Consider the following 121,896-nt stretch of genomic DNA (forward strand, 5'->3'; position numbering starts at 1 on the left):
CTAAAAGCTTCCATTAATCTTTCTAAGTAGGTAGCTGGGCTCTCTGTCTTTCCCTGCAGAATAGAATATACTTTAGCCAAATTAGTGGGCTTGCGAGCAGCTGCCCGGAGACCTGCCATTAGAGTCTGGCGATAAAGGTGTAGCCGTCCCCTACCTTCTGCCGTGTTGTAGTCCCACGCCGGCCTGGTCAGAGGAAAGGTTGCGTTTATGAGGTCGGGGTTGGCAGTCGGTTGACCGTCGTCCCCCAGGACCAGCTTTCTAGCTTCTATCTGTATTCTTTCTCGCTCTTCCGTGGTGAACAAGATTCGGAGGAGCTGCTGACAATCATCCCAAGTGGGCTGGTGGGTGAACATGACACTATCCAGTAAAGCCAGTAAATCTTTGGGGTTGTCTGAAAACCGAGCACTCTGAGTCTTCCAGTTATACAGATCACTGGTGGAGAATGGCCAGTACTGGAGCCTGGGGATTCCTGTGTCATCTGGGGGTCCTATTTCCCGAAGGGGTAAAGCCACTGTGGAGTCAGGCGGCTGAGGGGGGCTGGTCCGCGAAGTGCGCCCTCGCGTCCGCCCCGCCGGCCCTTTAAAGTTACTTTCCTTTTCAGCGGGCCCGTGTGCGCCGGCCGCCTCCTGTCCGCCTGCTCCTTCCCACAGCTCAGCCAGGGGGGCTGGGGCCTGGGGCCCGGAGGGGTATGGAGGGGGTTCTGTGAATAGTGGGTCCCCGCTGTCAGGTAGAACAGGATGGGGGGGGCAGTTGGTTGCTTGGATTTTAGTGGTCGAGCAACCAGTGCCTTACAGGGTTCAGAGGCTAATTGGAAAGGGGACAGCCAAGGAGGCGGGTTCTCAACAAGGTCCTGCCATATGAGGATATATGGGATTTGATCTAAGTGGCCCGCACGCCCAGGTAGGAAAATCTTGGACTTTACCTTAGTGATGACAGCAAGTCGGAAGGTCCCTTCGGGTGGCCACCTCACATCAAAGGCAGGCCATTCAGAGCGACACAGAGTAATTAGCTTTCTTTTCCTGATTTCTATACTAAGATCATGGCCCCTTGCTCTAACTTTTTTGAAATTACTCGTAAGGAGAGATAGAGGAGTGCTCTGGGTATTACCTATCCTGTAATAATTTGTAGTCTCTTCCTGTAAAGGAATGTGGGTTAGAATCCTTGTAAAGGAAATCTGATCTGGCTTATTAATGATATCTAATCGCAGGCGCACTTCGGCAGCCCGGGTCAGAGTTAGCTGCCTGGATCGCGATATATGGCAAGAGATATATGGCGATATGTGGTGGGATAGGAGCATAGGATGTGTTTGTACTAGGCTTGTTTGTTTTAAGCCCGGGGCTGAGGAATGTGCCTGGCTCCTTTCAGAACCAGACACACACGTGCCCATGCACACTGACATGTACACCGAGACACACACATCAGACACACATTCGCACACAGCACACAGATACACACACACAGACGTACATATATACAGACATGTGCACACACAAACATGCATGCACTCACAGTCACACATGAACACACATAGCCAATTATACTATAAAGTACAAAAAAAAAATTTTTTTTTGAGACAGGGTCTTGCTCCGTCACCAGAGCAAAAGCTGGAGTACAGTGGCGTTATCTCGGCTCACTGCAACCTCCACCTCCTGGGCTCCAGCGATCCTCCCACCTCAGCCTCCCAAAGTGTTGGGATTAGAGGCATGAGCCATGGCACCCAGCCTAGAATCTTACTTGAGGTAAAATGAGAATCCACTGGAAGGTTTTGGTTTTTTTGAAACAGAGTCTTGCTCTGTCACCCAGGCTGGAGTGCAGTAGCACAATCTTGACTCACTGCAGCCTCCACCTCCCAGGCTCAAATGATTCTCTCACTGCAGCATCCAGAGTAGCTGGGATTACAGGGGCGCACCACCACGCCCAGCTAATTTTTTCGTTTTTAGTAGAGACAGGGTTTCACCATGTTGGCCAGGCTGGTCTCGAACTCCTGATCTCAGGTGATCCACCACCTCGACCTCCCAAAGTGCTGGGATTACAGGCCTGAGCCACCGTGCCTGGCCCATTAGAAAGTTTTAAACAGGAGTAATGTGCTGTGGCTTGCAATTAAGAGATCGCTCTGGTGCCAGGTGGGAAATAGCCACATGGGCAAGGGCAGGGCGTATTGCAATAATCCAGTGACCAATGGTGGTGTCACAAGTGCTTATATAAAAAGATGCCTTCACTGTATATTAGCCATTGAGCTTTTTTCTTTTTTACAGACGTTCCATGGATTCATAAACTATTTGCCAACCACTGCTCTAGACTAACCTCCTCATTTTCTTTTTTTTCTTTTTTTTTTTTTTTTTGAGACCAAGACCGAGTTTTGCTCTTGCTGCCCAGGCTGGAGTGCAATGGTGCAGTCTCAGCTCACTGCAACCTCCGCCTCTCAGGTTCAAGCGATTCTCCTGCCTCAGCCTCCCAAGTAGCTGGGATTACAGGCGCGTGCCACCAGGCCTGGCTAATTTTTGTATTTTTAGTAGAGACGGGGTTTCACCATGTTGGTGAAGGTCAGGCTGGTCTCAAACTCCTGACCTCAGGTGAACCACCCGCCTTGGCCTCCCAAAGTGCTGGGATTATGGGCTTGAGCCACTGCACCCAGCCTAACCTCTTCATTTTCTAGATGAGGACACTGAAGCTTGGGGAGGAACAGAAATTGGCTCAGGCTAAGGAAGATCTGTCAATCTCTCTTGCACCAAAAAGGCAAAGCCACCTTTCTCAAGGGGCTGTGTACTGGGGTGTTCTTGCACTGCTATAAAGAAATACCTGAGACTAGAAGTAATTTATAAGAAAAGAGGTTTGATTGGCTCAAGGTTCTGCAGCTGTACAGGAAGCGTGGTGCCAGCATCTCCTTCTGGGGAGGCCTCAGAGAGCTTTTACTTATGGCAAAAGGATGCAGGCCAGAGAAGGGGAGCAAGAGAGAGTAAGAAGGGGAGGTGCCACACACTTAAACAACCAGATCTGGCAAGGGATCACTTACCATTGCAAGGACAGCACCAAGTCATGAAGGATCTGCCCCCATAACCCAAACACCTTCCACCAGGTCGCACCTCCAACACTGGGAATAACATTTCAACGTGAGATTTGGGCGGGGGACAAATATCCAAACTATGTCACGGAGCAAGAGGAGGTCCCTGGAGCTGTTGAAGCAGAAATGGGGTGAAGAATAGAGGTGGAGGGTGCTTAGGCTTCCAAGGTCTCTTCTAGGTGTGAGATGGAGGGATTCTGCGACCAAGTCACCTGGAGAGTGACTCAACAAGGTGATTGCTTTCCCAAGCACGAGCCCTTGGGGGACAGACGGGGGCTGAAAACTGGCACACATTCTTCCTGGATCCTTTGACATGTGATCATTCAAAGATAACAGTTCAAAGATAACAAAGGGATTGAAGCTTTACCAATCCCTTTCTTATTGTGGCATTTTCTCTATTAAAAATAAATACTCATTTATACTATAACTTACATACTATAACTTACAGAATCAGTACCAATTCTGAAAGTATACAAAGCGTTGCCTTACTTTAAGGAAGGAGACCACTACTACTCCTGCTGCCCTCCTCCCCCGACCTTGCCTAGTTCACAAGACAGGAGGAAAGAGACAAAGCAAAAAGTTGGAAAGAAACAGAAGTAAGATAAACAGCCAGTCAACCTTGGCACCACCACCCAGCCCTAGGAGTTAAAAAAAAGTAATAATAATAACAGCAACCCCTGACCTAAACTACTTGTGTTAGCTGTAAGTTCCAGACATTATATGAAAAAGCATTGCAAAACTTTCTGTTCTGTTACCTGATGCATGTAGCCCCCAGTCACTTTTCCCACGCTTGCTCGATTTATCACGACCCTTTCATGTGGACCCCCTCAAAGTTGTAAGCCTTTAAAAAGGCCAAGAATTGGCCAGGCGTGGTGGCTCATGCCTGTAATCCCAGCACTTTGGGAGGCCAAGGCGGGCGGATCACGAGGTCAGGAGATCGAGACCATCCTAGCTAACACAGTGAAACCCCATCTCTACTAAAAATACAAAAAAATTGAGTCAGTAATTGGGCTTTTAGAAAGAGGAAAAGTATTGCTCTCCCTCTCCCTCTCCTTTCCACGGTCTCCCTCTCATGCCGGGCCAAAGCTGGACTGTACTGCTGCCATCTCGGCTCGCTGCAGCCTCCCTGCCTGATTCTCCTGCCTCAGCCTGCCGAGTGCCTGCGATTGCAGGCGTGCGCCGCCATGCCTGACTGGTTTTCGTGTTTTTTTGGTGGGGACAGGGTTTCGCTGTGTTGGCCGCACTGGTCTCCAGCTCCTAGCCGCGAGTGATCCGCCAGCCTCGGCCTCCCGAGGTGCCGGGATTGCAGATGGAGTCTCATTCACTCAGTGCTCAATGGTGCCCAGGCTGGAGTGCAGTGGCGTGATCTCGGCTCGCTACGGCCTCCACCTCCCAGCCGCCTGCCTTGGCCCCCCAAAGTGCGGAGATTGCAGCCTCTGCCCGGCCGCCACCCCGTCTGGGATGTGAGGAGCGTCTCTGCCCGGCCGCCCTGTCTGAGAAGTGAGGAGACCCTCCGCCTGGCAACCGCCCCGTCTGAGAAGTGAGGAGCCCCTCCGCCTGGCTGCCACCCTGTCTGAGAAGTGAGGAGCGTCTGCGCCCGGCAGCCACCCCGTCTGGGAGGGAGGTGGGGGGGGGGGTCAGTCCCCCCGCCCGGCCAGCCGCCCCGTCCGGGAGGGAGGTGGGGGGCTCAGCCCCCTGCCCCGTCCAGGAGGTGAGGGGCGCCTCTGCCCGACCAGCTGCCCCGTCCGGGAGGGAGGTGGGGGGCTCAGCCCCCCCTCCCGGCCAGCCGCCCCATCTGGGAGGGAGGTGGGGGGGTCAGCCCCCCGCCTGGCCAGCCACCCAGTCTGGGAGCTGAGGGGCGCCTCTGCCCCGCCGCCCCGTCTGGGATGTGAGGAGCACCTCGGCCCGGCCGCGACCCCGTCTGGGATGTGAGGAGCGTCTCTGCCCGGCCGCCCCGTCTGAGAAGTGAGGAGACCCTCCGCCTGGCAACCGCCCCGTCTGAGAAGTGAGGAGCCCCTCCGCCTGGCTGCCACCCCGTCTGAGAAGGGAGGAGCGTCTGCGCCCGGCAGCCACCCTGTCTGGGAGGGAGGTGGGGGTCAGCCCCCCGCCCAGCCAGCCGCCCCGTCTGGGAGGTGAGGGGCGCCTCTGCCCGGCCGCCCCTACTGGGAAGTGAGGAGCCCCTCTGCCCAGCCAGCCACCCCGTCCAGGAGGTGAGGGGCGCCTCTGCCCGGCCGCCCCTACTGGGAAGTGAGGAGCCCCTCTGCCCAGCCAGCCGCCCCATCCAGGAGGGAGGTGGGGGGGGTCAGCCCCCCCGCCCAGCCAGCCACCCTGTCCGGGAGGGAGGTGGGGGGCTCAGCCCCCCGCCCAGCCAGCCGCCCCGTCCAGGAGGTGAGGGGCGCCTCTGCCCGGCCGCCCCTACTGGGAAGGGAGGAGCCCCTCTGCCCAACCAGCTGCCCTGTCCGGGAGGGAGGTGGGGGGCTCAGCCCCCCGCCCGGCCAGCCGCTCCGTCCGGGAGGGAGGTGGGGGGGGGTCAGCGCCCCCTCCCGGCCAGCCGCCCCATCCGGGAGGGAGGTGGGGGGCTCAGCCCCCCGCCCGGCCAGCCGCCCTGTCCGGGAGGTGAGGGGCGCCTCTACCCGGCCGCCCCTACTGGGAAGTGAGGAGCCCCTCTGCCCAGCCAGCCGCCCCGTCCGGGAGGGAGGTGGGGGGTCAGCCCCCCGCCCGGCCAGCCGCCCCGTCCGGGAGGGAGGTGGGGGGGTCAGCCCCCCGCCCCATCCGGGAGGGCGATGGGGGGGGGTCAGCCCCCCACCTGGCCAGCCACCCAGTCCAGGAGCTGAGGGGCGCCTCTGCCTGGCCGCCCCTACTGGGAAGTGAGGAGCCCCTCTGCCCGGCCACCACCCCGTCTGGGAGGTATACCCAACAGCTCATTGAGAATGGGCCATGATGACGATGGCGGTTTTCTGGAATAGAAAAGGGGGCAAGGTGGGGAAAAGATTGAGAAATCGGATGGTTGCCGTGTCTGCGTAGAAAGAAGTAGACATGGGAGACTTTTCATTTTGTTCTGTACTAAGAAAAATTCTTCTGCCTTGGGATCCTGTTGATCTATGACCTTACCCCCAACCCTGTGCTCTCTGAAACATGTGCTGTGTCCACTCAGGGTTAAATGGATTAAGGGTGGTGCAAGATGTGCTTTGTTAAACAGATGCTTGAAGGCAGCATGCTCGTTAAGAGTCATCACCACTCCCTAATCTCAAGTACCCAGGGACACAAACACTCTGCCTAGGAAAACCAGAGACCTTTGTTCACTTGTTTGTCTGCTGACCTTCCCTCCACTAGTGTCCTATGACCCTGCCAAATCCCTCTCTGTGAGAAACACCCAAGAATGATCAATAAAAATAAAATTAAATTTAAAAAAAATACAAAAAAAATACAAAAAAATTAGCTGGGTGTGGTGGTGGGTGACTGTAGTCCCAGCTACTCGGGAGGTGGAGGCAGGAGAATGGCATGAAATCGGGAGGCAGAGCTTGCAGTGAGCCGAGATTGTACCACTGCACTCCAGCCTGGGCAACAGAGCGAGACTCCAGAAAAAAAAAAAGGCCAAGAATTTATTTTTCAGGGAGCTCGGCTCTTAAGACGCAAGTCTGCTGAGGCTCCCGGCCAAATAAACCTCTTCCTTCTTTAATCCAGTATCTGAGGAGTTTTGTCTGCAGCTCATCCTGCTACAACTTCATGTCACACCTGGAAAGCTTACATAGGCCAGGGGTGGTGGCTCATGTCTGTAATCCCAGTACTCTGGGAGGCCAAGGTGGGCAGATCACCTGAGGTTAGAAGTTCAAGACCAGCCTGGTCAACACTGCAAAACCCCGTCTCTACTAAAAATACAAAAATTAGCCAGGTGTGGTGGCAGGTGCCTGTAATCCCAGCTGCTCAGGGGAGACTGAGGCATGAGAATCGCTTGAACCTGGGAGAGGGAGGTTGCAGTGAGCTGAGATCACGTCACTGCACTCCAGCCTGGGGGATAGAGAGAGGCTCTGTCTCCAAAAAAAAAATACAAAAAATTAGCCAGGCATGGTAGCTTATGCCTGTAATCCCAGCTACCTGGGAGGCTGTGGTAGGAGAATCGCTTGAACCCGGGAGGAGGAGGTTGCAGGGAGCCAAGATTGTGCCATTGCACTCCAGCCTGGGCAAAAAGAGCAAAAGTCTGTCAAAAAGGGAAGGGGAGGGGAGGGGAAGGTTACATAGATGTGAAAGTGAACTGCCAGCCATGAGCAACAAATCCGAGTGACATGTCTTCTTCATGGTCCTGACACGGACGCGTGGGTTCGATCTGACAGCAGCCTGTGCCATCATAGCTACTGCTCATGCATGCATTCGGGGTGCCCAAAGTGATGCTGAGGGGGGCATTCCTGGATTCAGCCCTCCAGGAGACCATGAGGAGGCTGGTGCGATAGTGCAATCAGATGAAGAAGCCTGGGCTGCACAGGGGCCACTGCAAGTGAAGACTCAAGAGGCCAAGCTGACTCCCAGAGGCTAGGGCCACTAAGGTGGGTGCCGAGGCAGGGGCCAGGCTGGGAACATGAGAGGCCATTTGGGTAGGGAGATAAGTTCCGTGAGTGAGGGCCAAGGGTCTGACCTCCTAGTGTGGCTGGAGAAGCAGAGACAACAGAGTGCAAAAAGAGAAATGGGCCAGGCGAGGCCATCTGGCAACGCACTGCCCACCCTCCATTGCGTGCCTTTAGCTGCAAAAACAGGTGGCATCTTCCGGCCGGTTTGCTCGCCACTCACCTTTCGAGCATGCGCACCCTCCGAGATTGCCAGGAATTGACTTCTCTGTGGCCAATGAGGTGCCGCGTTCCTCCAGGCTCATCCAATGAACTTATCCGATGCTTTTGCATCCACCAATAGGGTTTCGAGTGCTGTGTGGCCAGGCTGGCCCGGCCTTGCGTTGTAAGAGAATGCCAAGCCCGGGGAGAAGGCGTTCTGGGCCTCAACTTTGGCGTCGTGAGATTCTTGTGAGGCGTCTGCCTGGAAGCCGGCAGCAATTTTGCTTCTTTAAAGAGAAAAAGAAGGCTAGGGACTCAGATTCCTGGATTCTGAGGAAAGAGAAGGCTGGGGACCCAGATCCTGGCTCTGAGGGGAACGAGGGTTGGGGGCCTGGGCTCCCGGGCCTGAGAGGGAGGGGCCCAGAATGGTGTGTCCCGCAGGAAAAGGTGGTTGGAACCCAAACTCCTCGATCCCTACATAGGACGGGGCTGGGCTCTCAGAATCCCGGGTTCTGAGGGGGCTGGGGGCCGAGATTCTGGGTCCCTGAGAGAATGTAAGGGACCCCTGAGACTGAGGGAGAAGCGGCCTTCAGGGCCACACTCCTGATCCTGAAGTTGGAGGGCACTGGGTGGCCGGGCCTGAGAATTAAAACCATGAAAAACTGGGGCGTGATAAACCTGTGAACTCGCTCCAGCTCACAAGCCGGTTAGGGACAGAACGACTTTAGAAGTCGTGGTCATATACCATAAACCCCACTATGAGGCCGGGCATGAGGGCTCACTCCTGGAATCCCAGCACTATGGGGGGACGAGGCGGGCAGATCACCTGAGATCAGGAGTTCGAGACCAGCCTGACCAACATGGTGAAACGTCATCTCTACTAAAAATACAAAAAATTCACCGGGTGTGGTGGCGGGCACCTGTAATCCCGGCTACTCGGGAGGCTGAGGCAGGAGAATTGCTTGAACCTGGTAGGCAGAGGCAGTGAGCCGAGATTGCGCCACTGCACTCCAGCCTGGGTGACAGTGCAAGACTCCGTCTCAAAAAAAAAAAAAAAAGGCAGATTAAAACACCCCACCCTGAAGTCAGTACTTGCCAGGACCTAGATTTGATCTCATGCGCTCTGGCTGAAAAGTTAATTGCCTTCTCTCCATCAGATTCACAGATCCAGACCAGCTCCTCCCAGACCTCTCCAGAAGAAGCCATGGGAACCCCCCGTATCCAGCATTTGCTGATCCTCCTGGTCCTAGGAACCTCCCTCCTGACCTGTGCATATGGGGGACGTAGGGGAGAGCCGTGTGTCACAGAAGGTGGACTGATGATGAAAAAGGAGCCGCCTTGGCCCATGGAGAAGTGCTTATCCTTTTCTTGTTTTCTCCTCAGTGGGCCTAGAGCTGTATTGTCAAAAGGGTCTGTCCATGACTGTGGAAGCAGATCCAGCCAATATGTTTAACTGGACCACAGAGGAAGTGGAGACTTGTGACAAAGGGGCACTTTGCCAGGAAACCATACTAATAATTAAAGCAGGTGAAATGAGATGGGGCAGTTGGGCTGGGTAGGAGGGAGGTTGATTATGTCCATGCCAATCCTTGTTCCCTTCGTCCAGGCCAATCGTGACAGCCACCATCCATTTCCCCTCCTTCCTGTCTCATAACAGGGACTGAGACAGCCATTTTGGCCACGAAGGGCTGCATCCCGGAAGGGGAGGAGGCCATAACAATTGTCCAGCACTCTTCACCTCCCGGCCTGATCGTGACCTCCTACAGTAACTACTGTGAGGATTACTTCTATAATGACAAAGACAGCCTGTCTCAGTTTTGGGAGTTCAGTGAGACCACAGGTACCCTGGAAGTGGGGGAGATAGGTACTAAGAGAAACTCCATAAAGAGCTTGTGTATGGCCTCCCTTTGCATTCTGACTTGGCTTAGCCTAAGTGGCCCATACCCCAAAGTACCTCACAGTTCAAGTAATTTTATGTTTCTGAATTGTTCATTGGGATCTAAACACTGCTCAGAGCAGCGAGACACCAGTGAAGCCTGGAGTGTAAACTGGGTTTTGTGTTTATTAAGCAGTAAGACAGGCCGGGTGAGGTGGCTCGCCTGAGGTCAGGGGTTTGGGACCAGCTTGGCCAACATGGTGAAAACCTGTCTCTACTAAAAATACAAAAATTAGCTTAGCCTGGTGGCGCACACCTGTAATCCCAGATACTCGGGAAGCTGAGGCAGGAGAATTGCTTGAACCCAGGAGGCAGAGGTTGCAGTGAGCCAATATCACACCACTGCACTTCAGCCTGGGACAGAGAGCAAGACTCCATCAAAAAAAAAAAAAAAAAAAAAAAAAGCAATAAGACATCAGTGTAGGTTTCTGAACAGGGTGGTATTATCAGTCTAACAAGTATTGGTTTCCCACTGCTGCACGAGAACAGCCCAGTTCCCCAATTTACAAGGCCTGTAGTAACTTGGCCCTGCCTGTCTTTTCAGCTTCATTTCCCTCTCTTCCCTCTCTCATTTACTGTGTGCTAACTGGGGCTAATACTCAAAATGCTTAACAATGTAGATGGCACTGGCCAATCAAAATGGATTCTGGCCATAAAAAACAAAAGCAAAAACAAAAAAAAACAGATCAAAGAAACAGCTGGGCCTACAAGCTGAATATCAGTCGTGCAACTTCTCACAATTCCCTGAATCCACCAAGCTGGCTCACACCACCTGACCTTTGTCCTTGCTGTTTCCTTTACTACCCCTCCCCACCCCATTTTCACACAGCTAACCCCTGTTCATCCTCCATGTCAACTCAAGTATCAGCCCTTTGAAAATATTTACCAAATTCTTTTAGGTAGTTTGGTATTCCTCCATTCCTTTGTCATTATACCTTGAAGACAGCAGCTACAGAATTGATTACTTACATGTCTTTCTCCTAGGCAGAGATGCCAGGTGACAGGAACTATGTCCTTTTCATCTCTGTATCTTCACACCTCAGCAGAGTTTGGAAGTCAGATCGATGGAGATTTCACAGCAGAGAACACCAGCTGGGGAAGGATGGGGAGGCTGAATTAATGGGCCTTGATTAGAGTGGCATCTGCAGGAAAATCTTGGGGAAGAGAAGGCAGCAAGGAGCAACATCTCTGGAGGCAGGACCTGCCCTTAACTGTCTCTCTCGTTTCCCTCCAGCTTCCACTGTGTCAACAACCCTCCATTGTCCAACCTGTGTGGCTCTGGGGACCTGTTTCAGTGCTCCTTCTCTTCCCTGTCCCAATGGTACAACTCGATGCTATCAAGGAAAACTTGAGATCACTGGAGGTAAACTGAAATGAACATCTGATAGTTTCAGAGGCTGGAAAACCATTTGAGTGGCTCCCAAGAGATTCTGACACTGAGCTCTCCAGGGATGAGGGGGGACTGGATTCTCCTCTGATGTCCTAAAACATCTCTGTCTCTCCCCATCCTTCCTTGTTCTATAGGTGGCATTGAGTCGTCTGTGGAGGTCAAAGGCTGTACAGCCACGATTGGCTGCAGGCTGATGTCTGGAATCTTAGTAGTAGGACCCATGTTTGTGAGGGAAGCGTGCCCACATCAGCTGCTCACTCAACCTCGAAAGACTGAAAATGGGGCCACCTGTCTTCCCATTCCTGTTTGGGGGTTACAGCTACTGCTGCCATTGCTGCTGCCATCATTTATTCACTTTTCCTAAGAAAGCACTTCTGGGCCTGGGTCTGAGGACATCTTTTTTGACTGGGAGCCTTCTTACTGTTGAGGTTCAACAAGCTGAGGAGTAGATGGGAATTTGAGGGAGAATAGAGAGATACTATGAACGTATTTGACATTTTTAATACAATTTCTACTGTAATTTTTGTATGCAGTAGGCGTTACTAATAAACATTTCTGCTGTGATTTGTGTATGTTTCAACACTAGAAGTGGAATTTTAGTGCTGAAAGAGCCTTTAAAATTCATCTTCTCCAAACCACACATTCTCCAGAAAGAGAATCTGAGATCTGGAAAACTTCAGTGAGTTTCTTAAATTTAGCTATGGCCAGAGCCAAGGCAAGAACTTACATATTTTGACGTAAAGTCTGATTTTCCTTTCACTCTAATATGCTAGCTCTTCTTGCTAGCAGGAGAAGTAACTAGCATTAGCCTCCTCCAGAGCACTCCCAGCCCAATCTTAAGGCTGCTGTTTTGGGGTTCTAAAATTTCCCTAGGAAGTATGGCCAAATGAGAAAAATCAGACTCCAAATTCTCCAATTATGGGCCTGCTGTAGTGGCTCATACCTGTAATCCCAGCACTTTGAAAGGCAGAGGTGGGAGGATTGCATGAGCCAAGGAGTTTGAGACCAGCCTGGGCAACCTAATGAGACTATATCTCTACAAAAAAAAATAATCCAAAAATTAGCCTGGCATGGTGGCGCTCGCCTGTAGTCCCAGCTACTTGGGAGGCTGAAGTGGGATGATCACTTACGTCCACAAAAAGAGTCAAACTCTGTAAAATATTTGAAAAGATTTATTCTGAACCAAATGTGAGTGACCGTGGTGTGTGACACAGCCCTCAGGAGACCCTGAAAACGTGCCTAAGGTGGTCGGGGCACAGCCTAGTTTTATACCTTTTAGGAAGACATGAGGCAATCAAATACATGTAAGATGTACATTGTTTCAGTCCAGAAAGGCAGGACAACTCCAAGTGGAGGAAACTTCCAGGTTATAGGTAGATTCAAAAATTTTCTGATTGGCCATTGGTTAAAAGAGTTATTATCTAAAGACCTGGAATCAGTAGAAAGGAATGTCTGAGTTACGATGATAAGGGATTGTGGAAACCAAAGTTTTATCACACAAATGAAGCCACCATGTCGCAGGCTTCAGAGAGAATACATTGTAAATGTTTATCAGACTTAAGGTCTGTGTTGATGTTCATGCTGGTCAGCTTTTCCCAAAATCCAAAAGGGAGGCGGGTATATTGAGGCATGGCCGACTCTCCCTTCCCACAGCATGGCCTGAACCAGTTTTTCAGGTTAACTTTGGAAAGCCCTGGCTGAGAGGAGGGGTCCATTCAGATGGTTGGGGGGCGGGAGTGGCTTATAATTTTATTTTTTGTCTGCACTTGAGCTCAGGAGGTTGAGGCTGCAGTGAGCCATGATCATGCCTCTGTACTTCAGACTGGATGACAGAGTGAGATCCTCTATCAAAACAAAAGGCAAATTCTCTCATTACAGTGGGCCCCATTTCTCTGTGTCCTGTCTATCCCTTGCCTGCTCTACATCATTCCTTCCCTTCCCTGGGGCTCACTTAATGACTCTTCAGTGGACTTGGGAGGGAGGGAGGAAGGGTTCATTACAGTATGGTGAATGGGGACCTGTGACTACTTGGGCGGCAAAGATTTTTGGAAAATTCTCATGCTTATTATTACTCAAAAATACATGAGCTCTATCTTATTGTAAAAGACTCAAATGATATCAGAGGTGTATAGAGCAAAGTAAAAGGTGGGGAGGGTAAAAGGGAGACAGATATTTTCTTCTTAAAAAAAAAAAAAAAAAACAGCTTTACTAAGACTTATCTGACACACAGTAAACGGCACCGGAGGTGGAAGGAGAGACTTTTACTACAAACACTTGTTCCCCTCTCAAAAGACTGGGGAGTTTGGCCATAGTATATATATTCCAACCAAGTTCTTTCTAGAAAGTTCTCTGGTTCTACCCACTGAGAAAGGGGAAAAAAAAAAATCTTGGGATACCAAACTCACTATGCTAAAGGGAAAAGTCAGGCTTGGGAATGGAGTCACACCAAACTGCCCCTTATTTTGTTCCTAAATATGTAGCTGCAAAGATAGAAGTCTACACACCTCCCCAGCAGGCCTTGCTCACAATTTGGCCACAAGGAAATTCCTTGTGGGCCCCAAGATCTTTACCCTAAAACAGTTCTGCTTGAGTTTCACCCTGGCAATGTAATTAACAGTTTATCTTCACAGGTACTGGACAAGACAGGACCAGAAGTCATCCCTCTGCTCACCTGAGACAAATGCCTATTTCACTCTTTCCTCTACTAGATGTTTAGTTTATTTTATGTAAAAATGCAAATCTGGCCAGACACGGTGGCTCACCCCTGTAATCCCAACACTTTGGGAGGCCAAGGCGGGCAGATCACGAGCTCAGGAGTTTGAGACCAGCCTGGCCAACATGGTAAAACCCCATCTCTACTAAAAATACAAAAATTTACCAGGTGTGGTGGCAGATGCCTGTAATCCCAGCTATTCAGGAGGCTGAGGTGGAGAATCACTTGAACCAGGAAGGCGGAGATTGCAGTGAGCTGAGATCCGGCCATCGCACTCCAGCCTGGGTGACAAGAGCAAAACTCCGTCTCAAAAAAAAAATGCAAATTCACTGAGGGCAAGATGATTGCATAGTTGACTATTCCTCTACCCTCTCCTTTCACATGTAAAATGTAGATTCACTGAAAGCTGATCAAAGCCTCAAAAGAATGCAACCACTTTCCCTTTTTATTTACTCTCCTCCTTTTTTTCTTTCCTCTTTCTCCTATTGCCCACTCCTTTCCCCACTTTAAATATTGAAGTCCCCAGGCCGGGTGTGGTGGCTCATGCCTGTAATCCCAGCACTTTGGGAGGCCGAGGCAGGTGGATCACCTGAGGTCGGAGTTCAAGACCAGCCTGGCCAACGTGGTGAAACCCCGTCTCCACTAAAAATATAAAAAATTAGCTAGGCATGGTGGCGGATGCCTGTAATCCCAGCTACTCGGGAGGCTGAGGCAGGAGAATTGCTTGAACCTGGGAGGCAGAGGTTGCAGTGAGCCGAGATCATGCCACTACACTCCAGCCTGGCAACAAAAGTGAAACTTTCTCTCAAAAAAAAAAAAAAAAAAAAAATTTGAAGTTCCCAAATCCTCTTTGGAAAAAGCACAGATCACAGATGTTCCTGTGGTTTTGTGTTTCTTTTTCCTGGGCATGTCCTAAACCTTAGCAAAAGAAACTAAAATAATTAAGACTCACCTCAATCATTTTTTTTTATTTATACCACTCTCCTGCAGTTTAAGCGCTACTCTAGCTAATTCCTTATCTTTGTCCTTAGGTAGCCAGTCCCCATTGTGTCAGTTTGCTAAATCTCCCTAAAGAGGAAGAAGAAGCACACGAAAATCAAATTTTAACTGAGGGCCAGGTGCAGTGGCCCACACCTATAGTGCCAGCACTTTGGGAGGCCAAGGCGAGTGGATTACTTGAGCTCAGGAGTTTGAGACCAGCCTGGGCAACATAGTGAAACCCCGTCTCTACAAAAAATACAAAAATTAACTGGGCATGGTAGTGCGTGCCTGTACATAGTCACAGCTATTTGGGAGGCTGAGACAAGAGGATGGCTTGACCCAGGGAGGTGGACAGTTTGCTGAGGTCACGCCACTGCACTCCTCCTCCCTAGATGATAGAGCATGACCCTGTCTCAGAGACAGAGAGAGACAGAAAGAAAAAGGAAGAAAGGAAGAAAAAGAAAGAGAGAAAGAAAGAAAGGAAAGAAAGGAAGGAAGGAAGGAAGGAAAGAAAGAAAAAGAAAGAAAGAAAAGAGAGGAAAGAAAGAGAAAGAAAAGGAAAGAGTGACAATGCCAAATTCTGGAGAGGAATTGAGAAACTAGATCTCTCATATATTGCTGTAAGAATGTGAAATGGTGCACCCACTCTGGAAAATAGTTTGGCCATTTATTTAAAAACTAAACACACACTTACCATCTACCCAGCAGTCATACTGCTGAGCGTTCATCCACAAGAAATGGAAACTTAAGTCAACACAAAATCATGTACGTGCTTGTTCTTAGCAGCTTTATTTGTAATAGCCCAAAATGAAAAAAAACAAAATGTCTTACAGTAGGTGAATGTTAAACTCCACAATAGAAAGAAACAAACTATTTATACACACAGAAACTTGGCTGGATCTCAATGGCATTACGCTGAGTGGAAAAAAGTCCATCTCAAAGGTCATATATGTACTATATGAATCCATGTATATAATATTCTTGAAATGGCAAAATCATAGCAATAGAGATGTATTTTATTTAACTGAATGGTATATCCAAAATATTACCATTAAACATGTAATCAATACAAATTTTAATGAGCTATCTTACATTCTTTTTTATACTAAGTCTTCAAAATGTGGTGTGTATTTCACAATCATGATACATCTTCATTTGGACTTGTTACATTTCAAGCATTCAGTATCCACATGTGGCTACTGTATGATATAGTGGCTACTGTATTGCACAGCACAGATCTAAATAACATAAAATGCCTCTTCAAATGGATGGCTCTTTTTTATCGTGATGTTTATTTTATTATTGAGTTTTGAGTATGTTTCATATTTGCATATTACAAATGCAAATTCCTTAACAGGTATATCATTTTAAAATATTTTCTTCTACTCTGCCTTGTCCTTTTCTTCTCTTAGTGTCTTTCACAGAGCATGGTTTTTTTTGTTTGTTTGTTTGTTTTTGAGACAGAGTCTAGCTCTGTCGCCCAGGCTGGAGTGCAGTGGCGCGATCTCGGCTCACTGCAACCCTCACCTCCCGGGTTCAAGCAGTTCTCCTCCCTCTGCCTCCTGAGTAGCTGGGACTACAGGCTTACACTGCCATACCAGGCTAATTTTTTGTATTTTAGTAGAGATGGGGTTTCACTGTGTTGTCCAGGCTGGTCTCGAACTCCTGAGCTCAGGCAATCCACCTGCCTTGGCCTCCCAAAGTGCTGGGATTATAGGCATGAGCCACCGCACCCAGCAGAGCATGGGTTTTTAATTTAATGAAGTCCAATTTATCAACTTTATGAAATATGCTTTTAGTATTATATATTATACATTAGCCAAGTTTGTTATTGCTTGTTTGTTTGTTGTTGTTGTTGTCACTGCTATTCTAAGTCGTTTGCATTTCCAAATGAATTTTAGAATCATCTTGTCAATTACTACAAAAATCCTGCAAGGATTTTGATTGGGATTGTTTGAGGAGAATTGACATCTTAACGTTAAGGAAACAGGAGCATAGGAGAGCCAGGGTGACACCATTTTAAAATCAACCCCGTCGTAAAACTAGCAAGGTACGCTCTTTGCCAATCACAACCCACGGTCATAAGATGTTTACAGCTAAAGAAGCAGTTTATTAATGCCTGCAAGGACAAACTCCTGTGACAGAAGAATGTCCAGATGTCCCAATATCACATAACAATATATACTTTCAAGACAGAGTCATGCTTTGATGTACTTATGCACTAGAATGCCAAGAATAATTTGTATTTATTTATTTATTTATTTATTTATTATTTTTGGAGATGGGGTCTCGCTCTGTCACCCAGGCTGGAGCGCAGTGACATGATCTCAGTTCACTGCAACTTCTGCCTCCCTGGCTCAAGCAATCCTCCCACCTCCCACCCCCACCCTCCAGTAGCTGGGACTACAGGCGAGAGCCACCACACCTCACTAATTTTTGTATTTTTTTTGTAGAGACAGGACCGCACCATGTTGCCCAGGCTGGTCTCAAACTCCTGGGCTCAAGCGATCCTCCCACCTTGGCCTCCCAAAGTGCTGGGATTACAAGCATGATCCACTGCACCTGGCAGATAACTTTCCTTAAATCAGCAAAATAATAAATTTTGTCATGCTGTCAGCCCACTCACACATAGACATAGCTTAGCTTTTATATAGATAAGACCCCTGTATAAGAAGAGTTTTTAAAAAAGGACAATGCAGCCGGGTGCGGTGGCTCACGCCTGTAATCCCAGCACTTTAGGAGACTGAGGCGGGCAGACCACGTGAGGTCAGAAGTTCAAGACCAGCCTGACCAACATGGAGAAACCCGGTCTCTACTAAAAATACAAAATCAGCCGGGCGTGGTGGCGCATGCCTATAATCCCAGCTACTCGAGAGGCTGAGGCAGGAGAATCGCTTGAATCTGGGAGGCAGAGTTTGTGGTAAGCCGAGATCGCGCCATTGCACTCCAGCCTGGGCAACAAGAGTGAAACTCTGTCTCAAAAAATAATAATAATAATTTTTAAAAAGACAGCGCATTCTTTCTCTTGCTTTCTGAGGCAACCCTACTGTGTAACTAATGAGCAACTCTGTTGCCACTGCACCTTGTGACTCACCTTGAATTCTTTCTTGCATAAGATCCAAAAATCCTCTCTTGGAGTCTGGATCAAGACCCCTTTTTCCAGCGACATTAATAATACTGTGTCTTCTTCCCCATTCATACCATATATCTTTTCATTTATTTCACAACAGTGCTGAAATAAATGAAAAGATATATGCTATGAATGGGGAAGAAGACACAGTATTATTTCACAGTGTGAAATTTCCTTCAGCATTGTTGTGCCATTTCCAGTATACAGGTGTTGGCTGGGATATAGAAAAAGTGGAATGCATATATTATGGGTGGGCACCTGCATGAGATCCCAAGAAACAGCAACTAGGCCAGGGTGACTGGAGCAGAGGAAATGAGGAAGAGCATCTTAGGAGATGTGGTCAGAGGTAACAGGAATACAGATCTCAGGGAGCTCATAGGCAACTGCACTGACTCTGGCTTTTATGCCAGGTGAATTTGGAAGTTGTTAGAGAGTTTAGATCAGGCTAGGTGTGGTGGCTCATGCCTGTAATCAATCCTAGCACTCTGGGAGGCCAGAGTGGGAGGATAGCTTGTGTCCAGGAGTTTGAGACCAGCCTAGGCAACATAGCAAGATCCTCATTTCTACAAAAAATTTTTAAAAATTAGCTGGGCATGATGGCATGCACCTTTGGTCCCAGCTGCTGAGGAGGCTGAGGCAGGAGGACTGCTTGAGCCTGGGAGGTTGAGGCTGAAGTAAGCTTTGATCCCACCACTGCACTCTGCCTGGGTGACAGAGTGAGACCCTGTTTAAAAAATAAAGACAGAGAGATTGAGGGAAGGGAGAGAGAGAGAAAGGAAGGAAGGGAGGAAGGGAGGAAGGAAGGAAAGAAGGAAGGAAGGGAGAGAGGGAGGGGGCAGTGCAGAGGGAGGGAGGGGAAAAGAAAGAGAAGAGAAGAGAAAAGGAAAAGAAAAGAAAGAAGGAAAAGTTAGTTTATGTCAGGGTGTGATACGGTGTGTTGACTTCTCTTGTCTAAGGAGCCCTCTAGCTGCTATGTTGAGAAAAGGCTGGAGGAAGACAAAACTGGCAGTGGGAGACCCACTAAATTGCTGTTTGCCACGTTTTTAAAAGCTCAGTAGCTTAGATCAGTAGTTTAGGAGATCGACAAGACTTGTTTTCTGGTCACGACCCTGCTGACTAAAACAGGATCTAGTCCAGACAGGATAAAGTGAAGAAACTGGGCAAAACCAGCAGATGACAGCAAAAGTGACCCTAGCTGCCCTCATTGCTCATTAGCTCAAGACACTCCCCGCAGCACCATGACAGTTTATAAATGCCATAGCAACGACCCAGAACTTACCACCCATTTCCATGGCAATGATCTGGAAGTTGCTGCCCTTTTCCTGGAAACTTCTTAAATAACTCACTCCTTAATTTGCATTAATCCACACCTTAATTTGCATGTAATTGAAGTGGCTATAAGAGAGTATAAATGTAGTTGCCAAGGGTTCACAGGTTGCCAACTCTGGGCACACTGCCAATGAGTTATCCCTGCTCAGCAAGGAGCAGTACCATTCAATAAAAGATTACTGCCTAATACCCGGGGCTCGCCCTTGAATTCTTTCCCAGTCAAAGCCAAGAACCCTTCCAGCCTAAGCATCATTTTGGGGGCCTGTCCATCCTGCATCAGTTTTTTTTGTTTTTGTTGCTGTTGTTGTTTGTTTTTGTTTTGTTTTGTTTTGAGACAGGGTCTTGCTCTGTCACCCAGGCTGGAGTGCAGCAGCACAAACACAGCTCACTGTAGCCTCTACTTTCTGGGCTCAAGCGATCCTCCCATCTCAGGCTCCTGGGTAGCTGGGCCTCCAGGCACGCACCACCAGACCTGGCTAATTTTTTTTTTAATTTTGTAGAAACAGGGTCTTAACATGTTACTCAGGCTGTGCTCAAACTCCTGGGCTTAAGTGATCCTCCCACCTGGGCCTCCCAAATTTCTGGGATTACAGGCGTGAGCCACTGCACTCAGCCTGCATCAGTTCTAACTACCAAATTGAAAGGAACTTAGAGGAGAAAAGAGCATGTTAAATGCCTATGGGATGGAGCTAGCAAAATCCAGATTGTGGAAACTGCAAGACAATGACCTAATTTTGCTAATTTTTCAAAACGTAAATTTGAGAGAAGAAGAAAAAAAGTAAGGGAAGCTATAGTTTAAGAGGGACTTAAACACACAAAATCAAATGCAATTTGTAGACCTCGCTTGGATCCTGGCTTGAATAATCAGATATAAAATACTACTTTTCTGAGACAGCTAAGAAAATGCATTCATTGATTATTTAATGAGGTAGGTATCTTAAATTCTATTAGATATGAGAACTGAGATCATGTATTTCAACATGACTTACCTGTTTGTTTGACTTTCAAAAAAGTCTTGCCTGGAAGGATAAGACTGTCAAACAATAAAGAACTCATCGTTTGCTTCAGGAAAATCCAAAAAAAAACAATTTATCTAGGCAAACAATTTGCTCACCTGGGCAAATAGCTCTCCTCTCAACACATGGCTCAACTGGGTAAAAATCTCACTTATCAGACAATAGTTTGCTTCTCAAGACTTCTCTCAAGACCTCCATTCTGTTGTGTTCACCAATTCTAAGCTATTGTCTCATACTCTTTATACAATTTTATTTTATTTTATTTTGAGATGGAGTTCCGCTCTGTTGCCCAGGCTGGAGTGCAGTGGCATGATCTCGGCTCACTGCAACCTCCACCTCCTAGGTTCTTTCCTGACCTCAGGTGACCCGCCTGCCTCAGCCTCCCAAAGTGCTGGGATTACAGGCATGAGCCACCGCACCTAGCCCTTTGCCCAATTTTAGTCAGTTCCTTGCTTTAAAGAATTACCTCAAATACCCTTACATCATTTTCCCCTTTGTGACACTGTTGAGACACCACCGATCTTTGTTCTCCCTTGCTGCAATTGGCCTCATAAACTCTTACTTTGCGTGATCAATGGGTTTCTCTGGTAGTCTTTGCAAGAAAGTCAACCATTAATAGATATGCTGATTTCATGACATGTTTCTTTTAATTTTTTTATTTTCTTGTAACTTTATCTTCACAGAATGTGGCATATTTATTTTTTAAAAGGGAGAGGCTCAGCGGACACAGTGGCTCATGTCTGTAATCCCAGCACTTTGGGAGACCGAGGCGGGTGGATCACTTGAGGTCAGGAGTTCAAGACCAGCCTGGCCAACATGGCGAAACCCCATCTCCACTAAAAATACAAAAATTAGCCAGGCGTGGTGATGCATGCCTGAAATCCCAGCTACTCAGGAAGCTGAGGCAGTAGAATTGCTTGAACCCGGGAGGCAGAGGTTATAGTGAGCTGAGATTGCACCATTGCACTCCAGCCTGGGGAACAGAGCAAGACTCCATCTCAAAAAAAAAAAAAAAAAGGTTGGGGGAGGCTTATCTTTTTAAAACTATATATACAGAATGGCTGGGCATGGTGGCTCACATCTGTGTTCCCAGCATTTTGGGAGGCCGAGGCAGGCGAATCACTTGAGGTCAGGAATTCAAGACCAGCCTGACAAACATGGTGAAACCCCGTCTCTACTAAAAATACAAAACTTAGCCAGGTGTGGTGGTGGGTGCCTGTAATCCCAGCTACTTAGAAGGCTGAGGCAGGAGAATCACTTGAACCTGAGAGGTGGAGGTTGCAGTGAGCCGAGATGGCACCATTGCACTCCAGTTTGGGCAACAGAGTGAGATTCCATCTCAAAAAAAAAAAAAGAATATATATATATATGTGTATATATATATATATATATATACACACACACACACACACTATACACACACAGACACACACAGAGAAGGATTTACAAATAAAATGAAATAATGTCTGAGATTTACTTCAATACAATATGGAATAGAGAGTAGGGAGAGGCATAGATGAAATGAAACTGGTCATCATTTTGAGGCAATCATTATTGAAGCTGGTTGACAGCTACATGGGGTTCACTATAAGACTTCTGTCTGGCCGGACGCGGTGGCTCACGCCTGTAATCCCAGCACTTTAGGAGGCCGAGGTGGGTGGATTGCCTGAGGTCAGGAGTTCGAGACAAGTCTGACCTACATGGTGAAACCCAGTCTCTAATAAAAAAAAATACAAAAAAATTAGCCAGGCCTGGTGGCAGGCGCCTGTAATCCCAGCTACTCCAGAGGTTGAGGCAGGAGAATCGCTTGGGCTCGGGAGGCAGAGGTTGCAGTGAGTCAAGATCACGCCACTGCAATCCAGCCTGGGCAATGAGAGTGAAACTCCTTCTCAAAAAAAAAAAAAAAGCTTTTTATCTACTTAGATATATTACTGAAACAGTCCATAACAAATGAGTTTTATGTGTGCTACTCAGACCGCAACATTGGAGTTATTCTTGATCTCCCTCTCCTATCCCATATCCAATCCTTTAGCATATCCTGTTGATTCTGCCTTTAAAATAACCTCTAGAACCTGACCATGTCTCATAATCTCCGCTGCTTCTTCTCCAGTCCAAGCTGCCACCATTTCTCACCTTGATTATTGCAACAGCCAAGAGTCTCTATGCTTTGACCTTTCCCTTCCCACAATCCCATTCTGTTCTCGACTTAGCAGCCACAGTGATCCTTTTTTAAAGTAAGCCTAAACCCTGTCTCTTAGCCAGGCATGGTGGTGCACACTTGTAGTCCCAGCCACTCAGGTGGCTGAGGCGGAAGAATCACCTGAGCCCAGGAGTTCAAGACTGCACTGAGCTATGATTGCGCCACTGCACTCCAGCCTGGGCAACACAGCAAGACCCTGTCTCAAAAACAAAATAATAAAGAAATGAAGAAATAAAAAATAAAATAAACTCGCTCTATCAAAACCCTACAATGACTCTCCACCTCACTCGGAGTAAAAACCAAAGCCCATGGCCAGGAGCGGAGGCTCACTCCTGTAATCCCAGCAGTTTGGGAGGCTGAGGCATGAGGATGACTTGAGGTCAAGAGTTTGACACCAGCCTGGCCAACATGGAGAAACCCTGTCTCTACTAAAAATACAAAAAATTAGCCAGGCATTGTGGCAGGCGCCTGTAATCCCAGCTACTTGGGCAACTGAGGCAGGAGAATCACTTGAACCCAGGAGGCAGAGGTTGAAGTGAGTCGAGATCATGCCACTACACTCCAGCCTGGGTGACAGAGCGAGACTCTGTCTCAAAAAAAAGAAATAAAAATTAATTAAATAAAAATAAAAATTATCCTAAGGGAAGAGAGATGGGGCCCTGATACAGAAGTGCACAGCCCCAGACACCCTCAAAGCCAGCATGGTCTCTGTGAAAGATGCACCCTACAGCAGAATTCTGTGAAGGGTTCCTGTGGGGCAGTGCCCCCGGGTGGACAATGACCTTTAGACAAAGGCATTACCTGTAAATGATCTAGTGTGCTAGAAGGAAAACACATTCAATTTCCATCCCTAGAAATCCAGGAAATGCAAACTAAGACAACAATAAGTTGCCTGGCAACTTTATAAACAAAAGAAGGAAATAGAAACTTTGTTCAAAACAAACTTTGAATGCAGTGTTTCACTTTCTGGGCATGTCTCAAGACAAAAGACTTTCTTTCTCTTTTTTTTTTTATTTCAGGCAGTCTCACTCTGTCACCCAGCCTGGAGTGCAGAGGCACGATCTCGGCTCACTGCAACCTCTGCCACCAAGTGATTCTCCTGCCTCAGCCTCCTGTGTAGATGGGCTTATAGGCAAATGACTTTCTTTAGAAGACTAGAATTGGCTGGGCATGATGACTCATGCCTGTAATCTCAGGACTTTGGGAGGCCAAGGCGGGTGGATCACCTGAGCTCAGGAGTTCGAGACCAGTCTAGGCAACATGGCAAAATCCCGTCTCTACTGAAAATACAAAAATTAGCTGGGCGTGGTGGCAGGCACCCATAATCACAGATACTCAGGAGGCTGACGCATGAGAATTGCTTGAGCTCGGGAGGCAGAAGTTGCAGTGAGTTGAGATCACACCACTGCACTCCAGCCTGGGTGACAGAATGAGACCCTGTCTCAAAAAACAAAACAAAAAAACAAAAACTACACCATGGAATGAAAATGGAAAAAATGTTTCCTGGTACCTCCTAAGGCTAAACATATGTATCTCCTATGGCCCAGCAATCCACATCTGGGAATATACCCAAGAAAAATGATTGCATGTCTACGTACACGACTGCTTCTAGCAACTCTATTCATAGTAGCCGAAAATCAGAAAGAGCCCAAATGTCCATCAACAATACATTTGAATAAATAAACATGGTATAGTCATAAAATGGAATGCCACACAGCAATTTTAAAAAATAACAGCACATGCACCAACATGCCACAGCATGGTCAAATATCATGACATAATATTGAGTGAAAGAAGCTAGACACTGCCAGACGCAGTGGCTCACGCCTATAATCCCAGCACTTCAGGAGGCCAAGGCGGATGGATCACGTGAGGTTGGGAGTTCGAGACCAGCCTGATCAACATGGAGAAACCCATCTCTACTAAAAATACAAAATTAGCCAGGTGTGGTGGCGCATGCCTGTAATCCCAGTTACTTGGGAGGCTGAGGCAGGAGAATCACTTGAACCTGGGAGGCGGAGTTTGCGGTAAGCCAAGGTCGCGCCATTGCACTCCAGCCTGGGCAACAAGAGCAAAACTCCGTCTCAAAAGAAAAAAAAAAGAAGAAGAAGCTAGACACCGCCAGATGCAATGGCTCACGCCTGTAATCTCAGCACTTTGGGAGGCCAAGGTGGGTGGATTACTTGAGGTCAGGAGTTCAAAACCACCCTGGCCAACATGGTGAAACCCGTCTCTACTAAAAATGCAAAAATTAGCCAGACAGGGCTGGGCGCAGTGGCTCACACCTGTAGTCCCAGCACTTTGGGAGGCCGAGGCAGGCGGATAACGAGGTCAGGAGATCAAGACCACCCTGGCCAACATGGTGAAACCCCGTCTCTACTAAAAATACAAAAATTAGCTGGGCGTGGCAGCGCGTGCCTGTAGTCCCAGCTACTCGGGAGGGTGAGGCAGGAGAATCTCATGAACCCGGGAGGCAGAGGTTGCAGTGAGCTGAGATCGCGCTACTGCACTCCAGCCTGGCAGCAGAGTGAGATTCTGTAAAAAAAAAAATTGCCGGGCGTGGTAGTGCATGCCTGTAGTCCCAGTTACTTGGGAGGCTGAGGCAGGAGAATCACTTGAACCCAGGAGGCGGAGGTTGCATTGAGCTGAGATCGCGCCACTGCACTCCAACCTGGGTGACAGAGTGAAACTCCGTCTCAAAAAAATAAAAAATAAAAAGAAATGAAAAGAAAAGCAAAGAAGCTAAGCCGGGTGTGGTGGCTCACGTCTGTAATCCCAGCATTTTGGGAGGCCAAGGCAGATGGATCACCTGAGGTCAGAAGTTCTAGACTAGCCTGACCAATATGGTGAAATCCCCTTTCTACTAAAAATACCAAAAAAATTGCTGGGCATGGTGGTGTGCACCTGTAGTCCCAGCTACTTGGAAGGCTGAGGCAGGAGAATTGCTTGAACCCAGGAGGTGGAGGTTGCAGTGAGCCAAGATCGCACCACTGCATTCCAGCCTGGGCGACAGAGTAAGGCTCCATCAAAAAAAAAAAAAAAAAAAAAAAAGAAAGGAAAGAGAAAGAGAAAGAAAGAGAGAGAGAGACAGAAAGAACGAAAGAAAGAACGAAAGAAAGAAAGAAAGAAAGAAAGAAAGAAAGAAAGAAAGCTGGACACCAAAAGAAAAGAAAGAAGCTAGACATAATTGTATATGCATTTTATATAAGCATTAGGAACAGGCAAACCTAACTTGTGGTGACAGAAATGAGAAAATGGTCACCTCTGCACGCTATTGGGTGGGAGAATGCACAAAGGAACCTTCTAATATGACGGGAATGCTCTATATCCTGACCTAGGTGGTGGTTACAAAGATATGTACATAAATTCATTGAGCTTTATACTTCAGTTTTATGCTGTAAGTTATCTCCATTTTAAACGTCAAATTTTTAAAGTTTGAAATAAAACAGAATAGAATCAACAACTAGTGTATCAGTACTTTCAAGATACACAAAGGATCAGAATGCAGGACCAGCCTGGTGGAGAATACACTGGGGTGGGAGAACAGGGCCCCAGGTGCTCACATTCCCTCTCCAGCCACAAGGGGGCTCTCCCCACCTCAGCTCTCTACAGCCAAGTCCTCTGGAAAACCCAGCCGCACATGACCTCGCCTATTCAGAAATGTCACTGCTGGCTGGGCGAGGTGGCTCACCCCTGTAATCCCAGCACTTTGGGAGGTCGAGGTGGGAGACTCACTTGAGTCCAGGAGTTCAAGACCAGCCTGGGCAACATAGTGAGACCCCGTCTCTACAAAAAAATAGAGAAATACAATCTCATGATTCAAATATACAACCATTGCGGAAAACTGTCAGTATTTAGCATAAACATATGCATACCTTATGACCTTGCCCTTCAGGTCCTGGCCTACATACCCAACAGAAATGCATACATATGTTCTCCAAATGACCTGTAGAGGAATGTTCCTAGCAGCACTATTTGTAATTGCCAGAGATCGGCAGCAACCTAAATGCCCTCAACAGTTAGAATGAATAAATAAATCACGGTGGAATGCTATATACATCAATGAGAATGAATGCCATGCAACAACATGGATAATTCTCATAAAGCCAGGCACAGTGACTCAACGCCTATAATCCCAGCACTTTGGGAGGCCAAGGTGGGAGAATTGCTTGAACCCAGGAGTTCAAAACCAGCCTGGGCAACAAAGTGAGACCTCGTCTCTATAAAAAATAAAATAATTAGCCAGCCGCTAATTATTGCTGCATCAATGGCACAATCATAATTGGACTACTGCAACACAGCAGAAAAGACCGCAGGCTCCCTAGACAGACTGCCTGGGTGTGAGTGCAGCCTTGGCTGGCTGTGTGGTCTTAGACAAGCTACTTAACCTCTCTGTGCCCCAGCTTCCCCATCTTTAAAATGAGCCAGCTGGGCACAGAGGCTGATGCCTGTAATCCCAGCACTTTGGGAGACCAAGGTGAGCAGATCATGAGGTTGGGAGTTTGAGACCAGCATGACCAACATGGTGAAACCTCATCTCTATTAAAAATACAAAAATTAGCCAGGCATGGTGATGCGCGCCCGTAATCCCAGCTACTCAGGAGGCTGAGGCAGGAGAATCACTTGAACCTGGGATGTGGAGGTTGCAGTGAGCCGAGATCGCGTCATTGCACTCCAGCCTGGGTGACAGAGCAAGACTCTATCTCAAAAAAAAAAAAAAAAAAAAAGCCTAATTATAGCACCTACCTCATCCAGTTATTGTGAAAATTAAATGAATGATTATTTGTAGAGCACTGAGAACAGTGGCCATGTATTCCATGAGTGTTACATGACTGTTTTACTATACCCTGGTATTGGACACTGAGATTTTTCTAATCATTTTATATTTCAGACAATGCTGCAACATACACCCTTATAAACGTATCATTTGCCACAAGTGTGAGAAGTGGAATAGTGGGATAGTGGGATTGGTGAACCAAAGAGGGTTTGTGCTGGTTACATGAAGAGATGTCAAATTGGTCTCCATTAAAGTTGCACCAATTTACACTCCCACCACAATGAAGGAGAAAGCTGATTTCTCACCATTACCCTGGTTGTGGTGATGGTTTCACAGGTGAATACATACATCAAAGCTCATCGCTGTATACCTCAAATATGTGCAGCTTTTGCATATCAATTACACTTCAATAAAGCTATTTTTTTTTTTTTGAGACAGAGTTTCACTCTCGTCACCCAGGCTGGAGTGCAGTGTCATTATCTTGGCTCACTGCAACCTCTGCCTCCTGGGTTCACTTGACTCTCCTGCCTCAGCCTCCCGAGTAGCTGGGATTATAGGTGCCTGCCACCACACCCGGCTAATTTTTGTATTTTTAGTAGAGATGGGGTTTCGCCATGTTGGCCAGGCTGGTCTTGAACTTCTGAGCTCAGGTGATTCACCCGCCTCAGCCTCCCAAAGTGCTGGGATTACAGGCATGAGCCACCACGCCCAGCCAATAAAGCTAATTTTTTAAAAATTATCATGGTCTCCCTTTTGAGAAACACGTAGTAGAGGAGGATGATAAATGATTCAACTGGGATGCAGCCAGCAAAATCCCAGATGTTGCAAACCCTATGAGAAAAAGGACCCTATTTATTCAGCAAATGTACTGTAAGAGAAGGGAGTGAGGAAGAGGGAGAATCCAAAAATTAAGACAGAATTAAGAAACTGATCCATGAAATGCAATGTGTAGATCTTTGTTTCTCTCATGAGTTGAATAAACCAACTGTGCAAGAAATGTTTTATGGCGGGGTGTGGTGGCTCACACCTGTAATCCCAGCACTTTGGGAGGCCAAGGAGGGAGCATCACTTGAGCCTGGGAGTTGGAGACAAGCCTGGGCAGCACATGAAGACCATCTCTAAAAAAAGAAAAAAATAAGTAACCCAGACATGATGGTGTACCTGCAGTCCCAGCTACTTGGAAGGCTGAAGCAAGAGGATTGCTTGAGCCCAGGAGGTCAATAGGCTGCAGTGAACCATGATCACACCACTGCACTCCAGCCTGGATAACAGAGTGAGGCACTGTCTCAAAAAAAAAAAAAAAAAAAAAAGAAGGAGTATTTATGAGACCCCAGTCAAATTTAAGGCACTGACCAGATAGTTAATTATATTAACAAGTTATTAATAACTTTTAGATATGATAATATATTATGGTCATTTTCTTTTAAGAGTTCTTACAAGATACTAAAGTTTTTGTTTCCTCATTATGTAGCAGTGAAATGATATGTTTGGGGTTGATCTCAAATTAATTGGAAAGATAGATGAAATAAGAACAGCTGGGTGGTTAGGGAGGATCACTTGAGCTCAGGAGTTCAAGGCTGCCATGAGCTATGATTGCACTACTCCAGCCTGGGCAACAGAACAAGATGAAAGAAAGAAAAGAAAAAGAAAAAGGGAAGGGAAGGGAGAAAGAGAGAAAGAGAGACAGATAAAGAAAAAGAAGGAAGGAAGGAAGGAAAAGAAAGAAAGAAAGAGAGAAAAAGAGAAAGAAATGGCTGGGTGCCATGGCTCACACCTGTAATCCCAGCACTTCGGGAGACCAAGTTGGGTGGATCACTTGAGGTCAGGAGTTCAAGATCAGCCAAGCCAACATGGTGAATCCCGGTCTGTCCTAAAAATGCAAAAATTAGCCAGGTGTGGTGGCGCGTACTTACAATCCCAGCTACTCGAAGGCTGAGGCATGAGAATCGCTTGAACCCAGGACAAGGAGGTTGCAGTGAGCCAAGATCCTGCCACTGCTCTCCCGCCTGGGTGACAGAGTGAGACTCTGTCAAACAAACAAATAAACAAACAAACAAATAAATAAATCTAAAAACGAAGAAGAAGAAAAGAGAAGAAAGAAACACTGCTCTGAATCTCTTCCTGCTCTTCTCCCTCCACATACATACCTGCCTCGAGGTTGGTGGAGCTCTGTGTGGTCTCCTTTTAGGGGTAAGCAGGGGGCAATTTGAGAACTGAGATGCTTCAAGTTATTCCCCAGGCAGGGTTTGGGTTCCCCCAGAAGGATGTTAGCCTGAAAATTTTAAAAGACATGGCACAGGTCGGGCATTCCCAGGGTTTTGACCCCAATGGGGACACACAACACCCTGAAAGGGGACCAACTTCCTCCTTCACAGAGCCCTGGAAACCCATCTTAGCTTTCTGGAAACTTCTTAAGATTCTCTAAGTCCCTCCAGGAAATTTGGAAAAATTCGTCCTCATCAAGGCCATGCTTTTGGTGTATGTAGGTTTCAGCCACTTTGGTGGATCTGTACTGTCTCGAGTCAACTAAACGGGTGTGGGCGGAGGATTACCTAGGTGCCGAGGCAAGAAACTGAAGGCACAAACTGTTTCAGTATAATAAAAAAAAATAGTTAGAATAAGAATAGTCATAATACAAATTAGAGATAGAGATGGTCATGGACAATTATCAATCATTATTATAAACATTTATCATTAGATTTTAATATTACTCTTTGTTGCATTACTAATATAACCTAAGAATAACCGGCGGGTATACGGTCAGGTGCTGAAGGGACATTGTCAGAAGTGACCTAGAAGGCAAGAGGTGAGCCCTCTGTCACGCCCGCATAAGGGCCGCTTGAGGACTCCTTGGTCAAGCGGCAACGCCAGTGTCTGGGAAGGCACCCATTACTTAGCAGACAGCGAAAGGGAGTCTCCTTTCCTTGGAGGAGTCAGGGAACACTCTGCTCCGCCAGCTTCTTATGGAAGGCTGGATATTATCCAGGCCTGCGCGCAGTCATCCGAAGGCCTAAACCCCTCCCTGTAGTGCTGTGCTTCAATGGTCATGCTCCTTGTCCACTTTCATGCTCCTCCTGCACTCCTGGCTCCTCTTTGAAGTTCGTAGTAGATAATGGTAGAAGAAATAGTGAAAGTCTTAAAGTCTTTGATCTTTCTTATAAGTGCAGAGAAGAAAACGCTGACGTATGTTGCCTTCCCTCTCTCTGCTTAGGCTACCCAAGAGGGAAGGGCCCCCGTCCTATGATCACGTGACTTGCTTCACCTTGTCAATCACTTAGAAGATTCACCCTCCTTACCCTGACCCCTTGTCTTCTACGCAATAAATATCAGCGAGCCCAGCCTTTTGGGGCCACTACCGGTGTCCACGTCTTGATGGTAGTGGTCCCCTGGGCCCAGCTGTTTTCTCTTTATCTCTTTGTCTTGTGTCTTTATTTATTACAATCTCTCGTCTCCGCACATGGGGAGAACACCCGCTAAGCCCCGTAGGGCTGGACCCTACAAGGCAGCCTTCAGAAAGGCCAATGGGGCTGAGGAACTGAAGCCTTCTACCAACAGCAGGCACAGCCTGCCAGTCATGTGAAGGAGCCATCTTAGAAGCAGATCCTCCAGCCCCAATTGAGCCTCCAGATGACTACAGCAGCCCCGGTCCACATCAATCAATAAATCAATAAATGCTTATTAGGGCTGGGCATGGTGACCCATGCCTGTAATCCCAGCACTTTGGGAGGCAGAAGCAGCAGGATTGCTTGAACCCAGGATTTCAAGACCAACCGGGGCAGCATAGTGAGACCCCCATCTCTAGAAAAAAAATTTTAAATTAGCCAGGCATGGTGGCTCATGCCTGTAATCCCAGCACTTTGGGAGGCCAAGGCAGGAGTATTGCTTGAGCCTAGGAGTTCAAGACCAGTCTGGGTAACACAGCGAGACCCCTTTTCTATTTTTTTTAATAAATAAAATAAAAATAATTTTAAAAATTAGCTGGGCATGGTGGTGCATGCCTGTAGTCTCAGCTACTTAGGAGGCTGAGGCAGGAGGATCACTTGAGCCCACCAGGTCAAGGCTGCGGTGAGCCATGACGGTACCAGTGCACTCCAGCCTGGGCGATTAACCAACATTCCAAATGCATCCTCAGGAACAATAAATCTCTCAAATATTGCCTCTACAGGGGAAAAAACCCAAAGGTCCTTAATGATGACTCAGAGGGAAGGTTGAAAGATGCTTATCCGAGAGTTTGAGTTATATATCCATCTGTCTATCTACGTATTGGGGTTCACCAACTGTAAAAGCATCGTTGCTATTACAGATATAAGGCACTCCAAGCCCGAGAGCCCTGAGGGTAGGGAGGTTACTCCAGAAGACCAGGAACCAGGAAACACCCACACCCACAGTAACGGTAAGAATGACAGCGGCAGACCAGACCAGCCCTCTACTGTGATGCTGGAGAGATGAGACTCAGCTGGGATCCCTGGCTCAGGCCCTCATGCCAAGACAGCTGTCTCTAATCTGCCGGTGACAGCCCAGCCAGCCCATTCTACTTAGGGAAATCATCAGTGCTGAGGGAAATCATCTGGAATCATCTGGGTTTGGTTATTTTTTACAAGCAGCCAAAATCCTGGGAAACTGGTTTGTACAAACCACTAAATTTCCCTGGCTTATAAAATGGCAATAATCACAGTCTGGCTTCATAGAGCTGTCATGACAATTAAGTGGCTTCTGCAAATCAGGTACATGGAACCAGGATGGAATCCAGGTCTATGAGGCGCACACGAGAAAAGATTTTGAAATGAGCTCCAAAGGTTTTGAGATGCATGAAACCCTCATTATCTGCACTTTTATTTACAAATCAATGCTTAACGGAGCTAAAGGCAAATCTTCATTTTAAGATTAAGAAAGATTAAGATTAAGAAAACATAGACATATAATGAAAAGATACATACATATATTTAAAAAAACAAAAACAAAAACTGATAACGCAGTGACTAAGAGCAAATAATGCAATGACTAAGAGCAAATAACATCAAATCATTCACTTCTCATCAACCAGCAAATGTGAATGCCTTCAAAGCTTCCTGCCAACTTCCTCTAGACAACCACACCCAAATGACAAATGCAGACACAACAGCTTCTTTGCTTGACTACTCTCTCCTACTTCATTTCTGTTCTCCCCACCCCCTACCCTCCGCCGCCTCCACCCCGGCCCCCGCCGCCAAAACCCTGTGCATCCTGAACCTGGGAGCGTCCTTTAAAGAAGCCATACAAGGGAGCTCCCTGAGGTCCTCCCCTAAATGGCCTCTGACTCTCCTACCTGGAAGCAGAGCCCAAGAACTTTGAGCTGATGAGAGGACTCTGGGCTTGGCCGTGTATGGGAAAGCAGCCTGTTGCGTCTCAAGAGTGACGCCATCTTGAAGCAAAACCGCCATGATTGGTGGTCTCTGTTGCAGACCAACCTGGAATAGCTGACAGCTGAGTTCCAGATATATGAGAAGGTACAGATGAGCCCAGAAGAACCATCCAGCCAAGCCTAGCTAAATGGCCTACCCACAAACTCAGAAGCTAAAAAAACATGCTACTGAGCTTTGGGGTGGTTTGTTAACACAGCATTATTGTAACTAACCAATACAAGAAACCTGCAGCTGCTTAGCCAAATCCTGAAGCTAGCCTGCTTGGATTTGAAACCCATCTCCATTACCTGTCAGCTGAGTGACTTAACTTCCCTGAGCCTTAGATCTCTCATCTATAAAATGGGATAAGAGCAGGTCTAACCCAACAAGAGGGTTCCATCATTCAGGAGCCAACAGTTTATGGGGTTCCTCTTGCTCTATGTGAGAAAGAGACAACAATGACCAAGACAGACTAGGCATGATGGCTCACACCTGTAACCCCAGCACTTTGGGAGGCCAAGGTGGGAGGATTGATTGAGCCCAGGAATTGAAAGCCAGCCTGGGTAACATAGCAAGACCCCATCTCTAAAAAAAAAAAAAATTTAAGAACCTGGGAGGCCGAGGTTGCAGTGAGCCGAGATCACACCAATGCACTCCAGCCTGGGCAGCAAGAGCGAAACTCCATCTCAAAAAGAAGAAAAAAAAATTAAAAATTAGCCAGGGGTGGTAGCTCATGCCCATAGTTCCAGCACTTTGGGAGGTCAAGGTGAGAGGATCACCTAAGCCCAGGAGACTGAGGCTGAAGTGAGCTATGATCACACCACTGCATTCCAGCCTGGGCAACAGAGCAAAACCCTGTCTGTAAAAAACCAAAACAGTGACCAAGAGAAAGTTCCATATGCATAAAAAGCAAACAGATCTACGATATGAAGTCAGGTAGAGAGAAGTAAGTGCTCTGAAGAGAAGCACAACTGACTAAAGGATGGAGGCTGTGATGGGGAGAGGAGATACTGCTTTTGATAAGGTGGTCAGGGACGCCCACCAAAAGGAGATGACATCCCAGCCACGTGTGAATGAAGAGACCATGAGGGAGGTTTTCCCAGCAGAGGGAATGGTGGTGCCAAGGTGTAGAAGCGGGCATGAGATTGGTGTGTGTGAGCAATGGAAAGAAGGCTGGCAAGAAGAGGCAAGTGGCAGAATGGCAGGAGGCGGCATCTAAGAGGCAGGCACAGATCAGAGTATGGGGATAATGGATTTAGGAAGTTTTTTGTTTGTTTATGTTTTTGTTTAGAGACAGAGTCTTGCTCTGTCACCCAGGTTGGAGTGCAGTGGCGCGATCTTGGCTCACTGCAACCTCCATCTCCTGGGTTCAAGTGATTCTGCTGCCTCAGCCTCCAGAGTAGCTGGGATTACAGGCATGCACCACCATGCCCAGCTAATTTTTTATATTTTTAGTAGAGACAGGGTTTTGCCATATTGCCCAGGCTGGTCTCGAACTCCTGAACGCAAGTGATCCACCCACCTCAGCCTCCCAAAGTGCTGATATTACAGGCGTGAGCCACCGTGTCTGGCCATTTTTTTTTTTTAAGCCAGGGTCTTGCTCTATCGCCCAGGCTGGAGTATAGTGGCACAGTCATGGCTCACTGCAGCCTCAACCTCCTGGGCTCAAGCTATTCTCCTGTCTTAGCCTCCCAAGTAGCTGAGACTACAGGCACAGGCCACTCCTAGCTTGGAGTGTGGATTTTATTGTGATTAAATTAGTTGTCAACCTAGATAACAAACAGTGAAAGGCTCTCTAAAAGAAACAAAAATTGGTTGGGCGAGGTGGCTCACGTCTGTAATCCTAGCACTTTGGGAGGCCGAGGCGGGTGGATCACTTGAGGTCAGGAGTTCGAGACGAACCTGACCAACATGGCAAAGCCTCATCTCTACTAAAAATACAAAAATTAGCCAGGCATCATGGCAGGTGCATGTAATCCCAGCTGCTAGGGAGGCCAAGGCAGGAGAATCAGTTGAACCCGGGGGGTGGAGGTTGCAGTGAGCCAAGTTCATGCCACTGCACTCCAGCATGGGCGAAAGAGTGAAACTACATCTCAAAAAAAAAAAAAAAAAAAAAAAAGTTTATTCAAGAACAGAGAATTGCAATGGGAATAGGAGTGTTATACATATTCAAGGAGGTCAAAGAAGACAAAGGTTTTTAAAGAAAAAAATGAGGAGAATTACATAATGGTTTTGAAATAATCATCTTTGGCTAGAAAAATGAATCCCAAAGATGATGCCAGTCTGGGGTTGGACAGGCAGTTGCTGGGCAAATGTCCTTGCAGAAGTATTTTTCTGTGTAAGTTTGCAATGGTCTTTGTGTGAGATTGTGTTTTTTGCAGTTTTTTTGTGATAGCTTTTGTGATCAGGCATACAAGTATGAGAACCCTCTCTCCATGGCTTTCCTTCACTCTGTTGGTCAGAGCTTTTTTTTCTTTTTCTTTTTTTTAACATGAGTGACTCCATTTTGATTCTGATAACCTTCAAAAGTTCATATGTGCCTGGGTCATGGGGACTGCTTAGTAAATGCTAGCTTTCACTTTACTCTTGGAATTTTTACCTCCAAAATGCAGCATCTCCCCATTCCAGGGTCCTAAGTAGAATGGAAGAGGAGATGCCAGGGAATCTTGACAAGGGAAACTTTCACGGTTGACTCTACATTTGAATTTCTATAGCAGAATTGAGTCTGTGTATTATTTACGTGATTTAAAAAGGCCGAGTGTGGTGGCTCACGCCTGTAATTCCAGGACTTTGGGAGGCTGAGGCAGGTGGATCACCTGAGGTCAGGAATTTGAGACCAGCCTGGTCAACATATAATGAAACCCCATCTCTACTACGAATATAAAAATTAGCCAGGCATGGTGGCATACACCTGTAATCCCAGCTACTCAGGAGGCTGAGGCAAGAGAATTGCTTGAACCTGGGAGGCAGAGGTTGCAGTGAGCCAAGATGGCACCACTGCACTCCAGCCTGGTGACAGAGCGAGACTCTGTCTCAAAAAAAAAAAAAATCTAAAAATTAGCTAGGCATGGTGGTGCACACTTGTGGTCCCAGCTACTTGGAAAACTAAGGCAGAAGGATCGCCTAAGCCTAGGAGGTCAAGGCTGCCATGAGCTGCGATCACACCACTGCACCCCAGGCTGGGTGACAGAGCAAGACCCCCTCTCACAAAAAAATTTTAAAAAAGATAATGTTAAATATATGTTAGTAGATAAATGTTCACAAAAATCATTAGTGTTGAAGGAAGTGAGGAAAAGATTAAAGGGTGTATTAGTCCATTCTCACACTGCTATAAAGATACTACCTGCTATAAAGATACTGGCCAGACAAGGTGGCTCATGCCTGTAATCCCTACTCTTTGGGAGGCTGAGGTGGGTAGATCACCCGATGTCAGGAGTTCAAGACCAGCCTGGCTAACATGATGAAAACCCGTCTCTACTAAAAATACAAAAAAAAAAAAAAAAAAGTCAGGTGTGGTGGCAGGCACCTGTAATCAGCTACTCAGGAGGCTGAGGCAGGAGAATCACTTGAATCCAGGAGACAGAGGTTGTGAGCCGAGATCGCACTACTGCACTCCAGCCTGGGCAACAAGAGGGAAACTCTATCTCAAAAAAAAAGATACTACCTGAGACTGGGTAATTTATAAACAAAAGAGGTTTAATTGACCCGCAGTTCCACATTGCTGAGGAAGCCTCAGGAAACTTACACTCATGGCGGAAGGGGAAGGGGAAGCAAGCACCTTCTTCACAAGGTGGCAGGAGAGACAGTGCAGGGGAAACGGCCACTTATAAACCATCAGATCTCATGAGAACTCCCTCACAATCATGAGAACCGCATGGGGGAAACCACCCCCAAGATCGAATCACCTCCCACCAGGTCCCTCCCTCCACATGTGGGGATTACAATTTGAGATGAGGTTTTGGGGGGACACAGAGCCAAACCATATCATAAATCAAACCGGGGTTAAGATTTATAAATTGCTCTGTGAACCCCGAAAATCTGAGACAGGTCTCAGTTAATTCAGAAAGTTAATTAAGAGACCAAGGTTGAGAATGCACGCACATGACACAGCCTCAGGAGGTCCTGATGACACGTGCCCAAGGTGGTAGGGGCACAGCTTGGTTTTATACATTTTAGGAAGACATGAGACATCAATCAGTAGGTGTAAGATGTACATTGGTTCAGTCCAGAAAGGTGGGACAACTCAAGGTGAAGGCAGGAAACTGGAAGAAAGGAGGGGGCTTCCAGATCATAGGTAGATAAGAGAGAAGTGGTTGCATTCATTTTTTTGAAATGGAGTCTCACTCTGTAACCCAGGCTGGAGTACAGGGGTGCTATCTCGGCTCACTGCAACCTCCACCTCCTGGGTTCAAGTGATTCTCCTGCCTCAGCCTCCCAAGTAGCTGGGATTCCAGGTGCCCACCAGCACACCCAGCTAATTTTTGTATGTTTTAGTAGAGCAAGGGTTTCGCCATGTCGGCCAGGCTGGTCTTGAACTCCTGACCTCAGGTGATCCGCCAGCCTCGGCCTCCCAAAGTGCTGGGATTACAGGCATGAGCCACTGCGCCCAGCCAGTTGCATTCTTTTTGTTTTTTGTTTTTTGTTTTTTGTTTTTTTGAGACAGAGTCTTGCTCTGTTGCCTTAGGCTGGAGCGTAGTGGCGCAATCTTGTCTCGCTGCAGCCTCTGCCTGCTGGGTTCAAGTGATTCTTCTGCCTCAGCCTCCAGAGTAACTGGGATTACAGGCATGTGCCACCATGCCTGGCTAATTTGTTGTTGTTGTTGTTGTTGTTGTTGTTGTTGTTGTTGTTGTTGTTGAGACGGAGTCTCACTCTGTCATCCAGGCTGGAGTGCAATGGTGAGATCTTGGCTCACTGCAACCTCCGCCTCCCGGGTTCAAGCGATTCTCATGTCTCAGCCTGCCGAATAACTGGGATTACAGGCACCCACCACCACGCCTGGCTAATTTTTGCATTTTTAGTAGAGACGGGGGTTTCGCTATGTTGGCCAGGCTGGTCTCGAACCCCTGACCTCAGGTGAACCATCCGCCTCGAACTCCCAAAGTGCTAGGATTACAAGCATAAGCCACCATGCTGGTAGTTGCATTCTTTTGAGTTTCTGATTAGCCTCTCCAAATGGGGCAATGAGATATGCATTTATCTCAGTGAGCAGAGCAGTGACTTTGAATAGAATGGGAGGCAGGTTCACCCTAAGCTGTTCCCAGCTTGACTTTTCCCTTTAGCTTTGGTGATTTTGGGGCCCCAATATTTATTTTCCTCTCACAGCTCAGAACTGTGCTTGGTGCCATGAGTGTTTGTCGCATGGCTGTTGGTAAATGCAGGATGGGCATTGCAGGCAGAAGGAACAGCAAGTGCAAATGTTCTGAGAAGGGAATGGGTCTCTGTGGCTAAGGCTCATCCAGGAGACCTGCGTGGCTGCAGTGGAGCAGGCAGTGGGTAGTGCAAGGAGGTGCGGCCAGCACAGCGGTCAGGGCCAGACCCTGTGGGCATGCCAAGGGCACAGTGCTTCCGCTAAATGAGAAGAGAAGCCACTGGAGTGTTTCAAAAGTTAACCATTATTGGCCAGGCATGGTGACTCATGCCTGTAATCCCAATGCTTTGGAAGGCCAAGGTGGGAGAATTGCTTGAGCCCAGGAGTTCAAGACCAACCTGGGCAACAAAGTGAGACCCCATCTCTACAAGAAATTAGACAGGTGTGGTGGCACACACCTGTAATCCCAGCTACTCTCCAGGCTGAACTGGGAGGATGGCTTGAGCCTGGGAAGTCAAGACTGTAGTGAGCTATGATCACGCCACTGCACTCCAACCTGGGTGACAGAGTGAGGCCCTGTTTCAAGAAAGAAAAAAACTAATAATAATATTGTTCAATGAAATTTACCAGAGGCCACTAGTTTGGACCAAGCTTCTGTGCAAAGCCCAACAGACCAAACCAAAATGGAGTCACTCGTGCTAACTTCCACATCACCAAGCCAAAACTCAATTGTTTTACCTGACCTTCCAAGAAATCAGGAGAGTGAAAGATAACAGCCAAGTCCCCAAGCAGGCCAGTTTTAGCCTGCATGATAAGGAAACCCCTGTCCTTTAACCTTTATAAGGAAAGTAATTTTGAAATGGCCAATACACTTTTTCTTCTCTGTTTCTGCAGTCTCTGCCCTTTCTGTCTATAAAACCAACCTCTTTTGCTCGACTCATCAGAACACTCAGTCTGTCTCTTATAATTCGATGTTGCCCAATTTTAAAATCACAAATAATAACCAGTTAAGATATTTAAGCAGGCTGGGCACAGTGGCTCACGCCTGTAATCCCAGCACTTTGGGAGGCCAAGGCAGGTGGATCACTTGAGGTCAGTAGTTTGAGACCAGCCTGGCCAACGTGTATCTTTTGTAAAGATATAAAAATTAGCCAGGCATGATGGTGCATGCTTGTAATCCCAGCTATTTGGGAGGCTGAGGCCGGAGGGAATCTATAAGCAAATTTGTTGTGCTTTTGTCTTTTGACAGTTCAAGGACTGAACACTTTCTCTTTTTTTTTTTTTTTTTTTTGAGACAGAGTCTTGCTCTGTCACCAGGCTGGAGTGCAGTGGGGCAATCTTGGCTTACTGCAACCTCCACCTCCCAGGTTCAAGCAATTATCTTGCCTCAGCCTCCCGAGGGGCTGGGATTACAGGCACCTGCCACAATGCCTGGCTAATTTTTGTATTTTTATTAGAGATGGGGTTTCACCATGTTGGCCAGGCTGGTCTCGAAATCCTGACCTCATGATCTGCCTGCCTCAGCCTCCCAAAGTGCTGGGATTACAGGCGTGAGCTAACACGCTGGCCGGACTAAGCACTTTCACCTCTATTCTTTTCTGTCTCCAAACTCATCTACAATCTCACCCAGCTTGGACTCACCCCTGGCAGTTCATCTCCACCCTGACCTTGCTTTAGCAATGATCTTTCATTTCATTCATCCCTTCTTTGGGGCCTTTCCATGACTCTAGACTCTGAGGGTACAATAGTGAGCAATGCAGACTCAGATCCTGCCCAGAACATTCCCTAACACACAGTAGGTGTTCATTAAAAGCTTTTAGAATGAATAAGAATAGTTGTTTTTTAAGTCCCTACTAACAAAATAAAAAGTTGACATCCTTAATGCTTGACCCTCCAATTTTGTCTTTGAAGCTTGCTGGTTCACAATCTCCAAACTGGTTTACAGCACAAAGTCCCAGTGCCAAGGTTCTTTCCCAAATGGGCCTGACCTAATTCCCCAGCCTCATCTCCCTGCTCCCTCCCAGGAAGCTGCACCCAGTTCCGGACACAAGGCATGTTTGCTCAGGCCTCTGCACGTGCTCCTTGTTATCTAAGATCCCGCTCCTGGTCTTATCCATCACGACCTCTGAGAAGATGTCCTGGAAACCCAGACAGAGCTTTGTCACTGTCTCTGCTGCAGATTTAGCTGAATGTTGGTGCAAGTGCATTCGCCAAATAGCAGTAGTACTTTCCGAGAGTCCAGCCAGGGCTGGATGCTGATGCTTAGCTGACATTGCTGCTCCAAGCCGCCAGAGGGCGCATGGAAAACACCAATCTGACTTCTAGGGTGAAAACCCTACAGGAGCTCCCAGTTGCTCCTATAATTGACAGCTAAGGTGCCACTGTTTTTGTTTTGTTTGTTTGTTTTGAGGCAGGGTCTCGCTGTGTCACCCGGGCTGGAGTGCAGTGGCGCAATCTCGGCTCTCTGCAGCCTCGTCATCCTGGGCTCAAGTGAACCTCCCACCTTTTGACACAGAAAAGTTGGCTTGTCAGCGGTTCATTTTGTTAACCCATGTTCATGAGTTTCTTGTGATGTGCTAATTTACTGCTGATATTTAGGATAGTCCTGTTGATCCTAATAAATTCCTAATTGTTGTTCTTGTTTCATCGGTTCACCGTGAAGCAGTGGATGTTGTCTCACTCTTATCCCTGATGCACACTGGCACTTTTATATGAAGTGCCCTTGATGACACTAGTGATGATGGTTGTCACTAGAGTGGTACTTGCATTCTGGATTATCTTACTGCACTTTAGCTTGCTAGGTGAGCACTCAACCTCCCTAGTAGCTGAGACCACAGGTGCGTACCACTCAGCTTATTTTTGTATTTTAGCAGAGATGGGGTCTCGCTATATTGCCCAAGCTGGGCGGACTCATGGGCTCAAGTGATCCTCCCACCTCAGCCTCGCATAGTGCTGGGATTACAGGCATAAGCCACCGTGCCCCACCAAGATGCCACTGTTTTTTGTTTGTTTTTCTGGGGCTTGGGGGGCTTTTTTGTTTTGTTTTTTTGTTGTGGGGGGGAGTTTGAGACAGAGTATCACTCTGTTGCCCAAGCAGGAGTGCAGCGGCATGGTCTCGGCTCACTGCAACCTCCGCCTCCTGGGTTCAAGCGATTCTCCTGCCTCAGCCTCTCGAGTAGCTGGGATTACAGGCACCCGCCACCAGGCCTGACTAATTTTTTTTGTATTTTTAGTAGAGATGGGTTTTCACCATGTTGGCCAGGCTGGTCTCGAACTCCTGACTTCAAGAGATCTGCCTGCCTTGGCCTCCCAAAGTGCTGGGATTACAGGCGTGAGCCACCGCACCTGGCCAATGCCACTGTTTTTGAGGTAGGAGGCTGGACTCACCTCCAGAGGTGGGACTTGGGTATGGGACCAAATTGAGGACTAGCTAAGCAGTTTCCCATAATACACGCCCACCAGTGTGCCATGTCAGTTTATCGTTGCCATGGCAACACCTGGGCGTTACTGCTCCTTTCCATGCCAATAACCCCACAAGCCAAAAGTCATTACCCCTTCCCTAGAAATTTCTGCGTAAACCGCCCCTTAATCTACATGTAATTAAAAGTAAGTATCGGGCCGAGCACACTGGCTCACGCCTGTAATCCCAGCATTTTGGGAGGCCGAGGCTGGCGGATCATGTGAGTCAGGAGTTTGAGACTAGCTTGGCCGACATTGTGAAACCCCATCTCTACTAACAATACAAAAATTAGCCAGGCGTGGTGATGCCCGCCTGTAATCCCAGCTACTCAGGAGGCTGAAGTAGGAGAATTACTTGAACCCAGGAGGCGGAGGTTGCAATGAGCCGAGATGGCGCCACTGACAGCACTCCAGCCTGGGTGATAGAGAGAGACTGTTGTCTAAAAAAAAAAAAAAAAAAAAAAAAAGGAGTCTATTTACAAGGGTGGAGGCAGTGGGTAGAAAGATACAGGCAGCCCAAGGCAACCGCACATCAAGAAGGGAGTCGGGGAAATAAATACCCACCCTCCAGTTTCTTGCCAATGTCTCCCCATTGGGCAAACCGATGCAGAAAGCTAGAGGTTCAGAAAGCTGATTGTGGTTCATGCTGATCCCAAGGTATGGTCAGACTCCCAGGAGTATGGCGGGGAGAGGTGGAGAGTGGACCTGAAGAGGCAAACAAAAAATATCCAGCATAGGCCAGGCACAGCAGCTCACACCTGTAATTCCAGCACTTTGGGAAGCTGAGGCGTGAAGATCACTTGAGGCCAAGAGTTCGAGACCAGCCTGGACAACATAATGAGACTCTACCCAAAAAAAAATTTTTTTTTTAATTAGCCTGGCATGGTGGCATGCACCTGTAATTCCAGTTATTTCCAAGGCTGAGGAGGGAGGATGGCTTGAGCCTAGGAGTTTGAGGCTGCAGTGAGCTATGATTGTACCACTGCACTACAGCCTGGGCAACAGAGTGAGACCCTGTCTCAAAAAAAAAAGGGAAGAAAAGAAAAAAGAAAAACATCCAGCATAGTGTTATATTTGTATTGTTATTGTATTTCTTATTGTGGCCTATGAGGCCCTTCAAGGTCTAGGCCTAACCTCTGCCTCCTCTTCCCACCCCACCCACTACACTCCTCTCTGAAACCCAGGGATTGACTGGGAAGGGATGGGAGAGAACCTTCTGGAGTGATGGTGATGTTCTGATTCAAGATAAGGATTTTGGCGGCACGGGCCTGCACATTTGTCAGAATTCCTCTAACAATGTGCTTAAGTTTTGTGCATTTCAGCATATGTAAATTTTACCTGAAGAGGAAAAACTAAATAAATATGCATTTCAACTTACTTTGAAATGCATTGAAAAGGCAAGAAGGAGTGATGGATAGATGGATGGAAAGGTGGGTAAATACTTGATAAAGCAAGTTGAGTAAGATGTTAATTAATTTAGAATCTAGGTGATGGGGCCAGGCACGGTGGCTCATGCCTGTAATCCCAGCACTTTGAGAGGCCAAGGCAGGCAGATGGCTTGAGTACAGGAGTTCGAGACCAGCCTAGGCAACAGGGCGAAATCCTATCTCTACAAAAAAAAATTAGCCAGGCGTGGTGGCACATGCCCCTAGTCCCAACTACTCAGGAGGCTGAGGTGGGAGGATCACCTGAGCCACAGAAGTCGAGGCTGAAGCGAGCCAAGATTGCACCACTGCACTCCAGGCTGGGCCATGGGAGTGAGACCCTGTGTCCAAAGATAAAATAAAAATAGAGCTGGGCACGGTGGCTCACCCCTGTAATCCCAGCATTTTGGGAGGCCAAGGCAGTTGAATCACTTGAGGCCAGGAGTTCAAGACCAGCCTGGCCAACATGGTGAAACCCCATCTCTACTAAAAATACAAAAATTAGCCAGGCATGGTGGTGGACACCTGTAATCCCAGCTACTCAGGAGGCTGAGGCAGGAGAATCGCTTGAACCTGGGAGGTGAAGGTTGCAGTGAGCCCAGATCACACCACTGCACTCCAGCCTGGGTGACAAAGTGAGACTCTGTCTCAAAAATAATAATAATAATCATACAAACAGAATCTAGGTGATGGGTATATATGAGTGTTCACTGTAAGGTTATTTTAACTTCTCTATGTTTTAAATAATTCATTTTAAACATCTGTGCAAAAGTAAAAATAAAAAATTGGGAAAGTGTTGAGTCAGCAAAGGAATTTGGATTGGATTGATTGGTTGGAGGAACCAAGAAGAAATGAATTGCTCTGGGACTTTCCACAGAAACCACAACCGCTTCCCTGCAGCATAGAGCTGGCCCCCAGGAACAAACTGTGCCAGCTCTCAAGTCTCAGTTCTCAAGAAAGCCTGTCAGGAAAAAAGTGCAGAGCAGAGAAAGAGACAGCACCCTTGCTTCTCAGAAATCCTGTGATGAACAGATCTGCCTAACATCTGAAGTCATGCACTATTCATTCGACAAACTATAATTGAAACCCTCCTCTGTGCCCAGCCCTGAGCTGTGTGTGTGGCACTGACAACATAGCCCCAGCCCTTCCCTCAGGAGACTCTAAGTCCAGGGGCAGAGACAGACACATCTTCCAGTGTTATGGTTTGGCTCCATGTCCCCACCCAAATCTCATCTCAAATTGTAATCCCCAGGTGTGAGGGAATGACCTGGTGGGAGGTGATTGGATCATGGGGACGGTTTCTCACATGCTGTTTTTGTGCTAATGAGGGAGGTTTCACGAGATCCGTTGGTTTAAAAGTGGCAATTTCCCTTGCACTCTCTCTCTCTCTCTCTCTGTCTCTCTCTCTCTTTCTCTGCTGCCGCCATGTAAGACATGCTTTACTTCCCCTTGACCTTCTGCCATAATTGTAAGTTCCTGAGTCCTCCTCAGCCATGCAGAATTGTGAGTCAATTAAACCTCTTTTCAGTCCAGGTGCAGTGGTTCATACCTGTACTCCCAGCACTTTGGGAGGCCAAAGCAGGCAGATCATCTGAGGTCAGGAGTTCAAGACCATCCTGGCCAACATGGTGAAACCCCATCTCTCCTGAAAATGCAAAAATTAGCCAGGCATGGTGGCGGACACCTGTAACCTCAGCTACTTGGGAGGCTGAGGCAGGAGAATTGCTTGAACCCGGGAGGTGGAGGTTATACTGAGCCAACTTCTCTCCACTGCACTCTAGCCTGGACAACAGAGTAAGACCTTATATATAAAAAAAAAAAAAAGAAAGAAAATTAAAGGCCGGGCATGATGGCTCATGTCTGTAATCCCAGCATTTTGGGAGGCTGAGCCAGGCAGATCATGAGGTCAGGAGTTCAAGATCAGCCTGACCAACATGGTGAAACCCTGTCTCTACTAAAAAATACAGAAATTAGCTGGGCATGGTGGCACACGCCTGTAATCCCAGCTACTCAGGAGGCTGAGGCAGGAGAATCACTTGAATCCGGGAGGCGGAGGTTGCAATGAGCCGAGATTGTGCCACTGCACTCCAGCCTGGGCAACAGAGCAAGACTGTGTCTCAAAAAAAATAATAAATGAAAAAAAATAAAAACCTCTTTCTTTATCAATTACCCAGCCTCAGGTAGAATCTTTATAGCAGTGTGAGAATGGACCAATACATCCAGATAGCAACAATCCCAAGTGATCAAAACAATAATGGGGGAAGCCCCAAATGAGGCATGTGACCCAGACTGGTGGTCAGGAAAGCTACCTGATGGAGAGGACATCCAAGCTGAGTCTTAAAGAAAGAGTAGGTGTCAGCCAGGTAGAGATGGAAGGACAACGGAAAAGCATTCCAGGCAGAAGGAACAGCAACTGCAAAGGCCTGGGAGTGAGCAGAAGAGTTTGATGCTCAAACTTTTCTGAACTGAACTTTTCTGAACTGAAAAGTTCAGTGTCATTGGAATGTGAAAGGAAGCAAAGGGTAGGGAGGGGTTAAAGGCAAGCATGCAGCAGTCACCAGTTCCTGTGTGGGCTTGTAAGCCATGGTAGGGCATTGGAATCTTAGCCTGCGAGTGCTGGGGAGTCACAACAGGGTTATAGTCAGTGGGAGGACTTCACCAGTTTGTAAATGATTCCAATTGCAAAACAAGGGAAGGAGATGAGGGAATGTATCGGTCAGGATTGGCTAAGTTATGCTGCAGTGACAAACAGCTCCAGAATTCAGTGACTCAAAACAACAAAGGTTGGCTGGGTGCAGTGGCTTACGTCTGGAATCCCAGAACTTTCAGAGGCCAAGGAGGGAGAACTGCTCGAGGCCAGGAGTTCAAGACCAGCCTGAGCAACATAGTGAGATTCCATCTCTTCAAAAAAAACTTTTAAAAATTACCTGGGCACGGTGTGCACACCTGTAGTCCCATCTACTCAGAAGCCTGAGACAGGAGGATCTCTTGAGCCCAGGAGTTCAAGGTTACCATGAGCTGTGATCACACCACTGCACTCCAGCCTGGGTGACAAAGCAAGACCCCATCTCAAAAGAAAAATAAATAAATTTTAAAAATAAATTTTCTGGCCAGGCACGGTGGTGCATGATTGTAATCCCAGCACTTTGAAAGGCCGAGGTGGGAGAATCTTTTGAGCTCAGAAGCTCGAGACCAGCCTGGGTAACATGGCAAAACCCCATCTCTACAAAAAAAAATACAAAAATTAGCCAGGTATGGTGGAACATGCCTGTAGTCCCAGCTACTCAGGAGGCTGGGGTGGGAGGATTGCTTGAGCCCAGGAGGTGGAGGCTGCAGTGAGCTGTGATCGCACCAGTGTACTCCAGCCTGGGTGACAGAACGAGAACATGTCTCAAAAAAAAAATTTTTTTTCTAGCAACCACATTTTTTAATTTAATTATTTTTGAGATGGAGTCTTGCTCTTGTCACCCAGGCTGGAGTGCAATGGTGCAATCTTGACTCATTGCAATCTCTGCCTCCCAGGTTCAAGTGATTCTCCTGCCTCAGCCTTCCAAGTAGCTGGGATTACAGGTGCGCACCACCGCGCCTGGCTAATTTTTGTATTTTAGTAGAGACCGGGTTTCACCATGTTGGGCAGGCTGGTCTCGAACTCCTGACCTCGAGTGATCCGACTGCCTCGGCCTCCCAAAGTGCTGGGATTACAGGTGTGAGCCACCACACCCAGCCATTGCCATTTTATAGATGAGAAAACTGAGGCACAGAAAGAGGATGGGGCTTGTCCAAAGTCACAAGCTAGAGCAGGAGCAGGGATTTGAACCCCAGCCATCGGGCTCCTTGCAAGGAGAGCAGAGATGGGTTCCTACATGGTCATTCCTTGGGCTGGGTGAGTGTGAGCCCTTGGTGGTCCAATCCTACTCCCCCCAGAGCTCTCAGTAAAGAGAGAATGCTAGTGATTCCTGAGAATACTGACGGGAAAACCCACAGTTGGTCCCAAGAACGACGGTGTGGGTGGGAGTGAAGAGATGTGGGAAAAGATTTTCCTCTTTCTTGCCACAGATTGCCAGGGAGTTGGAAAAATCCCCTTGCACTATGGGCTATAGACTAGTGGCTGTCACTGCTGCCGGATTCTTCATCACTGGAAAAGCAGAAAGTTGGGGTGAGTTCCCTGTGAAGTCCCAGACCAGGAGGATGGATGTAGGACGAGGGCCTCTCTTTGTTCTTGCTTTTTGTTTGTTTGGTTTGGTTTGGTTTTTGTGGGGTTTTTTGTTTTGTTTTGTTTCTGAGACAAGGTCTTGCTCTGTCACCCAGGCTGGAGTGCAATGTCATGATCACAGCTCACTGCAGCCTCAACCTCCCGGGGATCAAGCGATCCTCCCACCCCAGCCTCCTGAGTAGCTGGGATTACAGGCGCGTGCCACCACACGCCTGGCTAACTTTTGTACTTTTTTGTAGAGACGAGGTTTCACCATGTTGTCCAGACTGGTCTAGAACTCCTGGGCTCAAGCGATCCTCCCACCTCGGCCTCCCAAAGTGCTAGAATTACAGGTGTGAGCCGCCGTGCCTGGCCAGGAGAGCCTCTCTTCAACAAGCATCTCCAGTGTGCCAGGCTCTGGAAGGAGAACTCTAGTCTCTCATTTTATGACCCTCCCTTTCCAAATGGGGAAACTGAGGCTCAGAGGAGACATGTGACTCATCCAACATCACACAGAGGGGAAGGATGGAAAAGTTTCCTCCCACCCCCATCCCATGGCCACCCAATTCCCTTTCCAGAGGCAATGGTATTTATTGCCTTGTGGGTATTTCTTGACAGTTCTAGGCATATACAAGCATTTACACACACATTTTTTTTTTTTTACACAATAGTGGTACACTGTTCTGTATCTTATCTCTTATTTTACTTAACATTATTTTCAAGATCTTTCCACATTAATACAAATAGATGTGCCTGGTTTTATTTATTTTATTTAATTAATTAATTTATTTTTGAGACAGAGTCTCACTCTGTCACCTAGGCTAGAGTGCAGTGGCGTGATCTTGGCTCACTGCAACCTCCACCTCCTGGGTTCAAGCGATTCTCCTGCCTTAGCCTCCCAAGTAGCTGGGATTACAGGCACCCACCACCACGCCCAGCTACTTTTTGTATTTTTAGTAGAGAGGGGGTTTCGGCCATATTGGCCAGGATGGTCTTGAACTCCTGACCTCAGGTGATCCACCCGCCTCGGCCTCCCAAAGTGCTGGGATTACAAGCATGAACCACTGCGCCTAGCTCATTTTATTTTTATAATGCCCATAAAGCATCAAACTGTGTGAGCACACCATCGTAAGCATAACCAGTTCCCTCCTGATAAACATTTAGGTTATTCCTAATGTTTTGTTATTCCAAACACTACTGCAATTAACATCCTTGGGCAGACCTGACACCAGCCACAGGCGTCCATGTCTACATGTGAGATAAATTCCTGAGAGAAAAACCTGCCAAGTCAGGAGCGATCTGCATTTGTCATTTAGAGAGACGTTTCCAAATTGCACCCCAATTTCCCTCCCCTGCAACTGATTGACCAACCATTTCTCAAAAGGGCTTTTTGAGCTGTCTCTCTTGCTGTCTCTGTATTTTTTTAATGTTTGACAGCAAGAAGATAGTCATGTCTTGCTTATGTAATTAAAATTAAACAAGCCCTTCGTTAAAAACACACAAACCCAGGAAGAAGAGAAACCAGCAAGGCCAGTTCAGGCAGATCCACCCTGCCCCTTGTCACACCTGCCTTGTCCCCAGCAAGCCCTGAAAAAGAGGCTGAAATCAATTTCTCACACATGGACCTCAGACATCAAACCTTGGAAAAAATACAGGAAAGAGATTTTGTATCTTTCCCCCTCTGTGGCTTTTCATACGGCTAAACCCTCTCACTCTCTCTTCCCTTTCTTTCTCCTCGTCCTTTTTCTTCTTTCTCTCACTTCTGTTTTGGTGAGCTGTCATTAAAAACACTTTAAAGCCGTGTCCAGTCTAATAAGTTATACAGAATCTGGCTGTGTGTGTGTGTGTGTGTGTGTGTGTGTGTGTCTGTGTGTGTGTGAGAGAGAGAGACAGAGTCTCACTCTGTCACCCAGGCTGGAGTGCAGTGGTACAATCACAGCTCACTGCAGCCTCCACCTCCCGGGTTCAAGTGATTCTCCTGCCTCAGCCTCCCAAGTAGCTGGGATTATAGGCGCGCGCCACCAAGCCTGGCTGATTTTTTTTTTTTTTTTTTTTGAGACAGAGTCTCACTCTGTCACCCAGGTTGGAGTGCAATGGCACAATCTTGGCTCACTGCAAGCTCCGCCTCCCAGGTTCAAGCGATTCTTCTGCCTCAGCCTCCTGAGTAGCTGGGACTACAGGAGTCCGCCACCACGTCCAGCTAATTTTTGTATTTTTAGTAGAGACAGGGTTTTACCATATTGGCCAGACTGGTCTTGAACTCCTGACCTAAGGTGATCCGCCCGCCTCGACCTCCCAAAGTGCTGGGATTACAGGCGTGAGCCACCATGCCCAGCCGATTTTGTTGCATTTTTAGTAGAGATGGGCTTTCGCCATATTGGCCAGACTGGTCTCAAACTCCTGACTTCAAGAGATCCACCCGCCTCGGCCTCACAAAGTGTTGCGATTATGGGTATGAGCCACCACACCTGGCCAGAATCTGGTATTTTTAACAGAAAGCAGAGCTAGGAGCTTAGAAGTAGAAACTAGATGAGCAAAACAATTGATTTTATTTGAAACACATTAAGCTCTTCTTTTCTCTTCTCCTCCTGAACACAAGCAAGTAGCTGTCTGGAAGGAGGTTGGAGGGGTTGCGGTGGGGGAGCGGGAGTCTCAGGGCCCATAATGGGTTTCAGAGGCCAAGATGGGTAAGGATCCTCCCAAGAAGATGGGCAGGGTGGACAGTGAGAGCTGCAAAAGATTGGCTACTTTCAGGGGGATGGATCCACTAAGTAAATATATTGCCAGCCCGGTCAACATAGCGAATTCCCATCTCTACTAAAAATACAAAAATTAGCCGGGCGTGGTGGTGTGCACCTGCAGTCCCAGCTACTCGTGAGGCTGAGGCAGGAGAATTGCTTGAACCTGGGAGGCAGAAGTTGCAGTGAGCCAAGATCACGCCACTGCACTCCAGCCTGGGCAACAGAGTGAGACTCCATCTCAAACAACAACAGAAAAAACATTGGAAGCCAGATTTCTTTTTTTTTTTTGAGACAGTGTCTTGCTTTGTCACCCAGGCTGGAGTGCAGTGGCACCATCATGGTTCACTGCAACCTCGGCCTCCAGGGTTCAAGCGATCCTCCCACCTCAGCATCCCCAAGTAGCTGGGACTACAGGCGTGTGCCACCACACCTGGCTAATTTTTAATGTATTTTTCTTAGAGACGAGGTTGCCCAGGATGGTCTTAAATTCCTGGACTCAAGGGATCCGCCTGCCTCAGCCTCCCAAAATGCTGGGATTACAGGCATGAGCCACCGCGCCCAGCTGAGTGGTAGGGATTTTGAGCTGGGGTGAATGGAGATTGTAGGTCATTTGCATTTTTAATCGGCTTTACCCAGAAGAGAAGGCAACTTTCTTCTGTCTTCATGACAGGAGGTATTTTACAACTGAGAGCTGAGTCATATACCAAAGTTAGGCTCTCACCTTCCTGGGGGAGATAGGAGTGCTATTTCCTTTTATGTTTACATTTCAAAAAGATAGTTTCCTGGGTCCTTGTCACTCACCCCTGTAATCCCAGCATTTTGAGAAGCCAAGGCAGGAAGATAGCTTGACCCCAGTTCAAGATCAGCCTGGGCAACATAGTGAGACTCCATTTCCTGGGCTATCAACTGGCAAGATACTTTTTTTTTTTTTTTTTTGAGACAGAGTGTCATTTTGTCGCCCCCAGGCTGGAGTGCAATGGCGTGATCTTGGCTCGCTGCAACCTCCGCCGCCCAGGTTGAAGCGATTCTCCTGCCTCAGCCTCCTGAGTAGCTGGGATTACAGGCACTTGCCACCACACCTGGCTAATTTTTGTGTTTTTAGTAGAGACAGGGTTTCAACATGTTGGTCAGGCTGGTCTTGAACTCCTGACCTCGTGATCCTCCCGCCTTGGCCTCCCAAAGTACTGGGATTACAGGCGTGAGCCACCGCGCCCGGCCAAGACTTTTAAAGAGGTTTATATCCATCTCAAATGGACAAAGAAATAATTTACAATGACAAGTTTTCTCAAGTAAATGCTCTAAGAAAAGGGAGGTAAGGGGCCTCTGGTTAGACCCTCTGGATTCTGAGGGCCTAGAGGCAGGAGGAAGCCTGTCAAAGTTTAGTCAAGCTGAGGGAAACATTATGGCAGTGTTGGTACACTCTGTAAAGCTGACCTGCCCGTGTTCAAATCTGAGCTCCACTGCTTAATAGCTGAGTGACGTGGGGCAAGTTTCTTAACCTCTCTAGCCCTGATTTCCCCATCTTGTAAAATGCAGGTGATTAACACTTACTTCATAGGATGGTTTTGTAGATTAAATATATTAATCCAAGTACAGCGCTTAATACAGTACCTGGCACATAATAAATGTATTATTTGCTGTGGGTAATTACTTCATCATTCTGAGCCTCAGTTTCCCCAATCATCCCATCTGAAAATATGTGGAAAAGTCAATGAGATGATGGCTGTAAACTGATAGCATAGACTTGGCATCTAGTAAGACTGTCTTTAATCACTAACACAGCTGGGCACGGTGCCTCACATCTGTAATCCCAGCGCTTGAGAGACAGAGGCAGGAGGATCATCTGAGCCCAGGAGTTCGAGACCAGCCTGGGTAACATAGTGAGATGCCAATCTCTACAATACAAATAAAAGTTAAATTAAAATTTAAAAATCTCTGCCGGGCATGGTGACTCACGCCTGTAATCCCAGTACTTTGGGAGGCCAAGGTGGGTGGATCACCTGAGGTCAGGAGTTCGAGACCAGCCTGACCAACATGGAGAAACCCCATCTCTACTAAAAATATAAAATTAGCCAGGCATGGTGGCACATGCCTGTAATCCCAGCTACTCGGGAGGCTGAGGCAGGAGAATCGCTTGAACCTGGGAGGGGAGGTTGTGGCGAGCTGAGATTGTGCCATTGCACTCCAGCCTGGGTAACAACAGCAAAACTCCATTTCAAAAAAAAAAAAAAAGAAAAATCATTAATACTCCCAACACTACATTTACCATCACTGATGTTTCCCTCTATACATGTATTACAATATATGTGTTTCAGAATAAGAGCTCATACTCTTATTGATGTTCTATTTTGTTGCTATTCTCCTTATTTGCTATTATTTTGTTGTTACCTCACACTACTCCCCATTATCAATAGTAATATTGGCTATCAATAGCAATATTGGCAATATACTGTTATGATCTCACTATTCCCCACATCTGATCCTCCTCCCATCAAGCAGTCGCAAAGCCTACCAGGAACTCTCTCATTCCCAAACCAGGCTTTTCCCCTCCAGTGCCTCTAGGGCCAGGCCTTCATCTGATTGGAAGGAGATGGAGGTGGGGCTCAAGCCCCAGGTCCCCAACATCAAGCAAAGACCAACAGCAGCACCCCCGGGTCCTACGGACAAGTGGGACACAGTAGGTAAGCCCAGTTAATGACTTTTTTTTTTGAGACGGAGTTTCACTCTTTGCCCAGGCTGGAGTGCAGTGGCGTGATCTCGGCTCACCGCAACCTCCACCTCCTGGGTTCAAGCGATTCTCCCGCCTCAGCCTCCCGAGTAGCTGGGATTACAGGCATGTGCCACCATGCCCAGCTAATTTTGTATTTTTAGTAGAGACAGGGTTTCTCCATGTTGGTCAGGCTGGTCTCGGACTCCGGACCTCAGGTGATCCAGCTGCCTCTGCCTCCCAAAGTGCTGGCATTACAGGCATGAGCCACTGCACCCAGGCTTAATGACTCTTAGTAAACCAGATGAGGCCGGGTGCAGTGGCTCCTGCCTGTAATCCCAACACTTTGGGAGGCCAAGGCAGGAGGACTGGGCATCATAGCAAGACCTCGTCTCTACAAAAAATAAAATTAGCCAAGTATGATGGGATAAGCCTGTAGTCCCAGCTACTTGGGAGCCTGAGGCAGAAGTTAGAGGTTGCAGTGAGCTATGATTGGGCCACTGCAGTCCAGTTTGGGTGAACAGAGACCCCGTCTCTAAAACAATGCAGACGGCTGGCTGGATGACAAGGCGGGTGGAGCCTAGGGAGGGTACATAAACTCATTAGACAAAGCTCTCTATTCCCTGGCATTGCTAAAAGCCCCATTCGCCCCTCCATGCTGCTTAATGGTTTTGCCCGGTCTCCCCCTCACCAGTGGGACCACCCACATGCAGGCTAGACCCAGGAGATTAAAGTTCAACCGTGACTTCCCCCAGGACTGCGGCTCTAGGTCCCATATCTCTCCCGTTAAAGGCTTTATGATGCTCACCCTAGCTCAGCTAGAGAGGTTATTGCGAGAAACAAGGTGGAAGTGACTCCTTTAAAGCACTATACAAAGTAATTAAATCTTTATTGAGGCATTTATGTGCCAGAAACTGATCACACACAGACGTAAGGCACGGTCCCTGCCCTCGAGGAGCTCACAGTCTAGTAAGGAAGACATATGGGGAACCGATTCCCCAAAGATGGGGGGAGTAGGGGAGGCAGTGCTTAGAGTGGGGAGCCATTGTCCCACCCACCCCACGCTCCAAAGTCCAGGCTCGCTAGGAGAAAGTGAGTAGGAAGCTTAGCATCCTCTTTCTCACCTTCCCCGTGACAGCTGACTTCTCTCACTCTGTCCTAACATCACAAGAGGACAAGCGGAGAGACAAGGATGAGAAGGATACAGGAGCTGTCCTCAAAAAGCTAGAACACCCCTGGCAGAATATATACAACGGTATTTTATTTCCCAAAGCCGCAAACCAGCGCAGCAGAAGCTGGGGATACTGGGGAATGTTGGAAAAACAGGGGCTGGGCCAGCCCAGTCCAGTGGTGGGAACAGGAAGTGATGAGAAGAGGGGTACCCAGGGCCAGAGAAGTAGGTGAGAGGGAAATTTCCAGGTGGAGAAGCTCACAGTAGGACACCAGCAGCCACGGCCAACAGAAGGGCTGCCAATCCAGCTGTGGGAGCCACACAGCCTTTATTATGGGGCTGCTGGGGCCCCCCTTTTGCAGGATACTGCCCTGAATTGCTGCGGTCCTGGTGGCCAGCAGCGCCTCCAGTCAACCTGGGCTCCTCATCCCGGGAGGCCTCGTGTTCTACTCCCTGTCTCGGAGTCTGACTGGTTGGCGCTGGCATGGGTTTGGTGGTGGATGTGGGTCTCACTGGGGCCGAGGTAGAAGTGGTGACAGATGTGGTTGAGGCCACAGATATGGTTGAGGCCACAGTCGTGGGCTCTGGAGGGGGCAGCCGGACAAGGGGTGGGATTCGAGGGGAGAAGTAGGTCTTGTTGCGGAGGTCAGAGTTACAGCGGGACCCCTGGCAACAGGAGCCACTGAGCGTAAACCCTGGGCCTGTTACTCCATCCCGAGTGCAGAATTCATCCTGGACACAGCCCCGGACAGGCAAGGACACAGTCACATTAGCTGCAGGAAGGAGACACAGATAGGTCAGTGGCTGGAGGGAGAGAGGTTGACATGGCCAGAACAAAACTTAGAGGCATCAGACAAGAACAGAGAACCTGACCGGGCGTGGTGGCTCACGCCTGTAATCCCAGCACTTTGGGAAGCCGAGGCAGGTGGATCACTGGGCAACAGAGTGAGACTCTGTCTTGCAAAAAAAAAAAAAAAAAAAGAACAGAGAACCCCCAAAATGAGACAGAAAGTCTCTGCATCCATTAATCCCAAAATCTCAACTCAGGTCCTACTATGAGAAACAGACAGACTCACTGTCTTTGGCACATGGTGGATTAACATTTTCCATTGTGCTTTGAATGGAAATGTGTGTAGGCTGAACCAAAAGTAGGGTTTAAAACAAAGGCTTAGACTGAGATACAAGACCTCTCACAAGACCACAGTGCAGAACAAACTTCCTCTACAACCCTCTCGCCATTATCCCCTTAGCCTTCACCCTGGCTTTTACCTCCCCATCAGAATTTAGTCTTAGAGTCAGAGTTACATCTCCACACCAGGCTCAGTGGTTCACGGCTGTAATCCCAGCACTCTGGGAGACCTAGGCAGGGGGATCTCTTAGCCCAAGAGTTCAATACCAGCCTGGGTAACATGGCAAGACCCCACTGTTACCAAAAATAAAAGGAACCAGTCGTGGCGGTGCACCCTGTAGTCCCAGCTACTTGGGAGGCTGAGGCGGGAGGACTGCTTGAGCCCAAGAGGTAGAGGCTGCAGTGAGCTATGATTGCGCCACTACACTCCAGGCTAGGCGATAGAGCAAGATGCTGTCTTTAAAAAAAAATAGTAATAATAAAATGAAAAAGAACTACATCTTCCATAGCATAACTGGCAGGGGATGGGATTTGAAGAACTTCATTTTCCATGGTTACATTTCTCAATAGTCTGGGACAGGCGGGGGACCCCTTGAGTTTTAAGGGCTAAGAACTAGAGATTCCCCGCAGTGCCTGGGCAGAAGCTTAGAGGCTTAAATACCTCTTAAGTACCTGGCAGCCCTCTATGGAAATGCATTTCCCTCCAAAACACTCTGGGACAAAGCATCACTATCCCCACACTATTAATATGTTGGGGGAAGGGACTGCATTTTCCATGATGCCCTACGATACAAGCACTTAGGCCCCACGATTCCCAGAATGCGTCGCAGGTGAAGGAAACGCTTTGGGTAAAGGGCTCCCTACCGCCCAGGGTGCTTCAGAAGCGCTACCACAACTCCCGTAGGTCCCGTGCTCCGGGGCTCCCTCACCTGCCGTCAAGGTGACGTTGCCGTCGAAGCAGCCCTTGTAGACATGATCGCTGGCGTTGTAGCAGCTCACGACCGGCGGCGATGTACCCTGGCACGCCTCCCGGCTCAGGCCCACACAGCTGTAGCACTCCACGCCGTTGGGCGGGTATGCACTCTCATTACCTGCGAGGGGAGCCGAGAGGAAGAAAAGGTGTCAAAAAGGTTCGGGAACCGCAGCTCGTCCTCTAGCCCCGCCCCTAAGGCCTGGCCCCCGCACTATCGATGACCCCGCCTACTAGTAGCCCCGCCCCAGCGCGCAACCTCGCGGCGCCTACAGCCAGAAAGTCCCTCCTGCTGCCTCTTGGCCCCGCCCCAGAGTGTGACCCCACCCCCAGCCCAGGTCGAGTACTCCCGCCTCTGCCACGGCTCCACCTCCATCTTGGCAGGCCCGAATGTGGCTCCGCCCCCGCAGCTACGGCCCCGCCCCCACGGACCTGCCGGGTCGAGCGCCCGCGAGGTGAGGTTGAGCTTGGCGTTGCAGCGATCCTGAGCGCATTGCTGCAGCTGGATGAACGCCAGAAGCCCATGAAGATCCAGGCCGCGGTCATTCTTGCCGGGGAGTCCCGAACCGCAACCCCGCACTGCCAGCGAGAATTGTCCGTGGACTAGGGAGAGGGACAAGGGCGGGATTAGCTGTGGGCGTGGTCTCAGATGGGGCGTGGCCCAGAGTTGGGTAGGGTCTGGGAGGGGCGGGGCCTCAAATAGGCCAACACCACAGGACCGACAGGCAGGAATTGGCGGATGGACGCCCCCAAAGAGCCGCTCAGAGCGGAAAGAACGACCGAAGCAGGGAGGAGCGGGGTCACGGAACGGGGGCGGAACCTCAAAGAGCTGAGTCGGAGGAGACAGCCTGGTTGACAGGCAGGGATGGGGAGGTCTCATTGGTGGGGCAGAAAAAGTGCATAGGACGTGACCTCGTTCCAAACCCGAGCTCTCCCAGTCCGCCCCACCCAGTTCTCAACTCTCTGCTCCTCGCGCTTGTAATTGTTAATAGAGAAGGCCTGGCCTGCAAGGCTGTGTCGTAGGGTCCCGGCCAGGCTGAAAGGGAGGGGTGGGGCCGCGTTAAAGGGGCGTGGCCAGATCCAGAAAGGACTATAAGGAGGCGGGGCTGGGCCGGAGGAGCCTGCAGTGGTGTGCGTGGTCCAGGGGTCCCCACTCACTGGTCTCCACCGCCCCCACGGCCTCGGTGCAGACGTCCACGCCCGGCGCGCACTTCACTGTCTTCATCTTGTTCGGGGAGCATCCGTCATCTGCTTTCTGCACGCAGCTGTAGCACTCCAGGGCCTGCGCTCCTGGGGGAGCGGAGCCGAATAGACCTGAGCCCTCCTTGCTAAAGCGTCCGCCCCCAAGGAGAAATAGTCCTTCCCATGCTCTCTGTCCCGGGATTAGACAGTCTTATTGCACACACTTTTCCAGGGCAGGAGTAGGGAAAAGCTTTCCACAAATCGAAGCACGGGAATCACTGGACCCTTTTCCTTCACACCCACTATGCCAACTGTGGGCACATCCTTCCGACAGCCCTGTATGCCCACTGTAGGCGATCCCCGCCATGAAGCCCCTCATCCCGGGGTAGGAAGGATATCTCCTCACGGTTTTCTGCTCAGAATGAGAGAACTTTTCCCACAGTGTGTGGGAGAACTTTTCCCACAGTAGACTGTGCTCAGTGAGGGATCCCTTCCCACAGCCCCCTTCTGCTCAAATGAGAGAACACTGCCCACAGCTTCTCTGCCCAGGACAGGGTACACTTTTTTCTTTTTTTTCTTTTTTTTCTTTTTTTTTTTGAGACGGAGTCTCGCTCTGTCGCCAGGCTGGAGTGCAGTGGCGCAATCTTGGCTCACTGCAACCTCCGTCTCCTGGATTCAAACGATTCTCCTGCCTCAGCCTCCCGAGTAGCTGGGACTACAGGCTCGCGCTACCGCGCCCAGCTAATTTTTGTATTTTTAGTAGAGACGGGGTTTCACCATGTTGGCCAGGCTGGTCTCGATCGCTTGACCTCATGATCCGCCCGCCTCGGCCTCCCAAAGTGCTGAGATTACAGGCATGAGCCACCGCGCCCGGCCTAGGAACAGGGGACTTCTTTCTACAGCTTCAGGATAGGAAAATTTTGCCCACAGCTCCCCTTGTCCGTGGTGGGGAACCCTTCCTACGACCCATGGTGGAGGACCCTTCCCTCTGCCTCCCTTGCTCAGGATGGGGGAACTTTGCCCACAGTGCCCTCTGCTTATGTGGGGATCCTTCCCACAGCCTTCTCTGTACGGGGCCAGAGAAGCCTCCTCCCTAAGAGCCCCCACTCTACCCCCTCCACCTCTCCGGGCAGCAGACCCACCTCCGCGAAGCAGCAGCAGCAGCAGCCAGCCTGCAGTCCAGATCATGGCCTGGGCACCTGCTTTCCTGGCGGGGTCCATGGCTCCGTCCTGCTCCCTTGGCGTCCCCCCTGGGTGTGCCGCCTCCGAGCTCGGGCCCTCTTACCTGAGCCCAGGATGAGTAACCTTGCCCCAGGCAACCCCAGCCTTGCCCAACCGGGCCAACTCAGCGTCGGCTGTGGGGCGGGGCCCCGCCCCTAGGCGCGTCATCCACAGGGAGAGCGGTCCCTGCCCTGTGAAGTTGCCAAGGAGGGAAAGGGTGGGAGCTGAGGTTCCCTGACAGCTCGCGGGAGAAAGTCTGTGTGTGTTTGGAGTGGGAGAGTAGTGGGGCTTAAAGACAGGCTGGGGCTACTCGACATTCAGTGTTCGGTAACTGTTAAATGAGCATCTACAGTGTGCCCGGCTTTGGTCTAGGTAATGCTGGAGATGAAGACAGAACCATCGCCTGTCCTGGCAGAGCTCACAGTCTGATGGGGGAGACAGATGCTAATCAAATAATCGTACAAATTGGTGTTTACCAAAGAGACTAAGACACTGAAGGAAAAAGTGTAGTGATACAAGGAGATGTGCAGTCTAGAAGTGGGGGCTGGTCGGTGAGGGCTTCCTTGAGGTTATCTGAGATGCAACCTCAAGGGCATGCAGGATGTAGCCAGCTAGAGCAGGTCAAGAGAGGGACACAGCCCTTTACAAGCAGAGGGAACAGCACGTGGGAGCACCTGGAGGTGGGAGGTAGGATGGACCATTCAAACATGGAAAGGAGAGCAGTGCTCCTGAGCTCAGAAGTCCATGAGAGAAGGGCAGGAACTGAGATGAAAGAGTCAGGCAGAGGCCGAGACACTCAGGGCATTAGAGGCCCCGACAAGAGATTTGGATTAATTTTGAGAATAGTAGAGAACCTTTAAGAGGGTCTAAATGAGCTGGAGGACATAATAGATTTGCTTCCTAATATGATCAACCTGAGAAATAGTGCAGCTAGCCATCAAGAAGTAAATGGAGGCCGGGCGCGGTGGCTCATGCCTGTAATCCCAGCACTTTGGGAGGCCGAGCCGGGTGGATCACTTGAGATCAGGAGTTTGAGACCAGCCTGGGCAACATGGCAAAACCTCATCTCTATTAAAAATAATAATAATAAATTTAAAAAAATTAGCCAGGTGCAGTGGCGTGCACCTGCTGTCCCAGCTACTCAGAAGGGTAGGGCAGGAGAATCACTTGAGCCCAGGAGGTGGAGGTTGCAGTGAGCTGAGATCATGCCACTGCACTCCAGCCTGGGCAACAGAGTGAGACCCTGTCTCAAAAAAAAAATTAAAAATTTTAAAAATTAAAAAAAAGTAAATGGATCTGAGAGTAGGATATATGATTTTAAAAAAGGAAAAAGAAAAAGAAGTGAATGGCAAAAGAGAGTGGTTGGTTCGGCCAATGGAATACTACACAGCAATAGAAAAGATCCAACACCTGATATATGCAGCAACATATCTCAAAAACTTTGTGTTGGGGCCAGGCACAGTGGCTCACACCTGTAACCCTAGCACTTTGAGACACCAAGCTGGGAGGATCACTTGAACCCAGGGGTTTTGAGACCAGCCTGTGCAACATAGTGAGATCCCATCTCATTTTATTTTAAAAAAAGAAAAAACTTGGTGTTGAGTTTAGAAAGCCTTAAACAAACAAACAAAAAAAACATACTGTGTAACTCAATATATATGAAGTTCCAGAACAGACAAAACTAACCAGTGGTGATAGAAATCAGAACACATGTTACCTTTGGGAGGGCATGGCCCCAGAAGGAGCAACAGGGAGGAGCCCCCACGATCTTCATCTAGATGACAGCTGCATGTGTGTACAGATACGTTGAGAATCACTGATTCAGGCCTGTCACTGGACGTATGTTATTCTTCAATAAAAACAAGGTAAAGAATGTCACTGTGGACTCTGTGTAAAAAAGGAAAATGACTCTAGAAGGGGTGAGAGAGAAGGCCAGGAAACCAACAGGGGGCCGTGTAGTTTTCCATGGAAGAAAGAAAAAACAGCCCCTAACAGCTGGGAGTTGGCGTGACACACACAGTGAGGCCATGGAGTTCAACTGCACATAGATAATTTCACAGAGCACCAACCTGGACAAGGCCACACTGCGACAGTAAAGGATCAAGAAAAAAATCAATAGCCTGGGCAACACAGCGAAACCTCGTCTCTACTAAAAATACAAAAAATTAGCTAGGCGTGGGGGTGTGCACCTATAATCCCAGCTACTTGAGAGGCTGAGCTGGGAGAATCACCCGAGCCTGGGAGGTTGAGGCTGCAGTGAGCTGAGATTGCGCCACTGCACTCCAGCTTGGGCAACCAGAGTGAGACCCTGTCTCAAAAAAACAAAAAACAAAGAAAAAAAAAATCAAGACCAATCCATAGCCATGTCTCAACACAGAAACAAACAAGATCATTGTGCAAACCGCAGAATGACTAAGCATCCCCATATCCTGGCTAATATAAATGACTGCTTATATTATATTATAAAGTTACAACTTTAACCTCACTTTATTTCTCCTGCCTCATAAATGAGATTTATGCAAATGCCCAACCACATCATTACTCCTCCTCTGTTTAACAGTATCCAAACTAGAACGAGGTCCCACTTCCTTGCACCATTCCCAAGACCACCACACACAAGCCCAAATCTTAAAATCAATCCTTTCTGGCCAGGTGCTCACACCTGTAATCCCAGCACTTTGGGAGGCCAAGGGGGTGGATCACCTGAGCTCAAGAGTTCGAGACCAGACTGGCCAATGTGGTGAAACTCCGTCTCTACTAAAAATACAAAAAATTAGCTGGGTGTGGTGGCACACACCTGTAATCCCAGTTACTGGGGAGTAGGGGCTGAGGCAGGAGAATCGCTGAACCTAGGAGGCAGAGGTTGCAGTGAGCCGAGATTGCGCCACTGCCCTCCAACCTGGGCGACAGAGCAAGACTTTGACTCAAAAAAAAAAAAATCAATCCGTTCTAACACCCTTTTACTTAGACACCTCACAGTTACCTCATGGTGTGTTTTCTCCCTCATTGCAAGAAGCAATAAACCCAACTTGTTCAACCACAGGTGTGTCCCTGGTGGAGAACATTGACACAGGCCAGAGCGGATGTACTTGGCCAAGGGTGTCCCAAAGGAAAGGTGAAGAGTGGAAAGATCTGAAATATTTTAGGAGGAAGAACAGGTAGGGATTACTGATGGATCCAATGTGAGGGAAGAGGAAGTGGGCGGTGTCCAAGCTAATTCCAGACAGTTCTTGCCATAAACCACATCATGACATTAATAACAATGGTAACAAAAGTCATAATAACAACAGTGACTGCGTATCAAGTGTTTGTTTCCCAGAAACTGTTCTGAACAGGGGGCATGCATTATCTCATTTAATCCTCACCTGTAAGTATGGTTATTAGCATTTATTAACCACCTACTCTGTGCTTAGCACTTTCTGTGAATCCTCTCTGAATGTCACGACAGCTCTGCAAAGAGAGAACTAAGTCTCATTTCACAGATGGGAAAACTGAGACTGGGAGAGGCTTGGAAGTGGCAGAACTGGGATTCGAATCCAGGGCTGTCTCCAAAGGCCCCCATGCCATTTGCCAAAGTCAGAGCCTGGCTTTAGGCCTGAGATTATATTTTGCAATGACCCTTAGTTTTACAGCCAGACAGGCATGCATTTGAATACCAACTCTGCCCCTAATCTGCTGTGTGACTTGATCAAGTGACTCCAATTCTTTCATGTTCAGAGGCTTCCTGTCTAAACAAAGACTATGACAAAAGCACATGCATTCAGTGCTTCCTCTGTGCCAGGCAACTTTCCACACCCTTTACACACAATCCTATGAGAGATTTCTATGATGGTCAATTTACAAATGGGGAAATCGAGGCAGGCATGGGGGGCTTAACAACTTGCTCAGGGTCACAAAGCTAGGAAGTCACAAAGCTAGGAGACAGTATTTGAACTCAGGCAGTCTGGCTTAACTAACAGTACCTATAATTAGGTACATGGGTCCATTGGATATCAGCTGTGAAACTTTGACAATTACTTGGCCCCTGTGTGCCTCAGTGCCCTCATCCTCATCCATAAAATGAGGGTCTTAGTAGTACCCACATCATACTAGGTGCTATACTGCTAGGGCATCAATGTTATATAGATGTGAAATACTATACTGCTAGGGCATCAATGTTAAATATATGTGAAATGATTAAAATAGGGTCAAATTCTAGGAGCTATGAAAGCATTAGTTTTTATTACTAATAATAGGTTAAGGGCCAAGCACAGTGGCTGGTGCCTGTAATCCCAGCATTTTGTGGGGGCTGAGGCGGGCAGATCACTTGAGCCCAGGAGTTTGAGACCAGCCTGGGCAACATGGTGAAACCCTACCTCTATAAAAAATACAAAAAGTAGCCAGGTGTGGTGGTGCACACCTGTAGATCCAACTACTCGGGAGGCCAAGGTGGAAGGATCGCATTGAGCCTGGGAGGTCAAGGCTGCAGTAAGTTGTGATCACGTCACTGTACTCCAGCCTGAGTCACAGAGTGAGACCCTGTCTCAATAATAATAATAATAACTTAAATAGATTGTTAGTATTACTATTATTATTAACAGCACTCACTTCTTGAGCTCCAACCGTGTGCCACACAGGGTGGTCAGCTCTTATACGAGCAATCTTGCCTTGAATTCCTAACGAGGGGGTAGAGAGGAAGATCTCCTTCACAGAGGAAGACTCTGAGACCCAGAGAGAGGAAGGTATCTGTTCAAGTTCACACAGCAAGGGAAGCGGCAGAGTCAGATATCAGACCTGGCTGCAGGGGGCTGGCTCACTGTCTGATGACGAGACAAGCAGCGGTCGTGTTTATAAAGATATTATCTGTTCTCCAGACCCTGTGAGGCACCCCCGTTCCCAACAATGATGAGCACTTCAGTCACCTGGGTGAGGTCACTTGGCATCATGCTGAAGCTGAGAGAGAGAAAGTGAATGACTTCTTGTGAAGTCATTCATTCAGCACTGTCCCCTGCCCCCTCCCCCCGCCCGCCTCCCAGCCTTGGAATCTCAGCCCTGATTCTTGCTTTGCTGTGTGATGCTGCATAAATGCTTTCATCTCTCTGAGCCTCCAAGGTGTCTTTTTTTTTTTTTTTTTTTTGAGAAGGAGTTTCACTCTTGTTTCCCAGGCTGGAGTGCAAATGGCGCAATCTCAGCTCACTGCAACCTCTGTCTCCCAGGTTCAAGCGATTCTCCTACCTCAGCCTCCCGAGTAGCTGGGATTACAGGCATCCACCACCACACTCAGCAAATTTTTTGTATTTTTAGTAGAGATGGAGTTTCGCCATGTTGGTCAGGCTGGTCTCGAACTCCCAACCTCAGGTGATCTGCCTGCCTCGGCCTCTCAAAGTGCTGGGATTACAGGCGTGAGCCACCATGCCGGGCCCAAAGTGTCTTTTTTATAATAAAAGAAGGACTATCTTTCATGGTAGGGTAAGGCAGTGGGCAAAATATCAAGTCTGGAAGTGGACAGACACATTTTAATCCTATCTCTGCCACCCTCTTGCTGTGTAACCTCAAGCAACTCCATCTCCCTCTCTGAACTTCCCCTGAAAACCCCTACCTCCTAAGGGATAGAGCGGGGACCCAGTGAGTGACAGGCAGGGTGAGACTAGCATTATTATTGTGTGCTGCTCTGAAGCAGGAGGCCCTGCAGGTCCCAGCTGTGTGGGAGAGTTTCAGGGAGGAACCCCAACTGGCCAGACCAGAAGAACTAGCATCTCGGGAGGGAGTGGGACCCAGGGTGGAGAGGTACCTCTTGCTCAGGCCTGCCCAGATTCTGGGCGCTGACCCCCACCTGGCCCATGACCAGAGAACAGAAGGAGGTTTGAATGCAGGGCACCACTTAAGCCTGCTGCGTGGTAGGTGGCTGGCTCTTCTAGGTCCTTTGCAGATTTTATGGCAGAGAATCTAGAATCTGGCTCAGGGGAGGCAGTGCGGAGGCAGCTGCCAGCAGTACAGATCACTCCCAGGCCTCAGACAAGCCCAGGACCATATTCACTCTGGATTTCTCGTCTCCCTGTGGCAGACCAGGCTCTGACGCCAGTGAGGTTCCCAGCCTGACTCAGGCCCACTCCCTCTGGGACACACTGTTTGTGACAAGTTAGGGAAGGAGTGGAGTCAGGGATGGGGCTGACTGTATAATTTTCGGGCCCCAGTGCAAAATGAAATTTAGAGACCTGGTTCAAAAGGCAGGAAAAGAGGCTGGGCACGGTGGCTCACGCCTGTAATCCCAGCACTTTGGGAGGCCGAGGTGGGAGGATCACCAGAAATTAGGAGTTCGAGACCAGACTGACCAACATGGTGAAACCCCATTTCTACTAAAAATACAAAAAATTAGCCAGGTGTGGTGGCGTGTGCCTGTAATCCTAGCTACTCCAGAGGCTGAGACAGGAGAATCGCTTGAACCCAGGAGGCAGAGGGTGCAGTGAGCTGAGATCGCACCATTGCACTCCAGCCTGGGCAACAAGAGCGAAACTCCATTCTCACCAAAAAAAAAAAAAAAAAAAAAAAACAGGAAAGAGTGCTGTTAAAGGTACTAAAATAGAAACACTTTTTTTTCCTTTCTTCTGCCTCAATCTTTTTTTTTTTTTTTTTTTTTTGAGACAGTCTCACTCTGCCACCCAGGCTGGCATGCAGCTCACAGCTCACTGCAGCCTCTCTATCTCCCGGACTCAAGCAATCCTCCCACCTCAGCCTCCCAAGTAGCTGCCACTACAGGTGTGTGCCACCATGTCCAGCTAATTTTTAAATTTTTTCTGTAGAAACAGGGTCTTGTTATGTTGCCCAGGCTGGTCTCAAACTCCTGGGCTCAAGTGATCTTCCTGTCTCAGCCTCCCAAAATGCTAGGATTACGGGCATGAGGCACTGCACCTGGCCCTCAGCCTTTCTCTTGACCCCTCATGGTGTTTAATGTTATGTTCCCTTGGGCACAGAGATACTTGTGGGACCAGCACAGATCTTCAAAGGTGGCTAGGGACCCTGCCCCACAACGTGGGCAGCCTGGCTGGGTTCCCCATCCCACCAGATGCCCACCGCCATGTTCCACCCCAAGATACCATGAGGCACAGGTACCCAACCCTGATCTTCTTGTGGTGTGCCTGCAACAGGAATGGAGAGTGCCAGTGATCACAGGGCAGAGTTAAGAAGGGAACAGGCCAGGCACGGTGGCTCAAACCTGTATTCCCAGCATTTTGGGAGGCCCAGGCAGGCGGACCACTTGAGGTCAGGAGTTCAAGACCAGCCTGGCCAACATGTGAAACCCTGTCTCTACTAAAAATACAAAAATTAGCCGGGTGTGGTGGCCAGCGCCTAAAATCCCAGCTACTCAAGAGGCTGAGGCAGGAGAATCGCTTGAACCTGGGAGGCAGAGGTTGCAGTGAGCCGAGATCGCGCCACTGCACTCCAGCCTAGGTGACAGAGTAAGACTCCGTCTCAAGAAAAAAAAGGGGTGGGGACAGGAGTGGAAACTTGTCCCAGAGAGGTGAGGCTGCCTCATCATGCTTTCATTATCTCATTAGTCTTAGCTTACAAAACAGAAATTCAAAGATACATTTACGAATTTCTACACAGTGACCACAGAGCATTAAACCCAAGAGCAGGGCTCTTCTGAACACGGGGAGCTGTCGCCTACATTGGTCAGATGCCCACGAAGCGGGATTCAGTAAGGGACCCAGTTTGCAGAGGGGCTGGGGGATGAACTGATTCAAGAATCCAGATGTCACACACCTGAAGGTAGAGGCCAAGGGACTCCTACAGTCCCAGAGGACGTAGGAATTTGGGTGTCTGCACTCCCAGGACTCAGAGCACTATATCTGGGTCCTCAAGGGAACTTTTTGAGGCAGGAAAGAGCTGTCTCCAGAATGACAGCCTAGAGTGCTCAAGTGGGGGACCCTGGAGGACTGTAGAGGCCCAGAACAGGCACCTGACCCAGCCTAGGGGTCAGGGAGAGCTTCTTGAAGGAACGGGCGCCGTAGATGAGACCTGAAGGATGAAGTCAGCCAAAGGGCTCTGCCTGCCTTGTTCATGACAGTCCCCAGCCCTTAGCATCACTTTCCCATCAGTTTATTCAACCAGCAGATGTTCCCTCCATATGCAGTATGCACCAGGCCCTCTGCTGTACCAAGGGTTCAGTGGTGACCAAGACAGCACTCACTCCCAGGCCAGAGCGGGAGACAGACTCAATAGCAGTGATGATCCCAGGTAGTGAAGGCCATGATGAAAGATGCACAGGATAGAATGATCAGGGCTGGGAATGGGGAGGCACAGGTGGAGCTGTCAGGGCTATAATGAAAAGCCCAGGGCCAGGAGCAGTGGCTCACGCCTGTAATTCCAACACTTTGGGAGGCCGAGACAGGCAGGTCGCTTGAGCCTGGGAGTTGGAGGCTAGCCTGGACTACATGGTGAAACCCCATCTCTACTAAAAATACAAAAAAAAGAAAGCCAGGCGTGGTGTGGTGGTGGGTGCCTGTAATCCCAGCTACTCGGGAGGCTGAGGCAGGAGAATCGTTTGAACCTGAGAGGTGGAGGTTGCAGTGAGCCGAGATTGCACCACTGCACTCCAGCCTGGGCGACAGACTGAGACTCTGTCTCAAAAAAAAAGAAAAGCCCAGAGGAAGCATCTGACCTGCCAGGACAATCAGGGAGGGCTTCCTGGAGAAAGAGACTTAACATAGGAACTAAAAGCTAAATGATGAGCAGGGCTTTTGTGGAATGGGGAGAGGTGCCTAAGCAAAGGGAACAGAACGTACAAAGGCCCAGAGGTGAAAGGGAAGCGAGTTTTGTTTTTTGTTTTTTTTCCACTTTCATGGAATAGGACATGCTCTATGGTGCTGGGAACAGCAGTGACCAGGACAATGCTGGCTCTGCCTCATTGAGCTCCCAGTGCATAAAGGACACAGATCCATCGCCCATGATGACCCAGGGTCCTCAGGGATGGGATGACAGAGCTCAAAAGGGGGTGCCTGACCCAGCCAGGAAAGTCAGTGAGGGCTTCCTGAAGGAGGTGCCAACTGAACTAAGGCTGGAAGAATGAGGTGCAGCTGATTAAGGGAAGGAGGGGGGCCAGGCGTGGTGGCTCACACCTGTAATCTCAGCACCTTGGGAGGCTAAGGTGGGTGGATCACTTAAGTCCAGGAGTTGGAGACCAGCCTGGGCAACACAGTGAGACCCCATCTCTATAAAAATAAATAGATAAAAGAAAAAAAGGGAAGAAAAGGGCAGAGGGAACAACGTAGGCAAAGGCCTAAAGGGGGGAAGCCTAGGAGTTCCTAGAAATTTCCAGCAGCCGGTCAGGCCAGAAAGGGTGGAAACAGAAGGGCCTACAAACTAAAAAAGCAAAACTGCCAAACACTAAGGGGGACATGCCTCTCACCCTCTTCTCCCAGCTATGACCTTAAGAGTTGAAGGCCTCCATTCCTAGAGAGCCGGCTGTGGGACGCGTGGCTCCCAGAGGTACCGATAACTCAGATGTCCTGCCTAGGGGCCAAGGGGCCCCGGATGCCTGGGCTGGAAACCACAGCAGCAATTCCTGTTTTTCCTCCGTATTTAATTCGGTATCACAGGAGCACCAATAAATAGTTTCTTCCCGCCCCTGCAATCTTCCTCCTGCCCCGGGCAGGGCCTTAGGGGCCGGCGATCCCGTCGGGGGCAAGGCACCTGCAACCCAAAACGCAGCAGTTCAGCCCAGCTGAACTGCCGCGCCTGCGGAATTCCCGGGAGAGTTCCAAAGCGGTGCGTCCAAGTTTTCCGGCAGTGGGCGGGGCCTAGGAACGCCCCCGCGCCCCGCGCCGGCGGAGCCTCGAAGGGACTTCCCCCCAAGAGGGCGGGGCCACTCAGGGGGCGTGGTTTTCGTCAGCGGCTGTCACGATGACGTCCATCCAAATGCGCATGGCTTCGGGGCTCGGAGCCACGATGTAGAAAAGGCGTTCGTAGGTTTTGACGCAGAAGGTCAGGCGGGGGTTGGGGCTCTGGAATAAGCAGAAAGTGAGGGTAATTCAGACAAAAGACACCGGCCACAGTCTGGGTGCGAACCCAGCCTTGCTACTTATAGTCTGTGTGGCACTGGATAAGGTACTTAAGTATCTGAATGTCAGTTTCCCTATCTTCCCAAATGATGCCACCTACCTCACTGGGTTATAAGGATTAAATGAATTAACACAAGAAAGTGCTTAAAATTATCATATGTAGAGCGCTATTGATAAATTAGGGGCAAGATAAATTTTTTTTCTTTTTTTTTGAAACTGAGTCTGGCTCTGTCGCCAGGCTGGAGTGCAGTGGCGCAATCTTGGCTCACTGCAACCTCCACCTCTCGAGTTCAAGCGATTCTCCTGCCTCAGCCTCCCGAGTAGCTGGGACTACAGGTGTGTGCCACCACACCCAGCTAATTTTTGTATTTTTAGTACAGACCAGGGTTTCACAGTGTTTGTCAGGATGGTCTCGATCTCTTGACCTCGTGATCCGCCTGCTTCGGCCTCCCAGAGTGCTGGGCTTACAGGCGTGAGCCACTGTGCCAGGCCGAGAAATTTAAAAGTAGGACTTATGACGCCTTCTCTCAGCCTAACTTCTCCTATATTAGAAATACAGGCATTCAAATTCCACCTCCCCAAAATCTAGGTCCCCTTGTACCTGGGAAAAGTTAGTGTCTAGAATCCGTTATTTGAGTACCCACTTGCCAATCCCAAATTGAGTAAATCCCTTATGTCCATAATCTGTTTTTAGCCCTCTCAATAACCCTGATGGAATGGGTTGATGCATACCCATTCTACACGTGAGAAAACTCAGGCCGGCCGGGCTGGGTGGCTCACGCCTGCAATCCCAGCACTTTGGGAGGTTGAAGCGGATTGATTGCTTGAACTCAGGAGTTCAAGACCAGCCTGGGCAACATAGGGAGATCCCATCTCTACAAAAAAATACCAGAAAAACAAAACAAAACAAATTAGCTGGGTGTGGTGGCACACACATATAGTCCTAGCTACTCAGGAGGCTGAGGCAGGAGGATTGCTTGAGCCCGAGAGATAGAGGCTGCAGTGAGCTATGATTGTACCACTGCACTCCAGCCTGGTCTATGGAGCAAGAAAAAAAAAAGAAAAGAAAAGAAACAAAGAAAACTAAGGCTAAAGGCTAAAGAAAGGAAGTCACTTTCCTGATGTCACATAGCTGAGATTCCAACCTAATTGCTAAAAAGCCACAGTTTGGTTATTCTCCACAGAGCTTTCTAAATATTGTATCAGTTGCCAACATTTAAATTTTTGGCACTGTGCTTTATACAAGTTCCAATTCCTGAGTTCTCTGGGAAAAAATAAATATAAGACAACACCATGGGGCCCACTCCCACTTGGCAACTGTTGGCAAGAGCCAACTAACAACCATCTCCTTTATTTATTTTTCATTTAAAAAATAAAAAAAAAAAACAGAGATGGGATCTTGCTATGTTGACCATGCTGGTCTCAAACTCCTGGCCTCCTGCAGTCCTCCCATCTTGGTCTCCCAAAATGTTGGGATTACAGGCATGAGCCACCACGCCTGGCAGATCATCTCCTTTAGATGCTCCCAGGCTGCCCGACCCTTGCTGTGACCTCTCCATTCATTTATTCCCAGTTGGACATCAGAGTCTGCCATATTTTGGCTCTAAAACTTTTGCTCCAAGAAAATTAACAGTGACAGGCCAGGTGCGGTGGCTCACGCCTGTAATCCCAGCACTTTGGGGGGCCAAGGTGGGCAGATCATGAGGTCAGGAGTTCGAGACCAGCCTGGCCAACACAGTGACACCCCATCTCAACTAAAAATACAAAAGTTAGCCAGCTGTGGTGGCACGCCTGTAATCCCAACTACTTGGGAGGCTGAGGCAGGAGAATCGCTTGAACCTGGGAGGCAGAGGTTGCAGTGAGCCAAGATGGCGCCACCGCACTCCAGCCTGGGCGACAGAGCCAGACTCCGTCTAAAAAAAAAAAAAGAGCCACGTGTGGTGCGGTGGTTCACTCCTGTAATCCCAGAACTTTGAGAGGCTGAGGTGGGCAGATCATGAGGTCAGGAGTTTGAGACCAACCTGGCCAACACAGTGAAACCCCGTCTCTACTAAAAATACAAAAATTAGCCGGGCACAGTGCCTGTAATCCCAGCTACTCAGGAGGCTGAGGCAGGAGAATTGCTTGAACCAGGGAGGCGGAGGTTGCAGTGAGCCGAGATGGCGCCACTGTACTCCGGCCTGGGCGACAGAATGAGACTCCGTCTTAAAAAAAAAAAAAAGAAGAAAATTAACAGTGGCTGAAGGCCAGAGTCTGGGCTCTTAATTTTTAGTCCCTGCAGTCAGGTGACCTGTTTGTTTTCTCTGTGACAAACAGGTACTCCTATGAGTACCCTGACAGGAGAAGCTGCGGGTGGCTTTCCCCAGGATGAGCCAGGGATGAGATAAGGCCTGACTCCAACTGAGTCTCCAACTGGGAGGTCAGGGTGACATTGAGGGGCTTCACCTTGAAGGCACAGCGTAAGTGGTCATAATAGACTTCCTCAATGGCCTGGAAGTAGATGACACCTTTGAGCTTGGTCTCTTCCTTGTCTGGTAGGGGAGGTAAGAGAAAAAGAGAGCCAGTGAGAAAGGTGTGTCTGTGTGTGTCGAGGTGAGGGTCATTGGCCCTAAGTCCTGAGACTGGATTTGGGTAAGAAACATGGTGACAAGAGTCTGAAGGTCTCTAAAGGTTGGGAGGTGAGCGAATGTTAACGCTGGATGGGAGACTGGGTGCAGAAACTGGACATGATTGGGGAGTGGGGTCTGTGGAGCTGGAATCCTAGGCCCTGAATGCTCGGCCTCTGAGAAGGGAAGGAACTCAGGGAGTGCTCAAGTACTTTCTCGGTATAATCTCTAACCCTCTCAAACTCTCCTGGAGGGGTAAGTACATTTATCTCCATCTGACAGACGTGGAAACCAAGACTCAGAGAAGTTAAGGCACCCAGCACAAGTCACACAGCCAGAGCTGACAGAGCCAGGACTCACCAAGTAGAGTCAAATGGTCATACAGGTTAGGGAAGAAGGATTTGAGACAATACAAGCGTCCAAGGAGGCTGGGTGCAGTGGCTCAAGCCTGTAATCCCAGCACTTTAGGAGGCTGAGGCAGGCAGATCACAAGGTCAGGAGATCGAGACCATCCTGGCTAACACAGTGAAACCCTGTCTCTACTAAAAATACAAAAAATTAGCCGGGTGTGGTGGCATGAGCCTGTAGTCCCGCCTATTCAGGAGGCTGAGGCAGGAGAATCGCTTGAGCCGGGGAGGTGGAGGTTGCAGTGGGCTGAGATCGCGCCACTGCACTCCAGCCTGGGCGACAGAGCAAGACTCTGTCTCCAAAAAACAAAAACAAAAAAAAAGTGTCCAAGGAGAGGTTTGGAATAATTGATTCTCCTAGAGAAGAAGGACAAGGGCCCCAGACTCCTGGCTGTTGGGGGGCTGGGGGCAGCTGACAGTGCAGGTTCAGACTCATGGGTGTCTTAGGAACATGGGCCCTGGGAAGCTTGAATTGTACTAAACTGTTATCTATGTCCCTGAGGAGGACAGGGGGTTTGAATTCTGGGTGGCTTAAAGAGGGGCTGGGGATCTGGACTCCAGGGTCTGGAGGAGAGAGCTGGGAGCCTGGACTCCTGGGTTGTAGGGAAGTTAGGAGCTAGGGAACCAAACTTTTGGATCCTGGGGAACATGGAAAGTGGGGGCCAGGACTTCTGGTGCCTGTAGAGGAAAGGCCTCCGGAGTGGAATTCCAGCGTCCCGGGGCCCATGGTGGCCAGGCTGGGCTTACCCGCATAGTAGGCCAAGCGGCGGGCTTGGCGGTCAAAGCAGAACCATCGCTTCCTCCAGGTCTTGATGCGGCCGCCCATCTTCACCAGGGGTCCACGGCAGCAGCACCCAGACACCTGCACATGTGGGCAGTTTTCCAGGTTGTGGCCCCATCCCTCCAGATGCTGCCGGAGATCCAAGATTCGCGGGCCTGGAGGGTGGGGTGGGGTGGGCGGGGCCTGGGGAGCAAAGAGACGGGGCAGCTGATGTAAGGGGCGGGGGATTCTACAGCCTGGAGCCCCTCGAGGGGAGCAAGTCATAGCAGCTTGCGTGTAAGGCCCGCTACAGCCTTTAGAGGGTAATATTAACTAGGACCATCTGACAAATGCAACGGCTACGTGGATTGACTATGATGCTCTGCCCAGGACTTTATGGACATCAGCTCCTTGGCACTTCATGGCAACTGTGAGCCCCATTTTACAAATGAGCAAAATGAGGTACAGAGAGATGACATAATGCACCCGAGGTCACACAGAGCTTCTAGGCAGCAGAACTGGGACACGAACCCAGGTATTTGTGACCCTAGAGCTCACCCTGAAACATCAGAGGCCTATCAAAAGAAATGAAGATCGGGCCAGGTGTGGTGGCTCATGCCTGTAATCTCAGAACTTTGGGAGGCTGAGGCAGGAGGACCCCTTAGGCCTAAGAATTCAAGGGCAGCCTGGGCAACATAGTGAGATCCTGTCTCTGAAAAAAAAAATTTTTTTTTGGAAAAAAGAAATGAAGATTGGAGCCTGTGTGGTGGCTTAAGCCTGTAATTCCAGCTACTCAGGAGGCTGCGGTGGGAGGATCCCTTGATCCCAGAAGTTGGAAACCAGCCTGGGCAACATAGAAGACCCCTTCTCTATTTTAAAAAAAAAAAAAAAAAAAAAAGGAGAGAGAGAAGAGAAGCTATGTGCAGTGGCTCATGCCTGTAATCTCAGCACTTTGGGAAGCTGAAGTGGGAGGATCACTTGAGGCTATGAGTTGGAGACCAGCCTGGGCAATATAGTGAGACCCTATCTCTACTAAAAATCCAAAAAATTAGCTGGGCCTAGTGTTGCACACCTGTAGTTCCAGCTACTAAGGAGGCTGAGCCCAGGAGGATCACTTGAGCCCAGGAGATCGAAATTGCATTGAGCTATGATTGCACCACTGCACTCCAGCCTGGGTGATTGAGTGAGACCCTGTCTCAAAAATAAAAAAGAAAGAGAGAGCTTGTTTACATTATTATTGTTGTGATGAAATTAATGAATATAATCCTCTGCTAAGTACTTTCTAGGTATAATCTCTGCCCCCTCAAACTCTCCTGAAGGGGTAAGTACATTTATCTCCATTTCACAGATGTGGAAACCAAGACTCAGAGAGGTTAAGTCACTCGGCACAAGTCACACAGCCAGAGCTGACAGAGCCAAGACTCACCAGGTAGAGTGGTCACCTCAGATGGTCATACAGGTTGGGGAGGAGGATTTAAGGCAATACAAGTGTCCACTATTTATGAGAGCCTGACCATGAGCTGGTCTGATCCAACCTATTCTTCCCAAATAATCCCTGCAAACAGTGGTATGATTCCGGAGGTCAAACTGAGGTTCAGGGTAGTACATCTCAGATTTCTTCATGCAAGCAGATCCGCTGGGGATTTTGTTAAAATGTTAAAATGCAGACTCTGATTCAGTCATTTCAGGGTGGAGTCTGGAGTAAGGGGAGAGGTTCTGCATGTCTGACAAGCTCCCAGGTGGGCCCTGATGCTGCTATTCCACCAGCCACATTTTGAGTGTCAAGGAGTTAGAAAACTGAAGCAGGATGGGTGCGGTGGCTCACACGTGTAATCCCAGCACTTTGGGAGGCCAAGAGGGGAGGATCACTTAAACCCAGGAGTTTGAGACCAGCCTGGGGCAACATGGCGAAACCCCATCTCTACAAAAAATACAAAAATTAGGCTGGGCGTGGTGGCTCACGCCTACAATCCCAGCACTTTGGGAAGCCAAGGTGGGGGGATCACCTGAGGTCGGGAGTTCGAGACCAGCCTGACCAACATGGAGAAACCCTGTCTCTGCTGAAAATACAAAATTAGCCAGGCGTGGTGGCGCATGCCTGTAATCCCAGCTACTCAGGAGGCTGAGGCAGGAGAATCGCTTGAACTCGGGAGGTGGAGGTTGCGGTGAATCAAGATGGCACCATTGCACTCCAGCCTTGGCAACAACAGTGAAACTCCATCTCAAAAAAAAAATACAAAAATACAAACATTAGCCAGGCGTGGTGGTGTGTGCCTAGGATCCCGGCTAATTAGGAGGCTGAGGTGGGAGGATCGCTTGAGCCCAGGAGGTGGAGGTTGCAGTGAGTCGAGATCACACCACGGCACTCCAGGCTTGGTGACAAAGGGAGACCATGTCTCAGAAAAAAAAAAAAGAAAGAAAAGAAAGAAAACTGAAGCAAGGCCAGAGCAAGAAGGGATGAGAAACAGAGATGAGATTTACTGGTTGGAGACAGGAGAGTGAGGTGGGGAAATGAGAAGGATTAGGGAGGAGGGAAAGGAAGGGAGGGAAAGGCCAGGTTTAAAGAGTACCCGCTGGGCCTGCAATCTCCCCAAATCCACACAGGAAGACCAAGGATCACCACCGTGTGTGGAAGCTCCCGCTCTGTGTCAGGCACTATGCCAAGTGGTCACTGTGATTACCTCGTTTCTTCTCCAAAACAACCCATTAATGTTCCTGCTAGACAGATAAAGAAACTGAGGCTTTAAGAAGAGGTGACTCTCCAAGGTCACCAAACTAGGACGTAGGGGAGCTGGGCCCCAATCTAGGAGGAGACCAGGGATGGGCTTGGGACTCCACCACTGCCCGGCTCTGTCACCTCCACAGAACTCCTGCCCCTCTGGGAGCCTCAGTTCCCTATGCTAAAACACCAGGGTTATCATAGCACTCTCCTCTGGGGCTGTTTCAAGGATGAGCTGGCTGCCCTCAGGGTCTCTCACCTAGAGGTTCCTCTTCTAGGTGTGAAGCCCAGGGACACACTTGCTCACGTGCACAAAAGATAGCAGGGGTGTACGGCAGGGGACAAAGCACACAGCAGGGGACTGTTTAATAAATGATGATGCTAGAAGCCAGGCAGAACACCAGAGCAGGAGCAATTCTGTTTGTTTGTTTGTTTTGAGACAGAGTCTCGCTCTGTCACCCAGGCTGGAGAGCAGTGGTGTGATCTTGGCTCATTGCAACCTCTGCTTCCCAGTTCAAGCGATTCTCCTGCCTCAGCCTCTCGGGTAGCTGTGACTATAGGCACATGCCACCACGCCCAGATAATTTTTGTATTTTCAGTAGAGACGGGGTTTCTCCATGTTGGTCAGGCTGGTCTCGAACTCCTGACCTCAGGTGATCTGCCCACCTCGGCCTCCCAAAGTGCTGGGATTACAGGCGTGAGCCACCGCGCCTGGCCTGTGCTTCGTTTTTAATGAGCACAAGCTTATGCCTAACAATGCAGAAGACCCCACTGCCGTTCCTGCCTTATTTTGCTCCCTGGCTCCTATCAGCCTCTGACATGCTATTTATTTTACATATTGATGTTGCTTTGTGTCCATCTTCCCCCTTAAAACATCAGCTTCCCCCAAAGGTGGGGATTGTTATCTTGGTCACTGCTATGACCCAGGGTCTAGCACACAGTAGGCACTCAATAAATATGGGCTGAAATGAATAAGGGAAGGACAGATGGTGGTAAAAACAAAAAGGTTGGGAAGGATGTGCTTATTTATGAGACAAATTCACAAAATATGGCTTGACTGGTGCATGTGGAAAAGTATAAACACAGATTTGAAGGCTTCTCAGCAGTAGAAGTGAGATCAGGAAGAAAGTGACCACTTTCTTAATACTTTATCTATCATTCTTTTTTTTTTTTTTTGAGGCAGGGTCTCACTCTGTCACTGAAGCTGGAGTGCAGTGGGGCGATTATAGCTCACTGCAGCCTCCACCCACTGGGCTCAAGCAATCCTCCCACCTTAGCCTTTTCCCGAGTAGCTGGGACCAAAGGCATGCACCACCACACCTGCTAATTTTTTAAATTTCTGTAGAGATGAGGGTCTGACTATGTTGCCCAGGCTGTTCTCCAGCTCCGGGACTCAAGTGATCCTCCCACCTCGGCCTCTCAAAGTGCTGAGATTATAGGCGTGAGCTATGGTGCCTAGCTTTATCATTCTTTATAACAAAACGCATTGATTCTATGAATGTTATTAGTATAGGCAAAAATGTAATTTATGTAAGGGAGTTGTCAGCTAAATCAAGAATGTGAAAAAGTCAACAGGATAAATTATTTGATTATTTCCACAAATAAATAGCATTTTCTTTAATGGGGAGGCGGAACTGTTAGAGATTAAAAGATTTAAGAGACATTAAACCAAATGCATAGTGTGTGCTTTGCATATAGATTCAAATAAATCAACTGTGAAAAGATATTTTGGGTCAGGCATGATGGCTCAGGCCTATAATCTCAGCACTTTGGCCAGAAGGGAGGCTCGAGGCCAGGAATTCAATACCAGCCTGGCCAACATAGTGTCTCTACTGTTAAAAATGGAAAACAAGGCCAGGCACAGTAGCTCATGCCTGTAATGCCAGCACTTTGGGAGGCCAAAGCGGGTGGATCACCTGAGGTCAGGAGTTCAAAACCAGCCTGGCCAACATGGTGAAACTCCGTCTCTACTATAAATACAAAATTAGCCAGGCATGGTGGTGGGCGCCTGTAATCCTAGCTACTCCAGAGGCTGAGGCGGGAGAATCGCTTGAACCCTGGAGGCGGAGATTGCAGTGAGCCGAGATTGTGCTACTGCACTCCAGCTTGGGCAACAAAGTGAGACTCCATCTTGGAAAAAAAAAAAAAAAAGGAAAAGAAAAATAATAAATAAATTTTAAAAAACATATTTTGGAGACAATGAGAGAAATGTGAATATGGACTATATATTACGATATAATGAAATTAATAATCTCATAAGATGTGACAATGGAATTTTTGTTATGTTAAAAAAAAAAAAAAACACCTATTGGCCAGGCACAGTGGCTTACACTTTTAATCCCAGCACTTTTTGAGGCCAAGGCACACAGATCACCTGAGGTCAGGAGTTCAAGACCAGCCCGGACAGCATGGCAAAACCCCATCGCTACTAAAAACAAACAAAAAAAATAAATGGGTGTGGTGGTGGGCACCTGTACTCCCAGCTACTCGGGAGGCTGAGGTAGAAGAATCGCTTGAACCAGGGAGGCAGAGGTTCCAGTGAGCTGAGATCACATCACTGCACTCTAGCCTGGGCGACAAGAGTAAAACTCTGTCCCCCAAAAAACAAGCCTATCTATTGGAGATACACAGTGATGTTTGAGTGAAAGGATACAATATTTTGCTTTAAAATATTTCAGTGCAGAGTGGGATGTAGGTATGGGATTAGTAAAATAAAATTGGTGGCTGGGCACCAACGCCCTAGAATTATTCTTATAATTCTAGCAGCTTGGAGGCTGAGATGGGAGGATTGTTTGAGGCCAGGAGTTTGAGATCAGCCTGGACAACATAGCAAAACTCTATCTCTACAAAAATAAAATACATTAAAAATATAGGAGTGCAGAAGACTTATGAGAAAAAAAGAAAAATATTAAAAATAAAAATAAAATATATATACCTAGTACATACACAAATTAAAATGTTAAATAAAATAAATAAAAAGTTGGCAAGTACAAGATTCAATATTGAAAATGATTAAAGCTGCGCAGTGGGCACCTGGGGGTCTATTAATCTACTCCTTCTCTCATGCATATGCTTGAATATTTCTATCATAAAAAGGTTTGTTTTTTTTTTTGAGACGGAATCTTGGTCTGTCACCAAGACTGGAGTGCAGTGGTGTGATCTTGGCTCACTGCAACCTGCACCTCCCAGGTTCAAGCAATTCTCTGCCTCAGCCTCCTGAGTAGCTGGGATTACAGGTGCCCGCCACCATGCCCGGCTAATTTTTTGTATTTTTAGTAGAGACGGGGTTTCACCATCTTGGCCAGGCTGGTCTTGAACTCCTGACCTCATGATCCACCCACCTCAGCCTCCCAAAGTGCTGGGATTACAGGCGTGAGCCACTGCGCCTGGCCTAAAAAGTTTTTTAAATAAATAAAAATAAAAACAGTTTTTTGGTTTTGATTTTTTTTTTTTTTTGAGACAGATTTTCGCTCTTATTGCCAAGGCTGGAGTGTAGTGGTACAATCTCGGCTCACCGCAACCTCCACCTGCCGGTTCAAGTGATTCTTATGCCTCAGTCTCCCGAGTAGCTGGGATTACAGGCATGTGCCACCATGCCCGGCTAATTTTTGTATTTTTAGTAGAGATGGGGTTTCACCATGCTGGCCAGGCTGGTCGCAAACTCAGGTGATCCACCCGCCTTGGCCTCCCAAAGTACTGGGATTACAGGCATGAGCCACTGCACCCAGCCAAAAACAAAATTTTAAATGATTTTTTAAAGTTCCAGCATGGACTGGGCATGGTGGTTCACGCTATAATCCCAGTACTCTGGGAGGCTGAGGCAGGAGGATTGCTTGAGGCCAGGAGTAAGTCCCAGCATGGACTTGTCCTCCTTCTGTACTGACTGCTGACATTGTCACCAATGTACAGAAGAGGAAAATGAGGCAGAGTAGAGCAAGTTACCCGAGGACCTGCCACACATGGAGATGACCATCGTCGGGTCATGGGAACAGGAACTGGTCCTCTGCAGTTCCCTTTCCCTTGCCAAGCCCAGGACAATTTTCTGTTCAATTGGAGGAGAGGAAAGGGTCAGATGTAAGAAAGGGCATAGGTCAGGGGGAGAAACAGAGCAGGGAGAGGTGGGCGTGAGGGCGGGGGTGGGACTGACCGTGATGGCAGGAACAGCAGGGCCTGAGGAACCTTCCGTGCCCCTTCTTGTTCCTTCCTGTGGATTCAGGATGAAGCACTCAATGAGGATGCCAGCCCATAAGATGGTAGGGTGGCTGGAGAATGTCCTAGCTTCTCTGTTCTGAGGGTACAGGGACTGGGGGCCTGGACTCCTGGGTATGAGGGAGGAGGGGCTGGGGGCCTGGACTCCTGGGTCTGAGGGTGGAGGGGCTGGGGGCCTGGACCCCTGGGTCTGAGGGAGGTGGAGTTGGGGGTCTCCCAGGTCTGAGGGAGGAGAGGCTGGGGCAGTCTTCTGTTCCTAAGAGGATGGCCTGGGCTCTCACCCGGGCCTTGAGCAGCCGCTCCCTCTCCGCCATGGCCTGCTGCAGGAGCCGCTCCATGTGGGCAATGTCTGGGTGGATGGCCCCACAGCTAGGAGGAGGGAACACAGACGGGGTGGGTTACAGTGGCTGAGCCTCTTCTCCCATCTCCCCACCTTCTCTCTGATGTCTCACCTATTCCCACGGCCACAGTTCAGCAGCTGGTAGAGGGGGTATCTGCCGGAGTCCCCCACTGCTGGCGGGACAGCTGAGGCCTCCAGGGATTCTAGGGTAGAGCGGACCAGGTTACAGGGCTGGATACACCCTGGCCTGAGCCTGTCCACTTCTCCCCTGCAGGCATAGGTGCGGGTTTCCTCCATCCTCTGCTGCAGGATGAGTGCTGATGCGGGAAGGAAGTGGGGAACAGGGGGATCCTCACCAGTACAATGGAAGGACAGAGGTCGGGGGGATCCTCTCTGGCTCCCCCTCTCTCCCCTTTTCCGGGGCAGGCTCCCAGTCCTCTGGAGGCCAATGGAGCCCTGAAAACACAAAAGGCTCATGAGCATAGGAAAAAGGCTTGATCTCCACCCTAAGTCAGAGCACTGCCCAGTGAAACCACCACCCAGTCAGCACATATCAAAACACTACTGTCCATGTGCTGAGTGAAAGGACCTCACAGGGGTATGATCCCATTTATAAGAAATATCAAGCTGAGTGCAGTGGCTTATGCCTGTAATCCCAGCACTTTGGGAGTCCAAGGCAGGTGGATCACCTGAGGCTGGGAGCTCGACACCAGCCTGGCCAATATGGTGAAACCCCATCTCTGCTAAAAATACAGAAATTAGCCGGGCATGGTGGCACGCGCCTGTAGTCCCAGCTACTCGGGAGGCTGACGCAGAAGAATCGCTTGAACCCGGGAGGTGGAGATTGCAATGAGCTGAGATCGCGCCACTGTACTCCAGCCTGGGCGACAGAGGGAGACTCTGTCTCAAAAAAAAAAAAAAAAAAAAAAACAGAAAAGAGAAAAAGAAATGTCCGGAACAGGCAAATTAACATAGAAATGGGAAGTAGAATTGTGGTTGCCCAGACTGGGGTATATGGGGGAACCGAGAGGCTAAGGGATGCAAGGTTTCTTTTGGGGGATAATGAAGATGTTCTAAAATTGATTGTGGTAATGTTTGCGCAACTTTGAATATACTAAAAGACACAGAACTGTACATTTTAAATGAATGAATTGTATAGGGATGTGAATTATGCCTCAATAAAACTTTCTAAAAATCCCACTGTGGGCCAGGTGTGGTGGCTCACACCTGTAATCCCAACACTTTGGGAGGCCGAGGCGGGTGGATAACTTGAGGTCAGGCGTTCGAGACCAGCCAGGCCAACATGGTGAAACCCCGTCTCTACTAAAAATACAAAAATTAGCCAGGCGTGGTGGCACATGCCTGTAATCCCAGCTTCTCAGGAGGCTAAGGCAGGAGAATTGCTTGAACCTGGGAGGCAAAGATTCCAGTGAGCCGAGATCTCGCCACTGAAATCCAGGCTGGACGACAGAGCGAGACTCTGTCTCAAAAAAAAAAAAAAAAAATCCCACTGTGGCCAGGCGCAGTGGCTCACACCTATAATGCCAGCACTTTGAGGCCGAGGCAGGCAAATTGCTTGAGCCCAGGAGTTGGAGATGAGCCTGGGCAACATGGTGAAACTCTGTCTCTACAAAAAAATAGAAAAATTAGCTGGGCATAGTGGCAAGTGCCTGCAGTCCCAGCTACTGTGGAGGCTGACGTGGAAGGATCGCTTGAACCCAGGAGGTCAAGGTTGCAGTGAGCTGAGATTGTGCCACTGCACTCCAGTCTGGGCGACAGAGTGACAGCCTGTCTCAAAAAAAATAAATAAGTAAAACAAAAAAACAAAAAACCCACCGTGCTGGTGGCTATGTAGGAAACCCAGATGCCCTCACATGATACTGGGGGTGTTCTACTGGAACAAGCTTTATGGAGGGCAACTTGGCTTTTTAAAAAAAAATCTGAATGACAAATGCATAAACCATGGAGCCCCAATTCCAATTCTAGAAATTCAGTGGATGGATACACTCATACACATGCGAAGTGATCTGAGTTCAAGTTGATTCCCTGCAGTGCCATCTGTGCTAGCAAAAGCCTGGAGACCACCTAAATGCCCATCAGAAGGGGACAAGGTAAATGAACCATGGCTTCTGCACTCCATAGACCTTTTTTTTTTTTTTTTTTTTGAGTTGGAGTCTCACTCTGTTGCCCAGGTTGGAGTGCAGTAGCACAATCTCGGTTCATTGCAACCTCCGCCTCCTGGGTTCAAGCAATTCTCCTGCCTCAGCCTCACGAGTAGCTGGGATTGCAGGCATGTGCCACCACGCCAGGCTAATTTTTGTATTTTTAGTAGAGATGGGGTTTCACCATATTGGCCAGGCTGGTCTCGAACTCCTGACTTCGAGTGATCCACCTGCCTCAGCCTCCCAAAGTGCTGGGATTACAGGCGTGAGCCACCGCACCCAGGTGACTCTAAGGACAATTCTGCAGTGTAGAACAAGAGGAAGATGCATCCTACATCCAGATAGAACATAATATCCAAAAAAGAAAAGAAAAAAAACAGAACATAATATCCAAGAGAAAACCAAGGCCAGGTGTGGTAGCGTGCACCTGTAGTCCCAGCTACTCAGGAGGCTGAGGTGGGAGGATCACTTGAGCCCAGGAGGTTGACGCTGCAGTGAGCCATGATCATGCCACTGCACTCCAGCCTGGGCGACAGTGAGATCTATCTCTTAAAGTTTTTTTTTGTTGTTGTTGTTGTTGTTGTTAAAGCAAGTACAGAACAGTGTAGAATAAACTAGGTATGCATAAAAGAGGGAGAAAGTACATACATGACTAGCTGTGTCAACACAGAATATCTCTGGGGAACACATGGGAAATTGGTAACCCTGGTGGCCCTCAGGAAGTGAACGGCGTAGGAGGGGGAACAAGAGCTGCAGAGTCTTCTCTGAATATCCTCCCACACCGTGTGAATTTTGAACGAGGAGAATGTTAACTTTTTAAAAGCAAATAAACATGACAACTAAATGCAACCTGTGTTCCTGAGCCAAGAAAAAAAAAGTTTGGTTTTTTTTTGTGAATTTTTTGCTAGAAAAAACACTGGTGGGGCCAGGAACAGTGGCTCACGCCTGTAATCCCAGCACTCTGGAAGGCCAAGGCAGGCAGATCACCTGAGGTCAGGAGTTCGAGACCAGCCTGGCCAACGTGGTGAAACCCCATCTCTACTAAAAATACAAAAATAAGCTGGGCGTGGTGGTGGGCACCTGTAATTCCAGCTACTCGGGAGGCTGAGGCAGGAAAATCACTTGAACCAGGGAGGCAGTGGTTGCAGTGAGCCGAGATCACACCACTGCACTCCAGCCTGGGTGACAGAGCAAGACTCTGCCAAAAAGGAAAAAAAAAAAGAAAGAGAGAGCGAGAGAGAGAAAAAGGAAGGAAGGAAGGAAGGAAGGAAGGGAGGAAGGAAGGGAGGGAGGAAGGGAGGGAGGAAGGGAGGGAGGAAGGGAGGGAGGGAGGGAAAAACATTGGTGGAACAACTGACAAAATATAAATAAGGTCTGTGGATTCTAATAGTGTTGTCTCAGTGTTATGTTTCCTGAAATCAATCATTGAACTGTGATTGTGTAAGAGAATGGGCTTGACATTAGGTAGTAAATTTAGGAATATTTAGGGGTTAAGGGGAATCATGGGTAAGAAAATAATGGGCCAGGCATGAAGGCTCACACCTGTAATCCTAGCACTTTGGGAGGTCCAGGGAAGGCAGATCACTTGAGCTCAGGAATTTGAGACCAGCCTGGGGCAATATAGTGAGACCCCATGTCTACAAAGAATACAAAAATTAGCCTGGCACATATCTGTAATCCCAGCTACTTGGGGGGCTGAGGCAGGAGAATCGCTTGAGCCTGGGAGGTAGAGGCTGCAGTGAGCCAAGATCGCACCATTACACTCCACTCCAGCCTGGGCGACAGAGCGAGACTGTCTCAAAAATTGAAAACTAAAAAAAATTAAAACTCTGGGAGTTGAGAAATGTTAGCTCTACTTCACAGAGAAGAAACTGAGGCTCAAATCCCCGTGCTTTACTTGACTTTTTCCTTCCTTCCAGCCACATTCCCAGCACTTCCTAGCTGGGAGATATTAGATACTTGGCACTGAGGAACCAAGTGGGCAGAACAGACCCCAGCTTTGTCTGCAGGGCACTTATGTTGTAGGAACTGCATAAGCCATCAGCAGGCCATAGAAACAGGCCGGTTCGGGTTCAAATCCCAGCTCTGCCACTTCCTGGGTGCATGACGTAGGCAAGTCATTTCTCTTCTCAAGCGAGGTGTCCTCTCTGTAAAGTGGGTAACATCTCACTGCCCTTCCTGGGTTGTTGCAAGGATTAAATGAGTGACCTCCCGCAATGCATGTAGAAGCATGCGTGGCCCCCAGGTGAGATCCAGGAGCTAAGCAATGATCCACATTGGTGGGTACAGGGTGCACCTGGGCTTAGAGGCCTTCTGTGCACAGGGACCAACAAGTCAGGTGACAACTCCATAGGACTGGACATGGCGTCCCACCAAATATTTTCATATATGCAATTTACTAATAAGGGTAATTGCTATCCTAAGTCACGTTGCCTGGCAACACAGCTGACACCTACCTTCATCAGGTTTCCAGGGGAAGCAGCCAGAAAGTTAATTTCCCATACAGAAGAACATCTGCTAACCCTTCACCCAAATAATAACGGAACCTGCTTGTGAGGGTTCTTCCCAAGAAAAAATGAAATTTTATATATTAGGTTGAGCCAGGGGAATTGCCAGTATATGACTGTTTCTTGCCTCCAAATATTAGCAATTCCATAAGGTTCAAAGTGATAAAATGGTTTAGAACAGACCCTGACCTATATTAAGTGCTTTAAAATTAGTGTTATTAATATTGATTAATAAATAACAAGATTTTTTTTTTTAAGATGGAGTCTCGCTCTGTTGCCCAGGCTGGCATGCAGTGGTGCGACCTTAGCTCACCGAAACCTCCATCTCCTGGGTTCAAACTATTCTCCTGCCTCAGCCTCCCGAGTAACTGGGATTATAGGCACGCACCAGCACACCCAGCTAATTTTTTTTTTTTTTTTTTGAGACAAGGTCTCGCTCTGTTGCCCAGGCTGGAGTGCAGTGGCATGATCTCAGCTCACTGCAACCTCCGCCTCCCAGGTTCAAGCAATTCTCCTGCCAAAGCCTCCTGAGTAGCTGGGACTAGGCTAATTTGTTGTATTTTTAGTAGAGACAGGGTTTCAGCATGTTAGCCAGGCTGGTCTCGATCTCCCGACCTTATGACCTGCCTGCCTCTGCCTCCCAAAGTGCTAGGATTACCAGCATGAGCCACTGCACCTGGCCGTGTTTTTTTTGTATTTGTTTTTGTTTTTGTTTTTGAGACGGAGTCTCACTCTGTCACCCAGGCTGGAGAGCAGTGGCATGATCTCGGCTCACTGCAACCTCCGCCTTCCGGGTTCAAGCGATTCTTCTGTCTCAGCCTCCCAAGTAGCTGTGACTACAGGCGTGTACCACACCCGGCTAATTTTTGTATTTTTAGTAGAGACAGGGGTTTCACCATGTTGGCCAGGCTGGTCTCGAACTCCTGACCTCGTGCTCCGCCTGTCTCCGCCTCCCAAAGTGCTGGGATTACCAGCCACCGCGCCCAGCCAATTTTTTGTATTTTTAGTAGAGATGGGGTTTCACCAAGTTGGCCAGGCTGGTCTTGAACTCCTGCCCTCAAGGGATCCATCCACCTCGGCCTCTCAAAGTGCTGGATTACAGGCATGAGCTGACGCACACTGTTATTATTTATTTATTTTTAAGACAAAGTCTCACTCTGTCGCCCAGGTCTGGAACTCCTGACCTCAGATGATCCATCTGCCTCAGCCTCCCAAAATGCTGGGGTTACAGGCATGAGCCACCAAGCCCAGCCCACACACTGGTATTCTTAACAGTATTGCTTAAACTGCAAAAAAAACCTCAAATCACCATCTGCAGAGGGAGAGCTGTTCCATGCCCCCAGAGTAGAATTGTGAAGCCCAGAGTGATTAAGAACCTACGCTCTAGGAGGCTGGGTGTGGTGGCTCACACCTATAATCCCAGCACTTTAGGAGGCCGAGGCAGGAAGATAGCTTGAGCTCAGGAGTTCGAGACCAGCTTGGGCAACGTGGCAAAACCCTGTCTCTACAGACACACACACACACACACACACAAATTAGATGGGTGTGGTGGCTGTAGTCCCAGCTACTCTGGAGGCTGAGGTGGGAGGATGGCTTGAGCCTGGGAGGCAGATCATGTCACTGCACTCTGGCCTGGGTGACAGAGCCAGACCCTATCTCAAAAAAAAAAAAAAAAAGGAAAAAAGAACCTAAGTTCTGAAAACAGAGTACCTGGGTTCAAATCCCAGCTCTGCCACATACTAGCTGGTTAAACAACTTAACCTCTCTGTCTTGGTGTTTTTGCCTATAACATGGAAACAAGAACCTAGCTCACAGATTTGTTGCAAAGACAAATCAGTAAGCCAATGAGCATGAAGCATTTGTAACCATGCCTTGCACACTATAATGACTCAATAAAACCATTGTTATTATTATTGCTATGGTTAATGTTATTATTATTATTATTGTAAAGTCATTAAAAATGAGGCAACTGGAAATGTATCAATATAAAACAATCTCCAAGATAGAGTTAAGTTAAAAAATAAAAACCAGTGGGCCAGGCACAGTGGCTCACACCTGTAATCCCAGCACTTTGGGAGGCCAAGGTGGGCAGATCACCTGAGGTCAGGAGATCGAGACCAGCCTGGCCAACATGGCAAAACCCCATCTCTACCAAAAATACAAAAATTAGCCAGGCATGGTGGCACATGCCTGTAATCCCAGCTACTCAGGAGGCTGAGGCTGGAGAATCGCTTGAACCCAGGAGGCGGAGGTTGCAGTGAGTTGAGATCGCACCGTTGCACTCCAGCCTGGCAATAAGAGTGAAACTCTGTCTCAAAATAAATAAATAAATAAATAAATAAAATAAAAGCCAGTGAGACCCTATCTCTACAAATTGGACCCATGCGCGGTGGCTCATGCCTGTAATCCCAGCAATTTGGGAGGCTAAAACAAGAGGACCATTTGAGCCTAAGGGTTCAAGACCAGCTTGGGCAAAAGGGAGACCCCAACTCTACAAAAATAACTTCAAAAATCAGCTGTGTATGGTGGTGTGTGGTGCATGCCTGTGGTCCCAGCTACTCAAGGAGGATCACCTGAGCCTGGGAGGTTGAGGCTGCAGTGAGCTGTGATCCCACCATTGCACTCTAGCCTGGGCAACAGAGTGAGACTCTGTCAAAAAAAAAAAGCTAGAAGAGGACTTGAAATGTTCTCAACACCCAGAAATGATAAATTCTTGAGGTGATAGATACCCCAATACCCTGACTTATTACACATTCTATGCATGTAATAGCATATGTACCCCATAAATATGCCCCAAATATATCATTTTTAAAAAGAAAAGCCAACTAGTAGCTAATATACACATTTTTCAGAAGGACAGGTTGAATATCCCTTCTCCAAAATACTTGGGACCAGAAGGGTTTCAGATTTGGGATTTTTTTTCAGATTTTGGAATATTTGGGTTGAGCATCCCTAACCTAAAACTCTGAAACCCAAACTGCTCCAATGTGCATTTCCTTGGAGTATCATGTAGGCACTCAAAGAGTTTCAGATTTTTGAGCATTTTGGATTAGGGATTTTGTTTGTTTGTTTTTTGAGACAAAGTCTCACTCTGTCGCCTAGGCTGGAGTACAGTGGCATAATCTCGGCTCACTGCAACCTCTGCCTTCTCAGGTTCAAGTAATTCTCGTGCCTCAGCCTTGCATCACCATGCCTGGCTAATTTTTGTATTTTTAGTAGAGATGGGGTTTCACCATATTGGCCAGGCTGGTCTCGAACTCCTGACCTCAGGTCATCCGCTTGCCTTGGCCTCCCAAAGTGCTGGGATTACAGGCATGAGCCACCATGCTGGGCCCCTGTTTTAACTATAAATGAGCTGCCCCTCCACCACCCCCGCAGTTTTAAGGAAGTCTAGAAGGATTCTCAAAACACAAGTAGCTGCGTTACTTCTGAGAAGGGGAGACCTTATTAAAATATGCTGTTTGGTTGCTTTTAAAATCTACTCCTGGGTGCACATGTTCCCATTTCGCCAGGGCAGGGGTGGGTGTTACACAGAAAAAAAATAACAATAATAAAGCTGGAGTCATAGGAATAACCCTTGGCCAACCTTCCCTATCCCCCACCGGCCCCGTACAGAAAATCAGAGTGGAAGTTCTGGAGACCCCAGTTCGGGGACTCTGCTCTTAGCCCCTCCCTCCTCACTGACCAATAAGACATATGGGGAAACAGAGGCAGTGGGGGAGGCACCTGCAGGGAGCTGTGGACAGAAAAGAGGCAGGAAGAAGTAGGGGTGGCAGCGGAGTGGGCCACGGCATCCTGGAGCACCAGCAGCTGGCGGTCTGTCTTCTGGGTGAACAGCAGCTGCAAGAGATGGGGTGAAGGTTCGTGGGAGCAGGAGAGACCCCAGAGCAACTGCCAGTTTCCACATGCTCTGGCCCATGCCTCTAGTGCCACCCATTTCTCAGAAAGAAAAACTAAGGAGAGATGGAATGTGGTCCTTCATGTCCAGTCTCCCAGTGTAGGGCTGTGGGCAGAGACTCCTGGCTCCCTGAGGAGGGGCTGAGGGCCTGGACTCCTGGGTCTGAGGGAGGTGGGGCTGGGGCCTGGACTCCTGAGTCTGAGGGAGGAGGGGCTGGGGCCTGGACTCCTGAGTCTGAGGGAGGAGGGGCTGGGGCCTGGACTCCTGAGTCTGAGGGAGGAGGGGCTGGGGCCTGGACTCCTGAGTCTGAGGGAGGAGGAGACTCGGGGCAGGACCCCTGAGTCTGAGGGAGGAGGGGCTAGGGCCTGGACTCCTGGGTCTGAGAGAGGAGGGGCTGGGGACTGGACTTTCAAGTCTGAGGGAGGAGGGACTGAGAGGCATACAAAATCCCCATACCTTAGTGAGGGCCGGGTTGGGCTCAGAGAAGTCCCTGCCAGGTGTTCCCTGAAGGCAATTGAGCTCGAGCAGCCGGCTCCGTTCCTACCAGAAGATATGGACAGCTACGTGTCAAAGTCAGAATGGGCTGTCCCAGCTGCTTTCCCTAATGTCAGGAGACATCTGGGGGGCGGGGAGGTGGTGGGATGCCCCGGGGGAAGTGAGGACGGTAGGGTAGGGCAGGTGCCAGGGAGCTCACCTGTGACAGGGCCTGAAGGGCCTCCTCCTTCTTCCGGCTCAGCCCCCGGCTCTCGGCTGCCATCTGCTCCCCCAGTGACTTGAGCTGCTCTTCCAGGACCCGGATCCGGTGCTGCAGAGCACCCCTCTGTCCCGGTTACTCATCTGTCACGGCCCCAGCCAGCTCTCCAGGCCACCCTCCCACAGAACCACATCTGCCTGGAGGGCTGGGGTTTACTCCAGCCACTCCCAGAGACCATGGGATCGGAGTGTCCAGGGCTGGGGACCCAGCGTTCAGCTCCCTGGACCCTCTTCCCTTTTGAGGGTCCAGAAGAGATCTGGGGAAGATGAAGAGAAAGGGATGGACAGAGAGAACAGCAACCAAGACAGGCCCCAAAAGACAGAGATGTAGACAAAGATTCAGGCAAAAGAAAAGATAGAAATAGAACAGAGACAAGTAGAGACAACCTGAGACAAAGGAAAAGCCAGCGGGACAGGAAAAAGATCCAGAAGCAGGTGGGGAAAGGAGACCCAAGAAAAGATTTTTTTTTTTTTTTTTGAGATGGAGTTTTGCTGTTGTTGTCCAGGCTGGAGTGCAATGGCTCAATCTCGGCTCACCGCCACCTCCGCCTCCCGGATTCAAGCAATTCTCTGCCTCAGCCTCCCGAGTAGCTGGGATTACAGGCATGCGCCACCACCCTCAGCTAATTTTGTATTTTTAGTAGAGATGGGCTTTCTCCATGTTGGTCAGGCTGGTCTCAAACTCCCAAACTCAGGTCATCTGCCTGCCTCAGCCTCCCAAAGTGCTGGGATTACAGGAGTGAGCCACCGAGCCCAGCCGAGCTTTCTAATCCAAAACTTTGGGAAACTCTGTGTTAAATATGGTCAAACATGCCCATTTTTTCCCAAGGGTCTGACAAGTCAGACCCTTGAATGTGAGGCTCCCAGGAAGGATCTGATAGAGCATCTTTTTGGAATAGAGGCAAAGAATGTGGTGGTGAATACCAAGTTTGTTCAAATCCTGGCTGTGACGAGGCACAGTGGCTCATGTCTGTAATCCCAGCACCTTGAGAGGCCAAGGTGGGAGGATCACTTGAATCCAAGAGTTTGAGACCAGGTGAAACCCTGTCTCTACTAAAAATACAAAAATTATCCAGGTGTAGGGGCTCGCACCTGTGGTCCCAGCTACTCGAGAGGCTGAGGTGGGAGGATCGCTTAAGCACACGAGGTGGAGGCTGCAGTGAGCTGTGAACGTGTCACTGCACTCCAGCCTGGGTGACAGAGTGAGACCCTATCTCAAAAAATAAAAATTAAAAAATCCTGGCTCTGTCCCTTACTAAGGAAACTTGGAAAAGATTACTTAAGCACCTTGACCTTCAGCTTCTTTATTTATAACGTGAAAAAAAAAAAAGTAATAGAACTTGCCTCATAAGTTTGTTGTAAGGATTCAGTGAGGAAATGCTCATGAAATATTCAGGACCATATCTGGCACATAGTAAATGTTTCATTAGTATCAGCTCTTGTTGTTACTATTCAGAAGAACATGACAGTCAGGAAACAAGGACAGAGAAAAAGGCAGGCACAGAGCAGGGGAGACAGAGAGGAGCAGCAAGGGGGGCAGCGCTAGTCAGGCATGACTCACTCTGTGCTGCGCCATGCTGGCCTGAAGTTCCTGGACCTTGGGGTCTGGCACCTGGGGCCCAGGGCTGTCCCGATCCTCCTCCTCCTGCCGGCTCTCCCGCTCCAGTTGCTGGAACTCCAGGTCCTCATAGGCACGTTGGGCCACATCCAGTTGTTCCCTCATCTATAGGTCGGAACACAAAAAGGGTGGAGGCCTGAATCCCTAAGACCCCAGGGAGTAGTGGGCTGGGGCTGGGACTCCTGGTCAGAGAAAGAAGGTGACTGAGGACTTGGATTCCTGGGTCCTGGGGAGGAGGGGGCTAAGAATCAGAGGGCCAGCTGGGCACAGTGGCTCACGCCTGTAATCCCAGCACTTTGGGAGGCCGAGGCAGGTGGATCACCTGTCAGGAGTTCGAAACCAGCCTAGCCAAAATAGTGAAACCCCGTCTCTACTAAAATTCCAAAAATTAGCCGGGTGTGGTGGTGCGCACCTGTAGTCCCAGCTACATGGGAGGCTGAGATGGGAGAATCGCTTGAACCTGGGAGGCGCAGGTTGCAGTGAGCCGAGATCGCACCACTGCACTCCAGCCTGGGCAACGGGGCGAGACTCTGTCAAAAAAAACAAGAAAGAACCAGAGGGCCATTACCTCCTGCACACCCTGCAGAAGCCGCTCGCGTTGGTCCTCTGGCTGTGAGTCGAGCTGTCCCTGGGCCTTGCGGAGTCTCTGGCGAAGACCCTCTAGGCGATCCCGTTCCTGGCTCAGCCGCCTCTGTTCCTGAAAGAACAACCAGGCTCTCAGCCTCAGCTTAAGCATAGCGGGAGAAGCAGCAGCCAGCCATATCTCAGAGCCTGCCTGGGGTGTCGGCTGTACAAAGGCAGGGACTTCATCTATGTGATTCACTCCTGTGCAAGCCTGCCTCACAGTCAGCGCCAAGATTTTAAAGAAATGAATGAGGCCAGGCGTGGTGGCTCACACCTGTAATCCTAGCACTGTGGGAGGCCAAAGTGGGAGGATCTCTTGAGCCCAGGTGTTTGAGACTAGCCTGGGAAACATAGGGGGAGCCCATCTCTACAAAAAAACAAAAAAATTAGTGGAGTGTGTTAGTGCACGCCTGTAGTTCCAGCTACTCGGGAGGCTGAGGTGGGAGGATTGCTTGAGCCAGGGAGATTGAGGCTGCACTGAGCTGTGTTTGCATCACTGTTCCAGTCTGGGTGACAGAGGGAGACACTGTCTCGAAAGGAAAGGGAAGGAAAGGAGAAAAGACAGAAAAGAAAGAAAGAAAGAGAGAAAGAGGGAAGGAAGGAAGGAGAGAGAGAAAGAAAAGAGGGAGGGAGGGAAGAGAAAGAAAAAGAAAGAAAAGGAAAGGAGGAGAAAGAAACAAAAAGGAAGGAAGGATGGAAGGAAGGAAAGAAGAAAGAAAATTAATGAATGCAAAACATATTCATGTTATGTGATACGGTGGATGCAGAAGTGGATTGTGTCTGGGCCCTGTCCTCCAAGTGGGAACACAGCCAGTTGGAAAGATCAGGGCAGTAAAATCCAGAGACTGTGGGAACCCAGAATGAAGAACAATGTCAGCCAGAGGTTGAGGCTGCAGTGATTGCACTACTGCACTCCAGCCTGGGCGACAGTGAGACCCTGTCTCAAAAACAAAACAAAATAATCAGGGAGCATTTGGATCTGGGAAAATAAAAGGAGCTAGAAGAGCATTTTGGGCAGAGGAAATGGCTTGGCACAAATGCATGAAAGTTGAAAAGTACAAGAAGTCTGGGGGACAAACTCCAGCCAGGGTGGAAGAGGATGTGGTGGTGGGAAGAACGTGGTGGGAGAGGACAGTGGGAAGGCCAGCTCGTCCAGCTCACGGGGGGGTTGGTCAACCTGGGGATATGGGGAGCCTCAGAAGGACTGAAAGGATGGAGTAGGAGCTAGGAATCATCCCTCTGGGAGATGGGTTACAGGGGTGGAGAGCAGCTGCCTCGGGAGTCCTCCAAGCAATGAGGGTGAGACCTAAGCTGGGGCCTGGGCGGTGGGGCTGAAAAATAGATGGACTAGACAGAGAGGATCAGGAAGCAGAAAGGATAGGACATGGTGGTTGACGGGCTTGGAGGTGAGAGACAGGGAAGTGTACAGGGCAAAGTCTAGGACTCTGGCCTGGTGACCAAAGGGACAGCAAGACAAACAGTGTGGAGAAGGGAGTTGCTGAGGTCAGCCAGACTCCTGGGTCAGAGGGAGGAGGGGCTGGGGCCTGGATTCCTGGATCTGAGGAAGGAGGATCTGGGGGTCGGGACTTCTGGGTTTGAGGGAGGAGGAGCTGGGGGTCTGGACTCCTGGGACAGAGGGAGAAGGGGCTGCGACCGAGATTTCTGGATCTGGGTGAGAAAGGAGTACCAAGTAGCCAGTACCCTAGGAAGAAGAGCACATTTCTGTCTCAGGAGAGAGGGCCTGGGAGAAATATGTGATCTTTGAGGATAAATGAGGGCCTAGGACCCAGCCTCATAAAATTCCAACATACACGACACTTGCAAAGAAAAAAACTGACAAAATCACAAGTCACCATTTTCCAACCTATAATGGTAACTGACCCAAGCAATGACCATTGATGGATGTTACAATCTTCAGATAAAAGATTCTTTTTTTTGAGATGGAGTTTTGCTCCCGTTGCCCAGGCTGGAGTGCAGTGGTGTGATCTTGGCTCCTGGGAGCTGCAACCTCCACCTCCCGGATTCAAGCAATTCTCCTGCCTCAGGCTCCCGAATAGCTGGGATTACTGGTGCCTGCCACCACACCCAGCTAATTTTTTGTATTTTTAGTAGAGATGGGGTTTCATCATGTTGGCCAGGCTGGCCTCAAACTGCGGTGGCTCATACCTGTAATCCCAGCACTTTGGGAGGCCAAGGCGGGCGGATCACCTGAGGTCAGGAGTTCGAGACCAGCCTGACCAGCATGGAGAAACCCCATCTCTACTGAAAATACAAAATTACCCGGGCATGGTGGTGCATGCCTGTAATCCCAGCTACTGGGGAGGCTAAGACAGGAGAATCGCTTGAACCTGGGAGGCAGAGGTTACGGTGAGCCAAGATCACGCCATTGCACTCCAGCCTGGGCAACAAGAGCATAACTGTGTCTCACCAAAAAAAAGAGACTAGGGTGATCTCATTAGGTCGGGACAACCAGAGATGAGGTTCCTGACACTGGCTCAGGAAGCACTAAAGCACTTCTGAATACGATCAAACCTCTCCCTCTAACCAACACCCACTTGCAGAAACAGAGGCATGTTCAAGGGCACCACAGGCATGCGATCGGCCATGCTCTGCCTATAGGACAGAAGACTGGGTTTTTCCAATAAACAGTATGGGGAAGACACAACGGGTAGGAACCACCAGAGATAAAACAATGGGCAAGACATATCAGCCAATCACACTGACCTTTGGGGACTTCATTCAAACAAGCCACCTGTTAACTGGCATTTTGAGACTGTCTGGGAAACACAAAAACTAACCAGAAATAAGACAATACAAAGAACTTATTAATTTTTTATTTTTGAGACAGGGTCTTGCTCTATCGCCCAGGTTGGAGTGCAATGTCATAATCACAGCTCACTGCAGCCTCTACCTTCTGGGCTCAATTGATCCTCCCACCTCACTCTTCTGAGTCTGAGGCCACAGGCACATGCCACCATGCCTGGTTAATTTTTGTATTTTTATTTTTCACAGAAACGGTGTCTCATTATGTTGCCAGGCTGGTCTCATAGTCTTGGGCTCAAGCGATCTTCCCACTTTGCCCCGCCCCCCATCCCCCCCACCCCGCCCCCGGCAAGTACTGGGATTACAGGTGTGAGCCACCTGGCCCAGGCTAAAAGGATTTCTTATCTGTCAATGATACACTCTAAACATATGTACAGACCATATGATGTCTGGGATTGGCTTTTAAAACTGGGGACGAGAACAAATTGGAGATAATGAAACAAGAATGTAAGAATATTAATCATTGATGAAGCTGGTGGGCACAGGACATGGGAGCTGCCTGACTATTGTGGGGTGGGTTTGGAAGTTTTCTTTCTTTCTTTCTTTCTTTTTTTTTTTTTTGAGACGGAGTCTCCTTCTTGTCACCCAGGCTGCTGGAGTGCAATGGTGCGATCTTGGCTCACTGCAACCTCCATCTCCCGGATTCAAGCGATTCTCCTGCCTCAGCCTCCCAAGTAGCTGGGACTACAGGCGCCCGCCACCACGCCCTGCTAATTTTTGTATTTTTAAGCAGAGACGGGGTTTCGCCATGTTGCCCAGGCTGGTCTCAAACTCCTGAGCTCAGGCAATCCGCCCGCCTCGGCCTCCCAAAGTGCTATGATTACAGGCGTGAGCCACTGCTTCCGGCCAGTTTGGAAGTTTTCACACACCCACATTTAAATAGCAAACGGACAGGGGACAAAGGAAGAGCCCCAAAAATCTCGCCCAGGGAGGGAGAAGGAAAACCAGGAGGGGCATCTGCCCCTCACTCTCTCAGGAGCCCAAATGTCTTCCTTTGGGGAATGGGGACAACCCCGGGGAGCAGGTGGCTAGGAGCACACCAATATCCATGGACCAGGAAGGACGCTGCTGATGAAGACCCGGTGAGCCAAACAGACCTGTTCCCGCTGCTGGCGGCCGCGCTGCTCCGAGGCCGCCTGCTGCTCCAGCAGCTCCCGCAGCTGCTCCTCCTCCCGGCGAGCGGCCACTCGCTCCCCAGCCAGCTCACCCCGCAGCAAGGCCACCTCCACCTCCATCTGCGGAGAGAATGCCAGGGCTGGGGGCTCGGACGCCTAGGTCCAAGGAAGAGGCCCAGGGCCTGAACTACCGGATTCGAAGGGAGGATGGACTCCAGGGACCTGAATTTGGAGGGAGGAAGAGCGGAGGGCCTAAAATCTGATCCCACCCGAGGAAAAAGCTGGGAGTCCGGCTTTGCGGGTTCCGCTTGAATTGGGGCCAGGCTTCCCAAGGGGTCCGCAGCCTCACCTCGATCCTCAGCTCCTTCCTCTGGCGCTGTAGCTCCTTCACTCGCTGCTCCATCAGGGCCACACGAGTCAATGCCTCCAGCTGCTGTCCTTGCAGGCGCCGCGCCGCCCCTCGCACCCCTTCCCGCGAAGAGGTGGATGCGGGAGGTGTGGCCGCCATAGCTATCGGAGGCGTAGCCTCGGGCTGAAGTTGAGGGAGGCGTGGTTAAGTGGAGATGCCTCGCCCCCTGCAATCACTAAGTAGGTCTGGTCCCCACCCAACATCACCCTCTGCGGGTCTCAGTCCATCAGTCCACTTACCTAACACAACCACCACTCCCATAATCTGTCGCAGGCTCTTTTCTTTTTCTTTCTTATCTTTTTTTTTTTTTTTTTTTTTTTTTTTTTTGTCCTGAGATAGGGTCTCACTGGCTGGAGTGCAGTGGCGCGATTACGGCTCACTGCAGCATGGACCTCCCTCGCTCAAGCGATTCTTCTGCCTCAGCCTCCTAGGTAGCTGTGACTACAGGCGCGCACCACCACGCCAAGCTCTTTTTTTTTTTTTTTTTTTTTTTTTTTGGTAGAGAGGGGGTGATGCTATGTTGCCCAGGCTGGTCTCAAACTCCTAGGCTCAAGGGATTCTCCCACCTCGGCCTCCCAAAGTGCTACGATTACAGGCATGAGCCACCGCGCCCGGCCTCAGCCCCCTGTATTTAAGGTCGGAGTGGGGGAGGGTGCAAGTCCCGTGACCACCCAACCACACGGACCACAGAGGCTTGCAGTACCGTATGGAGGGTGAGCAGATGTAAAGCCGACTTATGAAAGGTGTTTCTTTTTCTCTATCAGGTCCTATTCTCTTGGCGTCACTTTCTTGTAGTACCTGGATCTGTCTCTGTCTCTCTCTCCACCTGACCCCAGTCTCTCAGATTCGGTATCTGGCCACTGCCTCTGAATCACTAGATCTTTCTTCCTCGGAGTATGTCCCTCTCTCTAGGTTTTTCTCTATTTGTTTCTCTGAGCATCTCTGCCATTTATTTCTGGGTTTCCCTCTGTCTCGATTCCCCTCTCTCTGACTCTAGTCTCACTGTGTCTCTGTCTTTTTGGGGTCTTTGTCTCTCAGTCTCCATGTCTCTGGGTCTCTGTCTGGCTTCTTGATCTCTCTGCATCTCTTACTCGTTTGGTTCTCTCTGTTCTGTAGTCTCTCCTGTCTGTCTATCTGGTCTCTCTCTCTCTCTCTCTCTCGTTTTTAGAGATAGGTTCTGCTTTGTCCCAGGCTGGGGTGCAGTGGCGCAGTCATAGTTCACTGCAGCCTACAACTCCTGGGCTCAAGCGATCCTCCTGCCTCAGCCTCCCGAGTAGCTGGGATTACAGGCACGCGGCACTGCGCTTGGACAATTTTTGTATTTTTTTTTTTTTCTAGAGACAGGGATTTGCTACGTTGCCCAGACTTGTCTCGAACTCCTGGGCTTAAGCAATCCTCCCCTCGGACTCCCCAAGTGCTGGGATTACAGACGTGAGCCACCTATCTGGTTCCTCTATACCAGTCTCTCTGTCTCTGTCGCCCGTTTGGGTCTATCTCCGTTCTTGGGGCCTCCCCGTGGCTCTATCTGGTTTCTGTCTCTGTATCTGGTTTCTGTCTGTCTGTGCCTCTGCCTCTCTGGCTCCGTGTCCTGGTGTCTCTCTCTCAGTAGTCTCTGCTATCACTGGGTCTCTCTCCCTGTCTCCGTGTCTCTGTCTTTCTGGTTTCCCTCTACCTGTCTACCTGTCTGGCCACCTGTTTGGGTCCCCGTCGGTCCAAGCCCCCCGCGCTGTCGCCCTCGGGCCCCTCACCGCGTCGCGGCTGCTCTCAGTGCTGCTGCCTTCTCCCACTTCTTCTTCTTCCTCTGCCTGCTGCTCAGCTCCCCCGCGGCTCGAAGGTTCCGCCAGGACTTCGGGTGCCTCCTGTTCCCGGGACTCCTCGGGATGGCCCTGGGGCTGGACCTCCACGTCGCATTCCGGGACCGGCGGCGGCGGGGTCCCCTCCTCGGGGCTGCTTCGCGTCCCCATGGCCGCTCGGACTCCTGCGGGGTGGGCGGGACCAGAAGCTCCGGGGGCGGGGCCTAGGCGGGGCCTAGGCGGGGGCTAGGCCTAGGACGGCTGAGCGCCGCTCGCGTCTGCTCCGGGGCGCGGAGACCCCCCCAAGGAGGCGGGGCCTAAGAGTTCAAAGGATGGAACTGAGCGTTACGGAGGCGTGTCCTGAAGTTTCCAGAGGCGGGGCTTGATGGCTCCAAGGCGACACGCCACCGGAGACGGGACCGGAATTTGAGTCCGGGTCGTAGCACGCCCCCTACTGACCTCTTCGACCCCGCCTCCCCTCCCTCATCTCTAGGTGTCAGGCCTTGTACCCTCCCAGCAGCCCCCTACAATCTCTTGGATTCGCTTAGAGCGACCCATCTTCTCCCTCCGAGACTCAGCAGTTCGGCTCCCGCCCCATCCTTCCCGGAGCCCCGTAGTCTTAGTCCCGACCCCACTGTGCAGGGCAACAGCGCCCACGCCGCCTCACCCAGGGATCCAGGAGTCAGGGCTCCCAGGCTCTCCTTCTCTGAACAAGCCAGGAGTCGGAGTCCTTGAGATTCCGAAGTCCAACTGCCACCTCCCCACAGCCTCGGCCCCCTCACCAGCTCAGGCTTCGGCGCGCTCCGCTCTGCGCGCTGGGCACGGCCGCTTCTGCCTATGAGACAGGTGGCAGGGGAAGAGGGAGGAGAGAGGCCGCCCGGTCCCCCTCCCCAGCAGCCCGGAAGTGGAGGGGGGACAACAGGTCCAACAGCTCCCGAGGGAGGAGGGAGCCACGGGCTTGCCCCACCCGTGGCCTCGGCATCCGGCCATCCCGGCCCCACCGGCCCCGGCCCGGCCCCACCCTCGTGGAACTCAGCATCGCGACCTCCCAGTCTCCCTCGAGCCCCTCATTCCTGCCCCCCTGGAGGAGTCTTGGCCACCTCTGTATGGGAGCCTCTCTAATGTCCAGACCTTGGGAGTTCAGAAAGGAAGGCAGGAATGGAGATGGGGACGTCTCCCCTCTAATGAGCCCTTCGGAAGGGCCCTGACCGGTTTGGGGAGCTGGACAAGGGGAAGGGGTGCCCTGAACTGAGTCAGACACCTGCCCAGAGACTGAGGGAAGTGTACCGCCACACCCCCCCCCAACTTTGCTATGGGGTGGAGGGCAGAGGTTAAAGGTCTCAGCCAGACCCTTTCCTCTCTGGGCGAAAACAGGAAAATGAAAACAGGAAAATAACTGGTATATGAAAAGGGATGATTAGAAGTCAAGAGCTGTGTGAAACACTTTATACCCGGTCATTTAATTTCACCCTCAAAGCTGTCCAGCGAGAAAGTGATTACTACCTCCATTTTTTTTTTTTTTTTTAGTAGAGACTGGGTTTCTCCAGGTTGCCCAGGCTGATCTTGAACTCCTGGGCTCAAACAACCTGCCTGCCTCAGCCTCCCAAAGTGTTGAGATTACAGGCGTGAGCCACCGCTCCTGGCCTACTATCTCCATTTTATACTTGGGGATACAAGCTGAGGAGGACAAATGCACCCAAGGTTGGCTGGGCACAGAGGCTCAGGCCTGTAATCCCAGCACTTTGGGAAGCCGAGGCAGGTGGATTGCTTGAGATCAGGAGTTCAAGGCCAGCCTGGGCAACATGGAGAAACCCCATCTCTACTAAAAATACAAAAATTATGCCAGGCGTGGTGGCACACACCTGTCATCTCAGCTACTCCAGAGGCTGAGGCAGGAGGATCTCTTGAGCCCAGGAGGTCGAGGCTGCAGTGAGTCTTGAATGTGCCACTGCACTCCAGCCTGGGCGACAGAGTAAGACCCCATCTCAGAAAAAAAAAAAAATGTAGCCAACATCTACACATGTTGTAAGTGGTAAAATGCAGGCTTCATTCTCTCAAAAGTCCATGTTCTTAACCATTGCGTATACTGTCACTACAAGCCAGGAAGTACCCAAAAGATCATTCTAAATGATAGTAACTTTAATGGTGAACACTGATAGGCCATGTGCCAGGCACTCACACACATTGACTCATCAGAGCATCACAACACCCCATTATTATTCCTTCCATTTTAGAGATAAGAAAACTGAGGCCTAGAGAAGTGAAGTAACTTACCCCAGGGCTAAGTGGGAAGTGGCTCAAAAGCAAGCCGGTGTTCTAATCCAAGGTGATGAGAAGACCTGCCCCAGAGAGCTGTGTTTGTTTTTGATCTTGTGAGTTAGAAATCTTGTGGGCTCCCGGGCTGGGCGCGGTGGCTCACACCTGTAATCCCAGCACTTTGGGAGGCCGAGGCTGGTGGATCACGAGGTCAGGAGATCAAGATCATATTGGCTAACACGGTCAAACCCTGTCTCTACTAAAAATATGAAAAAATTAGCCGGGCATGGTGGCACGCGCCTGTAGTCCCAGCTACTTGGGAAGCTGATATAGGAGAATCGCTTGAACCCGGGAGGCAGAGGTTGCAGTGAGCCGAGATCGTGCCACTGCACTCCAGCCTGGGCAATGGAGGGAGACTCCATCTCAAAAAAAAAAAGAAAAGAAAAAGAAAACAAATCTTGCAGGCTCCCTGGCCTCTCCATAGGACCAGAACTCCACCCCTTTCGGCCCAGAAACCCAATTGGTTCCCCCAGAAAATAGGTAGAAGTCAGACTCACATTAAAAAAAGTTTTATTTAGGGTGCTCCAGGGAATGCGGTAGGAAAGGAGAGGTGCGGTGTCATTGCCGCCCTCTCCTCCCACCTAGTGCATTAATAGTGGATGGGAGCATCTGATAGAAGTGAGATCAGGCAGTGGGTGTCTGCACCCCACAGCGCATGTTGGCTGGAACAGCAAAGTCTGAAAGGAAGAAATCAAGGTTAAAACTAAGGGGCCTAGGTAGAGTTCCAGGCCCCACTGGAGACCCAGAAATCCTAGGAACCTTTCCTCTTCAGGAAACTAGAGTTTTGGTCCTGAGCCTACTCCTTCCCTCAGACCCAGGAGTCCAGTACCCCAGCCCCTCTTCCCTCAGACCCAGGAGCCCAGGCCCCCAGCCCCTCCTCCCTCAGACCCAGGAGTCCAGTCCCCCAGCTCCTCCTCCCTCAGACTCAGGAGTTCAGACCCCCAGCCCCTCCTCCCTCAGACCCAGGAGTCCAGTCCCCCAGCCCCTCCTCCCTCAGACTCAGGAGTTCAGACCCCCAGCCCCTCCTCCCTCAGACCCAGGAGTCCAGGCCCCCAGCCCCTCCTCCCTCAGACCCAGGAGCCCAGGTCCCCAGCTCCTCCTCCCTCAGACCCAGGAGTCCAGGCCCCCAGTTCCTCCTCCCTCAGACCCAGGAGCCCAGGCCCCCAGCCCAGCCCCTCCTCCTTCAGACCCAGGAGTCCAGGCCCCCAGCTCCTCCTCCCTCAGACCCAGGACCCCAGGCCCCCAGCCCCTCCTCCCTCAGACTCAGGAGCCCAGGGCCCCAGCCCAGCCCCTACTCCCTCAGAGCCAGGAGTCCAGGCCCCCAGCCCCTACTGCCTCAGACCCAGGAGTCCAGTCCCCCAGCCCCTCCTCCCTCAGACCCAGGAGTCCAGGCCCCCAGCCCCTCCTCCCTCAGACCCAGGAGTCCAAGCCCCCAGCCCCTCCTCCCTCAGACCCAGGAGTCCAAGCCCCCAGCCCCTCCTCTCTCAGACCCAGAAGTCCAGGTCCCCAGCTGCTCACCTATCTGCTGAGGTTTAGGCAAGTTCAGGTTGCCCATGATTTTGACAAACTCCTCACAGCTGAGGGTGAGCCGAGGGTTCAGAGTCCTCTCCTCCTCCACGGTGGACACTGTGAACCCTAGGGGCCAAGGGAGGGGAAGGAAAGTCAAGGAGTCCAGTGCCTCAGGCCTCTCAGAACTACATTTCCCAGGAGGCCTTGGGTGGCTCTCTGGCAGGGGCCTCTCTGGCAGGGGCTCTTCCCAGAATATTCCTAAAATTGCTTTCCCTCCTCCATGGACACTATGGGAAATTTAGTTTTCCCCCAGTTCCCTAAGCTCCACAAGTAAGGCCCAGGAAAACCCATGCCCTGCAGAATTCTAGGCATCTGGCAGTCACATAGTTTCTACATCCACACACAGCAGGCTCAAGCACTTTATCTTTTTTTTTTTTTTTTTTTTTGAGACAGGGTCTTGCTGTGTCACCCAGGCTGGAATATAGTGGTACGATCATAGCTCACTGCAGCCTCAACCTCCCAGGCTCAAGCAATCCTCCTACCACAGCCTCCCAAGTAGCTGGCAGCATGCCACAATGCCTGGCTAATTTCTTGTATTTTGTAGAGGCAGGGTTTTGCCATGTTACTCCAGCTGGTCTCGAACTCACTCCTGGGCTCAAACGAGCCTCCTGCCTTGGCCTCCCAAAGTGCTAGGATTACAAGTGTGAGCCCCCTTGCCCAGTCTCAAAGACTTAATTTTTTTTGGCCAGAGAAATTTCTGAGACTGGTCGTCTTCATGCCCTACAAGGATTACAGAGATTTACACTCCACTTTCAAAGTTATGTACGCCCCACACCTCTTCCAGGAAGCCCTCACCATGGTAATCGTGAGCAGGGTAGATCAGACAGTCTCCTGGAAGTGTGAAGATCTTTTCATGGACCGAGTGGTACAAGGTCTTGGCACAGCCTGGGGAAGGAAAGATCAGAGGTCAGTGGATCAACAGGACAGAAGACTCTAACCCCTTCCTTCAAGAAAAGGGTAGGAGGATAAAATCACTATAGCTAAACCCTCTCCTTCGTGTCCTGCCAATATCCCTTTGTCTAAGTAGAGAACAGGGAAAGGCATTCTAGGCAGATGGAACAGCATATACAAAGAATTGAGGAATGGCAAGAAATTCAGCATGGCTGTAAATAGGGTTGGAATGACACCGTGAAGCACCAAAGAGTGTCATTTGTGACCTTGGCTGTCACCCAGGGGATGTCGAGTAAGGGTTCTGAACAAAGAAGGTGGACTAGAAGGTAAGAAACTGAAGACAAAGCCGGGTGCAGTGGCTCATGCCTGTAATCCTAGCACTTTGGGAGGCTGAGGTGGGTGGACTACCTGAGGTCAGGAGTTCGAGACCAGCCTGGCCAACATGACAAAACCCTGTCTCTACTAAAAATACAAAAATTAGCCAGGCATGGTGACCCATGCCTGTAATCCCAGCTATTCGGGAGGCTGAGGCAGGAGAATTGCTTGAACCCAGGAGGCGGAGGTTGCAGTGAGCCAAGATCACACCACTGCCCTCCAGCCTGGGAGATAGAGTGCGGCTCTGTCTCAAGAAAAAAAAAAAAAAGGCTGGGCGCAGTGGCTCACGCCTGTAATCCCAGCACTTTGGGAGGCCGAGGTGGGTGAATCACAAAGTCAGGAGATCGAGACCATCCTGGCTAACATGGTAAAACCCTGTCTCTACTAAAAATACAAAAAAATTAGCCTGGCGTGATGGCGGGTGCCTGTAGTCCCAGCTACTTGGGAGGCTGAGGCAGGAGAATGGCGTGAACCCAGGAGGCGGAGCTTGCAGTGAGCCAAGATTGCACCACTGCACTCCAGCCTGGGCGACAGAGCGAGACTCCGTCTCAAAAAACAAGAAGAAGAAGAAAGAAACTGCAGACATGAGGACATGAGGCCCAGGAGGAGAGTGTAAAGCCATGGTCCCCACAAGCAGCTCTGAGTCCTAAGTAGGGGGCAAACCTCTATTCCACCTTGCATTTCAGCCTAAATCCTTCAGCTTCCTGACTGTACTGTGAATGGATAAATGGGACATTGGGAGCCTTGGAGAGAAAAAGACAGAGACTGAGATGCAGAGATAAGGAGAGAGGGAAGAGGGAGGAAGAGGCCTGGGGATGTGGCTTCCACGGCCATCTCATCATGGCTTCTGTCTTTCCCTCTCATCCAGCCTCACCTCTCCCCACAAGGCAGCTAAATTCCAGGCCTAGTGTTAACCCCACATTCACACACATGCTCAAAGGATGGCCCAACCCTGAGATTCTGAAACTATACTCGCTTTCTACAGGGAAGCTCCTAAATCTAACTGCCCCTAGCAGCTAGACTCCAAATGGATCATTCATTGCTCCCTGGCAATTAAACCGCTGGCTTTAACAACTTCTTTTTTTATCTTTTTTTTTTTTTTTTTTTGAGATGAAGTCTCACTCTGTCACCCAGGCTGGAGTGCAGTGGCGCAATCTTGGCTCACTGCAACCTCCGCCTCCTGGGTTCAAGTAAATCTCTGCCTCAGCCTCCCGAGTAGCTGGGACTACAGGCACCCACCACCATGGCCAGCTAATTTTTGTATTTTTAGTAGAGACGGGGTTTCACCATCTTGGCCAGGCTGGTCTTGAACTCCTGACCTCATGATCCATCTGCCTCGGCCTCCCAAAGTGCTGGGATTATAGGCGTGAGCCACCATGCCCAGCCCTTTGTTTTTTTTTTTTTTTTTTAGCTATATTTGTTTCTTAGAGAGGGAGTCTCACTATGTTGCCCAAGCTGGGCTCAAATAGGTAACTAACACACCCCTGAATCTAACTGTCCCCCAACAGCTAAGCCCCTGAATCTAACTCTTCCCATACTCTAGCATGGGGGTCCTTAACCCTGGGTACCGGTCCGTGGTCTGTTAGGAACTGGGCTGTGCAGAAAGTGGTGAGCGGTGGGTGAGTGAGCAAAGCTTCATCTGTAGTTACAGCCGCTCCCCATCACTCCCGTTACCACCTGAGCTCTGCCTCCTGTCAGATCCGCAGCAGCATTAGATTCTCATAGGAGCACAAACTCTATTGCGAACTGCACATGCGAGGGATCTAGGTTGCGTTCTCCTTATGAGAATCTAATGCCTGATGATCTGTCACTATCTTCCGTCTCTCCCAGATGGGACCATCTAGTTGCAGGAAAACAAGCTCAGGACTCCCACTGATTCTACATGATGGTGAGTTACATAATTATTTCATTATCTATTGCAATGTAATAATAAAGTGCACAATAAATGTAATGCATTTGAATCCCCAAAACTATGCCCTGCCATGGTCCATGGAAAAATTGTCTTCCACGAAACCGGTCCCTGGTGCCAAAAAGGTTGGGGACCACTGTTCTAGCAGGTAAACTCCTTGAATTTAATACTGAAGCCCCCTAAAAGTCTAATGTCCATCCATTCATTCTTGTAACAGATACTTCAACACTTGACACACACGTAACTATATGAAGATCTTGGGCTGGATAAAGGAGCTGGTCACCTTGCTGGAAGTCTGTCCGCCCACACCCACGGATCAACAGGGCATCTCCAGTGAAGGCCATGCTGTGGTCATTCAGGACGAAGGTGACACAGCCTGGGGTGTGGCCAGGGCTGGCCCTGGTCTCCAACGCCTGGCAGGGGTGGAAGAGTACAGAGATAGTCACCAAGAAGCCTTCTAGATGAAACTGGCCCCCAAAGCCCCACCCTACCCCAGGGTCTTATCTAGATAAACATTTTGGTAAAAAATGTAGATTCCCAGGCTGTAATCTTATATCATCAGAGTAAACTCCAAGTGGATTAAAGATTTAAATGCATGAAAAATAAAACCACAAAGCTGTGACACACAACAACAAAAATACAAATAATATCTGACCTCTGGTTAGGAAGGTGATATGGTTTGGCTGTGTCCCCACCCAAATCTCATCTTGAATTGTAGCTCCCATAATCCTCATACGTCATGGGAGGGACCAGGCAGGAGGTAATTGAATAATGGGGGCAGGTTTTTCCCATGCTGTCTCGTGATGATGAATAAGTCTCACGAGATCTGATGGTTTTATAAAGGGCAGTTCCCCTGCACACTCTCTCTTGCCTGCCGCCATGTAAGACAGCTCTTTGCTCCTCCTTCGCCTTCCACCATGATTGTGAGGCCTCCCCAGCCATGTGGAACTATGAGTCCATTAAACCTCTTTTTCTTTATAAATGACCCAGTCTTAGGGATGTCTTTATTAGCAGCATGAGAAAAGACTAATACAGTAAATTGGTACCAGTAAAGTGGGGTGCTGCTATAAGGAGATGTGAAAATGTGACTTTGGAACTGGGTAACAAGCAGAGGTTTGAACAGTTTGGAAGGCTCAGAAGAAGACAGAAAAATGTGGGAAAGTTTGGAACTTCCTAGAGACTTGTTGAATGGCTTTGACCAATATGCTGAGAGTGATATGAACAATGAAGTCCAGGCTGACATGGTCTTACATGGAGATGAGGAACTTTTTGGGAACTGGGGTAAAGGTCACTTTTGTTATGTGTTAGCAAAGAGACTGGCAGCATTTTGCCCCTGCCCTAGAGATCTGTGGAACTTTGAACTTGAGAGAGATGATTTAGGGTACCTAGTAGAAGAAATTTCTCAGCAGGAAAGCATTCAAGAGGTGACTTGAGTGCTGTTAAAAGCATTCACTTCAGTTTTATGTATTCACAAGGATATGGTTTGGAATTGGAACCTATGTTTAAAAGGGAAACAGAGCATAAATGTTTGGAAAATTTTCAGCCTGACAATGTGATAGAAAAGAAAAACCCATTTTCTGAGGAAAAATTCAAGCCTGCTGCAGAAATTTGTATAAGTAACGAGGAGCCAAATGTTAATCACCAAGACAATGGGAAAAATGTCTCCAGGGCACGTCAGAGGTTTTCACAGCAGCCTCTCCCAACACAGGTCCAAAGGACTAGGAGAAAAAATGGTTTCATGGGCAGGGCCCATGGCCTTGCTGTTTTGTGCAGTCTCAGGACTTGGTGCCCTGCATCCCAGTCGGGGCTAAAAGGGGCCAAGTACAGCTCAGGCCATTGCTTCAGAGGGTGCAAGCCCCAAGCCTTGGTGGCTTACACGTGGTGCTGGGCCTGCTGATGAACAGAAGTCAAGAACAGAGGTTTGGGAGCCTCCAGCTAGATTTGAGAGGCTGTATGGAAATGCCTGGATGTCCAGGCAGAGGTGTGCTGCAGGGGTGAAGCCTTCATAGGGAACCTCTGCTAGGACAGTGCAGAAGGGAAATGTGGAGTGGGAGCCCCCCACAGAGAGTTCCCACTGGGGCACTGCCCCTAGTGGAGCTGTGAGAAGAGGGCCATCGCCCTCCAGAACCCAGAGTGTTAGATCCACCGACAGCTTGCACCATGTGCCTGGAAAAGCCACAGATACTCCACACCAGCCCGTGAAAGCAGCCAGGAGGGGGGCTGTACCCTGCAAAGCCAGAGGGGCAGAGCTGCCCAAGACCATGGGAACCCACCTCTTGCATCAGCATGACCTGGATTTGAGACATGGAGTAAAAGATCTTTTTGGAGCTTTAAGATTTGACTGCCCCACTGGATTTAGGACTTGCACGGAGCCTGCAGCCCCTTCATTTTGGCCAATTTCTTCCATTTAGAATGGATGTATTTACCCAATCCCTGGATCCCACTGTATCTATGAAATAACTAAACTTGCTTTTGATTTTACAGCCCCATAGGTGGGAGGGACTTGCCTTGTCTCAGATGAGACTTTATTTTGTTGTTGATTTTTTTTTTTTTTTTTTGGAGACAGAATCTCACTATGTCACCCAGGCTGGGGTGGAGTGGTGCAATCTTGGCTCACTGCAACCTCTGCTTCCCAGGTTCAACCAATTCTTGTGCCTCAGCCTCCCGAGTAGTTGAGACTACAGGCATGTGCCACCATGCCTGGCTAATTTTTGTATTTTTAGTATAGACAGGGTTTTACTATTTTGGCAAAGCTGGTCTTGAACTCCTGACCTCAGCTGATCTGCCTGCCTTGGCCTCCCAAAGTGCTGAGATAACAGGTGTGAGCCACCATGCCTGGCCTCAGATGAGACTTTGGACTGTGGACTTTTGAGTTAATGGTGAAATGAGTTGAGACTTTGGGGGACTGTTGGGAAGGTATGATTGGTTTTGAAATGTGAGGACATGAGATTTGGGAGTGACCAAAGTGGAATGATATGGTTTGGCTGTGTCCCCACCCAAATCTCATCTTGAATTATAGCTCCCATAATCCCCATGGGTTGTGGGAGGGAGCCGGTGGGAGGTAATTGAATCATGGGGGTGGGTTTTTCCCATGCTATTCTCATGATAGTGAATAAGTCTCACAAGATCTGATGATCTTACAAACGGCAGTTCCCCTGCACACGCTTTCTTACCTGTCGCCATGTAAGCCATGCCTTCACTCCTGTTTTGCTTTCCACCATGATTGGGAGGCCTCCCAAGCCAGGTGGAACTGTGAGCCCACTAAACCCCTTTTTCTTTATAAATGACCCAGTCTTGGGTATGTCTTTTTTTTTTTTTTTTTTTTTTTGAGACAGAGTCTTGCTCTGTCACCCAGGCTGCAGTGCAGTGGTGCAATCTTGGCTCACTGCAACCTCTGCCTCCCCAGTTCAAGCAATTCTCCTGCCTCAGCCTCCTGAGTAGCTGGGATTACAGGCATGTACCACCACACCTGGCTAATTTTTATATTTTTAGTAGAGATGGGGATTCACCATGTTGGTCAGGCTGGTCTCAAACTCCTGACCACGTGATCCGCCTGCCTTGGCCTCCCAAAGTGCTGGGATTACAGGCATGAGCCACCACACCCAGCCTTCAGGTATGTCTTTATTAGCAGCATGAGAACAGACTAATACAGAAGGGATATTCAAATGTGATACCTAAAGTGATAAATCATTAAGGAAAAGATCAGTCAGAAGGTTCTGAATGGCAGCAACACCATAAACAAAATCTAAAGAGAACCAATATGCTGGGAAAATATATTTGTAACATACACATACCACACAGTGGTCAATATACTTAATATACAAACAGATCTTGCAAACCAATTTTAAAAAGGTAAGCACACTAATATAAAAATGGAATACCCAACAGTCATTAAAAGCAATACCGTTGAAATAAAATTCAATGTTTTACACTTTTAAAAATAAAAAATAGGCAGTGGTGGCTGGGCACTGTGGCTCATACCTGTAATCCCAGCACTTTGGGAGGCCGAGGTGGGCAAATCACCTGAGGTCAGGAGTTCGAGACCACCCCGGCCAATGTGGTGAAACCCCATCTCTACTAAAAATACAAAAATTAGCCAGGCATGGTGGCACATGCTTGTAATCCCAGCTACTTGGGAAGATGAGGCAGGAGAATTGCTTTAACCCGGGAGGCAGAGGTTGCAGTGAGCCAAGATTGCACCATCACACTCCAGCCTGGATGACAAGAGCAAAACTCCGCCTTAAAAAAAAAAAAAAAAGACAGTGAAAAGGTAGCCCTCAGAGTGGAAAATGATATTTACAAACATAAACAGTAGTCCTTCCTTATCCGCAGGGGATACCTCCAAGAACCCAGTGGATATCTGAAACCTCAGATAGTACAAACCCTATAAATACTGTTTTGTTTTGTTTTGTTTTGGACGGAGTCTGGCTCTGTCACCCAGGCTGGAGTGCAATGGCATGATCCTGGCTCACTGCCACCTCCCCCTCCTGGGTTCAAGTGATTCTCCTGCCTCAGCCTCTCAAGTAGCTAGGGTTACAGGTGCCCACCACCATGCCCAGATAATTTTTGTATTTTTTTAGTAGAGACAGGGTTTCACCATGTTGGTCAGGCTGGTCTCAAGCTCCTGACCTCAGGTGATTCACCCGCCTCAGGCTCCCAAAGTGCTGGGATTACAGGCGTGAGCCACCGTGACCGGCCAATCTATGTTTTTTTTTCATCTGATAACCAAGAAGGCTACTAAGTGATTAACGAATGGGTAACATACTCTTATACAGCACAGATACACTGGACGTAGGGATAATTCATGTCCTGAGTGGGATGGTGTGAGATTATATCATGCTACTCAGAACGATGTACAATTTAAAACTTACTAATTGTTTATCTCTGGAATTTTCCATTGAGTATCTTCAGGCTATGGTTGACCACAGATAACTAAAACCACAGAAAGTGAAACCACAGGTAAAGGAGTTGTACTGGATCCAACAAAGTTCTTGGATCCGGAATATATAAAGATCATCTACAAATCAAAATTACTGGGCAGTTTCTACTAAAGCTAAATCTACACATACCCTGTGGCTCAACCCTTGGTATACATGTGGTCCTTGACTTAAGATGGTCTGACTTATGATTTTTTTTTTTTAAACCAGAGTCTCACTCTGTCACCCAGGCTGGAGTGCAGTGGTGCGATCTCGACTCACTGCAACCTCCACCTCCCGGGTTCAAGCGATTCTCCTGCCTCAGCCTCCTGAGTAGCTGGGATTACAGGCACCCACCATCACACCTGGCTAATTTTTGTCTTTTTAGTAGAGATGGGGTTTCACCACATTGGCCAGGCTGGTCTCAAACTCCTGACCTCAAATGATCCGCCTGCCTCATCCTCCCAAAATGCTGGGATTACAGGTGTGAGTCAGCCACCATGCCTGGCTTTTCTTTCTTTCTTTCTTTCTTTTTTTTTTTTTTTTCAGATAGAGTCTCTCTCTGTCGCCCAGGCTGCGGAGTGCAGTGGCATGATCTCAGCTCACTGCAACCTCAGCCTCCTGGGTTGAAGTGATTCTTGTGTCTCAGCCTTCTGAGTAGCTGGGATAACAGGCACGCATCACTGTGTCTAGCTAATTTTTGTACTGTTATTTAGTAGAGACGAGGTTTCATCATGTTGACCAGGCTGGTCTTGAACTCCTGGCATCAAGCAATCTGCCCACACTAGCCTCCCAAAGTGTTGGGATTACAGGTGTGATGTGCCCGATGACTAACAATTTTTTGACTTTACAATAATGTGAAAGTGATACATTTTATTTCTTTCTTTCATTTGTCTTTTTTTTTCTTCAGTAAAGATGGGCTCTCACTATGTTGACCAGCCTGGTCTTGAACTCCTGGCCTCAAGCAATCCTCCCATCTCAGCCTCTCAATGTGCTGGGATTACAGGCATGAGCCACTGCACCAAGCCAAAAGTGATACACTTTCAATAGAAATCATATTCCATGCACCCATACAGCTATTCTGTTTTTCACTTTCAATTCAGTATTCAATAAATTACATGAGATATTCAACACTCTTGTATAAAATACAAGGCTTTGTGTTAGATGAGTTTGCCCAACTGTAGGCTAATGTAAATGTTCTGAGCACTTTAAGGTAAAGTAGGCTAACCTATAATGTTCAGTAGGTTAAATGTATTAAATGCGGCCAGGCACGGTGGCTCACGCCTGTAATCCCAGCACTTTGGGAGGCTGAGGCAGGTGGATCACAAGGTCAGGAGTTCGAGACCAGTCTGGCCAACATAGTGAAACACTGTCTCTACTAAAAATATAAAAATTAGCTGGGTGTTATGGTGTGCACCTGTAATCCCAGCTACTCAGGAGGCTGAGGCAAGAGAATCGCGTGAACCCGGGAGGCAGAAGTTGCAGTGAGCCAACATCGCACCACTGTACTACAGCCTGGGCAACACAGTGAGGCTCCATCTTGGAAAAAAACATATATATGTATAAAATGCATTTTTTTAAAGACAGGGCCTCACACTGTACCCAGGCTGGAGTACAGTGGCGCAATCATATCTCACTGCTGCCTGGAACTCCCAGGCTCAAGCGATCCTCCCACACCAGCCTTTCCAGTAGCCGGGACTATAGGCGCACCACCATGCCTGGCTAATTTGTTTTTAATTTTTTGTAGAGACAGGGTCTTGCAGTGTTGCCCAGGCTGGTCTCAAATACCTGGGCTCAAACTATCCTCCCACCTCAGCCTCCCAAAGTCCTGGGATTACAGGCATGAACCACTGTGCCCAGCCTATTATTATTATTATTTTTTTTTTTTTTTGAGACGGAATCTCGCTCTGTCGCCCAGGTTGGAGTGCAGTGGCATGAACTCAGCTCACTGCAAGCTCCGCCTCCCGGGTTCACGCCATTCTCCTGGCTCAGCCTCCCGAGTAGCTGGGACTACAGGCGCCCACCATCACACCCAGCTAATTTTTTTTGTATTTTTCAGTAGAGACGGGGTTTCACCGTGTTAGCCAGGATGGTCTCCATCTCCTGACCTCATGATCCGCCCACCTCGGCCTCCCAAAGTGCTGGGATTATAGGCATGAGCCACCGCGCCTGGCCTTATTATTATTAACTAATACAAAAATATCTACAATCTACTTCAGTTCATAGGAAAGAAAAGTTTTAATAAGACAAATTAAATGACACACCATGAGGAAACAGTCGAACACGTCTAGAATGTGGAATATTTTAGAAGACAGCATGTCAGGAAGCTTCAAAAGTCAATACCCTGGAGGGCCAAGCACAGTGGCTGATGCCTGTAATCCTAGCACTTTGGGAGGCCGAGGCAGGTAGATTACTTGAGGTCAGGAATTTGAGACCAGACTGGTGAACATGGTGAAACCCCATCCATACTAAAAATACAAAAATTAGCCGAAGCCGGGCACGGTGGCTCGCCTAATCGCGACACTTTGGGAGACCAAGGCAGGTGGATGACCTGAGGTCAGGAGTTCAAGATCAGCCTGGCCAACATGGTGAAACCCCGTCTCCACTAAAAATACAAATATTAGTCAGGCGTGGTGGTGATGTCTGTAATCCCAGCTACTCGGGAGGCTGAGGCAGGAGAATTGCTTGAACCCAGGAAGCAGAGGCTGCAGTGAGCTGAGATCACGCCACTGCACTCCAGCCTGGGTGACAGAGTGAGACTCCGCCTCAAAAAAAAAATTAGCCAAGCATGCCAAGCGTGGTGGCACATGCCTATAGTCCCAGCTACTGGGGAGGCTGAGGCAGTAGAATTGCTTGAACTTGGGAGGCAGAGGTTACAGTGAGCAGAGATCATGCCACTGCATTCCAGCCTGAGTGACAGAGCGACACTCCGTCTCAAAAAAAAAAACAAAAAACAAAAGTCAATATCCTCAGCTTGGGTGACAGAGCGAGACTCTGTCTCAAAAAAAAAAGTCAATATCCTGGGGCAAAAGGATATGAAACTGTTCTAGATCCAAAAAGATTTTTGATAAATAAAAAATAATAAATAAATAATAAAAAAGAAAACAAAACAAAAAGAAAAGAAGGAAAAAGAAAACACATACACACACACAAAAGAGACTAAATAGACATAATGGCCAAACACTAAGCTCAATTGTATCCTGGTTCCTAAAAACAGCCGTAGGCTGGGCACTGTGGCTCACACCTATAATTACAGCACTTTGAGTCACCGAGAGGGGAGGATCATTTGAGCCCAGGAGATTGAGGCCAGCCTGGGCAACATGGTGAGATCCTATCTCTACCAAAAAAAGAAAGAAAAAAGAAAAAAAAAGCTGTAAAAATTATTCCTAGGGTAATTGGAGACATCTGAACACAGCTGAATATTTAATAATGATATAAAGTTACTGCATATTGGCCGGGCGTGGTGGCTCACGCCTCTAATCCCAGTACTTTGGGAGGCCGAGACGGGCAGATCACGAGGTCAGGAGATCGAGACCATCCTGGCTAACATGGTGAAACCCCGTCTCTACTAAAAATACAAAAAACAAAATTAGCTGGGCGTGGTGGTGGGCGTCTGTAGTCCCAGCTACTCGGGAGGCTGAGGCAGGAGAATGGCATGAACCCGGGAGGCGGAGCTTGCAGTGAGCCGAGATCGCACCACTGCACTCCAGCCTGGGCGACAGAGCGAGACTCTTGTCTCAAAAAAAAAAAAAAAAAAAAAGGTTACTGCATATTTTGTTAGACGTGACAAAGGTTTTGTAAAAGAGGAAGTCTCAAAGTATAGCCTAGAGAACCCTGACACTCTGCAAAATCAAAACTATTTTTGGACTTTTTGCCCATTTTCACTCGCATTCCCCAAAAACATTTGGGGGAGAGGGGCGCGGTTCTAAAAGTTTCATGACCTATAGTGACATAATTGCTCTGATGGCTGATGAAATTTGTGCTTGTGTTTTTTTTTTTTTTTTTTTTGAGACAGTCTTGCTCTGTGGCCCAGGCTGGAGTGCAGTGGCGCGATCTCGTCTCACTGCAACCTCTACCTCCTGGGTGTTCAAGTGATTCTCATGCTTCAGCCTCCTGAGTAGCTGGGATTACAGGAGCGTGCCACCATGCCCGGTTAATTTTTGTATTTTTAGTAGGGACGGGGTTTCGTCATGTTGGCCAGGCTGATCTCAAACTCCTGACCTCGGGTGATCCGCACACCTCGGCTTCCCAAAGTGCCAGGATTACAGGCGTGAGCCACCGCGCCCGGCCTGTGCTTGTGTATTGTTATATTTTGTACTATTATTTCAATGTAGATTTTTAAAAATTCAAAATAAGAAACTGTGGGTGGGGAACATATAACATCTTGACCTAAAGCAGCCTTCATTGTCCCTGAAACTTGTCGAGTGATTTCCGCAACAGCCCAGCCTGCCTAACCCCAGATTCTTTCAACAAATTCATTCTTCCCTTCCATGGTGCATCATGTCCGTGACACATCCCCAGAGCTTTTCTTTCATCTGTTGCCTGCAGCAGCTAAACCTGAAACTACCCCCATCAAAGAAACATAATCCAGAAGGAATCCTGTAAAGCATTCAGCTTGCTGGCCTTGGAGTTCCCACGGCCTACACTGCCCCCTGGTGGCAAGTAAGCTCTAAGCTTCTTTTCCATTTGGTTCCCAAGTTCTTTCCCTTCATTACTCAAAACTATAGTAAACCCCTCTTATCTGCCTGGGATACATTTCAAGACCCGGAGTGGATGCCTAAAACCGCAGATAGTACAGAACCCTACACACTATGCTTTTTCCTATACATACGCGCCTATGATAGAGTTTAATTTATAAATTAGGCACATTAATAAATCAATAATAACTAATAATAAAATAGAACAATTACAGCAAGGCATGATGGTGCACGTCTGTAGGCCCAGCTACTTGGGAGGCTGAGGCGGGAGGATCGCCTTAGCCAGGGTTCAATACCAGCCTGGACAACATAGCGAGACCCCCACCCAAACAAACAAACAAAAAAGAATAGGTCGGACACAGCAGCTCAAACCTGTAATCTTAGCACTTCGGGAGGTCAAGGCAGGTGGATCACTTGAGGTCAGGAGTTCGAGACCAGCCTGGCCAACATGGTGAAACCCCATCGCTACTAAAAATATTTTAAAAATCAATTAGCTGGGTGTGGTGGCACTCGCCTGTAAATCCAGCTACTGCTACTCGGGAGGCTGAGGCAAGAGAATCGCTTGAACCCAGGAGGCAGAGGTTGCAGTAAACCGAGATTATGCCACTGTACGCCAGCCTGGGCAACAGAGTGAGACTCCATCTCAAAAGAAAAAAAGATGGAGTGATGGATGGTTAGAGATGTGCATTGTAAAAAAAAATTTTAAGCCTGGTGCAGTGGCTCACTCTAATCCCAGCACTTTGGGAGGCCAAGGAGGGAGGATTGCCTGAGCCCAGGAGGTCGAGGCCAGCCTGGGCAATGTGGCAAAACTCTGTCTTTACAAAAAACACAAAAACTAGCCAGGAGTGGTGGTGCACACCTGTAGTTCCAGCTATTTGGAAGCCTGAGGCAGGAGGATCGCTTGAGCCAGGAGGTTGAGGCTGCGGTGAGCTATGATTGCACCACTGCACTCCAGCCTGGATGACAAAGTGAGACCCTGTCTCAAAAAAAAAAAATTTTTTTTCAGCTTTTCTCTATGCTTGAAATTTTTCATAATAAAATGTTGGAAGAAAAATTACTCGTTTCACAATTTTAAAAGGAGGAAGTATTGAAACCCACACTTGAGCCACATAAGAATCAATGATGGAGCTTTTAAAACATGCCAATTCCTTGTGTCCACCCAGAACAATTAAATCAGACTCTCTGATTCTAAGGGACCTGGGGGATCAGTGTTTTCAGCAGTACTTCTCTAAGCCAGCGTATTTAACAGCAAACCTAACTTTCTGATTCGGCCACCCTGTGGCAGCTAAGATGTTCACTTCTCAATCAGTTTATTAAAAAAAGAAAACTCGGGCCAGGTGCGGTGGCTCACACCTGTAATCCCAGCATTTTGGGAGGCTGAGGCACGCAGATCACTTGAGGCCAGGAGCTCACGACCAGCCTGGCAGTATGGCGAAACCCCATCTCTAATAAAAACATAAAATTTAGCCAGATGTGGTGGTGCGCACCTGTAATCCCAGCTACTGGAGAGGCTGAGGCAGAAGGATCACCGAAAGGCGGAGGTTGCAGTGAGCCGAGACTGCGCCACTGCACTCTAGCCTGGGCGACAGAGTGAGGCTCTGTCTCAGAAAAAAAAGAATTGCTCCTGTTTTGGCGATCCACTGCCTTGTAGCGTCATCATGTATTAAACAGTCCCCTGCTGTGTACTTTGTCCCCTGCCCTACACCCCTGCTGTCTTTTGTGCACATGAGCAAGGGTGTCTCTGGGCTTCACACCTAGAAGGGGAACCTCTGGGTTGGAAACCCTGAAGGCAGCCAGCTAATCCTTGAAACAGCCTCAAGAGGAAGGTGCTGTGATAAACCCTGTGTTTTAGCGCAGGGAACTGAGGCTCCCAGAGGGAGGCAGAGGTTGCAGTGAGCCAAGATTGTGCCACTGCACTCCAACATGGGGGACAGAGTGAGACTCTGTCTCTAAAAAAAAAAAAGAAAGAAAGAAAGAAAGAAAACTCATTCTACAATGAAACCACTTAAATTTGTCCCACCTTTTGTGTAAGATGAACAACCAGTTCAAGAAACTGGGAGTTTCTATGAAAATTAAACATTTGTCGACTCAGTGACCCAGAAAGTCCAGTCCTTAGAATTCAAGACAATGTTCCCCAAGATATTAGCAGAAGAATTTTCATAGCAGCATTATTCGTGGTAGCCAAAAACTGAATAATCAGAAGGAAAATGGGGTGTAGTGGCTCATGCCTGTAATTCACTTTGTACTTTGGGAGGCTGAGGCAGGAGGATCGCTTGAGCCTAGGAGCCACCACAACCTGCCCATTTTGTAGGGCAAAAATTATGGCCAGTGGACCACATTTGGCCTGCCATCTGTTTTTATAAGGCCTGTAAGCTAAGAATCATTTTAACTTCTTTTCACATTGGAAACTATCAAAGTAACATGTAAAAACTAGATGGGGCTCACACCTGTAATCCCAACACTTTGGGAGGCCGAGGCAGGAGGGTTGCTTGAGGCCTGGAGTTCGAAACCAATCTGAGCAACACAGCAAGACTCAGTCTCTACAAAAAATTGTTTAAAAATTAGCTGGGCATGGTGGCATATGCCCATAGTCCCAGCTACTCAGGAGGCTGCGGGAGGAGGATCACTTGAGCCCAGGAGTTGGAGGCTGCAATGAGCTATGCTCATGCCAGTGCATACCAGCTTGGGCAATAGAACAAGAGCTGTCTCAAAAAAAATTTTTTAAAAACCTATATGAAATCCAAATTTTATTTTCTATTTTTATTTTTTATTTTATTTTATTTATTTATTTTTTTTGAGATGGAGTTTTGCTCTTGTCACTCATGCTGGAGTGCAATGGCACCATCTGGGCTCACTGCAACCTCCACCTCCCGGGGGAGGTTCAAGCGATTCCCCTGCCTCAGCCTCCTGAGTAGCTGGGAATACAGGCACACCCCACCACGCCCAGCTTATTTTGTATTTTTAGTAGAGATGGGGTTTCACCATGTTGGTCAGGCTGGTCTCGAACTCCTGACCTCAGGTGATCTACCCACCTCAGCTTCCCAAAGTGCTGGGATTACAGGCATGAGCCTGGCCTGAAATCCAAATGTAGAGCCCACAAATAAAGTCTTATTAGAACACAGCCACGCCTATTCATTTATGCAGTGTCTGTGGCTGCTTTCATGCCACAGTAAGAGAGCTGAGTAGCTGTCACAGAGACCCTACTACCTGTAAAAACTGAAAATATTTACTATCTGGTCCTTCACAGAAAAAGGTGGCCAACTGCTGCTCTCTAGCAATAAGAAGGAAAGAACTCCAAGTATAAACCAACATCATGTAGAGTGGAAAAAAGGCCAGACACAAAAGAGTACACTGTATAAGTCCTGTTTATAATGTCAGAACAGGCAAAACCGGCCTGTGGTTAAATGCATCAGAAGAATGGTGCCTTAGGAGGGCGGTCATTGGCCAGAAAGGGAGGCAAGGAAGACTTCTGGGGTGATGGGCAAGTTCTGTATCGGGATCTGGGTAAGTACTCATACACATGTACAATATGTGGACTCACTTCATTCCATGAATGTTAACAACTCGGTTTTGTTTGTTTGTTTGTTTGTTGAGACGGAATCTCGCTTTGTCACCCAGGCTGGAGTGCAGTGGTGCGATCTTGGCTCACTGCAACCTCTGCCTCCCGGATTCAAGCAATTCTCCTCCTGCCTCCTCAGCCTCCTGAGTAGCTGGGATTACAGGTGCCTCACCACCATACCACTTAATTTTTGTATTTTTAGTAGAGACAGGGTTTCACCATGTTGGCCAGGCTGATCTCGAACTTCTGACCTCAAGTGATCCGCCCACCTCAGCCTCTCAACGTACTGGAATTACAGGCATGAGCCACCACACCCAGGCTAACAATTCATTTTTTTAAAGTAGAAGGAAAAATAAAGGAGAGAAAAATGGACCCCCATCTCCAAAATCTCAGACAAGCCAGGCATGGTGGCTCACGCCTATAATCCCAGCACTCTGGGGAGGTCGAGGTGTGCAGATCACCTGAGGTCAGGAGTTTGAGACCAGCCTGGCCAACATGGTGAAACCCTATCTCTACTAAAAATACAAAAATTAGCCAGACATGGTGGCACATGCCTGGAATCCCAGCTATTTGGGAGGCTGAGACAGCAGAATCGCTTGCGCTCAGGAGGCAGAGGCTGCAGTGAACTGAGAGCTTGCCATTGCACTCCAGCCTGGGTGACAGAGCAAGACTGTCTCAAAAAAATAAATAAAAATGTGCCTGGGCACAGTGGCTCATGCCTGTAATCCCAACACTTTGGGAGGCCAGGGCGCGCGGATCACCTGAGATAGGGAGTTGGAGACCAGCCTGACCAATACGGAGAAACCCCGTCTCTACTAAAAATACAAAATTAGCTAGGCATGGTGGCGCATGCCTGTAATCCCAGCTACTCGGGAGGCTGAGGTTGCGCTAAGCTGAGATAGCGCCATTGCACTCCAGCCTGGGCAACAAGAGCAAAACTCCATCTCAAATAAATAAATAAATAAATAAAACAAAAAAATTCGCTGGGCTTGGTGGTGCACGCCTGTAATCCCTGCTATTTGGGAGGCTGAAACAAGAGAATCACTTGAACCCGGGAGGTGGAGGTTGCAGTAAACCAAGATCGCACCACTGCACTCTAGCTTGGGCAACAAAGTGAGACCCTGTCTCAAATTAAAAAAAAAAAAAAAAGTTGCCTAAGGCTGAGGGGGGAAAAGGGAAGGATAGGGGTGATGGCTAAGGGGTGTGGGGTCTTTTTGGAGTAATGGAAACATTTTCCAATTAATGGTAGTAATGGATGTACAACTCTGAATATACTAAAAGTCATTGAATTGTGCACTCGAAATAGATAAATTATATGGCATGTGGGTTATATCAATAAAGCTATTAAGCCTGGGCAACATAGTGAGATTACAGCTCAACAAAAAATTAAAAAATTAGCCAGGTATGGTGGCAGGTGCTTGTAGTCCCAGCTACTTAGGAGGCTGAGGCATGAGGATCACCTGAGCCCAGAAGGTCAAGGCTGCAGTAAGCTATGATCCCACCATTGCACTCCAGCCTGGGTGACAGAGCAAGACCTTTTCTCAAAAACAAACAAACAAACAACAACAACAAAAAAGGGTGGGTGCAGTGGCTCATGCCTGTAATCCCAGCACTTTCAGAGGCCCTGTAATCCTAGCACTTTAGGAGGCCAAGGTAGGAGGATCACTTGTGCCCAGTAGTTCAAGACCAGCCTGGGCAACATAACAAAACCCTGTCTCTACAAGAACATACACAAATCAGCCAGGCGTGCTGGTGCATGCTTGTGGTCCCAGCTACCAGGGAGGCTAAGGTGGGAGGATCACCTGAGCCTGGGAGGTCAAGGCTGACTGCACTCCAGCCTAGGTGACAGAGACCCAGTCTCAAATAAAAAAAAAAAAAAAAGAAAGAAAAAAAAAAAAAACACTGAAGCTAAATCTACCATAGCTAAACCCTTCGTTCATTTCAAGACATGTTTGTTAGCACCTATTATGTACAATGTACATACATGTACAATGCATTTTTGCCTGCTTCCAGAGAAAGGCTTGAAATAAAGCTTCTGTAACCATTGTAGCTGAACTCTCTTCCCACACACAGCCCTCATTTCCTCTAAACACTCTGACTCAAATGAACTGTCCCTATTTGGCAAAACTCTCTAACCTGGAGGCTGTCTTCTGTCACCTGACATTCTGTCCCCAAAGTCAGCCAAACTTTATTATACATCTTTAGCAATTGATCAGAAGAATGCCCTGCCAGCTGTTTCCCTCTCTCTGAGGGCAACTCCCCTGGCCCTCCCTCCTTCGGCCTGGTTTCAATTCTGGCCGGAAACCCGCTGGTGCCTGTGGCAAAGAAAGTGAGGAAGGCAGGAACCTTTAGACTTCCCAGTGTGAGGCAACGGCAGGGCTAGGACTAGGGTGAGGCTGTTGGTGCAAGATTTAAGGAGGCGCTCACTCACAGGTGCGGACCCTGCACTTACAGGACCCTGAGAGCGAGTGCCTCCTTAAATGTTGCACTCCAGGGTCCTCACCGTCCTTTTCCTAGTCCCGGGCTCCGGGTTCTAAGCACCCAGATGCTCCTTCCTCAAACGGAGGTTTCCGCAAGACAGGACTGGGTCTCTTTCCTTCTCAGCCCTGCCCTCAGAATTCCAGCCCCTAATCAACTTTTATGGAGATGCATGCCAGGCCAAAGGGCTGCCCCTAAGCTTTAGGAAGGAAACTCCTTAAATGCTGTTGACTTAGGAGTTCCGCCAGTGCCCCACCTGCCCAGAGCCTCTTGCCCCAGTGCCCCACCTGGGTTTATGGTGCCCCCCTCCCAGAAATATGAGCTCAGGGGTCAGAAACCCAGGTCCTGAGGTCCCTCCTCCCCAAGGACTCAGGATCCCAGGCCCCCAGTCCCCTCTTCCCTTAAGTTTAAGAAGTCCAGGCCACCACCCTCTTGGGGACCCAGCACCCAACTCACGAAGCGCCCGAAGCGGATGGAGTCTCCATCCTCAATGTGTAAGTCAGCCTGGGCCCCACTAAGGCGGGAGATGACAGACTGGCAGCCAGGAAGGAGGGAACGGAGCAGCCCCGAGCCTGTAATGTGGTCCGCGTGGCAGTGGGTATTCACTGGGAGAGAGAGGAGGGACAGGTCCGGAGGGTACAGAAAGGACCTGGGCGTCCCAGCCCAGATCCTTCTCCCTCAGACTCAGGAGTTCTGGGCCCCAGCTTCCCATTCCACTGACGCTGCAGCCCAGCCACGCTGGGATCCATGAGTTTGGTCCCCGGACTGACCAGCATACAGCAGCCGCAGCCCCAGCTCCTTGATCAGCTGGGCATCCCGAGGCGCTGTTTCCAGGACTGGGTCGATCAGAACGGCCTCCCGGGACTCTCTGTCACCCAGCAGGTACGTGAAGGTGCAGCTCACGGGCTCGAACATCTGGGAACGGGGGACCCAGGTGAGAGCGCAGAACCGGACTTCCACCCACTGGAGGCCAAGTAGTCCAGACTGACCCTATCCTCTTCCTAAGATCCAGAAGCAGAAACCCCAGCCCACTCTTTCCCCGGGAGTCGGGAGTCCGGAGCCCCACTACCTTCCCCTATCAGAACAAAAGAGTTCCAACTTTCTAACATCCCAAAATCAGGGTCCCCAGCACGTTCTTTCATAGAGGACCCAGGGGTCCGACCCCAAGCCCAGAGGCCCCCAGACCACTCACCTTTAAAGGACCCAAGAGTCCAGCCCTAAACCTCCACCCCGCTTTCCGCAAGATGCAGGCGTGGGTCCCCCCGGATCTCTCCCTATTAAGAGACCCCGGAGTTCCGTCCTTGCTGCCGCCTAGTGCCCAGCAGTCCCCTCCTAGGTCCAGCCACCCGCACCTGCCGCAGGAGGATGGGGGCTCCAGACCCGCCGCGCTGGCTCAGCTGCCGCCGGGCGACCCTCAGTACAGCCTCCGCCATCGCGCCCACTGCGGGGTCAGGAATGAGCGGAGGCCGAGCGCCTGCAGGAGCCGGGCGCTACGGCACTGACCCCGGGAAGGGCGGGGCGGGGGCGGAGCACGCCTTAAAGGGGCCACGGACGCCTGGGGCAGAGGGCGGGGGACCGCCGAGCGGGACTGGGGCGAGGGTGAGACCGAGGAAGCCAGAGTGCAATGCCTGGACGCTTTGAGACCCAGAAAAAACAGAGAACAGGGAGACACTCAAAGTGCGAGGGACAGACGCTCAGAGACACACAGACATACTCATGTAGGAACAGAGATAGGGAGAGAAGTAGAAACCCAGGGAGAGGCCCCAGTACACTCATAGCCTCGGGGCCGTTTTTTTTCCTTTTTCTTTTGTTTTATTTTGAGACAGAGTCTCGCTCTGTCACGCAGGCTTGAGTGCAGTGACTCGATCTCAGCTTACTACAGCCGTAAACTCCCGGGTTCAAGCGATCCTCCAACCTCAGCCTCCCGAGTAGCTGGGACTATGGCACGTTGCCACCACACCCGGCATTTTATATATATATATTTATATTTATATACACATACACACACACACACACACACACATACATGTATATAAAATTTGTTTTTTGCAGAGACGGAGTTCTCACTATGTTGCCCAGGCTGATCTCGAACTCCTGAGCTCAAGCGTTCCTCCCACCTTGTCCTCCCAAAGTGCTGGGATTACAGACGTGAGCCACCGCGTCCCGTGGGGCCGTTTTCTAGCAGGTGGTAGGATAGTCATGGTTAGAAAAAGATGTTCGGTTCC

At 49.1% G+C, this 121,896-nt stretch overlaps 4 protein-coding genes across 23 annotated transcripts; 1 reads left to right on the forward strand and 3 right to left on the reverse strand.

Moving 5' to 3' along the window:
• The first annotated feature begins 7,522 nt into the window (after positions 1–7,522).
• TEX101 (testis expressed 101) lies at positions 7,523–11,711 on the forward strand. Of its 3 annotated transcripts, none has more exons than XM_016936063.4 (6): positions 7,523–7,602; positions 8,979–9,089; positions 9,205–9,348; positions 9,479–9,661; positions 10,992–11,120; positions 11,282–11,711. In XM_016936063.4, exons 2-6 carry the CDS (start codon positions 9,026–9,028, stop codon positions 11,509–11,511), a joined length of 750 nt encoding a protein of 249 aa, XP_016791552.1. In that variant the 5' UTR covers positions 7,523–7,602; positions 8,979–9,025; the 3' UTR covers positions 11,512–11,711. The 3 variants fall into 3 exon arrangements, with proteins under 3 accessions (XP_016791552.1, XP_063656833.1, XP_063656834.1); XM_063800764.1 differs by lacking the exon at positions 7,523–7,602 and adding an exon at positions 8,003–8,070; XM_063800763.1 differs by lacking the exon at positions 7,523–7,602 and having other exon boundaries at positions 7,990–9,089.
• Positions 11,712–53,377: 41,666 nt separating this feature from the next.
• LYPD3 (LY6/PLAUR domain containing 3) lies at positions 53,378–67,959 on the reverse strand. 3 transcript variants are annotated; one of them, XM_054672810.2, is made up of 6 exons: positions 67,567–67,959; positions 59,896–60,027; positions 56,934–57,065; positions 56,208–56,378; positions 55,735–55,896; positions 53,378–54,449 (listed from the first exon to the last, which is right to left on the reverse strand). In XM_054672810.2, exons 3-6 carry the CDS (start codon positions 56,998–57,000, stop codon positions 53,935–53,937), a joined length of 915 nt encoding a protein of 304 aa, XP_054528785.1. In that variant the 5' UTR covers positions 57,001–57,065; positions 59,896–60,027; positions 67,567–67,959; the 3' UTR covers positions 53,378–53,934. The 3 variants fall into 3 exon arrangements, with proteins under 3 accessions (XP_054528785.1, XP_512715.2, XP_054528784.1); XM_512715.8 differs by lacking the exons at positions 59,896–60,027; positions 67,567–67,959 and adding an exon at positions 58,100–58,258; XM_054672809.2 differs by lacking the exons at positions 56,934–57,065; positions 59,896–60,027; positions 67,567–67,959 and having other exon boundaries at positions 56,208–56,749.
• On the reverse strand, positions 67,720–97,988 carry PHLDB3 (pleckstrin homology like domain family B member 3). 13 transcript variants are annotated; one of them, XM_016936067.4, is made up of 16 exons: positions 97,744–97,988; positions 96,917–97,146; positions 95,109–95,291; positions 94,742–94,879; positions 90,766–90,894; positions 90,141–90,302; positions 88,521–88,631; positions 88,283–88,366; positions 87,655–87,768; positions 79,616–79,715; positions 79,372–79,462; positions 79,201–79,288; positions 78,858–78,914; positions 71,979–72,195; positions 70,664–70,749; positions 67,720–68,161 (listed from the first exon to the last, which is right to left on the reverse strand). In XM_016936067.4, the coding sequence occupies exons 2-16, from the start codon at positions 97,130–97,132 to the stop codon at positions 68,027–68,029; spliced, it is 1,911 nt and encodes a 636-aa protein (XP_016791556.3). In that variant the 5' UTR covers positions 97,133–97,146; positions 97,744–97,988; the 3' UTR covers positions 67,720–68,026. The 13 variants fall into 13 exon arrangements, with proteins under 13 accessions (XP_016791556.3, XP_016791554.3, XP_054528790.1 ...); XM_016936065.4 differs by having other exon boundaries at positions 97,629–97,981; XM_054672815.2 differs by having other exon boundaries at positions 71,979–72,093; positions 97,744–97,980.
• A 1,782-nt stretch (positions 97,989–99,770) lies between these two features.
• ETHE1 (ETHE1 persulfide dioxygenase) lies at positions 99,771–121,184 on the reverse strand. Of its 4 annotated transcripts, none has more exons than XM_016936072.3 (7): positions 121,024–121,184; positions 120,442–120,586; positions 120,128–120,276; positions 104,305–104,434; positions 101,642–101,731; positions 100,796–100,912; positions 99,771–99,954 (listed from the first exon to the last, which is right to left on the reverse strand). In XM_016936072.3, the coding sequence occupies exons 1-7, from the start codon at positions 121,102–121,104 to the stop codon at positions 99,902–99,904; spliced, it is 765 nt and encodes a 254-aa protein (XP_016791561.1). In that variant the 5' UTR covers positions 121,105–121,184; the 3' UTR covers positions 99,771–99,901. The 4 variants fall into 4 exon arrangements, with proteins under 4 accessions (XP_016791561.1, XP_016791562.1, XP_063656839.1 ...); XM_016936073.3 differs by having other exon boundaries at positions 120,864–121,172; XM_063800769.1 differs by lacking the exon at positions 120,128–120,276 and having other exon boundaries at positions 120,864–121,168.
• Positions 121,185–121,896: the final 712 nt, after the last annotated feature.

This window comes from Pan troglodytes, chromosome 20 (assembly GCF_028858775.2).
Source record: "Pan troglodytes isolate AG18354 chromosome 20, NHGRI_mPanTro3-v2.0_pri, whole genome shotgun sequence".
NCBI lineage: Eukaryota > Metazoa > Chordata > Mammalia > Primates > Hominidae > Pan > Pan troglodytes.

Excerpts from the sequence above, each read along its gene's own strand:
- TEX101 (XM_016936063.4), top strand. The coding sequence starts at position 9,026 with ATGGGAACCCCCCGTATCCAGCATTTGCTGATCCTCCTGGTCCTAGGA. Across the intron at positions 9,090-9,204 it reads AGGAACCTCCCTCCTGACCT|TGGGCCTAGAGCTGTATTGT; the intron begins GTGCATATGGGG and ends TTTTCTCCTCAG. Across the intron at positions 9,349-9,478 it reads CATACTAATAATTAAAGCAG|GGACTGAGACAGCCATTTTG; the intron begins GTGAAATGAGAT and ends GTCTCATAACAG.
- LYPD3 (XM_054672809.2), bottom strand. The coding sequence starts at position 56,655 with ATGAGACCTCCCCATCCCTGCCTGTCAACCAGGCTGTCTCCTCCGACT. Across the intron at positions 55,897-56,207 it reads GCGGGCGCTCGACCCGGCAG|GTAATGAGAGTGCATACCCG; the intron begins GTCCGTGGGGGC and ends CTCCCCTCGCAG. Across the intron at positions 54,450-55,734 it reads CAACGTCACCTTGACGGCAG|CTAATGTGACTGTGTCCTTG; the intron begins GTGAGGGAGCCC and ends TCCTTCCTGCAG.
- PHLDB3 (XM_016936067.4), bottom strand. The coding sequence starts at position 97,132 with ATGGGGACGCGAAGCAGCCCCGAGGAGGGGACCCCGCCGCCGCCGGTC. Across the intron at positions 94,880-95,108 it reads GGAAGGAGCTGAGGATCGAG|ATGGAGGTGGAGGTGGCCTT; the intron begins GTGAGGCTGCGG and ends TTCTCTCCGCAG. Across the intron at positions 70,750-71,978 it reads CCGCTTGGCCTACTATGCGG|ACAAGGAAGAGACCAAGCTC; the intron begins GTAAGCCCAGCC and ends CTCCCCTACCAG.
- ETHE1 (XM_016936072.3), bottom strand. The coding sequence starts at position 121,104 with ATGGCGGAGGCTGTACTGAGGGTCGCCCGGCGGCAGCTGAGCCAGCGC. Across the intron at positions 120,587-121,023 it reads CCCCCATCCTCCTGCGGCAG|ATGTTCGAGCCCGTGAGCTG; the intron begins GTGCGGGTGGCT and ends CCCCGTTCCCAG. Across the intron at positions 120,277-120,441 it reads GCTGCGGCTGCTGTATGCTG|TGAATACCCACTGCCACGCG; the intron begins GTCAGTCCGGGG and ends TCTCTCTCCCAG.